The sequence below is a fragment of the Sebastes umbrosus genome, chromosome 15, assembly GCF_015220745.1.
Source record: "Sebastes umbrosus isolate fSebUmb1 chromosome 15, fSebUmb1.pri, whole genome shotgun sequence".
Classification (NCBI taxonomy): Eukaryota; Metazoa; Chordata; class Actinopteri; order Perciformes; family Sebastidae; genus Sebastes; species Sebastes umbrosus.
Window position 1 is genome coordinate 1,451,168 of NC_051283.1, and position 105,225 is coordinate 1,556,392.

At 42.0% G+C, this 105,225-nt stretch overlaps 2 protein-coding genes and 1 long non-coding RNA gene across 3 annotated transcripts; 2 read left to right on the forward strand and 1 right to left on the reverse strand.

Moving 5' to 3' along the window:
• Positions 1 to 14,639: 14,639 nt before the first annotated feature.
• Positions 14,640 to 75,216, reverse strand: LOC119503182 (sodium/potassium-transporting ATPase subunit alpha-3). The gene is made up of 23 exons (XM_037794782.1): positions 74,866 to 75,216; positions 53,036 to 53,149; positions 49,997 to 50,056; positions 49,449 to 49,652; positions 43,574 to 43,687; positions 40,688 to 40,822; positions 38,768 to 38,885; positions 38,118 to 38,206; positions 36,761 to 36,940; positions 33,878 to 34,076; positions 32,300 to 32,544; positions 30,972 to 31,164; positions 29,225 to 29,400; positions 28,779 to 28,915; positions 26,641 to 26,791; positions 25,541 to 25,709; positions 23,146 to 23,300; positions 20,860 to 20,983; positions 19,084 to 19,229; positions 18,751 to 18,881; positions 17,266 to 17,367; positions 16,944 to 17,035; positions 14,640 to 16,094 (listed from the first exon to the last, which is right to left on the reverse strand). Exons 1-23 carry the CDS (start codon positions 74,869 to 74,871, stop codon positions 16,066 to 16,068), a joined length of 3,069 nt encoding a protein of 1,022 aa, XP_037650710.1. The 5' UTR covers positions 74,872 to 75,216; the 3' UTR covers positions 14,640 to 16,065.
• Positions 53,966 to 68,460, forward strand: LOC119503184. Its single transcript, XR_005210269.1, has 3 exons — positions 53,966 to 54,145; positions 62,441 to 62,448; positions 68,437 to 68,460. It is a non-coding gene; the product is annotated as an uncharacterized LOC119503184 (long non-coding RNA).
• An 18,624-nt stretch (positions 75,217 to 93,840) lies between the features above and the next one.
• LOC119503506 (THAP domain-containing protein 1 B-like) lies at positions 93,841 to 100,126 on the forward strand. The gene is given in 8 exon segments (XM_037795336.1): positions 93,841 to 94,048; positions 94,569 to 94,618; positions 94,620 to 94,860; positions 94,863 to 94,903; positions 95,804 to 95,807; positions 97,224 to 97,415; positions 99,426 to 99,538; positions 100,115 to 100,126. Coding segments are annotated over 8 exon segments (861 nt in total).
• Positions 100,127 to 105,225: the final 5,099 nt, after the last annotated feature.

The following is a 105,225-nucleotide window of genomic DNA, read 5'->3' on the forward strand; positions in this document are numbered from 1 at the left end:
ATGAATTGAATACTTTTATTGGCGTGTCACACACCCGAGGGTGCCCGGCCCACATGGGCTCATAACACATGACTCACATTACAGACAGAGAGGAGAGAGAACACAAAGGGAAGCAAGCACGACACACCATAATGTATCCGTATGTTTATACACGTTGATGGGAAAGCCTTTAAAGCCCCCCCCCCGCTCCAGCCAGTTTTACTTCCTGTTTTTTGGTTAACGTTCTTTCTCAATCAGAGAATGGGGGTGTGGTTAATAGTCAGATGTAATTCATTACCATGGCAACCAGATTGCATTGTTTAAAAAATACTTATTGGTTACTGTAAATACAAGGGAAGAAGACAAAGGTGAGGGAGTACGGGGGTAACAACTATGTGTTTAAGAGGGACCGAGAAATAAATGACACTGTATTATCGTTCTTTAAATGACAGATTACCTATTCAATAATTACAGGCTACAGTAGTATACAGGGTATCAAGATATGAACAATGGGTTAAAAGGGTTTATAGTAGATTATATCATATATAATATAATCTACTATAAAGCCCTGCGAGCGTCTGGCAACCTGTCCAGAGTGTACCCGCCTTCACCCATTGTCAGCTGGGATCGGCTCCAGCCCCCCCCGCGACCCTGAATGGGATAAGCGGTTACAGATGGATAGCAATACAACCTATGTTCTTCTCCATCTTTATTATTATTCCGCCTGATTTCTTGCAAATCAACTCCTTCCACATTTTTCAATGTAAAAACTTCATTCAAACATAAAAGCGTTCAGCTCAATTAGAACATGTGCGCGTGTGTTTTGATCATTTATACTTTCAGAAATATTCAACGTTTTTGATGAGTAGACGGATCGTTCAAATCTGACTAAATTAATGCATTTTCATACATTCACTTGGAAATTCCATTCAAACTTTAAAATGGTCCACATCTTTCATATATTCTTGCTATTATTCCACTTTTAAATCCCAATCTAAACTTTTTAAAATATTCAACCTTCTTTGAAGCGAAGTAAAAATGCCTCCCTCAGATTTTTACATTAGTGTGTATTGGACAGAATGTTCAGAGCTTGAGTGGTGACATCATGCTTTTTTCAAAATAAAAGCATCATCTTGCCAGGGCTTAGACCACAGCAGATGTTTTATCTTTAATCCAACGAATACAATTAAAGGAAACCTAAACTCATTCTCAGTACACTTATTTAAAGGGACTGTCTGTAACTTCTTACACGTATAAATCACTGCTGGTCGGTGTCCCATGCGCACTTGCGTGTGGCTACGCTGTTCAGACTCAGACTCCAACACAAACTACAGTGAAGCACCAAAACCTCTTGGTTGTATCTAGTGAAGTCCGTCTGTTAAACAGTGTTGGCCGCGGTCGGAGGACGCGGGGGAGATCGTAGCTTTGGTCTCCAGGACCGGAGTCTCTGCTGTACTCTGCTTCTCTGCCTGCCTTCACTCACACACCGCGCTCGTTCACGCTCTTTTGCTCCACTCTCACAGGCATGCGCGCACACTCCACTCTGCAGAAGAGTTAGTTTAGCTCTGAGAATATCTAGTGAATGTACAGTGGACGTTTGTGTAGAAATAACTGCTGCAGCTCCTCCAGACCAACAGAGGTTTCCCATGTCTTGTGAAGTGACGGAGCTCCGCAGAGAGAAATGTAATCGTCTCCGACCAAAACTCCGGTGTCTCCCCTGTTCCCTCCGGCCGCGGTCGGGAGGCTGAGGCAGGAAAAGCCAACACTAGGATCAGCATTGATTCATGGAGAGACCTTCGTCTGGTCAGCTAACATTACTGCCAAGCAGCTGAAATATAGAGTGATATTGTGCTTTTAGCTGACGTGTGTCGCCTCACTGTGTTGAGCGATGCTCCTTCATGTCTATGTAGAGCGAGCACAAGCGCCAGCAACAGGACGCTGACTTTAGTTGACTTAGCGGCCACAGGTGTCGCTGTTAACAAGACATTTCTGATTCTTACAAATAGTCCCTTTAAGTCCTTGCTTCAACACCTCTATTTGAACTTATTTCCTTGCTTACTCTATATTTTGCATCCTCCATCCCTTTCCCAATGTTCCTACTGTTCATACAACTTCAGCTGCTTTTACATGCATTTATTCTCCATCATTCATACTCCATTCAAACCTTAAAATCTTTCACATCTTTCATACATTATTGGTATTATTCAACTTTTAAATCCTGCTATGCAGTGTAGCGTCAGCTCTTCAAAAAAAAAAAAAAAAAAAATATATATATATTAAATATACCACATCTTTATATGTTATTGGTATCATTCAGCTTTTCAATGATATTCATGCAAATTAAACCCATTCCCACTTTTCCAACTATTTCTTCTACTTCACCTTCTTCTTACAACAGTTAAGCCAGCAGTTCAGCGAAGCACCAGCTCTTCAGCATCCAGCATTCACACCACAATTTCTTCAGAACTTGCTTTTCTAGTTATGTGTTGTTGTTATTATGATTATTAATATAGTTTTGATGTTTTTAATGTATGTTTTCTTTTTACATTATTGTTGCTGGGAATCAAGGGCATGTCTTTATAACTTTAAAATAGTTTACAATATTATGGGGTATGTTAATGTTGATTAAATACTGGGCTGTAAAACAAAGGGCTACATTTTTTACCCCATATCTTCACTGTAATTATAGTGTAGTTAAAGGGTATATTAAAGTTTATTATTATGTTTTCTTTTCTTTTTTTTAAGCTAAGTAGTTTGGCTCCTTTTCACAACAGAGCTGCGGTGTGAGGACATATAGGTGAAGTCTGCTGTCTCTACCTTACTCAATATGTACTGGGTTTATTTAAAAAAGTATTTAAAGTGTAATTTAATTACATTAATCTCCCCTAAACATAAAGGTGTTGACCCCTTGTTTCCTGTAGGCTACTTCTTCACATGTATACTGTAGGATCCACAAAGTGTTTCATTGATACCATTTTAGAAAAATATACACACTTACAACATAGTAACGGTCTTTTAAAAACACATTTTCCCCATATTGTTTTTAAATAGCTTTTATCTTTGTTTTATTGTACATAAAGTACATATTTTGTATGAATTACACTTAACAGAAGGACATATTAACATTATTGACTTGGTGGTAATCAAACATAACAAATGCTGTGTCTGTGTGAAGGAGACTAGTGGTTAACTGCAGTCAGTGAACAACAAGGAATCATAAAAGGTTGCACAAAACTCCTGATAGAAAGAAACAGAAGAGACGAAAACAATGAACTCACGAAGGAGGTGACCTATATCCCTGGGTTAGAACGGTGTGTGTTTCTGGGTGTGTCAAGTGGGCAGGAGCACTCATTTGCTCTGTGAGCCCTGTAATAGTATTCATGAAACATGGACACCATGTGTGTCTGCACACACACACACACACACACACACACAGTAAAACTATCAAACCCAAACCGAGTCACAGGCTGTTTCTGGGCTTTTTTAAAGGTACATTACTGCAATTAATATACAAATTGATCAATTTGTCTTCCTTTATTAAAAGTGAAAGAGGTCACTGATAAGCTACATTCAGTATAACTTAATATATACATAATTAATAGTTGTTTAATACCTGCAGGTATGGCATGCGATGGTCTATTATTATAATAAATAATAAAATTAATCATCTGTTGTAGGTTAAGTACAGTTGTACTGTTGTTCTGGGATGATAACTATTCATGTTCTGTGTCATTAAAGTCAACTTACTGTAGGTTACAAGGCATATCAACTAAAGCTTCACACAAAATACTAAAAATGCAAAAATATAAAAACAAAAATGATATAGACAAGACAGAAAACCCTGTCATTATCATGAAGTAAAGCAAAAAAGCCGATAACACAGAAGAGAGTAAAAATACAGTAGTTGAAAGATTGTGTGAGGACTTCTAATTCCTGTTAATAGACTCCTGTTCTGTCTCCTTGTGGCGAGGAGTGAGGCAGAGGGACCGTGAGGGACCGTGAGGCAGAGGGACCGTGAGGCAGAGGGACCGTGAGGGACCGTGAGGCAGAGGGACCGTGAGGCAGAGGGACCGTGACCCGGCGCTGTCCGCTGTCGGGCACATTTCCTGTAGCATGGTGGAATTAGCAAGCTAAGCTAGCTAACTAGCCAGTCGCTAAATGAGTAAAATGTAACAACTTAATACTTCATCCTCACACTCTGGTCACAGCGTAGGAAAGCACAGTGCTATCACCAGATGAGGGACAACTTTGTTCACCTCATTTTCTGTGTTGCAAAACAGCATGGCGGAATTAGCTAAGCTAGCTAAGTAGCCAGCCGTCTAGTGGCCAACGGCAGCGCTGTAAAGATTGAATTGAGGGCGTATAAATCTTTGGATGCCTATAGTTAACTATCCTTCAAAAAGAGAGTCGCATAATATCGGTGAAGCCTTTCAGAGATGGAGAGAAAGGGTTGCTAATATTTAGCCTTCTAAGGCTAAATATGAAATATTAGCAACATTAACTCTCCATCTCTGAAACGTTTCGCCAATATTGTAGCTCGCTAGAGCCTCGAATCATAGTTTGTCATCTCAAACGTATGTGATATCTGGATCCTGGCACTCAACAACACAGCAAGATGACATTTCATGTGTAACTTTAGCCCACTGCTAGCATTAACCTCCAGTCTTTCCTTTGTTTAGCCTCCAGCTAACACCCTGACCTCATCATGACGTAGACACAAAAAGGGTCTATAAGGGTTTATTATCACTGCCAGGAGATTATGAGATTGGTCGTATGACTGAGTGTGTGTCTGTGCATCTCTGTGTCTGTCCACGGCTAATCTCGCATACTGCTGCACTAAACTGCATAACATTTTGGGTGTTCATTTATGGTTGCATGCTCAAGGATCTCTCGTGGTTGCAGTGACTCGCACTTTCTCAAAACACCTTTTATTGCTTGTTTGATGCTGCCACTGATTGACTGCTGACTCCTCACTCACTATCCTTCACCGGCCCCCGCAGTAACTATCGTAGCTACTGCATACTAATACTCAATCAGTATGTACTGCATACTGCCTACCAAATGAACGATTAGGTATGACTTTTACCTGCAGACTGTTCACACTGATGTATGCTCAAGCGACGGCTGGGCCGGTCTCAAGGCCCCCCCCGCCAGCGGCTCTGTCACCTCTTGCAGCAAATTTCCAAACAGGCGTTATTTGGATAAACTACCCACGTACTGGGAATCTAAACGTTATTTTCTCACATGAAAACATATTTAAACGGTAATAAAGTGACATATTAACAGCTAAAACACTTTGCTCAGTAGACTTGAAGCCTTAATAAACGCTTCAAATCGCGGTTACACCAGTGAGATGGAGCTGAGACGTGCGCCTGCACAGAGCTGGTGCAGACGTCTTCATAGATTAAAATGAGAGCACATCTGTTGTGTGAGCCGTGCAAGTGAAAAAAACACGTTGGATACACTCGCAGTCCAGACGGAGGGTTAGCCACTTGTGGTTTGTATTCTTTCAATCAGACATTACAGCAGTGGTCGTTGCAGACACACCTGGTGGAAACCCGCGCTGGGCGTCGATCCCGACTTTCGTAGTGGCCAAATGGTGGTACTGCAACTTCCGTGTCAGTCATGTGATGCATTGGGCCCAAAAAGACATTTTCCCATAGACTTCCATTGGGAAAGAGACATCTGTAACTCAGCGGATAATTTTTTTTGAGGTGAATCCACTCCCCAGTACGAACACCTAAATAGCCATTATTTAAATAATTAAGTTTTTAAAATTGTAAAACGCACTAATAGTTGAATCCAGAGTTATTTCTCTTCCTCTGTTCATGAGAGTGAGACCCAGACCGAGGCTGGAGTGCAAGCCATGACGTTGGGACCCCGTGACCGAGTCATGTGACCGAGCGGACGCTACTCCACCAAGATCCGGGTACTTTTCCAGACGATGTCGAGCCATTTAGGCTTCATGCACCAATGAGCAACTCTCATCAAGAGAAAGCCTGGTGTATACCGACATGCGCCAGTATCTAACGTCGATGGCCGTGACAAGGCGTCAGTATTTGACACCCTGGGAATGAGAACCATGGATGTATTAAAAATACATCTAAACCCTCCCAAATCTTTAAGAGTCAAAAGAGACACACAGTGCGGGCGGAAGGGGAGGTGGATGGGTCCAAGAAACATCATCTAGGAGGCCACTGTTTGTGTCCCGTGCCTCACATTACAATCAGCTGTTTGCTTGTGTCCCTTGCTCACAACGTTCAGTGTCATTTTCACTGTACAAATGTACTAATTTTAAGCCCTACCATTTGTTTTTTTTGTTAATCTAACTATAGTGGTTTTATTGCCTTAACCTAAGCAAGTGGTTTTGTTTACTTGATAACAGCTGCAGTAGGTAGAAATGGAGAAAATATAATTAATAAAAGTATTTTTTATAAAACGGTCGTTATATCCTGACAGTAGTGCATGAGACAGGTAATCTGAAAAAAAATCATGTTCCTCTGTGTCCTCCAGTGCTCCCAACGGAATCTTCAATATTTCACAGACCGGAGGAAAACAAGCAGTCAGAGCTGATCTGGAGTCTGCCGTCCAGCTGCCGTCTATGAGAGCCGGCTGTCAATCACTCACCGGTCAAACTGTCAAACTAGGCAGCGCTGATCAAATATGAATCAATATTCTGTTACTGTAATGCCTATTTCTCTCCTCAAATGTTTTCAGAATCATCTTATAGTGTACTGTTTAGCTGTAAAATGAGAAAGTTTGTGCAGCCATGTTGAGATCCAAGCACCGCCCACCAGCCGGAGCACAGCCAATAGGAACGCTCTCTTTCTCTGAAATGACCTGTGATTGGTCAAAGTCTCCCATCACGGGCTAGATGTTCTAAAGCCTGAAAACAGAGCCATGAGGATGAGCAGAAGTCTAGTTTTCTCTCAGAACACTTGAATTACAATATGCTGAAAGGTTATCATGGAATTTTTGCCCAATGATGCCAAAAACGTTCTGCCTACTGAAGCTTTAAGCATGGGTTTACTGTGACCGAGAAGAGTGAGACCGAGGGGTCTGACAATGTGTCAGTGTATGATGAGTTGGATGAGAATGCATTGTTTATACTGGTATGGGTTGAGAAGTACACTTCAAGTGCAGCAATAAAATTGACGTCCCTGTCTATTAGTTAACCGTATATAGGCAAATGATTCAGTTTGTGGTGCTGATGATTTTTATGCTCTAGAAACGTGCTCACGTCACTTGCGGTGAAAAGAAGCTACTGCTGCTTCTGATGCTGCATTAGATGGTCGCCTTCTAATTTCACCCAAATTTAAAATTGTACAAATTTTGTCGTAAATGGTCTAACCGTTATCGCACAGTCTAACACTGCTAATTGCATGTAAAGCAGTAGTTTTATCTGTTACATGCTGGTATTAATGATTTGAATGCTGTGTATTTCATCTTGTTAAAGTTAACTCTGACACAATCTGTTGTAAACTTACTTGAGTCAGAACGATGGTTCAGGAACAGTTCAGGAACATCTTTTTTTTTTTCCAGTGGTGGAATCCAAAGTTTTCAAGCCAATGACAAACCTGCAAATAACAGTTGTCCAGAGGATGTGTAATACAGAGTGGGGCAACATTGTTTCTATGGTGCTACATGATGGTTATAGACGTCCTCTGTGTCTTTACCAGTGTTGCGGTCATTCCCACCTCAAGCCACATATTGTCCTGGTTCTATTGTTTGTTCAAGTCATAACATATTTCCCCCGAAGGCTGTAGGGTTTAATTCCTCTAGAGACATCCCACAAGCCTTCCCTGTTCATGTGCGAGAAGCAGCGTTCTCATACCAACAGAAAACAGGGAGTTACTTTGAATCATAAAGAGGAGAAACTCAAACACATTAGCCCTGACCTGCTGTAGATACTGTTGACAATAAACATAGTTAAAGCTGCAGTAGTCAGTATATTTTTGGCATCATATATATATATATTAACCTTTCAGCATATTGTAATTCAAGTGTTCTGAGAGAAAACTAGACTTCTGCTCCTCCTCATGGCTCTGTTTTCAGGCTTTAGAACATCTAGCCTGTGACGGGAGACTTTGACCAATCACAGGTCATTTCAGAGAGAGAGCGTTCCTATTGGCTGTGCTCCGGTCATGTGACCGGAACTTGGCGTTCCTTCACCGGATTTCACAATGGCGGCGGCGTCACAAACTTTCTCATTTTACAGCTAAACTGTGCACTACAAGATGATTGTGAGAACATCTGAGGAGAGAAATAGACATTAACGTAACATAATATTGATTCATATTTGATCAGCGCTGCCTAGTTTGACCGTTTGGTCGGAGTTTGCAAGTGATTGACAGACGGCTCTCGTAGACGGCAGCTGGACAGCAGACCTCAGATCAGTTCTTACTGCTTGTTTTCCTCCGGTCTGTGAAATCTTGCAGATGCCGTTAGGAGCACCGGAGGACACAGAGGAACATGATTTTTTTTCAGATTACCTGTCTCATGCACTACTGTCAGGATATAGCGACCGTTTTATAAAAAATACTTTTATTAATTATATTTTCTCCAATCTCACTTACTTCAGCTTTAACAGGCCACGATAAAGCGAGGTTCATATGGTAGACTAAAACTATTTTAAAACGTCTCAGCTAGCAGACAGACACAGTTGGAGACTAGCTGGTGAACATAATGGAGTGTTTAGCAGCTAAAAAGACAGATATTTCCCTCAGGAGTTGGTAAAGACCAAAAACAGAGCTATAAGAGAGTGAATATTGGACCTGCGTTCATTAGATGGACACAAACATGACTCCAGCTGAATGATAATGTTGCACTGTAATTGCTGGATGTGAAAATAAGCAACGGTTTGCTAATAAGTTAGCCATATCAACTTAAAAAGTGATGGTATGTTGTGTTAACAACTTGTTTCTGCTGCCCCCCAAGTGGGAAGTGGTTAGGTGCTAATAAGGAAATCTGATCATGTACATTTCCATGACAGCTGAGCAAACTCCGTCTGCTGAGGAAGATCATGTGATATGAAACTAAATGGACCTTGTGGTGAAACCGTTTTGTTACCTATAGAGCTTATGCCCTTGAAAATATGAATCTGATATCTGTAAGGAGTTGTCAAAGTTCTCACGTGACTGTTGAACTGATGGATGCTGCGTCGATGAGATCATTATAGACTGAAATGTACCAGCCGGAACAAAGATAGTTCTTCAGTCCTCCTTCATATCTCTTCTTCCAGTAACCCGAGCCACACAAGTTCTACTAAATGATGTCGACTAACTCAGTGATTCTCAAAATGGGGTCCGAGGACCTCCAGGGGTCCATGGCTGTCAGGGGGTCAGCGAAATATTTTGCTATAAATAAAATAATAATAATAATAATAATAAAATAAAATTGTGGTGTATCATTAAAAAGCACATATCTGTACTTATGGTCCCGCCGAGAAAAGTAGTCCCATTCAGGGACTTTAACATGGGCTAAAAATTGCGAATTGGACGATCTAAACCTTTCCCTTAAAAATCTTTCCCAAGGTCTTAAAAATCATGGAAAAGGCTAAAAATTACTAGACATCACTCTGATTGAGGGGGCTGATAACTGGACCTCTGGCCCTTTCCCCCGCGGAGTTATAATATGTCAAACTTGACTTATTTTAGGGATCCTCAGTGCAATCCTTCAACTGTCCACCAGATGACAGGCTCTTTGGGTATTGCCATTGGACAACCCAGTCCTTAATCGCTTGGGTATTGCCATTGGACAAAGGTATTCACAATAAAAAATAATTCATTATTATTATTAATTAAACAACACAAAATAAAAATAAAACTTACTTTTTACAGAGCACTGTCCACTCCAGCCTTCTCTCGGTCCTGTCCACTCTCCTCTAACATCACCTGCCACACACTGGCCTCTCTGAAGTATCACATCACCCCACTTGAGTTCTCAACCAATCCACTAGCATCAGAATGCACAACCAATTAAGATATATTTCAGAAGTATAATTAACTCCTGGATCTTAACAACATCCATGTGTGTGTTTGAGAGGGTGTCACAGCCACAATTTCAGTATCCTAATACATTCCAGCACAAAGTTATGAAGTTTGTCTTTTCTTCACGTTTCACATTAAAGCTGCAGTATGGAAAAAGTCACCTTGTTCCAAACTTCTTCATTTTTGCAGCATTTATTCATCTGTGGGAAAGGGTGTTACTGATGCATTTTCGGCCTCCTAGCACAAGGCCTTTTGGAGATATAGCCTCTGTCCACTTCAAATACCTGGGGACCTGCAGTAAAGTATGTGAAGTGGACTTGATTTGTCCACTTCACATGACTTACTGCAGGGCCTTGGGTATGCTGAGTGGACAGTGGGGAACAAGTTTATTTTATCCATACTGCAGCTTTAATGTAAAAACATGAAGAAAAGGGAAACTTAATAACTTTGTGCTGGAATGTACTAGGATGCTGAAATTGTGGCTGTGACACCCTCTCACACACACAAATAGATGTTGTAAAGATGAAGCAGATTGGAACGAGGGCATGTTTGCCACACTTGAAAATATTTCATGTTTTTGCACGTAGTGTCCAAACTGGTTCCCAAGGGTCTAGATCCATCAAAGGCTTGTCAGTTATTCATCATGAACTGTTCTTTTAAGATGTACCGAGTTTTATCTCCTTTGGTCATCCTTTGGGTCAAAAGAGGGAAGTGAGGGATAATTTCCAGGACAGGCGTCCAATAGCAATACCTTCCCATTCAAATTTTTTAAAATACTTTGGCCTCTTTAAGAAAGTTCTCAGGGGTTTAGAGACACCAAAAACATATTCATCACTCAACTAAACTGGGAAAAAAAAGTTCGGAAACTTGTGTTTGGTGTATTATTTTTCAGTTGTTACAATGCTAATGGTCATTGTATTTTACATCGTTGGAAAGCCTGTTTATTTACCTTCACAATGATGTCCAACTTGTAAGGATCATGCATTTGTGGGATGAGCAGCACAGCTGATTATGTGGGTAGCGCCCAAGAAAAATTTGCCAAAATGCTCCGTCAATGGTAAACAGTGTATTCTCCTGTTGGTATTGACTCTTGTTTTGAGTTGTTTGGTGGATTGGATGATTGAACTCTCTATCAGTAACAAGGAACAAACAAGACATATTGGCTATTTTACACTTTATTCATTTAATCCACCGTCAGGAGCCTCAGTAGCGGTGGAAGATCCATACGCAGCCAATACAGCCTGGCACCTCCTCCTCATGCTGGTCACCAACCTGGTCACACGTTGCTGTGGGATGGCATTCCATTCCTCAACCAGGATTGGTTGCAGGTCAGCCAGCGTGGTTGTGTTGGTCACTCTAACACGTACAGCACGCCCAAGCTGATCCTACAAGTGTTGAATTGGGTTGAGGTCTGGACTCTCGGCAGGCCGTTCCATTCCCTCTACTCCCATTGTGGAGGTAGTCTGTGATAACCCTGGCTCTGTGGGGGCGAGCGTTGTCATCTTGGAGGATGAAGTTAGGTCCCAGATTGTGGAGATATGGGATCGCCACTGGCTGCAGAATCTCGTCCCGATATCTCACTGCATTGAGATGGCCTTCAATGATGACAAGCCTTGTTTTGCCAGTGAGGGAGATGCCCCCCCCACCATGACACTGCCCCCACCAAAAGCTGTTACTCCATCGGTGCAACAATCAGCATAGCGTTCTCCACGTCGTCTCCATACTTTGACCCTGCCATCCAACTTTGGCAGACAGAACCTGGACTCATCACTGAACATGACATTCCCCCACATGTTCAGGTAACATTGTCTGTGTTGTCGACACCAGCGCAAACGGGCCTGACGGTTAAGGGCAGTCATTGCAGGCTTCCTGGTAGCCTTATGAGAATACACTGTTTACCATTGGCAGAGCATTTTGGCAAATTTTTCTTGGGTGCTACCCACATAATCAGCTGTGCTGCTCAATTCCACAAATGCATGATCCTTACAAGTTGGACATCATTGTGAAGGTAAATAAACAGGCTTTCCAACGATGTAAAATACAATGACCATTAGCATTGTAACAACAGAGAAATAATCCACCAAACACAAGTTTCTGAACCTTTTTTCCCAGTTTATGTGGTTTAAGTGTCCTGAGTTTCAAGTTGTTTGGGCTTCAGGAAAGTACAAAAACACACTTCCCTAAACAAGACCAAAACAGTAGGCCTCAACCAGTAGGAAAATGCAAAAAACATGTAAAACTAGGCCAAATTAGGCCAAATAAGGCAGAGTTACTATAGTTAATTATGTCATACACATTCAAACTGACTTATATTTTATCAAGTTGTCTAATTTGATCCACATTTGGACGTTGAGAAGGCCTCCTTTGGACCGAGTATAGGTCAGAATATGAGCCTAATCGCAGAATATGAAATCAAAACCTGCTCTGATTGACCTGCAGCCACTGTGGCCTCTAACGGCCCAGTGTGACAAACTGCTGACCCAATTTTGGAGCCTCTAGACCCTTGGTAAGAGCCCCAAATAGCCCCCAAAGTGAGACAATGTCGGCAATATAAAGGTATTTTAAGTGGACATTTTGTCCATTTCAAATTCACTTGCATTAAAAAATTATGGATTTTAGGTTAGGCTGCTGCTCGGGCTCCTGAGGAGCTATAGAGCTCAAATTTGGTGCACCCATTTGTTGGAAGGAGAAAGGACGCCCTGGGTGCCTTAGAAAGAAAGTTATTGCACGCCCAATTTTTCCTCCAAAATTCTCAAAGTTCTTACGGCTATTGCCTGGGCACCAGAGGACCTACAGGTCCCAAATGTGGAGCAGCGATAGGTCTTGGGGTCAAGATTAAGCACCTAAGATTTGGTGGTTCTAGCTGCTCTGCAAAAAACTGACTCCATCTTCACACCTCTAAAGGGTGTTAGCAGAGTCAAGTCTGAGAGCCCTTGATGGGAGGGGGTGATTTTGGACCAAGCTTTTTTCTAGAGCTTCTAGTGTTGAAACTGAAATATGTTGATCTCCACTCATTCTAGAGCAATCCTGTGGTGGTTGCACATCTCTATGTATTTTGTACACTCTGGGGGAAGATGTCCATTTGAAAATACAAATGAATGGGGGTTGAAAGTTAGGGAAAATACCATTATAAAGGATTTGTAATGGACAGTCATGTTTCAGCTAAAATAGCTTTAAATGATGTGAAATTTATAGGGGCACCTAAAATTGACCCTCTAATCCAGAATCCTGTGTTTCAGGCTTCTATCTCCCCACCACGGCTACTTCCTTTCAGGGTCATCGTAGCAATACAGATCCAAGGTCAGTTGATTCAAGAGGTCGCAGAGATCACGTGGTGCAATTTTGGAGTCAAAATTCATGGCAGAATTGAAAATATGTCCTTAAGTGGCTAAAGGTCAAGAAAGGTCAATGTGTCCACTGGCCATACATTAACATTGACTGATTGATTGTCAGTGTTTATATTGCTTGCGTTGGACTCATCGGTCAATCTAGACCTGTTTGGACCTCTTGGCGGTGGTCCCGGTCCAATTTGGGGCCTCTGTGCCAATTTTGGTGCGTTTTCGGGTATAAAATGTGTGAAAAATGGCTGAGTCCATGAAGTGGACAAATTTCCACTTCATGGACACCCCAATAGCATGCTATCACCATCTAGTGGATTTCATGTATCGCAACCGAGTGTCCAATGGCAAACCCATTTCACTGCCATTCGACACGTCACTTCTTCACCATGTCAATTGAGTTGACTTTGGGCCAATGCAGGAAATCGCCATTCAAAATTTGTCCATAAAGTAGAAGATTCCATTACTACAGAAAGCGACATCTGATTACAAAGCGCCCTGAATATCAGGACAAAACAAAGTGGTGTTAACATGATTCACATTGAAATGTGTTTCTGTTTATCACCATCAAACAGGTCTGAAGTATGTAGGTTGAAAAGTTTTAGAATACAAATGGTAGTAAGCATTATGCTTAATCAGTGTTAAAGGTCCCATATCGTGCTCATTTTCAGGTTTATACTTGTATTTTGTGTTTCTACTAGAACATATTTACATGCTGTAATGTTCAAAACCCTTTATTTCCCTCATACTGTCTGCTTGAATATACCTGTATTTACCCTCTGTCTGAAACGCTCCGTTTTAGCACATTTTGACGGAGTGGCAACGGAATTGCGTTGCTAGGCAACAGCTTGGGTCCATGTGTACTTCCTGTCAGCTGATGACAGTCACATACACTGTAACCAGGAATAAACTGGGACACATTTAGAATGTTTACGTTTATTGTGTAAATTGTGTAAAGGGTCTAAATATTGTATATTTGTGACATCACAAATGGACAGAAATCCTGACAGGTTGTTTCAAACGCAGAGTTTCTGAATACGGGCTGTGTGTATTTCCCAGTGGGTTGAGTGTTTCGATACTTTCACAGTATTTATATGGGACTTAAGCCTGCTTTATAATAAAAAAACATGAAAATCTCACAGTTTTAGAACCCCTGTACTAACTTACTGGCATGTCTAGACATGTAATGTGTTAACATTTCCTCTGACGTGTTGAAACTCTCAAGGTAGAAAACAGATGACTTGACACTACTGCTATGATTAAGAGTTGGTCACACAGCATTTATTTCCATTTTCTGACAAAACTCCACACAAAAACAAACTGGAGACCAAGCTGAAAAAGAGAGATCCTTCTATTTTATTTCATTTGCTTTGCTTTTTTTTTTTTGCTGCTGTTTTGCAAGTTAAGGTACAGTGCCTTGTTCCATATTTCCACTGATTTAAATAATGAAATCGGAGAGAAATCTCTTTTTCCGAGGACACAGAAAGATTGTATTTTTTTTAACAGGGGTGGGGTTGGTTGGGTGAGGTTGGGGGTCGTGGGCAGGGGCGAGGAAGGGCGGGAGAGTAAGAGGAGGCAGGTAGTGAAAGTGGGTGGATGTTTACAAGGACGGAGGGTTTGCACGCTGTTCACAACCAGACAGACAGATAGACAGGCAGGTTGAGGAGGGGGGAGGGGGGGGGGTAAAGGAGGAGTGTGAAAGAGAAAGAAGAGAGGGAGGAGAGGGAGACAGTGTGCTTTGTCATGTCCAAATGAAAACAAGCAGCTTTCAGACCCACTCCCAACATTAAAAAAAAGAAAGAAAACTTTTACGAACAATTTTGATTTTTAAAAAACACCCAGTCGTCTATTAGAAAACAACAACAACACGAGCAGAAAAGAACACGTGGGGAGGAGGAGGAGGAAGAGGAGGAGGAGGAGGGAAGGCGACAGAGAAGGAGGGAAGGAGTCAGAGGAAGAGAGCTTTTATTCCACCCTGTTGAGGGCGTGAGTGAGTGCTTAAGTTTGATGGTGAGATTGATTCTTTATTGACAGGAGAGGAGGAGGAGGGAGAGCGGCAGTAGGAGGTTGGCAGTGAGTACATAGAAATAGAAAGAGAGAAAGGGAGGGAAGAAGTCGTAGTTGGCGAATGGCAGTGATTGAGGAGCTGGATCTGGGTGGCTTTTCTCTGGCAGGAAAAAACTAAAAAACTAAAAAAAAGGCGCCACCCACCCGCTCAAATTGGCAGTTGGGAGTCTAGACGGGAGCTGCCATGTTGTCGTTCTGCTTGGCAAGAGTGATCGGAGTGGAACAGTCAGGTTTGTGTCTTTATTCTTGTAATTATACTCTTTATTCAGTTCCACACAGCGGTGTGGTTTGAGTACACATACTGTATTAAGAGTGCAGTAATAAGCATCGGCACAACAGTGTTACTGGCAGATTAGTGCTGTATAGACTTTGGGTATAAAATAAGGGGACAGAGGGACAGAGAGGACAGGATTTACAAACCCACCCCTTCCCCATCCTCTCCTCCTCTGTCGTTGGTCCCTCGCGTCGTCTTGGCGTGTTTTGTTTCTTTAGGGAATGAGGATGGAGAGGAGGAGGAGGAGGAGGAGGAGGAGGAGGAGGAGGAAGGGTAGACAGTATTTTCTTGTACAGTTTGAGTATGTTGACAGGAGAGGAGGGATGGATGGAGGGAAGGAGGAAAGAGAGAGGGAGATAGAGAAGGAGAAATGAGTTCAGGGGAGGACGGGGTGAGAAGTAAATGATGCTTTGATAATTTAATAGTATGTCTCTTTTTCCACCCAGCCTGTCGAGATGTAGAGGAGAGAAAAAGAGGGAAACAAGGAGAAAGAGAAAGAGAAAAGAGTTATCTATCAAACTATTCAATTTGTTGATTGACAGAGCAAAAATATGATTTGAATGATCAGGTCCTGGATGATATTATCCTGCACAATGTCCTAAAAAGTTGTAACCAGATGCAGCTGCACTAAAAATAGAAATGATTAATCTGTGACCTGTTATTAATGTCATGTTTTTTCCATTATATTTGTAATTTGTTCTTCTTTTCACCATAAAAGAACCACTATACTGACATGTAATAATAATCTGTGTAATATTACTCACAATGACATGCTACTAATGTGTATATACTGTATTGTTTACTAGAGGTTAGTGGCAGTCTGATGAGGCCAACACAACTCTGTTTTCTGTCTAATGGATTTAGTAAATATTAGGGCTGTCAAATTAAAGCAAATTCATTTTAATGCCATTATTGCATATTATAGCATATTGTTTCATGCTAAATGCAGTACCTGTGAGGGTTTCTGGACAATATCTGTCATTGTTTTGTGTTGTTAATCCATTTCCAACAATTAATATATACATACATTTGCATAAAGCAGCATATTTGCCTACTCCCATGTTGATAAGAGTATTTTTATCAACTTGACAAATCTCTCTTTAAGGTACATTTTGATTGACAGCCCTAGTAAATATGAAAACTAGGCAACTTTCAGGCTGCAGGTTCACACAAAGAAATTCTTGTTGCTCGAGAAACATTGAGTTTGTTCAGTGCACCTATGGATGAAACTACTGCGCAGCTGAAATAGTACACGTACACATGTATGTGTGAGCACGTATGTGTGTGTTCTCTTACCTCCGGGGTTTCGGCGAAGGATGAGTTTTCGGATCTCATCGTAAACAAAGATGAGGAAACTGTACGGGAACGCACAGAACCACCAACTGGGCCTGAGAGAGGACGCAGGGAATGATGGAGAATGAGAGCAGTCAGACAGTAATGAAGAACACAGTACTCATTAACACTCACTAGCTTTCTTACAAGTCAAAGTGTATCGTGATTTCAGGACATAGTAATCACATTACATCAACACAATCTTCATACAGTTCATTCCTACTGACAGTAAACATGGAGGACAGCATATGATGGTACTGTGATGGTGTGTTGATGTGTTACTTACTTGAGCGGGTACATCCGTAGTGCCACGTCCATGCCGGGGCAGTAGGACAGGAAAGCAGCCAGAGCCGTTTCCTCAAACAGGCCAAAGATCAAAATCTTATTCCTGCAAGACAATAAGTGCAGAAAGAAAGGAGTTAAATACAGCACACACGTAGTAGAAAGACGAGGGATGAAAGCGGACGAAGTAAGCAAAGTAACAGATGTGAAGACAGTGAGGAAATGCTAAATAAAACCATAGTGAGGGGAGGAATCAATGCCACTGAAAAGACTTGGAGGGTCGTCTGGCATCTCTGTGCTCTAGATGTGATTAGAGCTGCTCCATAGACAATGAATGAGAGACCCACAGAATGTCTCTTTTCTGTTTTAAACCTAAATGAGCTTTATTCTATTGTAGTGTTCTCAGTTGTGTTCCCGTATACTCAGAACATCACCCTGGCTGCTCTCAGTGTCATCTAGAACATCTTTCCCAATTCATTGTCTATGGAGCAGCTCCACACTTTATACCTTATGACATCACAAGTTTGAGTTTTAGCACTCTAGTTTTTGGATTTGGGAGAGAGTTGTTCATGTTTATTAATATTTTTTGGACTGTCTTAGACCGTAGGAATAACATGTCTGAATTCTGAAAATGGGCGTAGTTCCCCTTTAATGCTGAGCTGTAACGTTAGCTAGCTCAGTAGTGCTAGGGGAGCTAGCTATATCAAGTATAGATCATGGATGTATAATAAGATCTGGATACGGCGCTGCCTTGATTCTAATTTTAGCCAGCCTTGCGGTTTTGCAGCGAAAAATCCGATCAAGGAAGCATTTTTCCCAGAGATGACAAGACACCTCAAACTGTCAAACTGCAAACAGTCAATTATGACTCTTTTATTATGAATTTTTTATCCTTGAGAAAAGAGATTCAAACATCTGTGACGTCATCACAGTGTAAAGTCTATGGGCCAAGTGGGAACTTGTGGGTGGGGCCAGCGGGATAGATTCGGTGGGCCGCATACCCCGGAAGTGAACCTGGAAGCTAAACAACTTTTTTGGCATATGCAGCAGGCGAGCAATTGTCATTGGACTGAATAGGTGCAATCTTGGGGTTCGGCATCCAGTTCTTATAATACACCCATGATAGAGATTCACGCTTCCTTCTGCGCGGTGATACGGTTAGCGGGTGTAGTCTAACCGGGTCGTGATTTCTCTAAAGAGACATCGCTGTTGAGTTTTTCAAATGTATTTTTTTGGCGCTTTGAGCACCACAAGCCGAGTGGCATTTAGTTCCATTACATTAGAGAGAAGGCAGACATCTGTTGTTTTTAAATCGAACAAAATGAGGTGAGATGTCTGATGTGTTGGATGAACAAACATTATCTTTCTCCATCATCAGCTACATTACAGGTTGGTTACCTGTCTAACAGATCAAACTGTGTATGAGTCTGAAGCTCCCTCCAGCCTTCTAATGTATGTACAGAAGCATTAGAAAGACTCTCTGACTTACTTCATGCCCTGCTGGAACACAGAGTTGCGTCTGGTCTTGCAGATGATGACATCTGCCCACTGTACCACCACAATACTGACGAAGAACGCTGTGTGGCAAGTGAACTCCACAATCTTACGCTGCTCATATGTCTGTACAGAGGAAGAGAGAAACACAACACGTTGGCGATGCTGCTACTCTTTCGTCTATCGTTTATCATTCAGAGATTACTATTATCAAATGAATGTGTGAAAGAAATATTCTGAGAGCTTTGTGTGAGTAACCTGATATTACACCATGACACTCAATATATGGAAGCAGGAGAACACTGATATTGTGTCAGCTCAGTCATACCCATTGCTGGCCGTAGCTGTCCTCCAGGTCGTTGGTGGAGCGGTCGTCCCAGTTGAGCCGGATGCCGACGAGCACAGACGGCAGAAAACCATTTTCAGCCATGATGACAAAATAGGCGAAGAACCCGCCAAGAGCTTGGATCATACCTGCATACACAGAGTTTTACACCCATATATAATATAATATAATATAATATAATATAATATAATATAATATAATATATTATAATATAATATATTATAATACAATATAATATAATATATTATAATATAATATATTATAATATAATATAATATAATATAATATAATATAATATAATCATCAATCATTGAACATTATGATGTGATGAGAGAAAAACTTCAAGACTCTGTAAAAAGAGTAAAATAGAAAGGAGCATGGATGTTCTGGGAATTGACCAGTATTTACTGAAAAAATATTAGATTTGTTGCACTAAAATTTGTGGATTAGAAAAACAAATTTCACCGCACAACCTTTTGATGGCGTTGTTGACTGCAGTCAGTGGAGTCATGTTGGTATCAGGATGCAGTCAGATAGCCAATATCTTTGGGTTACCATTGTCTAAGAACACTCTGGGCATGGTAGCATGCTATGAGCTAACAGAACTTAAACTTATCAGATTTGCAGTCTGTTATGAACAAAACCCATTTTGTGCATGGGACAGATTTGTGGCCATTAAAGAGATTTTCTCCAATGGTCTTGCATGTTGACCATAATTGCACTAATATCTAAAAATTACAGCGACTGTCTTCTTAATTTATTTAAATTATTATTATTATTTTTTATTTACTTAATTTTTATTTACATTGTGAATCAAAGTCCTTTTTAACTTTAGCTTTTATTTTTAATTTATTTATATAGGCTGTCAATCGATTATAATATATTTATTAATATCTAATTAATTGCATGATTGTCCATAACTAATCGCCCATTTTTTATCTGTTCAAAATGTTCCTTAAAGGGAGATTTGTCAAGTATTTAATACTCTTATCAACATGGGAGTGGGAAAATATGCTACTTTATGCAAATGTATGTATATATATCGATTATTGGAAATCAATTAACAACACAAAACAATGACAGATATTGTCCAGAAACCCTCACAGGTACTGCATTTAGTATAAAACAATATGCTCAAATCATAACATGTCAAACTGCAGCCCAACAGGCAACAACAGCTGTCAGTGTGTCAGTGTGTTGACTTGACTATGACTTTCCCCAAACTGCATGTGATTATCATAAAGTGGGCATGTATGTAAAGGGGAGACTCGTGGGTACCCATAGAACCCATTCACATTCACTGATCTGGAGGTCAGAGGTCAAGGGACCCTTTTGGAAATGGACATGACCGTTTATTCTCGCCAAAATTTAGTGTAAGTTTGTAGAATTATTTACCCTGAGGATTTCTAGTTTACTATGATGCCAGTATCTTCATATAGCTTTAAAACTGAGCCGCTACAACCTCAAAATCGCAAGTTGCGTTAATGCGTTAAAGAAATTAGTGGCGTTAAAATAAATTTGCGTTAACGTGTTATTATCGTGTTAACTTTGACAGCTCTAATATATATATACATAATTATATAAATATAAATATCTAAAAAATAGTTTGGGGGAAGGTTCAGTAAAGTATGTACAACGTGTTAAACGTATAAAATCAATAAATATAGCACTAATGATTGATTGGTGATTAAGTGCTATACACAGCACCTTTTACACTCATCTGAATTGTATGTTGAATAACACAAAGATGGCACCTACCGATTTGTCCATAGGCAATACTGATGAGTCTCTCGTTGACCAGTTTGTCCCTCTGTGGGTTCCTGGGCTGGCGCTTCATGATGTCACTCTCTGCTGCTTCATAGGCCAGAGAGATGGCTGGAACCTGACGGAGGAGACAGACACACATTGCTCTTAATGTGATTTTATGTGTCAGCAGCTGTTTACAGTGAAAGCATTGATTTCTGGGTATGTTTTGCTTTGGTTTATTTGAACATGGTCCCACACTGCCACCTAGTGTCCGTTTTGTGTACATACCTTTCAGTCATAACTTTGAATTCAATTTTGAATTCATCGTGATGCTCGGTGGTATGCTCAGTGGTATGATCTTTTTATGATGGCCAGGTAATAATGTGACAAATGGGGGATTGTGTTAAAGTTGATATCTCTCCAGTCTGTAGGGGTCTGCCTGCAGGTTACTGGTAGATAGTGTGGGGGTGCAAGTGAATGAATATTTGCTTGAGTTGCAGGGTTTGATAAAGCTACAGGGAAATACATCAATTAGTTGTTTTCACTGAGCTTTGCTTGCTATTTGACAACTTATCATATCAGAATTTGCCCGGATGTTACCGTTTCTCCATCTGTTTATTCTGTCTCACTTTCAAGCTTCTCATTGAACCCAACCATCCACAATTCCCTCAACTTTTGGAAATGAATCAATAAATTGTTTTAGTATGACTGGCTCTATTACATCAAAATCACCACAAATTGCATTCAGTATCTATATACCTGGATTTTATTCTCCCAATTCATGTTATGTTATTTACAAAGGTGGTTAGTAATGAGTAATTAGACAACGTCGGGCCAGCGAAGGCCCTATTGGAACTGTAAAGATTATTCTTTTTCATGCAAATGAATTGCCTTTTTGAGGGCCTTAATATGCTTAACAAGTTGTTAAACTTGGCACACTTATTAGACGGGGTAAGAAATTTTATATTTTAAGGGTCTCGGGCTTGGGTGTTTCAAAATGGCTCGCTAGCGCCCCCTAGAAAGTTGGAAAAAATTGAGCCCCTCGCTCCAGTTTCACCTACATGTATGAAATTTGGCAGACAGATGTAACATGTGGAGACACACAAAAAAGCCTCTTGGAGGTATGCCCAAAACTCAACAGGAAGTCAGCCATTTTTAATTTAATGTGCGATTTTCGCCCATTTTTGGCGTTTTATAGGTCGTGTACTTTAAGGCACTCCTCCTACAGATTTAATCAGATCGACTTGAAATTTGGTCAGGACCATCTTAAGACCTTGAGGATGAAAATTATTCAAATGGTGAGCTTTCACTGAACGACCTGACCGTGGCGCAGCGGCCATTTTGAGCCATTCGCCATGAAACAGGAAGTTGTTGTAACTCCACTGTACATATACGTTAGCCCCGCCGCTTTCATAACTCATGAACCATTTGTCGTAGACTCCTGTAGGAGGTGTCATATCACTCAGCAGAGAGTTCCTGTTTCATTGGTGAAGGTTAGCCCCGCCCCCTTTCATAACTCATGAACCGTTTGTCTTAGACTGTTTTGGCAGGCGTCATTGCGCTCATCAGAGTTCCGGTTTCATTGCGCCTGGCCACGTCGATCGTCATCCTGCCAGTACCCCCGACGCGCGTGGAGGTGCGAGGGCCCCTTCATCGCTGCTCGCAGCTTTAATTACATTTACCCCTTTACATTAACTCAAGTAACTTTTTAGAGTAACTTGTACTTGTCAGAGTAGTTTTAATGCAGTATACTTTTTACTCTTACTTGAGTAGATTATAAGAGAAAAATCATCAACAGTAGTGTGCTGGTGTTTATTATTTCATAAGATACTCACTACTCAAGTAACTTTTTGAATAAATACTTTTGGTATCTTATTCAAGTCGTTATTTTGATAACTACTTTTACTTGTACTTGAGTACGTTTTTTTTGCAAAGTGACAGTACCTTTACTTGAGTACAGTATTTGCCTACTCTACCCAGCTATCTATGCAGCAAAACCTGACCATTCTTACTTGACTGAGCACCTGTGTGTAGCCCTGATAATAATTACCAGGTATTACTGTATATAGTTTGCCTGACATGTCTACAGTTCACATGTCTGTGTACAGCTGAACTTGACTGGTTCACTGTGCAGGCATGAATGTTGAAGCATACGAGCATGTAAAAGAGCTGAGTGTGTGGGGCCACCTGTGAGTCACACATTGGCTGCTGCATTTTGTATTGCCTGACTGGACATAAACCCATTGGAGCTTCATGCTACAGTATGTGAGCTTCAGTTTGTATATTAGTGTCTCTTACCATGTCAGTTCCCAGGTCGATGCAGAGGATGGTGATGGTGCCCAGAGGCAGTGGGATGTTGACCAGGATGAAGAACAGGAAGGGGGTGATCTCTGGGATGTTGCTGGTCAGAGTGTATGCAATGGACTTCTTCAGGTTGTCAAAGATCAAACGGCCTGTAAGGATGAAGGTGTATAAATAAATTCAGACTGCTGAACAGGTGAAATCCATAACTAGGCTTGGATGGTGTTACGGTATACCAGGTTATTTAGAAATCCTGAAGAACAATTAAGAAAAATAAAAATACAACTGTTTTCATCAAATCTGAATAAATAAACACGCAAAACATATTTTTCCTAAACAATTTTGATTGTAGAAGCGTGAAGAAAACGTTTTTCAACACAACTAACATTATTTGTACTATGTAAATTTTTTTGGTTTTTGAAAATGCTAATTTTTATGAGCACAGTGCAAAGGCGTTGGTGGTTTCGCTACGTTCCGCATGTAACTTCACAACATCATCACGAGCGTACAACGGGATGACGCAAAACACAGAAGCCTTAGCTTTCTGCTGCAAAAAGAATGATGAAATACTACTTGAGGTGAAGTAGACCCCACACCTAAGTCAACACCACTAGCTCTTTAAATACATTATTATTATCATTATTATTATTATAAACTCATTAACATAGTATTCATAAATGTCCTTCCATCTTATTTATTGACAGCATTTTTTCACTGTGCATTATATTATTCTGGTAAAAACAAGACTAAGAGAGACTTAACAACAAATAGATAGTAAGAAGATACAAAATCTTTCAGCATACAGCTAACGGCATTTTAAAATGTAATCCTCTGAATCGTTAAAGGTGCAGTGTGTAGGATCTGGCGGTATCTAGCAGTGAGGTGAGGAGATTGCCACCAACTGAAACCTCTCCCGTGTGTAAAGCGTGAATGGCCCTCTCTAGAGCCATTTGTTGTAAGAGTAGCATGGGTCATTTGGAGCAGAACCAGTGCTTAGAGTGTGTGTGTACATGGGAAGTGAGTGGTGAAGCAAGAGAGAGAGAGCAGCGGCGACGGGAGCAACGAGTAGCGTTATTGACTCCGGCCCAAGCAGGAAAAGTTAACAGAGTCTGGTTTGTCCGTTCTGGGCTACTGTAGAAACATGGCAGAGCAACATGGCGGACTCCGTGAAGAGGACCCGCTCCCTATGTAGATATAAACGGCTCATTCTGAGCTAACGAAAACACAACCATTCTTATTATCAGGTGATTATACACTAAATAAACCATACTTATTAATATTATATTCCATTTCTGCCAATAGATCACCCTAATTGTTACACACTGGTCCTTTAACTGTTTATGTACTTTCTGTAATAAACTCGGAAAAAAAAAGTTCGGAAATTTGTGTTTGATGGATTATTTCTCTGTTGTTACAATGCTAATGGTCATTGTATTTTACATCGTTGGAAAGTCTGTTTATTTACCTTCACAATGATGTCCAACTTGTAAGGATCCTGTATTTTATATATCTGGTATATTGTTTTGTACTTTGTACTTTGCACTACTAACTTTTTTACTGCCTTTTTACTAACATGTTTTGCACTATGGAACTGTGATGCTGGAAACTTGAATTTCCCTCGGGATCAATAAAGTTACTATCGATCTATTTATATCTATCTATCTATCTATCTATCTATCTATCTATCTATCTATCTATCTATCTTTGTGGGATGAGCAGCACAGCTGATTATGTGGGTAGTGCCCAAGTGAAATTTGCCAAAATTCTCTTCCAATGCTAAACAGAGTATTCTCCTGTTGGTATTGACTCTTGTTTTGAGCTCCAGGTGCTGCCAATCAGGTGCCTGATGTGCATGGGTCCTGCTGGGTGCTACGCCCGACTAAAGTGATCATTTGGTGTCTGCTCCGAGCATCGGCATGCCACGTTTGTCTAATCTGAATAAGGCCCGTGCGTTAGGGCAAGTTGTTCCGCAAAACCAAGTTGCATCCTGGTTGAGGAATGGAACGCCATCCCACAGCAACGTGTGACCAGTTTGATGACCAGCATGAGGAGGAGGTGCCAGGCTGTTGTGGCTGCGTATGGATCTTCCACCGCAACTGAGGCTCCTGATGGTGTATTAAATGAATAAAGTGTAAAATAGCCAATATGTCTTGTTTGATCCTTGTTACTGATAGAGAGTTCAATCATCCAATCCACCAAACAACTCAAAACAAGAGTCAATACCAACAGGAGAATACACTGTTTAGCATCGGCAGAGCATTTTGGCAAATTTTACTTGGGCGCTCCCCACATAATCAGCTGTGCTGCTCATCCCACAAATGCATGATCCTTACAAGTTGGACATCACAGCCTTTTTCCCCTCCCACTGTCCCTTCTCTCGTTCATCCCTCACCTTCTTCTACTCCAGTGACGATGGAGGCAAAGTTGTCGTCCAGCAGGATCATATCGGCAGCCTGTTTGGACACGTCTGAGCCAGAGATTCCCATGGCAACGCCGATGTCAGCCTTCTTCAGGGCAGGAGAGTCGTTCACACCATCACCTGTCACCGCCACGATGGCACCCTGAAGGAGGATAAACATTTTAGGGTTTTCATTCCAATTCAGGACACACAACGCTAAAAACCATGCACTTGTTTTTTTATTACAGGAGCATATTTATTTCTCCCTGTGTGGATATGTATAAGAGTGTGTGTATGCAAAATAGGGATGTTCATAATTAACCGTTTAACCGTTAACCGACATTAAGCATTTTAACCGATTAACGCTATCAGTTAAAACGGTCAAAAGAAATATTTATAATTTATTAAAAAGCTGAGCGGCTCGTCACTTTGAGGAGAAAAGTTGGTCCACCTTAACAGCTCACCTTAAGAGGCAGAGCTGGAGTTGCAGGATACAGGAAGTCAGCTCCGGTCTCTCTGGCTCGCTCGGGGCTCGCTTGAGCGGAGTGGAGGAGTTGTAGTTTCGTAACATTTATTCACTGACAAATAAACTGTACACACACTGCTACACCTACGTTCACAGCTAGAACACCACCAACAACCTCACACTCACCGCCAACACACACACAGACACTTGTTAAAGTTACATCGCGCTGACAGGCTGTATGTGTGTGGCGGCGGCGGCGAGCAAGAAGCCTCCGGCAATGCTAGAGTTGCTAACGTAGCACAAATACACACACTGTTTATCGGGCAATCGCTATCGTTACACCGGGCAGACACACAGCTGACAACCTGCTAAACTAAACTAAATGTGCGGTGGAGACTTTTACTGGGAAAGTGGCTGCATGTCCGCGACACTACACGCAGCATCGTAGCTGCTAAGTTAACGCTCCCGGAAGGTGAACTGGGAACTCAGTTGTCTGTTGTGCTCACACACTGCAGCTGGCACGAGGCACAAATTCAATAGCTTAACGGTTAATAATCGGTTAATGAGGGTCGGTTATCGGTTAAGAAAACTTTTCAAAATGAGCATCCCTAATGCAGAGTAAATGTACCTGTCTCTGGCAGCCTTCTACAATGATAAGTTTCTGCTGTGGGGAGGTTCTGGCAAAGACGATCTCTGTGTGGTTCCTCAAAATGTCATCCATCTGCTCCTCATCCAGGTCTTTCAGATCTGTGCCGTGGATCACGCAGGCCTTGGCATCCCTACACAACACAGAACAAGCAAAGCACTCTGGTACACGTTTGTACACCAAGCTATACTGCCATTTAAAGGTGCTGCAAAGTAAAAGGCTACATTTTACGATGGCTTATTAGGGCCATTGTAGGTTAGAAAAATATATACTGTAAATTATGGTGCCGGGGGAGGAGGTAATAATCTGAGAAATCTTAGAATTTCTGAGATTAAAGTGATAAATTCATGAGAAAGAAACTTGGATATTCTGTGAGATTATAAAGTCATAAATTTGAGGGTGAAAATTGTCTTATAGTAAGGATGTCCTCTGAGCTAGGCGAAGATCCTGTTTTCATTCATGGTCTTTTATGAACATGATGCTGACATCAGTATGCATTGTACATGTTAGACCATGCTAGACCTGTTTTATTTTGCCAGTCAGATAAATCCTAAAGATCTCTGTTTTCAGTGTCCTCTCTGACGGATGTCCCCTGAGCGAGGCGAAGGTCCTAAAAGATACATATACACGTTTTCTTTCATGTTCTTTCTGTGTTCTTTTATGAGCATTAATAAATACTAATGTAATGTCATTGTATATGTACTGCAGCTGTCAATCAATTCAAATAGTTAATAGTTAATAGTTAATAGTTAATTAAGCGCAAATTAATCACACATTTTTTATTTGTTCAAAATGTACCTTAAAGGGAGATTTGTCAAGTATTTAGTACTCTTATCAACATGGGAGTGGACAAAAATGCTGCAAATGTATGTATATATTTATTATTGTAAATCAATTACCAACACAAAACAATAACAGATATTGATCCAGAAACCCTCACAGGTAGGCCTACTGTATTTAGCATAAAGCAATATGCTCCAATCATAACATGGCAAACTGCAGCCCAACAGGCAACAACAGCTGTCAGTGTGTCAGTGTGCTGACTTGACTATGACTTGCCCCAAACTGCATGTGATTATCATAAAGTGGGCATGTCTGTAGAGGGGAGACTCGTGGGTACCCATTGAACCCATTTTCCAGCTTTAAAACTTCCCACTAGAACCTGAAAATCGCTTTAATGCATTAAAGAAATTAGTGGCGTTAAAAGGAATTTGCATGAATGCGTTATTATCAGGTTAACTTTGACAGCCCTGATATATACATTACTGCAGTGTTTAGCGTGGCGTCTGTGGTGTGATGAGGTTGATTCAACCTTGTAAAGTAAAGCGATCTGGTTCCTTGAAAAAAAAAACACAATTTTAAAATTAAGTTTTTTTTCTCGTAAATTTGTGACTTTAATCTCAGATCATTTCTGACTTTTGTCTCTCTAATTTCTGTCTGTACAATCTCAAAGAATATTCACATTTTTTTCTTGTAAATTTGTGAGTTTTTTCTTGTAAATTCACTAGTTTAATCTCAGAGAATAGACAACTTATTTTCTCGGAAATTCCTCCCTAAGTTTTTTTTTTTAAGTTATTTTTTTGGGGGCATTTTTAGCATTTTTTTATTGACAGGACAGTGGATAGAGTCTTGGAAAGAGGGGAGAGAGAGAGTGGATGACATGCGGAAAGGGCCACAGGCCGGATTCGAACCCGGGCCGCCGCGGTTAGGACTGGGCCTTGCTATATGGGCGCCCGCTCTACCAACTGAGCTAACCAGGCGCCCCCTCCCTAAGTTTTTTTACCTACAATCGCCCCAATACGCCATTTATTGAACATCAAAATTATTGTAAAAGTCCAACTTATATACCGCAATTAGGGATGCACTGACACCGATACAAGTATCGTGTGTACTGCCGCCTCGTATGCGTGACTCCCCAGCCTGCCGTGTGTCGCTCACACCCTCCAGCTGGCTGTTAACGAGGGTCTTTTGGCACAGAGAAGTACTCGTATTGGTACTCGGTATCGGCGAGTACCCAATTGTAAGTACTTGTACTTGTACTCGGTCTGAAAAAAATGGTATGGGTGCATCCCTACCCGCAATGCATGTAAACTTGTTTAAATTTCCTTTTTCTGTCTTACCTTGGGTTGACCTGGCTGACAGGGATGTTGAGGCGTGCAGCAATGTCTTCCACTGTCTCGTTGCCCTCGGAGATGATGCCCACACCCTTAGCAATGGCCTTTGCTGTGATTGGGTGGTCACCAGTCACCATTATAACCTGAAATATAGGAGGAGGAAGAAGATGATGAAGAGGTAGGTGATGAAAGGGAAGGAGAAAATTTAGGATCAAGTAAGAGGAGAAAAGGCCAACAAGTAGGATAGAAGGAATAGGATGAGAAGAATGAAAGGAAGAGGAGAGAGGATGTAAAAGAAGAATGAGAGAAGTAGAAGAGAAGAATACAATTCATACTATTAATAAAACATTCAATGAAATTCCTCTAAACTCTGCGTGACAGTCATCCGCAGCCTTCACATCCTATGTTCTGCTTTTCCAGGCTATTAAATGCGTGACTTTAAAGGTTCCCACCTTGATGCCAGCGGAGCGGCATTTGCCCACGGCGTCGGGCACGGCAGCACGGGGAGGGTCGATCATGGACATGAGGCCTACGAAGCAAAGGTTGTCTGTCTCGAAGTTGACGTCATCTGTGTCGAAGGCGAAACCTTTGGGATACTTGTCCTCTGGCAGGAACACGTGGCAGAAGCCTGGAGGAATTAGGGATGAATGAATTGTACATACACACATTTCTATGAATTTCTTGAATTGTACAAACAGGATGAAACCATACAATAAAATACAGGATATACCAAAACTTTATTGGGAAGTTAGAATTCCAAATCATGAACCGTTTGTTTAGGGATGTTCGACTAATTTCCCTGATGTTCAAACAGATGTTTAAACTTAGACTAGTTGACAAGTCTAAAAGTAGGAAGACACTCAGAAAACAGTCAAAATGGATCACAATTTAATCTATAAGATTAAACATTGTGTATAAGAGACATTTGAAATGGTTAATCACATTTTTTAATAACCAAATTGTATTTTAAATGCAGTTGAAATCAATATCCAATTCAATTCAATTTATTTTTATATAGCTTCAAATCATAACAGAAGTTAGCTCAAGACGCTTTATATATAGAGCAGGTCTTAGACCGTACACCATATACTGTATGTCCTCAGTGTCCTCTCCTGCAAAGTGGCAGTGCTCACAAAACAACATCAACTAGACAAATATTTTTAAAATGTAATAAAAGTTGTAGGGACAATGGCATTATTTACAGTGAGAGGGGTCTATACACAATATGGAATATAAATATAAGTGTGTGAATAGAACAATAATGAGTGTGTGTGTATTGTCTGTATGTAGCCCTATGTGTGTGTATGTGTGTGTGTGTGTGTGTGTGTGTGTGTGTGTGTGTGTGAACGTGTGTGGATAAGAGGGGCAGCGTGTGGCGCTTGGTGGGCGCCCTGGAGAGGTCAGAGTTCACAGTCCTGATGGCCTGGGGAAAGCACCTCCTGGTGATGAAACGCCAGCGGGGACCGTGGCCTAAGAAGAGTCATGGTTTGACATTGCTTATAGGCTACCATTAGTACCTTAGTGTGCACGTTTTATTATCTTCCAACTTCTCGTTCCCTCTATCTCTCTCAACACACACAGCAAGCGACGTGGCACTCAGCCCTCCATCGTATCTGCAACATTAACTGTCGCAGTCCTCATCCCAAAAGTCAAAACGAGAGATGTAATCATTTTCAAAATTCACAACATGTTTTTATTAGGGCTGTCAAAGTTAACGCAATAGTAACATATTAATGCAAATTCATTTTAATGCCACTCATTTCTTATGAAAGTTTTTATTGGACTTTATTAGTTGTAACCAACAGAAGACAATCCACAAATGTGTACCATGATTTCCAAATATTTCTATCCACATATCTATCCTCCATTTGTGTTGTGTAAAGTCACATCCACAAAAATAAAGGGCGATTTGCAAATACGCATAACTTACTCTGTAAATACGTATTTTAAGGTTTACATGTAAAGTGATATATACGCATTTGTGCATTCATTTCTACACACGTAATGATATTTGCACATTTGCAGATCGCTTCCTGTACATTTATGTCCCACGAGACATTTGCAACTTCCCTCCTGTGTGGTTACATCATTTTGTCTGATTCGTAGCGCATCAGATCTGTAGAAACAATCTGTAAGTAAGAGGTGCATTTACTAGCTCCACCAGAAGGTGACGACATTCCGCTCTTCCATCATCCTTACCCAGTACTCTCTCTCCCAGTCCTCCCAGTTCCAGATAGGCGTTCTGGAAAGCCTCTTTCATCTCCTCGTCCATGGGCTGCTCCTTGCCGTGCACCATGATGGTGGAGCTGCGGTCGAGGATCCTCTCTGGGGCTCCCTTCATCACTAACAGGTAGCGGTTGTCATTTTCATCGTCATTCTCATGAATTGAGAGCTGATGGGAACAGATTTTAGTGTTAAGCCGTGGGCACACTACCCACATCAGGAGCGCGTGGCGTCTGCGTCGCGTGGTGGCTGCGTGATGCAGGAGTCTGGTGTTCACACTAGACGCTTGTTGGCTGCGTGTCGGCTGCGTGACGCCTGCCTGTCAGCTGTGTTTCTGCTGCTGCTGTCAGCCCTTTCTTTCTGCATAGAGTTTGCCTTTTAATGGCCATTTAACTTCATGATAAATATAATTTATATTTATTTTAGACAGAGAAAGGTTCAGAAACGTGTGGTAATTAGTAAATAATAGTAATAATCCACAATTAAAACTCCGTACTGTATTCATTTATGATGCTTTCCAAGCCACTGCTTGTTCCACATCACTGTCCGGCACATATTTCAGAATAAAAGCCTCGTGTTAACAAATGAAGGAATTCTGTGCAAAGAAAACCCGCTTTAGGGCTTTTATTGCAAAATGGAAGCAGGAAGTGTTGATTTAAACCCCAAACTTTATCAATTCTTGTAGCTCCTAAAGTGACTGCATGTTCCACAGCACTGACTGCTCATATTTCAGAATAAAAGCCTTGTGTTAACAAATGAAGGGATTCTATAGTCTATAGAAAAAAAATGCCTGAGGGCTTTTATTTTGAAATGAAAGCAGGAAGTGTTGATTTAAAAACAAGTTTACTTAACTTTACTTTGTAACATATTCTACAGATAAACCTCGAAACTGCAGTAAAGTATTGCTGGTATGAAGTTAATATACAGTCACTAGATCACTTTCACTGTCTGTGACATATTCTACAGATGTCTAGACATGTAAACTGCATTATGTAGCTGATATGATGTCCATATACTGTCAATAGATCACCTTCACTGTCTGTTGCTGCTGGGACACGCAGCTGAGACGTGAGACGCGCGTCTCATGCGGGCAGTGTGTCCACTCTAATCTGTTAACATGGACGCCGAAATAAAACACAACACGCCACGCAGCCGGCATGCGCCGGCAGGCGTCTCATGTGGGCCACCACTTTAGCATGAGAACCATTTAAGAAGTATGTACTGCTTTAGCCCATTTACAACATATCTTTGTAGAACTATCTGAATTATTTGTGAGGTGCATAAATAAGCAGAAGGGGACGAACCTGGTACTTGTTGGTGGAGTTGAAGGGGATCTCGGCCACCTTCTTGTTCTTGTCTCTCATGGCTTTGACGGCACCACAGGACAGCTCGATACACTTCAGCAGGGCTGACTCGGAGGCGTCGCCGGCCACGTCACGCTTTAGGATGGGCAAAGCGTCCTGGCCAGCCTTGAACACAGCACGGTTACACAGAGCAGCGATGCGGGCCAAAGACACCCATGTGAGGGAGCTTTTGTCGAAGGAGGAGCCTAGAGAATGATCAGGAAAAAAAAGGCACATTGATATACAGGTGTGGGTGACAGGCAGGGATACAGCGGAGAAAAGTGCAGATGCAAACGCACAATTACAGGTTTGTAATTTAAAAACAAACCTAACAGACAGAAATACCCTCCGTCTGTTTCCTCTCCGTTTTGTGATGATCCATGTAGCCGGGCCCCTGATGAAGCTATTTTAAAGCTAACGCTTGATAAAGCCATCACACACCGGAGAGGAAAAAGATGGAAGGTACTTCTGTCCCTTATATTTGTTTTTAAATGAACCTGTAATTGTGCGTTTGTCCATCAAAACGGACACTACTAACGCTATTTAGGTCAGAGAGACACTGGAACATAACGTAACGTTGTGGAGTTTTTGGAATATTTCATGCCATCTGATCAAATATATACTAGTTACATTTCCCTTTTATTCTCAGTGCATGGCGTTAACTGTGAAGATGAGGGCAAGGAGTAAACTTATATCCCTGACTCGAAACACTTCATCAGCTATTGTAGTTTATGGCTTAAACAACAACAACCCATGCAACTGAACAGGCTTTGATTTAAAGCTGCAGTGGGTAGACATGGAGAAAATATGATTCAAAAAGGTTCTTTTTATAAAATGGTTGCTATATCGTCCTGATAGTAGTGTATGAGACAGGTCATCTGAAAAAAATCATGTTCCTCTTTATCCTCTCAGAGAGACGGCCCAGATAAAATGAGAACGTTTGTGACCCGGCAGCCGTGTTCAGATCAGTTGAGGAAATACCAAGCACCGCCCACCAGCCGGAGCAAACTCTCTCATTTTACAGCTAAACAGTACACTACAAGATGATTCTAAGAACATCTTACACGAGAAATAGTCATTACAGTAACAGAATATTAATTCATATTTGATCAGCGCTGCCTAGTTTGATCGTTTGATCGGAGTTCGCGAGTGATTGACAGCTGCCTCCGTTGAAAGAACAGCCAATAGGAGCGCTCTCTCTCTGAAATGACCTGTGATTGGCCATAGTTGTTCTAAAGCCTGAAAACAGAGCCATGAGGAGGAGCAGAAGTCTAGTTATCTCTCAGAACACTTGAATTACAAAATGCTGAAAGGGTATTAAGGAATGTTTGCCCAATGATGCCCAAAACATTCTGCCTACTGTTACTTTAATTGGTGGTAAGAGAGTGTGTGTTTAGCAGGAGCTACAATAGCTTAACAACATGCTAAGATCAATGATTTGATAAAAAAAAAAAAAAAAAACAGATCAGAGATTGAGGTTTCTACCAAACATACATTTGGGGACCATATATGAAAGCAGGAGAGAGAGGAAAATCTCACCAGACTGGTCCTCAGTGGTGTCGGCCTCGTGGATCTGGTTGTCGAACCACATGTGGGCCACGGTCATTCTGTTCTGGGTCAGGGTGCCCGTCTTGTCGGAGCAGATGGTGGAGGTGGAGCCCAGAGTTTCCACAGCCTCCAAGTTCTTTACCAGGCAGTTCTTACGAGCCATTCGCTTAGCAGTCAGTGTGAGACACACCTGAGAGAGGAGAGGGGAGACGAGAGACACAAAAGAGAGAAGACAAAACAGCAAGGAGAGAAGGAAAGACAGGAGGAGAGACAGGAGGAAAGACAGGTGTAGAGACAGGAGGAGAGACAGGAGGAGAGACAAGAGGAGAGACAGGAGGAAAGACAGGAGGAAAGACAGGAGGAAAGGAGATGTTGCGATAGAATAAAACAAAAGGAGAGAGTAGAAACAAAGAAACAAACCAAAGGAGAAAGAGAGAACATAATTAGTGTCTATGTAGTAGACTAACTGCACAGATGAACATCTCCAGGCACTAAACTGACTTCTGCCAATGAGCAGCCCCATCAGTGTCATACTGTACCTGAAACAATTAACCACACCCATGAACCCCCCCCACCCCGACCCCTGGAGATGTTCATCCTGCTCACTACAATGTTCCTCTATACTATAGCAAAATGCACTCAAATCAAAACCTCCTTCCAAAAATAAAAAAAACAGGCCAAACAGCAATGCAGAGAGAAAATGAGAAATGAACGAGTGAAGCGGTGAAGCAGAGCAGCGGTGCATTCATCATGCCAAGTACGGCAAGACCCATGGGCCAAACAGAGCTAGCCAAGGCCAAGCGGAGGAGGCCGAATTCAGCATGTGAAGCTGACTAGTCATTAGCCTAATATCATTACATTTAGCTAGCCGTTGTCATTGCAGACAGCACCACGACTGGCCTGGAAAAGAGAGAGAGACTTACAAAAGAGGAAGATGGAGAGAGAGAACACAAACTCACAAACACATACTGTATGGGGGCTGCTTTGGGAGAAAGAGAGAAGAGAGGGATGGAAAGAGAGATATACAAACAAAGACAATAGCTCCACCACGGGAACAGGTACTGACTTGCAGAGAATGTTAAAGCACATACAATACAGATAAAGATACAGATGCAAACAGATGTACAGCGACATCACAACACTGGAAAAACACAAGCACAGAGATACGAGAAGCAGGGACAAATTCAAACACTAGACAGGACAAGACGACATCAGCCTAAACACCGTATGCACAACCAGACATGGGTGAAACTACAAGTAATAATAAGTCATTCTCTTAATCACAAAATCTACAATAAAGCATGGCTTATGAATAGAATAAGACAATCAATAAATACTGTCTAGTTTTAATGTTTGGCTAAAAATGGGCCCTCTAGTGGTACTGTTCAAAATATCATGGCATCAACAACAATGTCAAAAACATTTTAAAAGCTTTCCCTGATTTTGTGTAGCTTCTTCGATTTTTCTAAAATATGAAATATATGAAGTATATGAAAAATACTGTTTGACGCAAGTCTGCGTAAAACACTGGGAGCTGAGGATGAAACAAAACAGGACTGTGAAGAGAAACAGACACAACAGCTCGACATGAAGGAATGACACAACATTGTAGATACACATACTAGAAATAAGGCTGCAAGATATTGGACAAAATGATATTGCATTTCTTTTTATACAGGAATGGTGCATCTGGTGCACTTTGAGAGCAAAATGATGAGGCTGGATAAACAATTGTTGTGCTCTTGTAAACAATTTAATCATAAACACATTGGTTGTATAGATATGAGTAGTGACGACTAGGGATGTCACGGTACCAGAAATCTAGTAGTCGATACCAATACCAGTGAATTTACACCATTCTCGATACCAAATTCGATACACGGTAAAAAAAATAAATAAATAAAAATAAATCCCATGTAATGTGTACATGTGTCTATATACTGTAGATCCTCAGATTGTAGTACTTTCAATTCACTGACATGGTGACATTTCACTGGGTAAAGGCTACCAGAGGAGGGACCAAGTCATTGTTTTGCAAGTCACAAGTAAGTCTCAAGTCTGTGACTCAAGTCCCAACTCAGGTCTGGAGTCCTAAACAAGCCGTATGAGCTCTTCATCAACTGTAACGTCATTTTAACAGCAGAGTAACTGGATCCAACTGGTGCTCAGTAACGTAACGTTAGTTCTTCATGGTTTTCTCCTGAAACTTGATTGGATGCTGTTGGATTGGTTCAAACTAAGTGAATCTGAGGAGTTAAGTGTAAGATAATCAAATGCAAGTCCCAATAACATTCACCGGAAATAAAGAGTCCAGGGTTCAATAAAAAAAACAAAACACCGCTTCTCAGAGAATTAGCAATAAGCAACAAAAGATAGAAGTTCAGTTTGTTCAGTTCAGTTCAGTTTTTTCCCCCACGAGTGAATCCTCTTCCCTCACATAGAGGATCTCTGCATCTCTGGATCTCGCTGCTGCATGGCGCTGTTGTGTGTGTGTCAAACTCCGACAGAGAGCAGAGGAAAGAATCAGCCGCATTTGGCGCTTGGCGGGTGTTAATTTCGGACCCTGCAGTCATCGTACGGTACCGTCGGTACTGTAGAAAACGAGTACCGTCACGTTTTTAGAAGTACCGGTTCTCGTGACATCCCTAGTGATGACACGGCAAAAAAGTCACACCTACGAAGCATGGTGAACGAGACTCTGTGTTTGATCGCAATGTCGATGCTGAAACGATGTATCGTGCAGCCGTAAGTAGAAATGCTAACATTCCTGTCCTTCTCACAAAAGAAAAACACAAAAGACATATTCAAAAGATCGACCTTTCCCCTAACTAACCATCTCTCACACACAGGTTTCTTAGTCTGTGCCCTACTCACAGTGACCGTGGCCAGAAGTCCCTCGGGCACATTAGCAACAATGATACCGATGAGGAAGATGACGGCCTCCAGCCAGGAGTAACCCAGGGCGATCGACAGGACGAAGAAGGACACGCCGAGGAAGACGGCCACGCCGGTGATGATGTGGATGAAGTGCTCGATCTCCTTAGCAATGGGTGTCTGAAGAGTAGAAGAAGATGATTAACTGCTTTCACTGGAACATTACAAGTTATTCTGTCTAAATAACTTGCTCTTACACATTATGAAACATAATGAAGAAGACTCAGAACTAGGGAGGGGTACTGAAACCTGCTATTAAACCAGCCCCGCTGCTAAATTATGAAAGACTGGAGTATTGATAAGCTCTGATATTATTGGTTCTCTTATCGCTACTTTTGAACTTTTTGGTGTCATTTATTATCACGCTGCAGCGCATCTCTTCTGCTATCACACACACACACACACACACACACACACACACGCACACACAAAAAATCGGAGCGAAGTCAGCAAATAGCAGAGCCGAGAGGCGGCGGTGGAGACAGTGAAGTAAACCAGGGAGGGTGAAGATAACTACGACAACTACACTCGTTACCGTGAGTGCAATGAAACAATAGCAAGTTAAAAGCCAATACTTTATCAATACACCTGTTCAACAAGCATGATGTACACATGTAGAAAAACAACGTTTCAATCTGCTCCGTCCGCAGTCTCTCATCCACTGCTGCTATGTTTGCACAAGCACAGCGCGCTAGCTCGGCTAATAGTGAATTGTATGTAGTCTGTTTAGCTGTTTAGCTTAGTTTGCCACGTATCTTAAAATTCTTGTAAACTGATCAGCTGACTGAGCCGAAGCAGCCCCTCCTCCCTCTACCATCACATCAGCAGAGGGAGGAGGACAGAGGACAGGAGGGAGGACTGATAAAGACTGATGTGTGTGTTCTTCACTCTTTCCATACTTCACTCAGGAATATTATATATGTTATTGACATTCTAGATTAGTTTCAAGTAAGACATTATTGTGTTGATATAGTGAGTTGCTGTTGTACACATTACTGTTGCTGCTCTAGAAACATTTAGTTATATTTCAGATATAAATAAATTCTAATCCTGTTCTGAATGTATTCTTTTTTTTTAAATAATGTATTGAAAAAGGTAGTAGTATCTATAAAATCCTAACGATGCCCATCCTTACCCAGAACACTTCTTAGCTGTTGCTTTTGCATTAAAAATGAGTATATGATATGACCATTACAGAAAAGGTGCAAAAATAGAGCCTGTTTTTAGTAAGCAATCTCTATCATGTTGCTTGTAAAAGACACAGAAGAGCATTAAAGACCAATAATGATTATGGTACCTTGCCAGTCTCCAGGCCTGAGGTGAGGGTGGCGATGCGGCCCATCACTGTACGATCTCCAGTACAAACGACAATGCCGCGCGCCGTTCCTGAAGAAAGAGAGAAGAGGGAGCAGGTTCTTAAAAATGATTTACTTCTTTAGATGAAGAAAACAGAAACAGACACGTCAGGGAGAAAACGTGTCGACTGTGAGTGAGTGTGAATGCATGGACAGACTCGACACAGTGATGATGCTTGGATAGTAAAATGCAATGTAACAATAGGTCCACAGGGGGGCACCACACATTATCCTTTTCCTATTCTACCACACTGTGAAGAGCTCAGTGTGAGTTGCAGGGCCTCACGGTGATGTGATGGGATGGAACAGGTACAATGGGGTCACATTTCCAGTCAGTGGGCTGATAACCAGTGATGTCACTGACCACTCCTTCATCACACCGAACCAGACCAGACCGTGCCCTACAGCGAAAGCTAATGTGTAGCATCTTTGTTTGCAGGACTATCTGAGCACTGAACCGGAACAATGCAAACATACACATGCAGCCATACGAATGGACACCTACACACACACACACACACACACACACACACACACACACACACACACACACACACACATACATTTTGGATGGCGGTGATGGTGACCTTACCCTCGACACAGTTAGTGGAGAAGAAGGCAATGTTACGGGTTTCCAAGGGGTTGTCATGGGTACAGTCAGGTGACCTGGTCTGGGGCTCTGATTCACCAGTCAGGGATGAGTTGTCCACCTGGTGAGTGAGAGAGGGATAGAGACGAACAGATAGATAATGGAGTGGGTTTAGTGCATTCATGATAAGACCATGTACAAAGCCCCATTTCTCCGGTCATGCTTGCTGTGCCTCTGGTGATTGTTTGTGTTGCTGTGCACAGGTTTTTATGTGTTTTAGAGGGACTGTTTGTAAGAATCAGAAATGTCTTGTTAACAGCGACACCTGTGGCCGTTAAGTCAACGGAAGTCAGCGTCGGGCTCGTGCTTGTGCTCGCTCTACATAGACATGAACGAGCATCGCTCAACACAGTGAGGCTGACCAGAGAAGGTCTCACTGACATTACATTTCATTAAATTGTAACATTCTGAGACTGATTTGAGGTTCATATGAGGACCTGCAGGAACACTGAAAATACGTCGAAATTTTATCGAAATCACAATATGGCCTACTGCAATTTTCAAATCTCAGGAGGTGCAATATTTTTTTAAGGCGAAATGTGTGTCAAAATGGCATTTAAAATGAAAGCTACTATGAGGAACTTTCATTCCGTGTTGATTCTGGCGGTCCCTGTGGACAAAAGTGGTAGTGTTTCCAAGCACCAGAGTCCCTTTAGAAAACTCCTCATTTTACTGCTGACTGTCTGCCCAGCACAGTTGTGGTTCTCCTGTGCCTCCCTTCCCTCTAGTGGGCCCAGCAGTGGGGTGTCGTGGTGTCTTGTTTGCTTTTATACTGTAGGTCATACAGTATAGAGGCATCAGTATTAAATTGAGACCAGTTATCATAACCAGTTAAAAACTAAAAAGTGTTTACTTGTAACTTCAATGACTTTGTGTGGCAACTGAAAACATGACATCTTCCTCTGCTGTACAGTAGGTGTTGGTGTCTCCTTGGCTTTGTAGAATTACAGGAGTGTTTTCTGTAATCAGGGTTGGGAGGATTTACCTGTTAAAAATGTAATCAGTAACCTCATCCAAGTATCACAATATAAAAGTATTGTAATCTGATTACTTTCTGTTTCCTCATTATTTTCTATGTAAAGCAGAAAAGAGGAACAACATCACAATACAGTGCAAGTTCTGCCTTCCAGCTGTGAAAAAGCTGCCATCATCCAAGAACTCCAATCCCTTGGTACATTAGTTACTGGATTTTAACTTGGAGCAGCAGCACTACGCATAATTATCAAATTTAATTAACCTACATGCAAATGTCTAGGGCTTTACCGTGTGTTATTGTGGTTATATAAACGAAGCTATTTGGGACAGCCCTACAAATTTCCCAGTTTGTCCTGTATTATGTTTGCTAGACCAGAAATATGAAGCGGTTTGCTCATTACGAGCCATCTTCTCCGAGGGGATGCCTCTCAGCAAAAAGAATAATCTTGATGAACTGGAAAGTGCGCAAACCATCCTGTTTTGTGATAACTTGCGCTGTAGTGTGATGTTGTTCCCCTTTTCTGCTTTACATACAAAATAATGGTGAAACTTCCACCCAGTGAAAGCAAGCTTCTACCTGACGGCTCCCTTGCTGATCTGCTGCAGCTCGCACACAGACAGCGCTGCTGGTGCAGCGTGAGACTCATGTCCTGAAGTGTTCAAATGTGTGCACATCTGCATAGTATATTGTTCTTTATTTTAAATGTATGTTAAATTGTAATCCTGCTGGTAATCCCCATTTTTACCAAATGTATCTTTAATCTGATAAGGTCTTCTTTTTTTTTTCTGTAACTGTAACAAATTACAGTTACCTTTTTTTTTATGTATGCTAATTACGTAATGTCGTTCCATGTGATCCGTTACTCCCCAAGCATGCCTGTAACTCACCTTGCAGCCGTGGGAGGAGATGATGCGGAGGTCAGCGGGGATCCTGTCTCCTCCTTTCACCTCCACCAGGTCTCCTGCCACCACCTGCTCAGCATTAATCTGCATCTTCTCTCCCTCACGGATCACCAGGGCTTGCTGGGAACAGAGAGAGAGAGAGAGAGAGAGAGAGAGAGAGAGAGAGAGAGAGTGTAAATACATAATGCCAAAAATAACAGAAACTCTCTGTAATGAAACTATTTGGAGAGAGCTTAGAAAAAAGGTGAAACAGCACAACAACTAAAGTAATTGAAAGGTACATCACAGATTGGGGAAAAAAGAAATAGTGTAAAAGCTGTGACGCCGTTATACTGTGGCATGCATTTTTGGAGAGGGGTAGGGCTGGGGGACAGGGGATGTCCTGGCTTAGTCCCTCCAGGAATTACTGTCTGAATTATTGTGCAACTTCATAATTTAGAGTGCTTACAGTCAGGGTTGGGCCGATCGTCCATCTCCGGTGGCTGACAGTCATCGGCCACTGAGCCCAACATCGTGATTTACCCCACCCCATCCCGTCCACACCAACATCTAATTACATCAGTTGCATGCTTAACAACACTCAGTCAAAACCGAGTATCTGTCTGGACCGTATATGGTCAGGATGTGAATTTGTGGCTGAATTGTTACATAAATAGTCAGAGGTCATGTCTATTATGTTTTGTGAACAGTTTTTTCCACTTCTATCTTAATGTTTTATTGAAAGACAACTTATAATGAAGCAAATGACATTCAGTAATAGTAAATGGAAACATTTACTGGTCAGTATATTATACATTTTATACAAGGTGAAAATGTATTAGCATGACATACAGCATGCAAGGTAAAAAGTATTTCAGTTTTTTATTAAAGCATGTGTATCAAAAGCATTCATCATATAAGTGGTGTATAACAATATATACATACTTCACTAAGGTTTATGTCATCACTGACGTTGCTGCTGCCGTATTTATTCCTAGATGGAGTGTTAATGGAGCAGCTACAATGTTAGCATAGCCTGGCATTGATCGATCAGAACTCCATTCAGAAAACAAGCATTTTAAAAGTTGTTTGCTTGTCGTCTTGCGGACAGACCTGACAAAGCATGAATTCCCCACAATCCCCACAAAACCTAACCTTTTCATTTTGAAAGAGCAACGACCAATGAGGAGCCTCCTACAGTCGGCCAACCAATCCTGTAACTTCATCACTCAGTCAGTCAGTCAGTCACTCAGTGACAGACTTTAGCGTTTGTAGGGCTGGCCCTCTGCGGTCCAGCCAAAAAGAAACAATTGTGATGTATCAACGGTGTGCAGGTTGATGTTGTGAGAGCAACTGAAGGTGGACACTAGGACTGTCACAAGCAATCACAAACAATTATTGTGGCAATGGTTTGGATAGTTGTAATTGTGTACTGCCATTAACATCGACAGCATGACACTGAAAGAGAGAAAGAGAGAGAGGAAGACAGAGAGTGTGTGTGTCTGTGTGTCAGAGAGAGAGACAGAGAGAGACAGAGAGAGAGAGAGACAGAGAGACAGAGAGAGAGAGAGAGAGAGAGACACAGAGAGACAGAGAGAGAGAGAGAGAGAGCTACTGGTACAATTACGAACACACTTATTTTAACACCCTATGGAACGCATTTTCTGGCGAAAGAACGTCCCGATTGATGAGATGACAGACATCCTTCTATCCGTAATGGTGGATATACTGTAGCTCCTGTTGCAGGTTGTGTGCTCACATGATTTGATCAGTGGGGATGATTCACGCAGCCCCAGTCCACAGTTTGAGTGCACAGCACTCAGTCAAGCAGCAAGGCAGAGAGGAGAGACAGATAGGCCCATACAGACGTGCAGCAAGAGCTCAGGGAGCAAGATGCCTGAATATGAATTAATATCAATTTTGAGTTTGAACACGTCATCACAGTTCAATCAGTTAAAATCAATCTTGAAATGGTCCAGTCAACCAGTTTGTTTTTATTTGTTTAACAAGCATTAATTCAGTTCTCATTTGGAAGAAATGTTCTGTTGCCATCTACTAAATATGGTGTTTATATCAATTTGAAATAATTTAAAGGTAATGAATTCCAATTTCAGAGCATTAATATAGCAGCAAACAACTATTGTCTATGTAAAGATATAAAGTAATGTCAACCTGAAGTCTCTCTACCTCTCCCTCTCCTGTTGTAATAAGAGCTTCTATGTGCTTTGTTTACATAGCCGGTCCGGCCATGCGTGCATGTTAGTGCATGTGTGTGTGTCCCACTGGCTAGCTAATAGCCGCCGCGCTGCGTTGCTCTCATACGGCGGTTACAGCTGATAATGCCTTCAAGGCAGAAGCCCAACAGTCTCCCCCCCCCCCCCAGATTAAGACTGTTAGCTCTGTCAGCACTGTTACCTTTGTTTGTACTGTTAGTGCTGTTAGCGTTGTTAGCCGTCACCATGTTGAGAGCCGTATGGAGGCAATACCTAACTCATACATATGCTCAGAATTTGGAATTTAGCACCTTAAAAGCATTGCATGCCCCTTTATGGTTTGATACAATACTCCACATTTTAGACTAAACAAATTACAATAAACTTATTTATTTATATTTTTATTTTTATTTATGTTTTACTTTTCAATGACCTTAAAACTTTTTTTTTTGTTCAGAATTATCACTAAGGAATTTGAGATGGTGTTATTCCAACACCGTCTACAAAGAAGCTCTCAGTTTTCAAGTTTTTTTTGGATCTCTTTAGTGTTTCTTCCTTCATCTTCTCTTACCTAGAATGAACTGTCAAATCCAACTGAAAGCTGAAACTTGCATATTTTCAACTTTTGTAAAAACAATCACATAATACATCACATTGTTCTTGTGGAACTGTTCAGTACCTGAGGAACCATGTTCTTAAAGGACTCCATGATCTTGGAGCTCTTAGCTTCCTGGAAGTAGGAGAAGCAGCCGGTGATGATGACGACAGCTGACAGCACGATGCCCAGATACAACTACAAAGAGAAGCAAGAAAGAAAGATGACACTTTCATATTTAATGCAGAAATTAATTGATTGATGTCACCTTATCTAAAAATGTATCACATGAGAGGAAAGGAAGGTCAAATTAGACCAGTGGAGGGACACAGACAGAGAGATGAAGTTAAAAAAGTCATCAGCGAGACATTGTGACATCAAACACTGGAGTGTGAGAGGTAAAGGAGCTATTTCAGGAAGCTGAGGCTTCTGTAAATAACACCTTCCATCCTGTAGCTGACAACAGCATGTGGTTTGATTTGGACTGACCTGGAGGTTGTCCATCTTTTTGCTGTCTACTACTGTTAGTGGTTTTACTGTATAACTACGCTCTATTGTCTCCTGTTTTAATGGATCCCCATTAGAAGGTCTAAATAATATCTTTTAAAGTCCTCCTCCAGGCAAGTATGTAAAAATACTGATTCATATTTTGTTTAACATGGTTTTCCCTCATTAAAAGTGAAAACTAGAATGGTTGCATGCCTTCGATAACCAGTCAAGTTGCAGTTTACATCCATGTCTGTCCAAAATTATCACTTCATCATTTTATCCTATTAGAAATTTGCATGAAATTGTCATAATTAGCATACAGTATGAATTCTTATTTATGGGCAAAATCGTGTTTTGGGAGGTGACAGTGACCTTTGACCACCAAAACCTAATCAGTTCATCCTTGAGTCAGAGTGGATGTTTGTGCCAAATTTGAAGAAATTTGCTCAAGGTGTTCCAGAGATAACGCTTTCACGAGAATGGGACGGACATGAAGTATCAACTAGAACATTTCGCAAGAAATTTTGACCAGTGTGCCCTGGTGCTGGGGGGATGGGTGGGGGCTAGAGATGGTGTGTGTGTGTGGAGGGGGGGGGCAGATTCAGACTGTCTGAGGTCCATAGTGAGGTCATCACTGTAGGCCCTTTCGCTGCGTGCGTGTCTGTCAGTGGTTGCCATGGTGATTGGGGGGCCTTGAGGAGTGTTTAGTTTCCTGTTAACATACAGTAAGAGTTGAGGGATTTTATTTTGAAAAGTAGGTGAATACCTAGTTTCCTGTTATCATACAATGAGAGTTGGGGGCTTTTAATCACAGGTGTAATTAATAACATTAATTATGGCCCTGATCCATTGAAGCCCTGGTTTAGAGCATGCTGGCTCACTGAAATGGAGTGATACAGTAAATAGTGTGTGCGTGTGTGTGTGTGTGTGGGTGTGTGTGTCTGTGTGTGTGTGTTAGTCAGCCTGTTCTGATTGGCTAATGTGAATAAGCTGTCTAGCAGCAATCAAAAGTTGCCGTGGTGATTGGCCACTGCTGCAGTGGGGCAGTTTAAAATAGGAGTTAACCAGAGACGTACATGTCATAAAAGTGCTTCTACAACAGAAACCGTGACTCCTATCGCTTAAATTGTTCATGAGACCAGTTAGGAGTCTCTGATAAAAAAAATGGTGCGACATCTGGGTCTGTAGTGTCAAAAATGTGACCTCGGCGGCAGTTTCGAAAAGTAGTAACTTTTTTCTCTGATCCAAAAAATTCTGTGAAATTTAATATGGGCCCCTATGGGAGCTAGCCTGGAGTTGCTCTCACGTTCAGGCATGTGTAGCCAAATGTGTAAGTCCGACTGATTCCATAGCTACATGACTGCGACCGGCACAAAATTTCCTATAATTTGATGAACAAATTATCTATGAAGAGTGACAATTGTGGGCTAAAGAGCAATTTGTTCGGAACATTTTCAAAAGATTTCAAAGCTTTCCCACACTCTGACGATGATGTCACACACTCTAGCCCTTAACGACCCACGCAATACACACCCATTATAAAATCTGAAACGGTCTGAAAATTTCACAAAACGTAAACTGCGATTTCGTGAAAACCGTGCCGGCTATCAAAAAATTTCCATTTGGCCAAATAAAGTCCCAAGTCTCGTGACCCGTTTAAACTTTTAATCACGTTTCTACGTTAAAGTATGGCGACTCTGTATGGCCCCAAAGAGGAGTGCTTTTGAGCTGTCTTCACGTCGATTTTCCATTCATTCCAATGGAGCCAAAGAATTTGCCTTGTGCTTCTAGGCACACTGAAATAAACGCGTCGAATAATAGACCAGTGTGCTTTGCACAAGGCTTAGCATTGTGCTTCTAGGCACACTGGAATGACTTTGACCTTTGACCACCAACATCGAATCCGTTCATCGTTCATCAAGCGGACGTTTGTGCCAAGTTTGATGAAATTCCCTTCAGGCGTTCCTGAGGTATTGGGTTCATGAGATTGGACCGGACGGACGTACAGACTGACAACCCAAAAACATAATGCCGATTTCGTGAAAACCGTGCCGGCTATCAAAAAATTTCCATTTGGCCAAATAAAGTCCCAAGTCTCGTGACCCGTTTAAACTTTTAATCATGTTTCTACATTAAAGTATGGCGACTCTGTATGGCCCCAAAGAGGAGTGCTTTTGAGCTGTCTTCACGTCGATTTTCCATTCATTCCAATGGAGCCAAAGAATTTGCCTTGTGCTTCTAGGCACACTGGAATAAACGCGTCGAATAATAGACCAGTGTGGTTTGCACAAGGCTTAGCATTGTGCTTCTAAGCACACTGGAATGACTTTGACCTTTGACCACCAACATCGAATCCGTTCATCGTTCATCAAGCGGACGTTTGTGCCAAGTTTGATGAAATTCCCTTCAGGCGTTCCTGAGGTATTGGGTTCATGAGATTGGACCGGACGGACGTACAGACTGACAACCCAAAACATAATGCCGATTTCGTGAAACCGTGCCGGCTATCAAAAAATTTCCATTTGGCCAAATAAAGTCCCAAGTCTCGTGACCTGTTTAAACTTTTAATCACGTTTCTACATTAAAGTATGGCGACTCTGTATGGCCCCAAAGAGGAGTGCTTTTGAGCTGTCTTCACGTCGATTTTCCATTCATTCCAATGGAGCCAAAGAATTTGCCTTGTGCTTCTAGGCACACTGGAATAAACGCGTTGAATAATAGACCAGTGTGCTTTGCACAAGGCTTAGCATTGTGCTTCTAAGCACACTGGAATGACTTTGACCTTTGACCACCAACATCGAATCCGTTCATCGTTCATCAAGCGGACGTTTGTGCCAAGTTTGATGAAATTCCCTTCAGGCGTTCCTGAGGTATTGGGTTCATGAGATTGGACCGGACGGACGTACAGACTGACAACCCAAAAACATAATGCCCCCGGCGGGAAGGCATGACAAACTGTGAAAAGGGGCTGGAAGCACATCTACTCTTTCTCCCTCGCTGAGAAATTCTGGATCTGGCCTTGTACCATGAACCACCGCTGCTCCCGCCAGGTTGAGCAGTACGCCTCAACATGGTGGCGCGGAGCTCTGCGACCGGCTTGCTATCTGCAGTGATAGTTTCAGCGTCTGTTTCTCCGTTAGAGGAAACATCGGAGAGATTCAGCCACACATGTTGGACTCAGATGAGGAGTCTGTTGTGCACCAAAATTGGGGACTAGCATCTTTTATTTGTTTATGATGTTTGCTAGATTGTTAGCTTGTAGCTGGCAGTGGCTGACACAGTGGTCGTGAAACATACAATATCTGTTACGATGTTACATCGTATTTAGACGTGTATGTCTCTGCCATCGTTTTGAAAATAGTGAAGCTTAGCTTAAAAAATACTGATACGTAGCTACACCTGGCTTCTCCTCCGATACACCTTGTTTCGCCGTAGCGTTACGCTAATGATATGGAAAGCCCCACCCTGCAAGTTGATGGGATTGGTTCCTTAGGTATGTGACGTATAACACCCTGGCTGTCTGAATCTGTGTTTCAGAGACCGTCATTGGTACACTGCAGTTCCAAGGCGGAAATGCTCAGCCATGGCGTTGACCGCTTATTTTGCTCATGATGTTTTGTAACGTAAAATACACCATCTAAAAAAGCATGGAAACGCTAGCTGTGCCGCTTTTTTCTTTCCCATGTGCTTGGTAGGTTGTGCACCTGGCGTGCTTTCCGTTACTTAGCAACTAAAACCTGCATGCTGTGATGATGATGATGAAATTGCGGTAATTTTGCAGGAAGCCTCACTGACTAAACTAAACACAATCAAAACAAAGATCAATGTATTTCCAGCACTGTAAATCCCTCACAGTATTGACTTGTCTGTGTCAGTCTGGCTGGCCTTTCAACCAGATGTTGTGACGTTCTTGGACTGAAAGGGTGACACAATGAAAAAGTCCGTGGGGCAGATCATAAAGCTCTGGGTAGTTTTGCACTTAAATGATTAACTTCTCCATATATTTACTGTAGACTGATATTTACGGAAGAAAGAAAAGATATCTGCAGGCTGTGATTGGTTGTTCTTTGTTACATGACATGCGGTGCGTGCTGCTGCTTTCCAAAAATGTTAACTATTTTTATCTTGGAGGGCAGCCGTTGCGCCCTCAAAAGTAGGCACTTGGGAACGCTTGCGCGTTACAGACATTACGAATTTTAACTGCTTAACGCTATCTGTTAAGCGGTTAAAAGAAATAAAAAAATTAATTAAAAAGCTGAGCAAAACTCAGGAGCGGCTTGTCACTTTAAGGAGAATAGCTGGTCCACCATAACAGCTTACCTTAAGTGAGTCTGAGCCGGTGTTGCAAGATACAGGAAGTTGGCTTGGGTCTTGAGGAGTTGTCGAATTTATTCACCATCAAATAAACAGTACACACACTGTACAGTTACATACAGCTTTAACGCCACCGACAACCCCACACTCACCGCCTCCACACTCGCCAACGTTACGCCGCGCTGACAGACCGTATGTGTGTGACAACGGCGGGCACGAAGCCTCCAGCTACGCTACAGCTGTGACAGAAGCACAAACCAAACAGAAACGGTCTGTCAGACACTAGCTAACGTTACGCCGGGCAGACACACAGCTGACCACCTCGCAGCTAAACTAAATGGTGCGGTGGAGACTTTTACTGGGAGAGTGGCTGCACGTGTCCACGACACTAGAGCGTCGTGGCTGCTACAGTAACTCTCCTGGTCGGGTGAACTGGGGACTCAGTTGTCTGTTTTGCACATACACTGCAGCTGGCGCACCGCTGCACGCAACGCACTAATCTTGTCGGTTAACGGTTAATAATCTAACGACGGTCGGTTAACGATTAGAAAAAAATTCTAAATTGGCATCCCTGCATCTGACATAACCGGTTATCCGAGCGTAAATTTATATTCTGGGTGTGTGATACAGTCTCAGTAACTCATGCTGACTCGTCACTGTTGTTGTTACACCCGAGTCCTCCCCTGTGGTCTGAACCATTTATTTTGTCCTATCATGCTGTGTGTCAGCGCCTCTTAGCCTCAGTCCCCGGCTCTACTCTGAGCTCTGACCTGACATGAAACAGAGCTGACCCATGAACACCCTTCTCATACCCTGCCGTTACAAACGCCAGGAGTCACACGCTCCCTGTGGCGGGTCCAGAATGGATGCTAACAGGATGGTGTCTGTCACATCTAAAGACTGGCGTGATTCAGACAAACGGCTGACGCAATCTTTATCACTGACACAGCCGCATCCCTGAGGAGTAGTGACTCAGCAAATCGCTTTTTGAGGGTTGAGCTGGAGGACAGGGAGCACACACACTAACAGCAACGCACAGTTCGCTATGTGCTTCCCCCCCTCAGGTGTTTTTTTTTATATCTGGCTTCTCACATGTACAACTGGTGGGACTGATTCACCCTACCATCATCCACCATCCCTACAACTCTCCACTTACGTTATCCCCAGCGGGCTCGTCCTCTGTGGCAGCCTGGATGGCGTAGGCCAGGAAGCAGAGGATGGCACCGATCCACAGCAGGATGGAGAAGCCACCGAACAGCTGGCGACAGAACTTGACCCACTCTGGGGTGGTAGGGGGTGGAGTCAGGGCGTTGAGGCCATCCCTGGTCAGGTACTCTGCTGCCTTGGCATTGGTCAAACCCTGAGAGGAGCAGAGGAAGTGGAGAGGATGGATGAGCAGAGGCAAGAGGGCAGTGGAGAAGTTGGAGTTATAGAGGAAGCAGGAAAGGAAGGACAGAGGATGGAGGGAAAATTAGGATAGAGGAAGAGGGCAGAAAAGAGGGGGAAAGAAAGAGAGTGTTGTGAATAAATGCTAAGAAATGGAAATAGAGTTTTAAAGAGGTGTACTGACTGGGATGTCAGTGTAAACTGAATACTTGTTGAATCATCAGCACTGTGTAAATCAGGACAGAAACAACCATACTGAGTTGAGATTGAGACTGATGGTGTAAAAGTCATTTCTGCTCTGAAGTGAGCTGAACCTACCTGGACGATATCAGTGGTGTATTTCCGGCAAACCTCCTCGACAGACATTTTGTGTTCCGTCTACAAAGAATTCAAATACAAAGCAACCTGTCAGTTATCATATCAATTCAAAATTATAATAAAGATAAATTATGCAAGCAATCTATTAATACTATCAAGCAATGTCAAATTTTAGGGCAAACATGTTTGGTGTCATGTGAGAAAAGCATTCCAAAAATATGTATTTAGAATTTCTTGCTGAACTGACTTAATTCAAAGGAGGAAATTAATTCAAATGACTGTTATGATAGAATCCCACATACTAGGGGTGTAAGACAATATCAAAAATATCGAGTATCGCGATAAGTTTGGTGATATTGTATCGATTCTCAAAAAACACACATTTTTAATTGCACTTTTTAAGGATTGCACTTAAATTTCGTTTTACTTATACAATGACAATAAAGATATATTCTATATTCTATTCTTCTAATTAATATTACATGCAATCATGAACTCATTTAATACTTTATTTCATTTGCAAAGAGATTCACCCTCTCAGTGTATGCTCCCTCTCAAAGTAGTGTTATGATGTTGATATTACAGGGACTGCGATAAATGCAAATGCAGATCCCACTGTTCTGATATAAAAAAGTAAACTTTCTTTTACTCAGATTTTATGCATATGCTGGTGTGTTCTTTACACTCTGACAGTTTTCTTAAAAATCGCAATATATCGCCTTGCTTAGAGTATCGCAATATATAAAAATATGTTGAATCTTAACCCCTTTATCATTCCAGATTCTCGCCGATACACAGCCCTATTACATACTAGAGATGCATGGATTGCAATTATACCGAGGTTAATCCGCACATCGGGTCATAAAATTGAACATTATTGTTATTATTATTATTATTATTATTAATAATAATAATAATAATAATAATAATAATACATGTTATTTGGTGGCGCCTTTCAAGGCACCCAAGGACACCTTACAAAGATAAAATAATACTCAAGTAAATAAAAACAGCCGGACACAACAAGGACACATTTATGCAGACACATGTGATGAACTGATGGACACTACAGTGAATAGGCTAGTTGCCCTTGAGCAAGTTACCCTCCCCAAACTGCTCTCCGGTTGCTGTATAGTATCTGCCCACTGCTCCGAATATACTAGGATGAGTTAAATGCCGAAGCTAAATTTCACTGTGTGCTGTGCTATGGACAATGTGTGACAATAAAAGTTGATTTACATTTACATTTACATACTGTCCTGTGGTCCTTGGTTGAGGTAGTTAAAGCTAGGGTTCTTCAAAAACTTTAAATTCATATTAAATCCCGGCAGCAATCAATAAATCAAATCCTCTGACAAAAAAAAAGACGAAAAAAAATAGTTTCTGTGGCTGTCGCAGAATAATAAGCTTGTCTTCCTATCTACCTATCTGCCTGTGCACACATTGCACGTCACTGGAGTCTTCCACATTCGCTAGCTTGACAGCTGTGAGTACTAACAATAGCCATGTTCATTGTTGTAATGATAATTTCGGGGAGTTTTGGAGGCCTGAAAAGACGGACTGTCAGTGTTGCCGACTCAGTGACTATCTCTCTAGATTTAGGGACTTTTGCAGCTGGTGCTGCTAGCTACTTTCATTAGAAAAGAGATGGTAACACTGAGCTGGGTTTATAGGTTGGATCATTTTAAAAAACTAGCGTACTCTAGTTAGTTTTTCAAGATTACCAGCCCTAGCTTTTAAGGGACTGTTTGTAACTTCTTACACGTATAAATCATTGCGGGTCGATGTCCCATGCGCGCTCGCGTGTGGCTACACTGTTCAGACTCAGACTCCAACACAAACTACTGTGAAGCACCAAAACCTCTTGGTTGTATCTAGTGAAGCCCGTCTGTTAAACAGTGTTGGTCGCGGTCGGAGGACGCGGTGGAGACCGTAGCTTCGGTCTCCAGGACCGGAGTCTCTACTGTACTCTGCTCCTCTGCTCCTCTGCCTGCTTGCCTTCACTGAGCTCGCTCCATTCTCACGTGCATGTGCGCACACCCCACACTGCAGAAGAGTTAGTTTAGCTCTGAGAATATCTAGTGAATGTACAGTGGACGTTTGTGCAGAAATAACTGCTGCAGCTCCTCCAGACCAACAGAGGTTTCCCGTGTCTTGTGAAGTGACGGGGCTCCGCAGAGAGAAACATTATCGTCTCCGACCAAAACTCCGGTGTCTCCCCTTTTCCCTCCGGCCGCGGTCGGGAGGCTGAGGCAGGAAAAGCCAACACTAGGATCAGCATTGATTCATGGAGAGACCTTCGTCTGGTCAGCTAACATTACTGCCAAGCAGCTGAAATATAGAGTGATATTGTGCTTTTAGCTGACGTGTGTCTCCTCACTGTTTTGAGCGATGCTCGTTCATGTCTATGTAGAGCGAGCACAAGCGCGAGCAACAGGACGCTGACTTTAGTTGACTTAGCGGCCACAGGAGTCGCTGTTAACAAGACATTTCTGATTCTTACAAACAGTCCCTTTAAGTTTTACAAAATAATAATTTCCTGTATTACAAAAACGTTTCTTTCTTTTAAAGATTGATAAATAATACTTTAGAAATCAATATGTGTATCTGACCCAGCTCATTTAGTATTCTAACAAGGGCTATCTTGAAGGTTTGGCTTCTTGCCCCATACAGGAGCAAATCCTTCCGTAACAGGATTCAATTGCTCTGGCACATTACCTCAAACTACACTAGCTGCTACAGAACTCCTACGTCTCTGTTATCTCCTTCTCAAACAGAGAGATTAGATAACAGTTGGATGGCAGCTCTCTGCATGCTGGAGTAAGGCCAGGAGGCACTATCTATGAACTCCTCACTACTCAGCTGGGACCTCAAGGCTTTTGTTTATTCTGTCTTTCTGTGATTGATTTTGAAATGAGATTCCGGGTGCTTGTGTGCCACCAAACTGGTACTCCAAGTGGGTGAAAAGAAACAAGCAAAAATTTGTGACATATTACAGCGGGCAGTGAGGTCACAGGAAGTAGGAAGCAATGCACTTACTATGGGAACTTCCTTCTTGAGGTCATCCAGATCTTTGCCTCCCTTCTTCTTGGGCGACTCCTTCTCATCCTTGTCCTGCGTGGTGGCCACGCGGTAGCTGTCAGACCGTCCATACTGTAACACACAAAGGCAAGATCACTGAGCATTAGGGGTGGGAAAATAATCGTTTCACCTACAGTATGTATCGCAATTTTTTTTTAAACGATTTTTTAATGCCAGAATCAATATATTTGCTTCATTTGAGTCTATGTGGAGGTAGAAAGAAGTTACCGCTTTTATTGTTGTAGTCTGAGTAACGTGACGTCATATCCGTTTCATATCCGTCCACAGTGAGCCAAATGAGAAAGCAGAAAATGGCGGAGGGTCTGCGTGGATACGACCTGCACCCTCCCATGTTAAATCCAGCGTGGTAAACACTACACATCCAGTAAAGGATGGAAACACTTTGGGTTTCACACACTGCAGGAAAAGCAGAGCTAGACATCACGGCTAAAGCTGCATGCTAACTCTGTCACGGACAGGAAACGTTATCGTATCGCAGTAATCTGCGGTCAAGCCGGCCGTCGCTCTCGTCTCCGTGGTTAAATGGGCCGACGCTACAACTGTAGAGCACCCAGATACTGACATTTGTGTTCTCTGCATTGAAACGGCCCCGATGGAGCTGACCATGGATGGATAAAGAGAACGGAGCTGACGGGAGAGCTAGAGACCACCTTGGAGAAGTTAGAGGAAGTAGACATGTGGGACTACGTCTGGTTTTCAAAATAAGGTGTTAACAAAGGGAACTGTATAAACAAGATACATTTATGGAAATCAGATTGATGGATTATATTCACCAGAAGTATAAAACATTACATGTCCCTTATAAATTAAAAGAAATACCACTAATCTGTGAGGGAAATGTCTTTATTCTTCTATTATTGGGTTGCTGGAAAAGATGTAATAAATACTGTCTGAGAGTGACTGATATATTTGACATCAGGACATCTCTGACTACATACATGCTGAAAATCAAACATTTTTTACTGGATTAATTTAGATATTTTTTAAAGTAAAAGTCCATAGAAGTGTTATGATTCAACTTCTTCCCATGGTCTGATGTTAAAAAAAGTTTACAAAAATTGCAATAAATCATAATATCGAATTGCAATACTTGTAGAATTGCAATACTTAAAAATCACAATACATATCTAATTGGTACCCAAGTAAAATAAGTTTTTCCATTTAGCATTATCATTGATTAATATCACAAATGATTTTAAGAACACCCATTTTTCTCCCACGTTAAGACTCAGTCAAACATCTAGACTGAAATCCAAACTTAGATGTAATCCCCTGGTGTGAGAAGGGGAACTACACACTTCCTTATTAGATCTGGCATCATTAGAGCACAGGCATGTCTCAAGAGCGCCACTTGAACTGCAATTTACACTAGGGTTGGGCGATGTCTATCAAATTGGCATATGACGATGTCTACAGTGAAACATCACAAATTCAAAAGAATTCTCTTTTACTTTGGAAAGTGACAGCCCTGGTGTCCACCATCAGTTACACTCGCAAAATCAATCTGCGCACCGTTGATAAATCAGAATTGTTACAGTTTAAGCATGCAATGAAATTAGCACCACTGCAAACTAGAGAGCAAATACTCCGGCCCTAACCCAGCCCGACAAAGTCTGCAATGTTTCAGCCTGAGATTGTAGAGGCTGAAGCTGTGACTGAATGGAGGACAAAATAACAGCAGTCAGGAGACCAAGTGAGATGAAGGGAAAACGAATGGCCAGGAGGTAGACAGACACAAATAGGACCTAGGAGAATAGATCTGTCAGTGACGTGCATCATGGGAAATTCACAAACGCCAGTGACCTACATTAGTGTGTGTGGATGTGTGTGTTTGAGCCTTTCTATCTATGCATGAAAGTGTGCTCATGTCTGTGCAAACAGTACATGTTTGTTAGACAGATACCAGATAAGATCTGCCGCCATTTTGGACTGAAAACGTCAATGAGTCCGTAGCCATGGAAGTAAAAAGAGACAACTTTAAATCTGAGGATATTTTTTTTTAGGTTCAACTTTCCACCCATGGGCTGTATGCTGTCAGCCTGTACCGTGGTGGATGTATTAGCGTCTCTGTTCCCAAACAACCGGCTATCGGCCAGTAGCTAGTAGTGCTAGTAGCATGACATCAACAGAATTTATTGGAGTTGTAGGCTATTTACTAACACGCAGGACAAAAGACCAGGATCAGGTCTGTTGGACCCTCTTCTACATCCATGGTCTGTGGTCTGTTGGACCCTCTTCTACGTCCATGGTCTGTGGTCTGTTGGACCCTCTTCTACGTCCATGGTCTGTGGTCTGTTGGACCCTCTTCTACGTCCATGGTCTGTGGTCTGTTGGACCCTCTTCTACATCCATGGTCTGTGGTCTGTTGGACCCTCTTCTACATCCATGGTCTGTGGTCTGTTGGACCCTCTTCTACGTCCATGGTCTGTGGTCTGTTGGACCCTCTTCTACGTCCATGGTCTGTGGTCTGTTGGACCCTCTTCTACGTCCATGGTCTGTGGTCTGTTGGACCCTCTTCTACGTCCATGGTCTGTGGTCTGTTGGACATCGATTTTGGATCCTTGACATGAAAAAGTTTGAGATTACTCTCAAAATCTATGTGCTGGATGTTTTTAACTTCCATTTATGTCCATCGCTCATTTAATGCTCCTCTGGGAGCAGCCGGGCAAAAAAGTTTAATAAATAAATGAGTAAATAGTTATAGTAGTATACATATTTATAAGATTTTATTGTCCATCACAGGCCATTTCGGAATAGAGAAGAAATCATTTGTTTTACTTTTGTACAGCACTTTGTAGGCAGACGTTTTACTGGCGTTCGGTAGTCGCTTTCAGTCCAAAATGGCAGAATCGTAGCTCTGCTGCTGGGCGCTGAGGTTGCAATGGAACGAACAATTGACTTTCACTTCTCAGCAATAAACGCTCTTTGCTGTGCTGTCACTCTGGATGTATCATGGCTGACACTGGCAACTACTATTTTAGAGCAGCGAAGAAGAACTGATTGCAAGTAGTTTGTCACGTGATGACAGCAAACAACAACAGTGTGGTGCTAGTGGAGAGTGTAACGGTAACGGTAGTCAGAGCGAGGAAAATGTCAGCCATTTGGCAAGATGTTTATATAATAGTGGAAAATCTAACAAGTAAAACTGACTAATAAAAGACTGCGTTCATTCTCTGTATGTATTTGTTCATGTTTTACAAAGAGTTTAACCTGAGCCAGGCCATACAACAAAGATAGTAATCATATCACATCCATACGTGGTTAATAGTAAACAGCCCTTAAATAATAATAATAATAACTATATATATATTTTTTTATCAAGCTGGTATCGGATCGGTACTCAATACCACAAGTTCTGGTGACGGAATCAGTACCTGCAAGGAAAAATGGTATCGGAACATCTCCAGTTCCAAGGTTCTCGAGAGAGTAATATTCTGGGGGAAAACACTAAATACTTGTAATAGTTGACAGAAAATAGTCAAATTGGACTAGTGATATAATAAATAATGATAATACTGCAAAACTTTAATATCATATTAAATTTGAGATTTGACTTATCCTTTGAAAAGTCTTCAGCGCTGTGAGGGTGAAGCTACTTTACTAAAACAAACCCATTAGTCTAAATATGTCTTCACATTGGTGTGTTTTGTGTGTAGCCCAATATGCTCCTGGGGGATTAGTGCCTTTTTCCTCAAATCACCCTGTTACCCAGCATGCACCTTCCAGGATGAACATCCTGAGGGCTTCTAGTAAAGAATTAAAATGTCGGCCAGCTGCTCGACTCACTGTTGCATCTCCTGCAGACACAGGAAAATAGAAGAATGAAAGGTAGGATGTGAACATTTATATGTGGTAATCTGGTTTAAATCTGTAAATTCTGCTGAGAAAAACAAGGAAAATAACAACGCAGCTCTAATTACTATTATTTTGCTACAATGACAAGTCAAAATGTCTGCTGTGATAAAGGCCCGCTCCTGTAAAATCCTCTATTCAATTTACTATAGTGTGGATATTTAATTGGGAGAAAAAAATGAATTTGCATTACAACTAGCGCTGTCAAAGTTAACGTGATAATAACGCGTGAACGCAAATTAGTTTTAATGCCACCAATTTCTTTAACGCAAATTGCGATTTTTAGGTTGTACAAACTAGAAAACCTAAGGTATCCATCAGTACCAACCATGTCATGCTATCTTGTTGTGAACGAGGCTAAATAACGCTTCAAACGTTGGTGAGGAAAAATTGGCAGGAAGTTGTCTCCGGTCTATAGCTCACTTAAGCGAAAAAGTTGTAGCCTTGTAGCATTTATTCACCGACAAATTAACTGTACACACATTGCTACAGCTACATTCACAGATATAATGCCACCGACAAACCCACACTCACCGCCGCCTCACACACACACAGTCTGCTGGAAACCTGCTAAAGTTACGCCGCGCTGACAGAGCGTATGTGTGTGACAACGGGTAGCACGAAGCCACCAGCAGAGCTACAGCTGCTACGGTAGCACAAACATACGCAAGGTTTGTCGGACAATCGCTAAAGTTACGTCAGGCGACAGAGTATCATTACGCCTGGCATACACACAGCGAACAACCTGCTAAACTAAATGTGCGGTGGTGGTGGCAGAATTTGACTGGGAAAGTGGCTGCATGTCTGTGACACTACACGCAGCAGCCTGGCTGCTACAGTAACTCTCAAGGACAGTGAACTGGGGACTCAGTTTTCTGTTGTGCTCATACACTGCAGCTGGCGCAGCGCTACATGAGAATGTTAACACAAATAAGAGATGAGGCTTTGGATCGGATGGCTGCTTCAGTGACAACACCCCTAATTTGGCAATAAAAACTAAATTTTTTAAATAACCGAGTGGTGGCTGCAAGTCCAGTGTGAACACTACAAAATAGTGTTGCTCATTTTTATTTTCTTCAGACAAACAACAAGAATATTGCGAGGTAAAAAGAACAGCAAGGCGTAGGAAATCAATTGTAACCCAGTAGGGGAACATGTAGATCTCAGTAGATCATCATCATGGTTCAGAACTAAAACCACTGATGGATGCAGGTAGATATTTTTTAGAAGGAAAGACACACTAAGACAATGAATTACATACTAATTGGGTTTAGGAACAAAGTAAAGTGAAGTATGGATAATTAAATGAATTCATTCATTACTGGAGAAATTCTAATTTACTCATTTTCAGAATTCAACTAGCCTGCTTAACCTTATGAAGTTCATTTAAATTGGACTCTGAGCCTAAGCTTAACGAAACATTCCCCGGTGTATTTTCATTAGGGATGCACCGATTGTGAAATACCGATACCGATGTTCACAATAACAATTTGGCCGATAACCAATAAGGATACTGATGTTTTTGTTTATTCTGCTTTTGCTGTTATTTATTCCCCTATTGAACCAGGGAAACAAAGATATCTTTACCTTTCATATAACCTTCTTTCACATGAAAAATATATCTTTTTAATAACTGCATCAAAAGCCTTTTCTGTTGCTGTACAACTACCTACTCAATGAGAAGATGTTTCAAAAATATTCACTTTGTGAAACTAGGGATGCACATTTTAAACACTTTCCTCAATCGATCATTGGTAACGCTATCAATCATGATCAATCGATTAATCGTAATTAAAAAACATACAATTTGTGCGTATACAAAACAGTATCAAATGCATTTTTTTTTTCTCAATCAAAGCCATGGCAACATATTGCATATTCTCTGACAGCATTGCATAGCCTATGAAACATATACAGATAGGGGCCTAGAAAAGTAATGTCCCCTAACATCTCGTCAAGAGAATAGAACCTAACAAATATGTGCTGTTAGATTGCTGCTGGACCGCCCCGTTCATAAGCATACAGGTGTGTGTGGGAGAGCAAACAGTTAAGAAACTGCTGTGAAAATGTAGTTTTTGAAAGACTAAATGCCAACAAATATGGCTTGAAGCAGAACATTTAGTTAGATAAAAACATGTTGTGAATTTTAGAATTGATTACAGCTACTTTTAATTTAATACAGTTTGACTTATGGACCAAAAACTGAGACAATTACAGAGAATGATCGCTACGTTGCTTGTGTGTGCCGAGAGAGAGAGAGAGAGAGAGAGAGAGAGAGACAGAGAGAGAGGGAGAGAGAGAGAGAGAGAGAGAGAAAGAGAGAGAGAGAGAAGGTGGACTGCCCTCAGTGTTTCTGTAAATTATTAATAATGATAATTTGAATGTCGACATTATGAATGAAGCTTTGAACTGTACAGCCTTGAAAAACCCCCGCTTGGATGGAGATGTTGCGGTTATGACGTACTGCATGTCAGCTTTGCCGGTCCAGGGAATTCCCCCGGGCTGACTTTCCACCAGTATTCCACCAGGCTTTGTATACAAGGATGGAGAATGTCCCGTAAAAAGAGCTCAACATCGGTGTCCATGCTGCCAGCTAGAGCCATCGCGGAGGCCTGATGCACGGCTGGAGCTCCCGACGCTGCGTTTCTGTCGGCTGCATCACCTTCAGCTGTGGGTTCGGCGTGGCCATCTCCACCGCCTCTCCCAGCACCCTCTGGTTGCGAATGTGAGTCACTGAAACATGCGTTGAAAATACTCCATTCTACTGGTATCTACAATGTAACTACATGCTGTTTATACTTCAGATCTTTATTTGATAGTAGGTTGATTTAATTTCACCTGCTCGATCAAATTCTTAACGACCAATAAATCGACCGTCAATTAATGGTTAACATGTGACAGATGAATTAAATGTAAATGTAACTTTACTTTGGCGGGCCGCCTATATATTAATGGCCGTCCAAGTATACTGTATATGACGACCCCTTTTTATCATTTTTTATTTTTTAAACCGTCCGAGAGAACGATGCTATCCGCGACCGATTAACTAGAGGACTAGTAGCGTCAGAACACCGCCCGGGAGCGGATGGAGAGCCCCAGCTTCGCTGCCTCAGTTGTCCGCACAGGACGGACCAACAGTGGAGACACGGGACTACGACGTGGCGGCCCCGACGTGCTGCTGCACTCTGCTCACCCGGAACTGTAACCCGGTATGGGGGACGGACTGCTTAACGGGCTGCACGGCATGGAGGATGTTCCCACTGTACTCTCATTGGACTGACAGGCTTCTAGTGACCCATGTCCAAGTAACCTTGGCCGATACCGATGTCCAGCCCCGATAAATCCTTAATTTTCATGGTGTGCAGTGAAATGTGTGACTACAGTACTTTCTACTGATGCATTCTGACTTGACATTTGTTTATCAGGCAGATGTTCACTATCATCCATTCCCAATACAAATGTGTGAACAAGTCCTGTGAATATGTGAAACATATTGTGTGTAACCCTGCATGATGGCTGGGGAGAGCAGACTTCTTTTGGGAAAGCTCTTCTGTGGATTAGTCTACGCTGAGAGGTTTTACACTGATTTGATGGCTGTTTTATTCTGTTTAACATCTGCTTTTATTCTTGATGAAAATCTATCAGTGTTGATTTGTTGACAGACAACCAAACAGACTGGCAAATTTATTTAAGGCCTACATACTCTTACCTCTCTTACATCTCTCATTGTTCCGCTTAGAGTGTGTGCAAATGATTTCTGTATGTGTAAGCATAAGTTAACCTTGAACATGTGAGTGTGCATTTTTCTTATGAATGCATTATGTACGTACTGTAACAGGAATCAACAACATTTTTATTCATGTCAAATATCAGGCCTCTAATAGCAGCAGGTATACTGGCCAGTTTACAATAAATGCATTGATTCTTTCTGTTGTGTTTGTTTCTTAATGAATCCTTAATTTAAAGGCAATCATGTACTGCAGAGCATTTCTACATCTGCCTTAGACAGCTATAGGTAAACCAGCTATTCTCAACCACTGGGCCAAGGCCGGCCTCAGAGCGCCACCTAGTGGGCCTCAGAGGTACTGCCAAATGGTTAGATTAACCTCTTCAAAATCCGACAGCCACTTTTCTGTCTTTCAGAGGTTGTAGCGGCTCAGTTTTAAAACTAGAGTGAAGATACTGGTATCATATGAAACAGAAACACCTCAGACATGCATTGGTACTAGGGTTGTTAATAATGAACCGCTTAACCGTTAACCGACATTAAGAACTTTAACCGATTAACGCTATCGGTTAAACAGTTAAAAGAGATATTAATCATTTATTAAAAAGCTGAGCAAAACTTAGAGGAACGGCTCGTCAGTTTAAGGAGAAAGCTGGTCCACCTTAAGAGAGTCTGAGCCGGAATTACAAGATACAGGAAGTTGGCTCCGGTCTATAGCTCACCTGTACACACACTGCTACAGCTACATTCACAGATATAATGCCATAGCGAACAAACACTCACCGCCGCCACACACACACACGGCCTGTCGGAAATTTGATAAAGTTATGTCAGGCGACAGAGTATCGTTACGCCTGGCAGACACACAGCGGACAACCTATTAAACTAAATGTGCGGTGGAGACTTTTACTGGGAAAGTGGCTGCATGTCTGTGACACTACACGCAGCATCTAGCTGCTACAGTAGCTCTCCTGACGGTGAACTGGAGACTCAGTTGTCTGTTGTGCTCATACACTGCAGCTGGTGCAGCGCTACATGAGACGCACTAATCTTGTCGGTTAACAGTTAATAATCGGTAAACGAGGGTCGGTTATCGGTTCATTATTTTTTTTCAAAATTAGCATCCCTAATTGGTACCAACCATGCTAGCTTGTTGGGAAGGAGGGGAAATAACGCTCCAAATTTCTGCTAAACTTTGGCGGGGGAAAAACTGGCATGCCCCTTTTCAAAGGGGTCTCTTGACCTCTGAGAAAATGGGTTCAATGGGTACCCTTCACAGACATATACAGATATCGAGCCACCAACCAGCTACCTTACAGGTAGGGATGGGTACCGAAACCCGGTAACGGGCTCGGGGGCTAAGTTATTACAGACCGTAGTATTGATAAGCTCCGACGTTGGTAACGGAGGATTTCTCTCCGTCGGTAACGTTAGCCGTGTGCGGGTTGGAGCAGCTCTCATACGCGCTGCTGCAGCGCCGTGTTCAGACACACACAGCTTCTGCTCTGAGTAACTATGGCGGAGAAAACTAAACTTCAGAAGCGTGATTACACTTTACTGGAGTTGATGCTGACAATACTTGTCATAAGCGTTTGCGTGTGAGGGCGGAAACACGAGCGAAACATGTCGAAACATTTAGCAAAAAGTTCACTTCCTCATTAAACGTGTCTACGGGTCCTACATAGCCTCGATGACGTCACCGCTAGTGGCCTGTGTGTAGTCCGCAGCATAGCAGATATGAGCAGCAGGCTGTGTAATACCAGTGAACAAAGTTATTATTATTATTTTGTGATCACTTAGATTATGGCCATATAGCTTGTAACAGTGTCTGTCAACAAACATACATAAAAAAACCTGCTTTAGAACAGTTCTGGAAAGGTGCTTAAAGGTTTTGAGCCCTGTACTCTTACTACTATTAACCATCATACACTAAATGAAATAGAAGTGCACTGCAGTGCAGACACAGAATGCAGATTGGACAGACAGACCATAAGTGTTCTTCAATAAATGTTTACTTAAGTTAAGAAATGTTGTGTATCATTTGTTATTATTAAGCTTTTATATTTTATCAGATGGAGGAAAAAAAGAAAACCAGCCAAACATATCAGCAAAAAAAAAATCGGCATCATATATCAGCCATCAGCTGTCCTGATTCTGTAAAAAATCGTCATTGGCCATAAAAACCCCAAATCGGTCGACCTCTAATATACAGTATGTCTCAGAGGCAGTGACACAAAATGGAGCGAAAAAGTGATGCTGGAGACAACCCTGCACCAAGAAAAGCTCAATCAAAGCATGTGGTGGGGAACCCTGAATACAGTGATGGGTGAGGGTAAGCTGAATATTTATGTGCGTCACTACACCTGACAGTGGCATAACACATATTTATAGCCCAGTTTATCATTTATTTGGGAAGGTGGTCCTCGGAAATGTTTTAACAATCAGAAGTGGGCCCCAAGTTACAAAAGGTTGAGAGCCCCTGGGGTAAATGTCCCTATTAAACCAGCGTACCAAATAAGCCCACTTGCAACTTCGGACTCAAATTAACAAAAAAATTATATAATTTTTTACAGTGATTGTAATGTCATCAAAAATGCTAAGCAACAGTGGGGAGACAGCGGTGTTTGCCTGAACACCATATGCCACCACTGAATCCATATTGGTATTTTTGTTGCATAGTGTTTATCTATGTGAATTCTGCGCATTTACTGTATACAGTGTGTAGTATGTGTATTAGGGAAGTTAATAATTAACCGTATAACCGACATTAAGCATTTTAACTGATTAACGCTATCGGTTAAAACGGTTAAAAGCCAACAACAACCTCACTCTCACGGACACTCGTTAAAGTTAGGTCGCGCTGACAGGCTGTATGTGTGTGGCGGCGGCGGCAAGCAAGAAGCCTCCGGCAATGCTAGAGCTGCTAACGTAGCACAAACACACACACTGTTTATCGGGCAATCGCTATCGTTAATCCGGGCGGACCGAGTGTCGTTACACCGGGCAGACACACATCTGACAACCTGCTAAACTAAACTAAATGTGTGGTGGAGACTTTTACTGGGAAAGTGGCTGCATGTCCGCGACACTACACGCAGCATCGTAGCTGCTAAATTAACGCTCCCGGACGGTGAACTGGGTTCTCAGTTGTCTGTTGTGCTCATACACTGCAGCTGGCGCGAGGCACAAATCTGGTCAGTTAACGGTTAATAATCGGTTAACGAGGGTCGGTTATCGGTTACGATTTTTTTTCAAAATGATCATCCCTAATGTGTATACACATTTTCCTCTGCATATGCCTGCTCTTTAGTATTCTTCAGTGAGTAGTACTTTAATTCCATCTGTGCACTTTTACATTACGTTTATTTTTCATCATTTGTCCATGCTGGTATTTTTCTCTGTGTTGTGTGAATCTGCTTGCTCTGTATGTTTCTGTGTTTACATGTGTGTGTGTGTGTGTGTGTGTGTGAGTGAGTGAGTGAGTGAGATGTGTTTTGCCATCTGTTCGGAGGTGCAGGAGGTTCCCCGGGCAGTCACGTCCAGCCGGCCATCAGATTACAACTGTTTACTACGCTGACAGATTAACCCAGTGAACAATGATAATCCCTCTCAATCTCTCTCACTCTCTCTCTCTCTCTCTCTCTCTCTCTCTCCCCCCCCCCCCCCATCTTTTCAATCCCAGTTTCTCATTCATCCTTACTCATTCACTTAGTTACGTTGAAACATCTGCATTTCTTTGGCATAAATGCACTGAATAGATTTGACTGTGTTTGAATGAACACGAGGGCAATGCCCCGGTCAAGTACAATTAACCCATTTCTTTCCATATACAATTGGCCACCTTCCTGACTACCTTTTAACATCTTTTATCTGTTCAAGCGGTTAGAAAATGCATCACATCATATCTTAATTTCATAAATGCCACGTTATTAATAGAACATCACTGTTGCTAATTTGCATGAGTACCACAAAGACAGCATTTCAAAGCATGAAAAAAAGTGTGAAATGTGTGTGTTTTGTGCCCCCATCAAATCTAGTTCACTCAGTGTCTAAATTGAACTGAATGACTCAGGATCATCGGCTGCTACTTTATAAACTGCGGTCAGATTTATGTGCCGATTGTTATTCCAATAACTGCTGGGATGAAAAGTAGGTGATGTTAACACATCAAAATCAGGTAAAGGCCAAACCTAAGCACCAAAAAGCACAATTAGACCATAGGGAATGGGAATCATAGGGCCTTGACAGCTTGTCCTCATTACAGTCACTGATGTGTTTTGGCGTTATTGGACACCTGTCAGACATTCAAAATATGTAAATCTTTGGAGCTCGATGTCCAATTTACAAACGGGTAGGTATATGACATTAAGATCTACAAGCCAAATACCAACTACACAACCATCCAGACAAAGATAAGATAGCTAAGGTTATGCTAACGGAATACTAACAAAACGTCCGTTAATAATGCATATTTAATCTACCGGTATCTTGCAAAATGAAACCCATAAAGTTATCCTACCTTTGTGTCTGACTGTATATTATATTATTATATATACTGTAATTCAGCCTTTGCATTTGATTCACTCTGCAGTGTTTTGTGTTCTCTTTTGACACTTGCAGTAAACAACCAGTGGATGGCAGTCTCACACTTTATCCTCCAAAAATGGCCAACTAGGGGTGTAAGAAAATGTCGATACACATGAGTATCGCTATATTATGTTGTGTGATACTGTGTCAGTTCTCCAAAACACTATCGACTTTTTATCAACCGCTTAAAAATTCGACAGCCCGCCGTCGGACCTGACCGCTCTTCAATCTTTCAGAGGTTGTAGCGGGCTCTAAAGCTAGACTTTTAAAGCTAGAGTGAAGTTACTGGCACCATAATGGTACCAACCATGTTATACTAGCTTGTCGTGAAGGAGGCTAAATAACGCTCCAAAGTTAGGCTAAATTTTGGGGAGGAAAAACTGTCATGTCCATTTTCAAAGGGTTCCCTTGATCTCTGACCTCCAGATCAGTGAATGTAAATGGGTTCTATGGGTACCCACGAGTCTTCCCTTTACAGACATGCCCACTTTATGATAATCACATGCAGTTTGGGGCAAAAAAAAACGTGTAGCTTTTTTGCATGCAGTATTTCCAATGTGTTCTTTATACTATGACAGTTTTTCTAAAATTAAATTTAAATAAAATCACAACATATCGCCTTGCTTACAGTATCGCAATATATTGAATTGTTACCCTATCCTGTCGCCAGATTCTTGCCAATACACAGCCCTAGCTACAACCATCTCCACCCACAGCCTATCAGAGCAGAACACACAGTTATTACATCACATCAAAGATGCCTCCACAGTTTGACATCACATTCACAACTCCTGCACATGCAGTGTCTTTGCTACTTCATCTTCTCCTCTCCTCTGCCCTCGTGCTCATGTGTGCACACATCCATTCAGGATGATGACTGCAGAAGCGACAGGGCCAACTACTCGAGCACGTAAGCAGACCCTTCAGTGCTGCAGCATCTTAAGATGTATGAAGTCACAGAAGAACTACAGAGAAGCATAATACATCTGAACTGCACACTGGCAAATACATTCAACACCCAATTAGTCTTATTACAGTTAGATTTGTTTAGTCTTTTTTATACTGCTGGAAACTAGCAGCAAGCCTGACACAAGTTGTTGTTGTTTTTTTGTTAATGCAATCTATGGTTGTGTTTGTCCTTGTCTGGGTTTGTGCCAACATCTCCTACTGCTTGAGTAGAAACAACTCTTCATTCTCACACACAGGCCCACAGGGGACACCTGTCACATTCACACTGAAATATTTGACCACTTGATGAAACAAATATGAGCAGGATGAAATTAACTCCTAATTATCAGGGCAATATATTATTCCCCCATCAATTTTCATTTTACACACATAGTATGACTTTCAAGGTCATTACTGAATCAAACCAGTGCAAGAATAGTGCCTACATTTCAGGATGCTACACCATCCTCTGTCAAAGCTGTAACGTCCATATCCTGGCATTTTGATTCATGAGACTTCCACTTCCAAGACTTCTAAGTATTATGCGCGATATCAGTGCACAGATGTATATTGCTTTAAGTGTCATCCATGATCAAACTCAATTAACATAGGGGATATTTTCCCGTATTGCACAAGTACATACGTTCTTTGTGTAGTTACAGGCTGTAAAACCTGAGGAGGTGTCAGTAGCATCCAGATGTTCGGTGCTGAGCTACAGGACAGATTGTGCATGCTGAACATTTGTTGGTCTGCTCTATCTGTTGGTTTTCTATATCCAGCCTGGCCTGCGGCGCAGAGCACCACAGGTCTGAGGCAGAGCACCACAGGTCTGAGGCAGAGCACCACAGGTCTGAGGCAGAGCATCACAGGTCTGAGGCAGAGCACCACAGGTCTGAGGCAGAACACCACAGGTCTGAGGCAGAGCACCACAGGTCTGAGGCAGAGCACCACAGGTCTGAGGCAGAGCACCACAGGTCTGAGGCAGAGCATCACAGGTCTGAGGCAGAGCACCACAGGTCTGAGGCAGAGCACCACAGGTCTGAGGCAGAGCATCACAGGTCTGAGGCAGAGCACCACAGGTCTGAGGCAGAGCACCACAGGTCTGAGGCAGAGCACCACAGGTCTGAGGAAGGCTGCGTAAGCCATTTTTTAATCTGCTGAAATCACTCGTCAAATCTCAGACATCATACAGCGACGTTTCTCTCTGTGCATCCTAGTAAATAAATGAAGGGATTCAAAATGAACCATCATAACTCCTAGGGGTGGGGGAAAAATCGATTCACCTACAGTATGTATCGTGATTTTTTTACGATTTTGAAATAGATTTTTTAATGCCAAACTCGATTTGAGTCGATTACTTCATTCGAGTCTATGCGGAAGTAGAAGGAAGTTACCGCTTTTATTGTTGCAGTCTGAGTAATGTGACGTCATATCTGTTCCGTATCCGTCAACCAAAACAAACCGCAACCAGCCGAAACGAGAAAGTAGAAAATGGCGGAGGGTTCGCTGGGATACGACCTGCACCCTCACATGTTAAATCCAGCGTGGTAAACATTACACATCCAGTAAAGGATGGAAACACTTTGGGTTTCACACATTGACAGGAAAAGCAGAGCTAGACATTACGGCTTAAGCTACATGCTTACTCTGTCATGGACAGAAAACGTTATTTTATGGCGGTAACGTGGCGGTGGAGCCGGCCGTCTCTCTCATCTCCATGGGCAAATGGGCCGACGCTACGACTGTAGAGCACCCAGATACTGACATTTCTGTTTCTCTGCATTCAAACGGCCCCGATGGAGCTGACCATGGATGGATAAAGAGAACGGAGCTGACGGGAGAGCTAGAGACCACCTTGGAGAAGTTAGAGGAAGTAGACACGTGGGACTACGTCTGGTTTTCAAAATAAGGTGTTAACAAAGGGAACTATATAATATCTTTATTCTTTGATTTTTGGTTGTTGGAAGAAATTTAATAAATAATTCCTGACAGCAACTGATATATTTGACTTCAGGACATCTCTGACTACATACATGCCTAAAATCACACCTTTTTACTGTATTCATTTAGATATTGCCAAAGTAAAAGTCCCGTGAAGTTTATGATTTTTTTCCCATGGTCTGGTGTTAAAAAAAAGTTCAAAAAACACAATAAATCACAATATCTAATCGCAATACTTAATAATCGCAATACATATTGAATCGCCAACCAAGTATCGTGATAGTATCGAATCGGGAGATAGGTGTATTGATCAGTATCTCTAAGGTACAGATTGCCCAATTCATTTCCATAAATTGAATTTAGTTTTTTATGTTATCGGTCATTTTACATGAATGCAGCAGAGTGTTGTATTGTTGCCTGTTTGCAGTGCTGGTATCTGCCCATATGATTATACACAACCAAGCAAATGTAAACTCTAACAGCAGCCCCATACTATAAGACCTTGATGAAATATCAACCAGCTGGCCCTGAATCATCCAGAATGTATAGCCATGTTCAGCATGTGGTATTTAGCCTATTTTTCAACTACATTTAATAATGTTTCAGTGACAAAAATGTCACAATCTTAGCTCTGATTTTTTGGAATGGAAGCTCTCGCTAGTGTATGTTAACCTCCAGTGGAGTAGAGCAGCTCTGGTGGTGCCACAGTGGATCATTGTAACCACACTCACACAAAGAAATGGATTATATCACAGATCAGTGGACTGACCGACCTAGAAAATACTGATGGACTGACAAGCATGCACACACATACACACACACACACGCACACGCACACGCACACACACACACACACAGTTAGAGGGGGTTTCCATCATCTTTCCCTCCCTTCACTCTCCCACTTTGTTGACATTCTCCTCCCTCCGGTCTGCCCATCTGTTTCTCTGCTCTACTCATCTGCACCGAGGTTTAATCAACAGGAGATCGTCTGAGCCACACTCATGATGAGGACCCTGTGTTTTAACTCAGTACGTGTGTTTCCAGTGACAAACGCAGATCAAATCCACAGTGAGATAAGCCATCAGTTTGATTTGTTTTTGATTTGATTCTGTACAATATTTGAACAGTGGAAGCTTGGATGGCTGTCAGAGTACATGTCTAAAAAAACAGGCCACAGATTTTGTGCTGTTCCCCACCATTTAGCAGTGTGTCACCTCCCGGGGTGCAGACTGTCTGAGAGTGATAGAAAATGGCAGTTGTTGACAGAATCAGATTGACAGCATGTACTTCTAATGGGTTGCTGATGGGGGATGTGAGGTTTCCTAGCAACATCCAATCCGATGGGCCCATCTAAATAATTGAAATCAACTGTGGGGGAGGGGGGGTATTGGATTTTTTTGATAATGTACTTATTGTGAACTTGGTGTGTTATGTACTACTGCTGTAATGTTCATGCAGAGCAACTGTTCAGTGTGCAGTGTACTAGTACTCTCTCATACTCCCAGTCATTTCTGTATGGTGGTGTAGCAGAAGGCATGGAAAACTACTAGTTACCTTTGACACCCAAGTCGTCCCGCAAACAGGAAGTGATGTCAAAGTGACCTCACAGTGCATTCCAGGAAATGCACAATGCACTAAACCTTGAACACAATCAGTGGCATTGGAAAACCCCGATCAGTGGTTTGAAGTAATATGGATCCATGGTATTTTACACACAGATGGAAACTAATAAAGGACAGGAGGTTGATGAAGTCAGTATTGATGGAATATTGACAGACTGAAACAATTATGTAACAGAGTCCATGACCAAGAGAACATATATTATGTAACTACCATTAGTTAACGCGATAATAACGCGTTAACGCAAATTTGTTTTAACGCCACTAATTTCTTTAACGCATTAAGGCAACGCGTTGTTAAGGCTGTAGCGGACTCATTTTTAAAGCTAGAGTGAAGTAGTTGAAGGAGCTCAGCCCCGACACAGATAGCAGAGGAGATGTGCGCTGCAGCATGATAGTAAATTACCGATTAAAAGTTATAAAGTAACGATAAAAGAACGGATAACGTCGGAGTTTATCAATACTCCACTCTTTTAACAATTTAGCACTGGTGCCCGTTTAATACTGGGTTTTGGTACCCATCCACTAGGGGTGAAAGAAAAAAATATCACTACACACGAGTATCGTGATATTATGTTGTACGATACTAGGAAAAACTGTCATGGCCATTTTCAAAGGGGTCCCTTGACCTCTGACCTCCAGATATGTGAATGTAAATGGGTTCTATGGGTACCCACGAGTCTCCCCTTCACAGACATGCCCACTTTATGATAATCACATGCAGTTTGGGGCAAGTCATAGTCAAGTCAGCACACTGACACACTGACAGCTGTTGTTGTCTGTTGGGCTGCAGTTTGCCATGTTATGATTGGAGCATATTGTTTTATGCTAAATGCAGTATCTGTGAGGGTTTCTGGATCAATATCTGACATTGTGTGTTGTTAATTGATTTCCAATAATAAATATATATACATTTGCATAAAGATGATAAGAGTATTAAATACTTGACAAATCTCCTTTAAGGTACATTTCGAACAGATACAAAAAATGTGCGATTAATTACTACTAATTATAACTATGGACAATCATGCGATTAATCGTGATTAAATATTTGAATCGATTGACAGCCCTAATTTGTATAATGAACTATGCATTGCAGTATGTTCAAACTACAATGGCTGCTATGTAGTGATATATCTAATACCATATCTGAGTGAGTGGACACTACACCGTGAAACCACAAGTTCAGTATTATATAGTTGCCCATGAAAATCAGCTCCACCACTAGAATCACACAGCAGTAAGATTACTTTGCATGCACTTGCTTTGTGCCTGCATACATGAATTTAAATGTTATTTTAATGCATCCCTGTGTGATGCACTTTGAATCGCCTTTGTTCTTGAAAAGTGCCTTACAAGTCTCCAAAGCTTACGCCGGAGCACTGAGGGCACCATTACTTCAAGCCCCAGTGATTCTGCTTTTTGATCTTTAACTTAAATGTTGTGCATAGACTAGAGCTACAAGCCATTTTACTGTAATCGATCTGCTACGTCAGTGGACAGTAAGAGAACCCACAGTACAAGTAGGCAGAGGTTTACTGTTTAGTAACAAAGTGATTAACTGGCCAATCATTAGGCCTTGCCTGTAGCGCACACAGTACCGATCTGGCAATCTCAATAGGTCTGGCTGTTTTATTCAGTGCCAAAAGTCACTTTATGTGATTGAATATTTGTTGCCATAGTTAAACTAGTCCAGTTACATCTCAACTGATTCAAGAGTGGGATTATATTTAGAATTCAACATCTGTATCTTCAGTCAAAAAAAAGTTTTTTGCAAGCAAACAACGTATGATGAAACAGTTAAGATAGCAGTCTCATTATTAGGAACTGCACATTAAATGTGCAATATGCACTGAAAAAAGTGAAAGCTGACTCATCCCAACACTGGTGCTCATTCATTTACCACAGGAAACTTGCGCAGCCTAAAATAACAACCCAATAGAGTGCTCCAGGGATGATGTATTTTTGTAGGCCAACCAGGAAGTTAGCATCGCTCTGGTTCCCTCCACTAAAAGCCAATGGGATTGTTCCATCGGGTTTTGGATTATTGCAGAAAAAAAGCTCTTTGGCAAACAAGCATTTATAATACTTTGTATAATTCTACACATTTTGTTCAGCGAGATAATCTTCACAAATGAACAGCACTTTTATGATTTTTGAAGCGTGAATGCAATCACCAGAACTAAAAAGAAGTGATGTGTTTATGTTGAGAGCTGCTGTGTGGAGCATCATCTTCATCATGTATGGATTAGACACCATAAATGAATGGTTTAGCCATAAGAGCCGCCTGCCACACACACACACAGAGCCACAACACACACCATTCATCCTCCACAGCGATTGGCTCTCCTACTTTCACATCAAGTGCATGATGGGATATCAGCAGATGCATTCATCCTTGTATATCTCTTCTTCTCCTTCTACTATCTAAGTGTTTATCTCTCCATTTTTCTCCTCAAGCTCTACCATCGCTGCTTCTTCTGTGTCATCACTGCACATGAGCAACAGCCCAGCAGCTCTTTGTGGCATTCCTCCACCTTTCCCAGTATTAACCCTTCTCAAGGTAACTCACCACAAAGGCATCACTTTCTGTCTCTCCCTCTCTCTGTACCTCCATCATTCAGTGTCAATCACTAGATCTTGGTCTGTTTCCCTCTGAACAGTGACCTCTTTCACCCCCCCGACCCGATCATTGCCTCCTGCAGCAACAGCTCCAGTCCATTGATTGGCACGGATCAAATGGCACCAGTTGCCTTGTCGACTGAAGCTCTCTCTGGGCTCCCCCCACCCCCACAACCACCCATTTCACCCGGACCTCCTCTCACTTCACCCCTCCTGATGGCAAATCACAACCTGAACATGGGAGTTTCCACTCCCTCCCCACCCCCCTATTCACACACACCCGCACACACCCACACACACACACACCCACACACACGGTCCTCATCCTCTCTTTGACGCAGCAGTCAGAGTTGTGTGTGGTTTTCCCTTCTGGCGATCTAGTGGACAGCATCACAAACGGTGACAGAGCGGCACCATTTCCACGACTCGGCCTCTCTCATCCCATTCCCCCAAACCCGGATGTGGAGCAGAGTGGAAACCACTGCCCATCATACTTCATCAGCAGGGATGAACCATGACACCATGGACACTGAAGAGATGGAGCTACAGTCCCACAGTGCAAGTTCACATCATTTGATAGGCTCTACATAACATAACAAACACTCTAAGTAACAATACAGCATGCTGCAGGAGATTATGACATTTCATAAAGCAATATAAGCTTGTAATACCTCACTATTGAGTACAGACGTTGGATAATGCCTTATGATGACACTACAGGGAAGTAGCAGTCTGATATCATGACCTGGCGGATCAGTGTTTTGGTGCTGCTGGAGGTGTTGGCTGTGTCTAGCCTTGTGGAGAGCACCTTCCTCTGGGACCCATCCGCCCACATTTATAGGAGTGGGTGGGTGACTGGAGGTGGGGAACCATTTTGACGCACTTGTCTGTGCCCATTTGGTACCCAGACCTAAAAGCTGCCTCTACATCCTCCCTAGACCCAGCAGCAGCATCGATGACAGCGACACACGACGCACCTTGGCATTATCTAATGTTGGAATGAAAATGCACCAAATGGCTGGTAGAAAAAAACGAGGAGGAAAAATCCTCGCCTTCATGGTTTTGATTTGCAGCCCCCACCCACTTCCACTGGATTAGTTCCAATTAATAAGCCTCTCCTTTACTGGGAAGAAGAGGCAAATACACATGCATTTGATGACTGAGAGTTACTGCAGTCAGACTTGGAGGAATGACCTGATATTCCGCAGTCTGGGCTGAGGTTTCATCATCAGTAGGTTTCATATTCCCGTGCGTAATTGCGCGCTTCACCTGCGTGTTATTCACAAACGATTTCACGTGTGTCTGGACTCGCCCGGGTCTTTATGCAGTCTGATAATGGTGTTTAGGAGCTGTGAATCTCCTCTACCGTCTCCAGCGGGTCCTGCTCCCGGTGCCACATGTTCCGTCGGTGTAATCTCGGGTTTTGGAAGCAGTGAATAAAGCAGCACGTCTTCCCGCCACGACGGGACGAGATGCGTGTTAGAAACCTGTTAGTGGCTCAGTGTGAGTTCACAGACATGTTGGTAGCAGACTGGACCTGTTCTCTGATGGGCTGCAGCTCATCGTTACATTACTGTTGCGTTACAGCACCAACACGGCCAGTGTTCTCTGTCTGTCTGTCTGGTGAAAGAACACTCCACTGCCTCTCATCCTCTCATCCACTGAGGAACATTCATCACATAATACAGGCGGGACATGTTAGACTGATCACCTTTATTGGAATGTGGTAGACATTGTGACATACTGTATTTGTTATTTGGTTGAGAAAAGACGGCTGAAGCTGAGGAGCGGTAATGTACCGGGTACCCAGTACGCACCCTGCTGCACCGGGTACCCGTTACACCCTGCACCGGGTACCCGTTACACCCTGCACTGGGTACCCGTTACACCTTGCACCGTCACTGTAACGGGTACCGGGTACCCACCCTGCTCCGGTTGTGTCGCAGAGACTGGACTGTGGTTGTGGCGGAATGACTCACAGATCTGCCTCATGTCCCCCAGAAACAGACGCCTTGTTCAGACAACAAACATCCTCTACTACCTGATCATGTCACTTGTTGTCATAAACTGCATCGCGCTGATTCGGTGTGATAAAGGACGTTAATGACACCTGATAACATCCAGGGAGACATGAGACCCGGTCCACACAACCAGCATCATTAGACCCAGTCAACACAACCATCAGTCATGACACAATGATGCCGTTAAAGCAGCCACATCACGGTAGCTAGTGGCGGGAGCTGGCTTCAACTAATCAGACATATGTGTGTATATATATATCACCAATATGTCATGCTAACATCATGCCTGAGCCTCCGTGCACTTTAACCCTTTCCTCCACTGACACGCTGTCTAACCGGTAACGGTATCAGACCCAGCCTGTCCAGCTGACTGTAACACAGCCCACATCCCACATGTTGACAACATAAAGTATGAGCTCAGATCAGTAGAGATGTACCGGTAACTCTTACCCCCATGTCAGCGGTGTGTCGGGTCTCCTCAGAGGATCAGTCTCTGTTCGGCTTGATTCAACCAGAACAGCCTCCTGTAAGGCGGGAAACAGTCGGGCGATAGTTGAATGAGAAGAATCAGATGTGTCCCTTCAGTTGACACCTACTGCTCTACTGACACTGATCAGTTAACTAGCTAACAGAATATCCTCAAATACAGTCTTCAGAGAGAAACGGGACAAGGCAAACATTCAGCAAAGCTGCAGCCCGTTCACATGGAAATCACAAGGGTTTAATTTTCCAGCATCAAGTGTAGGAATCCTCAGCAGCCGTTAGAGACTCTTCACCTCAGCAGCCTTCAGCAGACTGCTAGTCTAGGAGAGAATGATGCCGGGGGAAAGAAGACCCGCAGAGCAGGCTTCTTCTTCGGATGCTGTCTCCCTCCGCGGCTGTGCCCAGGCTGCCGCAGCACTCAGGGTTCCCTGGTTGTCACTCCGCGGATGAGACCAACGAGGTACATGTTCTAACAGACTGCTGCTGCGTTCATATACCCAATATATATATTGATCAAATGAGCTTGTATGCTCCTCATCTCAGCTTTTAGGCGATAAATACTCTTTGGAAACAAGGGAATCAAATCTTCTTTTTTTAATGATTTCATCAGAAATGTTAATGCACTAGAGAACAACATGAGGAGAATCACTGGTTCATGTGAAAGGTCTTTGTTTAGTTGAATCACTGATCTAGAAGGGCAAACAAAAAAATACAAAAGCTAGTTTAACCCTTGTGTGGTGTTCAGGTCTGTGGGACCCGTTTTCAATGTTTACTAAAAGAAAAATGAAGCGATTCATTACTTTTTCAACCTCAGACTCATTGGCCTTGGCTCATTTTCTGTGAAGAACATATAAAAGAACACATTTTCAATGACTGCACACTGTACACCCCCCTACACAATTATATTACGCATGTGGTGTTCGGGTCCACTGGACCTGAGGGAGATCAATGTGTGGAAATTGTATTGTAGGTGCTGTGACAGTACCGTCACTCTGTCCTCCTCTTACCTGGGCCTGCTGTAAGTGTGTGTGTGTGTGTGTGTGTGTGTGTGTGTGTGTGTGTGTGTGCGTGCGTGCGCGCGCGCGCGTGCGTGTACGTGTGTTTTGGTTGTGTTTGTTTCTATGTGTGTGAGTTTTGTCTTTCTGCTCCTGCTGTTCCCGCACAAGGTTGTTACATTTCAAGCACCGACACCTGTCTGCTCCCACATTCCCGCACATTTTGCCCTCTGTCTTGCGGGAACTATTCTATATTTTCTCACACTATATCCCAGCTGCAAATTGGCTGTGTGGCTCCTTGTCGCAATCGATCAAGATGGGGAAAAGATTCTCTGCTCAGAGGGCTTTAGAAATGATTTTAGAAGAGAGAACCTTTGGAAGATGAAGAGGAAGAGGAAGAGTTTTCAGAATATGAGGATCACATTTCTGTCAATTCAGAGTCTGACAAACTACAAAACCTAAGGAATCCAATGGTACCAACCATGTAGGAGGCCAAATGACACAGCAAACTTACCTTAAATTTTGGCTGGAAAAACTGTCATGGCCATTTTCAAAGCGGTCCCTTGACCTCTGACCTCCAGATATGTGAATGAAAATGGGTTCTATGGGTACCCACGAGTCTCCCCTTTACAGACATGCCCACTTTATGATAATCACATGCAGTTTGGGGCAAGTCATAGTCAAGTCAGCACACTGACACACTGACAGCTGTTGTTGCGATGTTCATGGTCGGTCAGAGCAAAGCTGAGGCTTCTCATGCTTTATTTCTGTATGCACCACCTGCTGTGGAAGATTAGACAACTATACTGCTGTTATTAGAGCCTTCAAATAGAGCAGGAGACTATGAATATTGTGCAGCTGCCATATGCACACACACACACATGCACCCATCCCACCGCCTGAGGTGAATCAACCGCGAACAGTGAGTCGATGTACGAAGGGGAAAGCATACTGCATAGCTCATGAGTAAATGACACAGTGATCAAGTGTGTAAATGTTTGGTTGACATGTGTGTGTTGCTATGCAAATGTTTGTCTGTGAATGCCCGTGAGACTGTGTGCATGAGTGAATGACTGTACCTCTGCTTAGAGGCAGCCACCGTGTTCAGATGGGATCAATACTCCCCTCTATCATAATTGAAGTGTGGCCTAGTTTCTGCACTGCTTTGTCATCCAGCGTGCACCATCAATCAAGTGGGGTTTTTTTTCTAGCAAATTCTAAATCTGAGCAGGATAAAATAAAAATAGTGTCAATACTCACACATCCTGCTCCATAAAGTAATGTTGGAGAGACGTGACAATGGGGGAAAGGTAGGTGGGAAGTGTAATGTAGCAGCCACATGGACCATTTGTGTATTGGCATTGAGTAAAGCACACCAGGAAGCAAGAACAAGAGACATCATATCTGTGTAAGTTTTAATTGGAAATAAACACAAAGCACAAAAAATTGGGAAAGCCCCTTCTACCTTTCCATGACATCAGTAATAACATGTTCCAATACAACATGTCAACTCATCTTTATGTTGCCAGCTGCCAAAAGATAGCTTTTTAGAGTTATTTTTAGGGCTGTCAATCCATTAAAATAGTTAATCGCAAATTAATCAAATATTTTTTATCTGCTCAAATTGCACCTTAAAAGGAGATTTGTCAAGTATTTAATCCTCTTATCAACATGGGAGTGGACAAATATGCTGCTTTATGGAAATGTATGTATATATTTATTATTGGAAATCAATTAACATCACAAAACAATGACAGATATTGTCCAGAAACCCTCACAGGTACTGCATTTAGTATAAAACAATATGCTCAAATCATATCATGGCAAACTGCAGCCCAACAGGCAACAACAGCTGTCAGTGTCAGTGTGCTGACTTGACTATGACTTGCCCCAAACTGCATGTGATTATCATAAAGTGGGCATGTCTGTAAAGGGGAGACTCGTGAGTACCCATAGAACCCATTTACATTCACATATCTGGAGGTCAGAGGTCAAGGGACCCCTTTGAAAATGAACATGACAGTTTTACCTCAGCAAAATGTAGCGTAAGTTTGGAGCGTTATTTAACCTCCTTCGCTAGAATGACATGGTTGGTAACGATGGATTCATCAGGTTTTCTAGTTTCATATGATGCCAGTTTCTTTAAAACTGAGCCCGCTACAACCTAAAAATCGCAAGTTGCGTTATTGCGTTAGAGAAATCGGTGGCATTAAAATGACTTTGCATTGACGCGTTATCACGTTAACTTTGACGGCCCTAATTGTTTTACATTGCCATTACAACATTATTGGTGACAAAATTACAGTACGTTACAACCAGTTGTGGAAGTGCATGTGAGTCCCAGTGTGTGTGTCCCACTGGCTAGCTAATCACCACCGCTCTGCACTGCGCTCATACGGCGGTTACTGCTGATAATGCCATCCCGACCCACAGCGTCATAGCGCAAACCATAGAGCCCACCCTCCGGTTCCCCCTCAGGTCAACACTATGTATGGAAAACTGCTTTATTTGCTTTTGATGTTTAATTTGCAAACTTGTTTGTGCTATTGCATTTTGCTATTGTGACAGAAGAGGGGAGGCATATTCTGTACTTAATTGTGTTTTATCAAATTATTAGCAGTTCTCCATAAGGGACTAGGCATCTGAGCATATCCAACTTTTAACCACACTAGCAGCGTGGTTCTGGGGATGGCGATGGCGGTCGATCCACCACTTTGTTCCACCCTGAAATATCTCAACAACTGTTAATGGATGCCATGACATTTTGAATGTGGAGATCCTCTGACTATTCCTCTAGTGCCACCAGGATTGACGTAGCACAGACTGAAATAGGCCTCCTTTCCACAGCTGTTGGATGGTAGATTACTGAGGAATTTGATGCAGACATTCACGATCTTTGCGAAAAGTCATATTGGTTTTATTTTTTTATTTAAAAGGGACCATGTACAGTTTAAAACACAAATGTCACCATTTGATGCACCGTACCAGATTCTAGCTTCAAGCTAATTCACATCAGTAGTCCCTTGGCAGGTCAAAACAAAGAAACATTCTACAGAGTCATACAAGAAAGAACATACAAGACACACAATACACAGCTACACACAATAGCACATCACAAAGTATGCTTGTCAAGTAAAAGCAAGTCATTTAAGACCATGGAGTTGGAATAGAGATCAGTGAGTACAGAGCTGAGCAGCTTTCACCAGACGTTTTAAGTTGGTTTTGAATGTGCTGATAGAGGTGCAGCTCCTCACGTCGTCAGGCAGGGTGTTCCACTGATTTGTGGCCTTTACAGAGAAAGCTGATTGCAGTGCGGCGAAATGGTACAGTACGATCTAGCATAGAAGATCTTCTTAAAGATCTAATAGAATCTACTGAGCGAGAATGCACAAAATCACGCAGTGGAGGAGGGGCCAAACCATTATGAATTTTATAAACCAAGCACAAATTTGAAAATAATCTAAATTCTCAAAGCTCAGTAAATTATATTTCTCCAGTATTGTACAGTGATTAAAATGCCGTTGTCTTTTTGTCCAGAGTTTTTAGAGTTTGTTTTTATAAGGACTCAAGAGGTCTTATAGCGGTTTCCCCGGCCTGCCCCCAACATGTAATGCAATAAGATATAAGGGAAAGGATCATAGCATGCAGAAATATCTTGGCTGCGTTCAGAGAGAGAGAGAGACAATCATTCATTAGATTAAAATACAATTTCATTAAGCTTTGGTTTATCTATTTAACAGCTTGGTTTTCTTTACTCACAGAGCTGCTAGCATGGCTGTAGACGTTTAGTGACATGCTGCTAACTTAGAAAGAATTGCGGGGGATTGTATATCTTGACTCTCTGGACAGTAACTCCGGCACTGTTGGATCATTCTGTCTTGTAATTACAATAAGGCAGGTTGGTTTCTTTCATGCAACAGTAAGGAATGGGAATGTGACGTCACTGACAGCAAGTCAGACATTTTTGGAGGATAAAGTGTCAGACTGCCATCTGCTGGCTGTTCACAGTCAAAAGATAACACAGAACACTGCACAGTGAATAACATTCAAAAGACGAATTATAGAATATATAGTATACAGTCAGACACAAAGGTAGGCTAAGGTTATGGGTTTCATTTTGCAAGATACTGGTATATGGAATATGCAGTATTAGCCAATGTTTTGTTAGTATTCCGTTAGCATAACATTAGCTAGCTTATCTTTGTCCGGATGATTGTGTAATAGAAAGTAGGCATTTGGCTTGTAGATCTTGAAGGTACCATATCATGCTCATTTTCAGGTTCTTACTTGTATTTTGTGTTTCTACTAGAACATGTTTACATGCTGTAATGTTAAAAAAAAAACTTTATTTTCCTCATACTGTCTGCCTGAATATACCTGTATTCACCCTCTGTCTGAAACACTCCGTTTTAGCGCATTTCAAGGGAATTGCAACGGAATTGCATTGCTAGGCAACAGTTTCACGTTCACTGCAACAGGAAATGAACTGGGACACATTTAGAATGTTTACGTTTAAAACCATGAAATGGTCTAAATATTGTATATTTGTGACATCATAAATGGACAGAAATCCTAACGGCTTGTTTCAAACGCACAATTTCTGAATACGGGCTGTGTGTATTTCTCCGTATATTGAGCGTTTTGATAGTTTAACAGTATTTATATAGCACTTAAACCTGCTTTATAATATAAAAGACATGGAAATGTCACTTTTTACAATATGGGACATTTTGTACAAGTCGTTAGGATTTATGTCCATTTGTGATGTCACAAATATACAATATTTTGACCATTACACAATTTTAAATGTAAACATTCTAAATGTGTCCCAGTTTATTTCCTGTTGTAGTGTATATAAATAACATCAGGAGGTAAACATGGACCCAAACTGTTGCCTAGCAAAAGCAATTCCGTTGCAATTCCATTGAAATACACTAAAACGGAGCGTTTCAGACAGAGAGTAAATACAGGTATATTCAGGCAGGCAGTACGAGGAAAATAACGTTTTTTTTTTAACATTACAGCATGTAAACATGTTCTAGTAGAAACACAAAATACAAGTATGAACCTAAAAATGAGCATGATATGGGACCTTTAAAAGCAACAACAGGACATCCTCAGCGAAGAAGTGTTACGCTTCCTACTTCAAATTACCATTTGAAAACACATTACTCTGTATTTGTCCTCATAAAAAGACCAAATACTGTGTATTGCACACCACCATCCACCTTTACACCCTCTCTTAGTCTTTTTTCTCTCTTCCTCTTCCTCAGTCGGTTGTTCTGGGCAGCTCCCAGGTGTGTGCAGCAGAGTCTGAGCAGGCTGCTGTTGAAAAGAAAGAACAGCTGAAATGCCTCAGTACATCTCTTCATAAAGGTTAAACAACAAAGAGTGTATTTTAAGGTTGGAGCGGAAAGCAGAGATACAGGGGAGAGCGAAAAAAACAGAACAAAAACATTTCAGAGACCTGGTCACCATAGCAACAGCTGTCAGGTAACCATGGCTCCCTAATCATCCAGCTGACACAAAACAAAATTGAGGAAATTGTAAACAGGATGAATGGGTGGAGGGAGATGAAAGCAGACCCAGAGGAAAAAAAGATGTATAAAATGAAAGGAGTCATGTAATTTTGTCTTTTTTGGGAAACTTTGCGGATGCTTATGATTATGGTTTAATTATCTGCAACAGAATCGTTCAGACGAATGGATGATGCTTTGTCACTGTTCCTATGGGAGACAAATGGGAGCTGTATTTCATTTATGATCACAGACTATCTGAGGATTGATTTCTTGGCAGAGCTGTCTGTCACACAGCAGGAGACGACCGCTGTCTCATCAAACTATCTGTAACTTTAAAAAGGATAGTGTGAACAATGGAGGTGATGAGGACAGATTGCATCTAAAGCCTTTCATACGCAGTGTTGGTGAAGGAAATCAGCAATTTTCCAACAAAAATTCTATTATTGTAACTGCTTCTATTTCCAGTATCATTTTGTGGGATGAGTCAGGGGAGCTTTTCATCAATAACCACAATTTCACTCAGAAAAATCATACAGGGAGAATGAATCGTATCAGAGGCAAAGACGTGATGGGAAACGCATTAAACTCAATGTGGAATCACAGTCTGATCGGTCGGTATATAGACTTCAGATTTGTCCTTTACTGGATTGCATATTGTTACAATATGTATAAACTAGGGCTGTCAAAGTTAACGCGATAATTACACGTTAACGCAAAATGTTTTTAACACCACCAATTTCTTCAACACATTATCGCAATCGATCTTTCAGAGGTTGTAGCGGGCTCAGTTTTAAAGGGACTGTTTGTAACTTCTTACACTTATAAATCACCCGGGTCGGTGTCCCATGCGCGCTTGCATATGCGCATGCGTGCTCGCGTGTGGCTACGCTGTTCAGACGAGACTCCAACACAAACTACACGGAAGCACCAAAACCGCAAAATTCTATCTAGTGAAGCCCGTCTGTTGAACAGTGTTGGCCGCGGTCGGAGGACACAGGGGAGACCGTAGCTTTGGAGTGTGACTTTACACGTCTGGCAGGGTCGGCTGTTTCTAACACGGTAGCTGGTAGTATCGATGGCTGCCACATTAGAGTCAAGCCGCCCTCTAATGATGCAGCCTGCTACCTAAACAGGAAACTGTTTTACTCCATCCAACTTCAGGCTGTGTGTGACCACACAGCCAAGTTTATCGATGTTTGCGCTGGTTACACCGGGTCTGTGCATGACGCAAAGGTGCTGAAAAACAGCCCTCTGTACTATGAGCAGAAGTACCCTCCACCGGGTTTCTGCATCATTGGGGATGGCGGTTACCACTGCCTCTCCAACCCAATGACCCTCATCACACCATACCGCGAGCCTCTCCGCAACCAGCTGCAGGCTAGATTCAACAGCCGTTTGTCCAAAGCCAGATGTGTTGTGGAGAGGGCATTCGGCATTCTGAAGACCAGGTGGAGGGCCATCTTCCTGAAGGCGCTGGAGGTGGACATCCTCTACGTTCCGGAGGTCATCACCTGCTGCACAATCCTGCACAACATTTGCCTGAGCAACGGAGACCTGTTGGACCCATAGGCATAACACTCAAAGATTAAATATCAGAAAAACTATAACATGGGATTCGACACAACAGAGTACAACACACATATCGTATCCACTGACGGCTGCATTTTGCCTCCCAGTGAACAAGGAGGCGTTGGCATCACGCCAGGTAATAAGGGACCTCGTGTCTTCATCCATCCCTACAAGACCAAAATATGTGTTTAATTCAGATTAAAATACACACATGTTGAAATGTGATGCCTGACTACAATTATGTGCTACTGCTGATTATCATTATTCTTTATAGCACCACGGTATTGATTCTGCTTCACTAACACAATGAACATCCTGATGGTCTCTATCTGACGACGGTTTAGTTAGTGAAAAATAAACACGTAGTGCAGAGTGTAGCGTTGTAGCTTCACATCTACATTGATAAGGTAACTTATCGATGCCCACAAACGTGTCACTGATAGTTTAGTGTAACGTTACGTTAGCTAACGTTAGCTTGCTTACATTAGCGTTCATAATCCGACCGACAACGCGTGAAAAACCCAACAATTATTCTTATGGCTGGTGGTCGATAACCGTACAAAGGATCATGAAAACAACAACACTTCAATCAGCTACAAGGTGTCGATGTATGACTGCAATGTAGTTAAACGTTAACATCTACGTTACCACTGATGGCAAGCTTGTTAGCATTGTTAGCATTCACGATATCGTTCATGGTTCGTTAACTGTACAAACTCCTAACAGTAATCCAACATACTGATGACTTGTGCTCGACAACAATTAGTGCAAAATAAAAGCAAATGAGTAGATGTGAAACGTTATAACTTACATCTATAAGGTGCGGTGTTCAGAACCGCAACAGCTCCTGTATCTTCTGCCGCCATTTTCACAAGTTTGAATAGTGGTCGTGGTTCCGCCCCTTCCGCTACGTAGCCAAGATGGCAACAATTGAGTGTGGAAAGTGTCAAGCGTTCCACACTCAACGATTTGACCGTTTTGAGTAGCACATCCGGGTACTTTGAGTGCACTGCATTTTGCCGTACTTCCCAGTGTGAACGCACTTATGCACTCAAAATAGTACGTGTAAGTACAGAAGTACGCGGATTGGAACACACCCAGAGTCTACAGCCATGCTAGCGGCTTTGTGAGGCTAACATGCTTACCATAACTGATGTTAAAGGGGAACCCCACTGATTTTACACATCAAAGTCTGTTTCCACGTCTCAGGTAGTACTTATGTGAAACAAAAGCTGTGTGAAGCCTTCTGTGACTCCAGAGGGAGCTGTGTGAAATGTGTGAAAGTGATTTCCTCATTTCTGCTTGAGGCTTCAACTCGAGGCTGCATTTAGACCATTTTGACCAAAACTTTTGCAGTCGAGTTGCATTGTGAGTAATGTAGGCGCCAGGTTTTGACAAGGAAGAAGAAAATGTGGAATAAAAAAGATTTCAATCCCTCTCTTTAAAAACAGTCCAATAATGTTACAGTAGTGCAATATTAAATTGGAGTGCTCTTTAACCGGGTAATGTTTAGCTGAGGATGATGGCAATGTCATTAGTTTTGTAGGTATTTGGTCATGAACCAAAGTATTTCATTAAAGGTCCCATATTGTAAAAAAATAGATTTTCATGTCTTTTATGTAAATTATAAAGCAGGTTTAAGTGCTATATAAATACTGTGAAAGTATCAAAACGCTCAATCCACTGATACATACACAGAGCCCGTATTCAGAAACTGTGTGTTTGAAACAAGCCGTCAGGATTTCTGTCCATTTGTGATGTCACAAATCTACAATATTTAGACAGTTTCACAGTTTTAAATGTGAACATTCTAAATGTGTCCCAGTTTATTTCCTGTTGCATGTGAATGACATCAGCTGAGGGGAAGTACACATGGACCCAAGCTGTTTCCTAGGCAAGGCAAGGCAGCTTTATTTGTAGAGCACATTTCAACAATAGGGCAATTCAAAGTGCTTTACATAAACATTCAAGAACATTGCGACAAAGTGCAAAAGAACATTAAGACATAATTAAAACAGTTATAAAAACATTAAAGATTAGAAAATAAAAACAAACTAAAAATAAAAGCTAGTATAGAAGCTAAAATAGAATAAAACACAAAAGAGTAAAAGCTCTAGTGCAGTATATAAGATCATTATCTGGTTTAATTAAAGGTAGCAAACAGGAAAGTTTGAAGCTTTGTTTTAAAAGAAGTGAGAGTTGTAGCGGTCCTGCAGGTTTCTGGGAGCTTGTTCCAGATATTTAGTGCATAAAACTGAACACTGCTTCTGCATGTTTAGTTGTGACTCTGGGGACACTAAGCAGACCTGATCCAGATGACCTGAGAGGTCTGGATGGTTCAGAACATAGCAGAAGATCAGAAATGTATTTTGGCCCTAAACCATTTAGTGCTTTGTAAACCAGCAGCAGTATTTTGAAATCAATTCTCTGAGAGACAGGCAGCCAGTGTAGAGACCTCAGAACTGGACTGATATCATCCACTTTCTTGGTCTTAGTGAGGACTCTAGCAGCAGCGTTCTGAATCAGCTGCAGCTGTCTGATCGATTTTTTAGGAAGACCAGTAAAGACGCCGTTACAGTAGTCAAGTCGGCTAAAGATAAATGCATGGACTAGTTTTTCCAAATCCTGCTGAGACATCAGTCCTCTAATTCTTGCAATATTCTTCAGGTGATAGAAGGCTGTCTTTGTAATTGTCTTAATATGGCTATTAAAGTTCAGGTCAGAGTCCATGACTACACCAAGGTTTCTGGCTTGGTCCGAGCTTTTTAACATTACAGATTGAAGGTGAGCACTGACCTTTAATCTTTCCTTTTTGGCTCCAAAAACTACGACCTCCTAGCAACGCAATTCCGTTGCCATTCCGTTGAAATGCGCTAAAACGGAGCGTTTCTGATAGATGGTGTATACAGGTATATTCAGACAGACAGTATGAGAAAAATAATGTGTTGTTTGAACATTAAAGCATCTAAACATGTTCTAGTAGAAACACAAAATACAAGTACGAACCTGAAGATGAGCTTGACATGTCCCCTTTAATTGAAATTTGGACCGGATGATGGTGGGAGGAGAAAAGTTAAGGGATCTCCAAAGTTATTACAATTCATCCTTAACAAAATTGAAAGTCTGTGCTAAATTTCATGGAAATCCATCCAATAGTTTTTGGGATAATTCAATCAAAACCACAAAGGTCAAAGTCATGGTGTCACCAGAGGAAAAGTCAGGGGATCACCATCTAGCAGGATTCTTCATCTAGGAACAATAAATGTCTGGCAGAATTTTGTGCCAATCCATCTAGTAGATGTTGAGATATTTCACAGGGATGGCTGGACTTTGACCTTTGAGGCAAATCTGTGATTTGGGGCTTTATAAATGAAATTGACTTGGTTTGATCTGCTGGCGGCGCTAGAGCAAAAATTAGGGGATCGCCAAAGTCATTAGGATTCATCCTCTGGGGACAACGAATACTTCCTATTTTCTTATTACAAATTCTGATATCACTATTCATTATCAATATGATTTTAAATTTAGGGGGCTCATTCTCAGCATATGTATCTGTTTTGACGTCCAGCTATAAGCATTCAGATCTGGGGGGCTTCCAAATACAACCACAGCCCTCTGAGCAGCTCTACTGGAGCAGCTGTGGGGTTAAGTGCCTTGCTCAGGGGATCTCTGTGGTATTCACTGATGCAGTGGAGGGTGTTACTCGCTCATTTCCCTTGCCAAGACTTCCCAGTATGTCTGGGGATTCAGGTCACATGCCCTAACCTTTAGCTCACAGACTCTGTAAATGCCACAGTGTGAATGTCGTACTTATAGGTCTAATGGCACTTGTGTTGGATCACCAGTCAGTAAGCTTAGTTTAATTGTACTATAAGAAGTCAGTCACAAAGAGAAAAGCAAAACAGTTAAAAGGGGAACTACACTTATTTTGAAAATTCATACATGTTATTCCTCTGGTGGACAGTCCAAAATATCAGTACACATGAACAACCCTTCCCAAATTCAAAAGCTAGAGAGCTAAACCTCAAACTTGTGATGTCATAGGGCAGGGGTCACAACCTGCAGCTCCGGAGCCACATGCGTCTCTTCAGCTCCTCTCCAGCGGCTCCCTGTGGATTTTTAAACATGGAAATGAATAACTGTTCTTTGTTTAAATTTTCATTTTTATTTATCATTGTTGTAGGTCTACGGTACGACGGTACGACGGTACGACGGAGTATTAGGGCCACATTGAGGAAAAAAAATGAATCTGAGATTTAGAGAATAAAGTCATAATATTACGAGAATAAAGTCAGAAGTTTAAGAGATAAAAGTCGTAACATTATGAAAATAAAGTCATAATATTATAAAGTAGTAATTTTACGTGTTATTTTCTTTTTTTCTCATAAAGTTCTTACTTTATTCTCGTAATATTATGAATTTGTTTCTCGTAAAGTTATGACTTTATTCTCGTAATATTATGACTTTATTCTGAAAATCTCCGATTTTTTTCCCCTCAATGTGACCCTAATACTCCGTAGTATATTTTCACTTTGGCCATCACTGCATTAGACTTCTTTACTACTGCATATACTTAGACTATAAACTGTGTTACCTTCATCAGAATGCTCAAATGTTTTGCGGCTCCAGACAGATTTTTGCCTAAAATGGCTCTTTTGATAGTAAAGGTTGCTGACCCCTGTCATAGGGTATAAAGTATGGCACAGCTCCAGAGACAATGAATTGGGAAAGATGTTCGAGATGACAGGGGAATGTTCTGAGTATATGGGTAAATATTCTGTTTCACAACTGAGAACACTACAATAGAATTAAGCTCATCGGGTATAAAAAACAAAAACATTCTGTGGGTCTCCCATTCATTGTCTAGAGAGCAGCACCAGACTTTATTCCATATGACATCACCAGTTTGAGACTTACTTCTCTGATTTCTGGTTTTGAGAGAGAGGAGCTCATTTTCACAAATATTGATTGAGCTTTATTAGGCCAGGGAAATAACATATTGGAATTCTCAGGTGGTGCTCCCTTTTAAACAAGCTCTTCAACGCGACTGCAGATAACTCGAAAAATGTACACTGAACATCATTTTGAAGAATAATACATTTGTCTTTACACTGAATAATCTAAACAATTTAAGAGTTTGAAATTGTGACTCAAAGTGGGGTTAAAAAATAGAACACTATATGTGGAGATGATGGAGAATGGAGCCACCCTTTGTAAAAATCTAAATAGCATGCAAATAATCTTGGGAAAAAAGTTTGGAAATTTGTGTTTGATGGATTATTTCTCTGTTGTTACAATGCTAATGGTCATTGTATTTTACATGGTTGGAAAGCCTGTTTATTCAGAATGATGTCCAACTTGTAAGGCTCATGCATTTGTGGGATGAGCAGCACAGCTGATTATGTGGGTAGCGCCCAAGAAAAATTTGCTAAAATTCTCTGCTGATGCTAAACAGTGTATTCTCCTGTTGGTATTGACTCTTGTTTTGAGTTGTTTGGTGGATTGGATGATTGAACTCTCTATCAGTAACAAGGAACAAACAAGACATATTGGCTATTTTACACTTTATTCATTTAACCAACTTGGTTTTGCGGAACACCAGCTTCAACTTGCCTTATCGCACGGGCCTTATCCAGATTAGACAAACGTGGCATGCCGATGCTTGGAGCAGACACCAAATGATCACTTTAGTAGAGCGCAGCACCCAGCAGGCCCCATGCACATCAGGCATCTGAAATAATTGAGCAAACACAAATTTCCAAACTATTTTTTCTGAGTTTACATAACTGCCATGCAGTGTAGAAAACTATCGTTGCTTTACCATCACAGTAATGGTGCTCATTTTGTACAGGAGGCAAAAGCAAGCAACAGAAATGTGATGTGTGTGTGTGTGTGTGTGTGTGTGTGTGTGTGTGTGTGTGTGTGTGTGCTTGTATGTGTGTGTATGATGAAGTACCTTGAAATGGGCAGGATGCCATGCGTGCTCTGATGAACATTATGTCATTGTACAGAAAGTAGTACTTGGGCGGAATGAACCTTTAAATAGTTTAATGGTTTCTGTAGCTGAAAGTATGCAGAAGTAGTTAAAGTGGCAGTAGGCAACAATATTTTGGCATAATTTGGCAAAAATTCCATAATAACCTTTCAGCATATTGTAATTCAAGTGATCTGAGAGAAAACTACACCTCTGCACCTCCTCATGGCTCTGTTTACAGGCTTTAGAACATCTTGCCCGTGACGGCAGACTTTGACCAATCACAGGGCATTTCAGAGAGAGCGTTCCTATTGGCTGTTCCACAAAAGGATATTCGCGTTCACGTCTGGTCTCTGCAGATAGTGAAAGCCTCGGTCAATGGCGGAACAACCTACTGGAAAGCTTGCTATTCCAGCATTGGCAGCAACTGCCTACACCTCAAAACAACCCAAAAAAAGAAAGACAGACTTTCAAAAAGACAGTCCAAACTGTTGATGTCGTTAGAAGGTAATGTGTAGCTCGCTGCGGTAGCCTCCTCAGATGTAGCGAGCACGTATGAAGCGCGTGCATATGCCCGTTCTCGTGTGGGGGGAGGGGCTTCGGACAGAGAGGGGAGAGCGGAGAGAGGAGAGAGAGGAGAGAGCAGCTCGAGGGGATGCAGGATTTTGCGTTTTCCGGATTTCTACGCACTGCAGCTTTAATGTCCAAACATGTATGGAAGAAGAATAAGAAGAAGAAGAAGAAAATTGCTGCTGAACAGCATTCACACAAATCACACCACAAGTATAATGGAGTGATAAAGTCTATTAAAATTCTTAACTTCAACTTTATTATCATCCTGAAGAGATGCATGCTAACATTTGCTAATTAGCACTAAACACAAAGTATAGCTGAGGCTTTTGGGAATGTTATTAGTTTTGCAGGTTTTTGGTCATAATCCAAAATTTGGGACAAATTAAAAGGACTGTTTGTAACTTCTTACACGTATAAATCATTGCTGGTCGGTGTCCCATGCGCGCTCGCGTGCGGCTACGCTGTTCAGACTCAGACTCCAACACAAACTACAGTGAAGCACCAAAACCTCTTGGTTGTATCTAGTGAAGCCCGTCTGTTAAACAGTGTTGGCCGCGGTCGGAGGATGCGGGGGAGACTAAAAAAACTAAACAAAACTACAGAGGAGGTTTGAGCATTTTTTGTTGTTGTTGTGATAATCATGCTTTACAACAAGTTCTCATGTGTTTGTTCTGCATAATACAATTATCATTAGTCTTCATAATAGCTGTCAGGTATAATTTCAGCTCCTCTATTTCAGATGCTCTGTGTTAGAAATAAATGTGCATCAGAATCAGAATCAGAATGAAAATCAGAATCGTGTTTATTGCCAGCTGTAAGAGGTATACACTAGGAATTTGCTTTGGTTATGTTGGTGCAGGTCAAACAGTATAATAACAAAAGAATAGATAAAAACGTTTGAATAAAATAAGAATAAAAAATTTAAATTCTACCAATATACAATATACAAAATAAGCTATAAACAAAAATAAACATGATATAAACAGATATTGCCGGAGTGCAAACAATCAGGTATCAGAGGGAGAGAGAGAGAGAGGGATACAGTAGGGGGTGGTATTGAGAGTGTATGAAGAGGGGGAGAGCCAGTGTTGGCGGGGCAGTAGTGTGTGTGTGTGTGTGTGTGTGTGTGAGGGAGAGACAGTCACAGGGGGGCGGAGGGGCTGTTGGAGAGCCCCACTGCCATGGGGAAAAAACTGTTGTTATGGCGTGAGGTTTTGTTCCTGATGGACCTTAACCTCCTGCCAGATGGCAGAGTCTGAAAGAGATGGTGTCCAGGATGGGAGGGGTCAGCCACAATCTTTCCTGCCCTCCTCAAGGTCCTGGAGGTGTACAGCTCCTGGAGGGAGGGAAGATTGCAGCCGATCGCCCTCTCTGCAGAACGGATGACCCGCTGCAGCCTGGCCTTGTCCCTGGCGGTGGCAGCGGCGAACCAGACGGTGATGGAGGAGGTGAGGATGGTTCGATGATGGCCGAGTAGAAGTGCACCATCATGGTCTGTGGCAGGTTGAATTTCTTCAGCTGCCACAGGAAGTACATCCTCTGCTGGGCCTTACTGATGTTTAGATGGTCGTGCCCAGGAAACGGAACGACTCCACCGTGTTGACTGGGGAGCCGCGCAGGGTGAGGGGGGGGAGCGGGGCTGAGTTTCTCCTGAAGTCCACTGCCATCTCCACTGTCTTCAGAGCGTTAAGCTCCATGTGGTTCTGGCTGCACCAGAATGCCAGATGGTCAACCTCCCATCTGTAGGCAGGCTCGTCACCCTCGGAGATGAGGCCGATGAGGGTGGTGTCGTCTGCAAACTTAAGGAACTTGACAGATTGGTGTCTGGAGGTTCAGTCGTTGGTGTACAGGGAGAAGAGCAGTGGATGTTAATAGCATAGTAGCATGTTAATAGAACTGTGTTTTTCCCTCCTTTATGTTCCTTCTTTAACTCCGAAACAGTTTGAAAACCAAATACAAATCTCCAGTGTCGGGTGTAATTTCAAATTCACTTTACTACTACTTCCAGCCTACACATTTAAGGACCATGATTCCACTTGTATGAGACAACGTGGGGATACAGAGTTGTATGTTAAAGTGTGTCTATAAACACAAGTGATCAATAACTACTGAGGGGCAGGACGTCACTCTGACCTTGCTCTCCCTTTAAGAGCCCTAACAGATCAAAAACAGCACCCACTGCCAGCTCTAAACGCTATTTTAACTGCTCACGATAAATATTTCAGGAGAGAGGGTGGGGCTGGGGTTTTGGGAAACTCCGTGAGTGTGAGGCAGGAGTTGTCAAACACAGTCCCGCCTCCCCCGGCTGGTACTCTGTCATCCTGCTGTCTCTTTAAGGCCCTATACTCTGATACGACAGCCAATCACAGACCAGCAACTGTGGCTGGACCGTCCATGTCGTCGACCTTGATGGGAGAAGAAGGAGTGAAGGAACGGAGGATGTGTGAGAGCGGATGGGAGTGATGAATGAAGGAGGAGGACGGAGGGAGAGGTTTATAAACGAGGATAAGTCTCTCCCTGTCTTTCTCTCTTTTGCTCTCATATATACTTGAATCTGTCTTTCTTTCTCCATCCATCTCCCCCCCATCACACACACACTTCATTCCTTTCCTGACAGCCCTGCAGAGTGTTGCATAATTCCCAGCGTGGGGGAGTGAGGACAGGAGGGAGGGAGGGAGGTGAGGAAAGGCGAGAGAGGCAGCAGGGAGAATGAGTCACGATGCAACATGCACCACAACGCCACACTCAGTCATCTCATACCTAAACACTTTATCACCACTGGGCATGAACTTCAAATAATCATCACATTTGTTTTGTTTTTATTGCTTATTCTTTTGCATTTAGGCTTTTGGATGAATGCAGAAACTCATCATTTTGACTAATAAAGCTCTCAGTTCTGCAAGTGATGCTGGAATTTCAAAGAGGTGCAAGTCTGCACGCTTAACGGCGTGAAGCTAAGTAGGAGTGAAAGATCATTTTCTCGATAGAGACGGGACTATCACGGATCATGAATAAGAGATGAGATGTCTGCTGTCATTGTGGTGTGAAACAACATTATCCTTAAATAAGAGATATTGCACCTGATATTACTTATGAATGTATGAGTGCCTGTCTTTGTTCTACAGGGTGTAGAACAAAGACAGTGTATGTGGTTATAGGGTCGAATTTGTGTCGAAGATGTGTGTTTGTTCCAGTTGGAATTATATTGTTAGACAATAATCTTAAAGGGAGAGCATGTCGGATTTGGTAGCATCTAGTGGTGTGGTTGCAGATTGCAACCAACTGAGTACCCCTCTGCTCACTCCTCCCTTTCCAAGACTGTGGTAAAGTGAGCTGCCGAGTGCAAAACCATGGTAACGCCGTTGGCCTCACTCAGAGGCCATCCATACCATAATAACACTACTTTAGGAGCAACGGAAGTCAGACGGCGGCTGGCGGTACCACGGTTTAGCACTCTCACTTTACCTCAGTTTCACAAGCGTGTTGGAGAACTACGGTGGCCTTCAGCTAACATAAATACTGTATGCAAAAGGCTCTCGCTAGAGCCAGTGTTTGGTTATTCTGAACATGGTGGACTCCGTGGAGAGGACCCGCTCCCTATGTAGATATTAAGGGCTCAATCTAAACTTACAAAAACGCAATGATTCTTAGTTCCAGGTGATTATACACTAATGAAAACATAATTATGAATATTATATTCCATTTCAGCTAATAGATCCCCCAAAATGCTACACCCTGGCCCTTTAAGTCTTTATGTTTTGACATAATGGTTGACAAGAGATGTTTCAAATACTATTACACAAAAAATATCACATAATATGAATACTAATAATAAGTGAATGACAATCTTGGGCTAACATTACATGTGGCCTTTCCCATTTGTACATCCTCGATTCCTTTCCTTGCCTCCTCTCTTTGCGTCTTAAAGCTTCAGTAGGCAGAATGTTTTTGGCATCATTGGGCAAAAATCCTATAATAACCTTTCAGCATATTGTAATTCAAGTGTTCTGAGAGATAACTAGACTTCTGCTCCTCCTCATGGCTCTGTTTTCAGGCTTTAGAACATCTAGCCCGTGACGGGAGACTTTGACCAATCGCAGGTCATTTCAGAGAGAGAGAGCGTTCCTATTGGCTGTTCATTCAACGGAGGCAGCTGTCAATTCATAGTTTTCTCGTGACGTCACGGCCCACTAGGAACGCCCCCCCCCCCCCCCCCCCCGGAGGGCAAAACAACGCCGTCTCCCGCTGCCCGCCGGCTAACATGTTGACTGAATTTCGTCGCAGACCTTTTGATTTTCTCCATCTATTGAAAATGCCGGACAGTTGTTGTGCGATTGGATGCACTAACCGACGGGGAGACAAACCTGGGCTGTGCTTTCACCGTATCCCTTCACAAAAAGACAACTTAGAAAGGAGGAGATTGTGGATTTCTGTCATCAGACGTGACTCTGTCCCTGGGGAGGGAAAACAGTGGCAGCCATCGCAGTACACATGTATTTGCTTTCAACATTTCATTAAAGGTAAGCTCAATTTACCACCGTGCATGATAATTATTATATTCTTAGTCATTATATCTGCATGTCATTGTTCCGACATAATTCGTTATCATAGACCAACGCAACCAACTCCAGTGAGTGACATTAACTTCAGCTGTTAGCTAACGCTAGCTAAATACAACCTGAGTCAAAGAAGTTCAGACGCTGTTGTAAATAAAATCAGAATACAACTATGTGCAAATCCTTTTCGACCTTTGTTGAATTAAATACAAAGACAAGATGTTAAAGTTTCATTCTGAATGTGATGAGTCTGTTTTTATTTACGTTTCACGCAGCGTCCCAACTGTTTTGGACCGGAGGTTGTAGTAAGCGGGGTTCGATCGTTATCGTTAACGGGAAGGTTCATTTCCAGTCTGAAGAGATAAAAGCTGTTGTTGGAAGGGAGAGATTGTTCTACCAGTTTGCATGAACGATATCTAAAAACTGAACTGAACTTTTAACTTGTTGGCATATATTGGACATAAACTCTCTTGTATCATTATAGGTGCCAAATGTGATGACCCGCTGTCCCCCGACTGGGTTCCATCCGTTTTTCACACACACACCAGCCACCAAGAAGAAGAACAAAGAGAGAAACATGGAAAGGTATGAGCACCACAGTAGAATGAAGAACAAAAGGGTGGAGGAGAAAAAGAGGCAAGATGCAGTGGATGTCCTCCTAGGGTTGTCATCAGTGCCAGACGTTGAGCCTGCTCCACCTGCTGAGGATGAACAACAGTGTGACAACAGACCATGTAAGGAAAAGACTGAAAGATTACAAAGGGAATGTAATAAACTCAGGAGGAAACCGAAAGGCTGAAGGACACAATTAAAGGGACTGTTTGTAAGAATCAGAAATGTCTTGTTAGCAGCGACACCTGTGGCCGTTAAGTCAACGAAAGTCAGCGTCCTGTTGCTCGCGCTCGTGGTCGCTCTACATAGACATGAACGAGCATCGCTCAAAACAGTGAGGAGACACACGTCAGCTAAAACCACAATATCACTCTATATTTCAGCTGGTTGGCAGTAATGTTAGCTGACCAGACGAAGGTCTCTCCATGAATCAGTGCTGATCCTAGTGTTGGCTTTTCCTGCTTCAGCCTCCCGACTGCGGCCGGAGGGAACAGGGGAGACACCGGAGTTTTGGTCAGAGACGATAACGTTTCTCTCTGCGGAGCCCCGTCACTTCACAAGACACGGGAAACCTCTGTTGGTCTGGAGGAGCTGCAGCATTTATTTCTACACAAATGTCCACTGTACATTCACTAGATATTCTCAGAGCTAAACTAACTCTTCTGCAGTGTGGAGTGTGCGCGCGTTCACGTGAGAGTGGAGCGAACGAGCGCGGTATGTGAGTGAAGGCAGGCAGAGGAGCAGAGGAGCAGAGTACAGCAGAGACTCCGGTCCTGGAGACCAAAGCTACGGTCTCCCCCGCGTCCTCCGACCGCGGCCAACACTGTTTAACAGACGGGCTTCTCTAGATACAACCAAGAGGTTTTGGTGCTTCCGTGTAGTTTGTGTTGGAGTCTGAGTCTGAACAGCATAGCCACACACGAGCGCGCATGGGACACCGACCCGCAATGATTTATACGTGTAAGAAGTTACAAACAGTCCCTTTAAATCAGGAACATTTGATGAACTGGCTTTTGAAAAAGATGATGTAAAGTGATGGCGATGACTGGAATCCCCACATATTCCAATTTCCAAGTTGTGTTAACATTTGTGATGTCGTTTTTGCAGACTGGTACAAACCTCTTTACCTTCCAACAACTGCTGCTAACTCTTATGAGACTGAAAATGAACCTTCCCCTTTCATTGCTTGGTTGTATTTTTAAGATCTCAATTCCAACTGCCAGTAGAACATTTAGAAACACCAGTGAAGTGTTGAACGCGAGGCTCGTTCCAGCACTTCTGTTTTGGCCAAATCGAGAAGAGCTTCAGCTGTCGATGCCTACGATATTTAGACAGGTCTTTCGTAAAAGAGTCTGCATTATTGACTGCTTTGAGATTTTCATTGAAAAGCCTATAGACCTAAGAGCAAGAGCACAGACATACTCAAAATACAAACACCACCATACCAGGAAATATCTAATTGGCATAACACCACAAGGAACAGTTTCTTTTCTATCAAAAGGATGGGGAGGCAGAACATCAGACAAACATTTGACTGAGAGCAGTGGATTTTTAGATCACCTCAACCCTGGAGATGTGATACTAGCTGATAGAGGGTTTGATGTGGCAGATTCAGTTGGTCTGTACAATGCTGAGCTGAAGATCCCAGCTTTTACTAAAGGGAAAAAGCAAATGGGTCCAGTGGAATTGGAGTCAACACGAGGACTTGCATCAGTTAGGATCCGTGTCGAGAGAGTTATCGGTGAGGCTTGGAATCGGTATACCGTCCTTCAAAGTACAATTGGAATTCAGATGTGTGAAGCTGAGCATCCTAAAGGTCTCACACCTCTAGATCAAATAGTCCATGTGTGCTGTGCACTGACAAATTCAGCTCCCTCAGTCGTTCCTTTGGGTTAAACATTAAAAAAGTGTATCACTGCACTGTGGAATTTTTATTTCCATCAATGAAATAATGACAATGAAAATTATGAATTCATACTTTTAATCATAAATAACTGATTTCATGTCAAGTTTGTCAATGAAACAAATGAACTTCCTGTTAGAATATAAAAAAAAAACCATTATAACAGTTTTTACTGTATGTTATCATGGACAAGTGTGTTTTTTTTACTGTATGTTGTCATCACACAAGCATATATGCCACAGAGAGACACTCCAGTCTATATAAAATAACTTGTTTGAATCATGCTTTTGTTATTAGTGGTTCAACTGGGTTTTTAATAATAATAATAATAATAATAATAATAATACATTTTATTTATATAGTGGTTTTCTAAAAACTCAAAGACACTTTACACAGACAAAAAGATCATAAAACAAGGACATCATAAAAAAAATATAAAACACACAATATTAATTACACATTAAAAGCAGTTCAAAAAAGGTGAGTATTGATTAGTGATTTGAATGTGGACAGGTTGGTGCAGTCTCTGATGTGTTTGGGGAGTGAGTTCCAGAGGGAGGAGGCGGCTATTGCAAATGCTCTGTCGCCCCAGGTCCGGTGCTTGGATCTGAGTGGTATGGATAGGAGGCCCAGGTCCGGTGCTTGGCTCTGAGCGGTATGGACAGGAGGTTGGCATCAGAGGAGCAGAGGGAGCGGGAAGGAGTGTGATGGTGGAGCAGGTCTGTGAGGTAGGAGGGGGCCTGGTTATGGAGGGCTTTGAGAGTGAGGAGAAGAAGTTTGAACTGGATGCGTTGTGGGACAGGGAAGCCAGTGGAGGTTCTGGAGGACAGGGGTGATGTGATCACAGGACCGGGAATGGGTGAGCAGACGGGCATCAGAGTTCAGCATGTATTGGAGTTTATTGAGGACTTTGGACGGTGAGCTGTAAAGAATGCGGTTTCAGTAGTCGATTCTGGAAGTGATGAAAGTGTGGATGAGAGTTTCGGCAGCAGAGAAGGAGAGTGACGGGCGGAGACGAGCTATGTTTTTGAGGTGGAAAAAGGTAGCTTTGACAAAAAACGTGACAAAAACTTTTACTGTGACACTGAAATGAAAAAAATGTGTTAATATTTAGTCAACTAAAATATGCAGCACATCCTACTACGTCGCCGGGCCGTGCCTTTACCTGCAGTTGGCTAATCTAGAGTTGCTGACCCCCGCGGCCTCGGTAAGCTAACCATGGATAAATCCAAAAAAAGAAAAGTCTCAGAGGAAAATAGAGTTAAATTCTGGGTGGACAGATTAATTTGCTTTCACTGCAAGTCAAGTCTCCAAACCCAACTGCTGCTTGTTTTGTGGCAGCTCAGGAGATAGTAAAGCGTGGAAAGAAGTTCACAGATGGAGAATACATGAAAGAATCGTTCATTAAAATATCAGAGCATCTATTCTCTGACTTCAAAAACAAACGTGAAATTGTTCAGAAAATCAGAGAGATGCCTCTCTCTGCAGAGACCGTCAAGGACAGGGCCAATAAAATGGCAACCACCATTACCAGTCAGGAAATTGAGGACATCAATTCAGCTCAAGCATACTCAATCGCCTGTGATCCAATCCAAATATCGCTCCCGCCTCACAGATATCAGCCTGCAGTCATTTATGAAGATCAAAGTAACATCTTACAACCCTGATATAGAGAAGCTCTGCATTGATGTTCAGAAACAGAAGTCACATTAAACAGGTGAGAACACTATCATTTAATAGGCTATTATTTATCAAAAAATATTTATTTTAGACCCTGAGCTGATGTAGTTGTGTTTTATGTTCAGGTGCGATGGTTGATTGCTGTAAGTGACTGAGGAAAAAAACAGAAGAGGATGACGGCACACTGAAATGGACTTTTACGTATACTCTTTTTAATCTATTAGGCTGCAGCTACATGTTTTATTTATTTCAAAGTGGGCTACTTTTTAATTTATTTATTTTCCACAAATATGGGGAGGACTCCAACAGGCCTGCATTGTTCTGTGTTTAATTTACTTCAAGGTAGGCCTACACATGCCAGTGTATTTTTTTTTCTCCTCTTCATAAGAGTTTGGTTAACAGGTAAAAATAGCAATACAATTTTTTCTTTATTCTCGTTCTATAATTTCATAAATGCAACAAACTATAGTTTTTTTTATATATAGTGTAACTACATATAAAACTTTATAAGCTGTGTTATCAAATATGTTTTGCAGCTCCAGACAAATTTGATTTGGTGGAAGAGGGTGCAAAAATGGATCTTTGATTAGTAAAGGTTGCCGCCCCCTGTCTTAAGGGATATTGGCAGGTTCCCCTATCTAAGCGCGCACAGGAGATATCTGCATTCATTACACCTTCCAGGTTATTCTCCTATGCGGTAATGCCGTTTGGACTCAGAAACGTACCCGCAACGTTCCAGTGCATAATTAATAGAGTTGTATCAGGTTTGGAGGACTGTTCTGTATATTTGGACGATGTAGTTATTTACAGTGACACCTGGCGCGCCTCACCATCAATTTAGCCAAGTGCGAGTTTGCCATGGCAACGGTGACATATCTGGGTCGTGTGGTAGGGCAGGGCCGTGTGACTCCTGTCCAGGCCAAAGTTACAGCAGTAGCTGAGTACCCGCAGCCTTTAACAAAGAAACAGATGCAGCGTTTTTTGGGTTAGTGGGGTAAAATAGGAGTTTTTGTAAGAACTTCTCCACTGTGGTGTGTCCTCTTACTGATCTGCTGAAGTCCAAAGCAAAATATGTCTGGTCATCTCAATGTCAGCAAGCATCTGACAATGTTAAATCTCTGTTGTGCTCTTCTCCTGTGCTGGCAGCGCCGCGGTTCGATCATGCCTTCATGCTCCAGGTGGATGCCAGCCAGGTGGGAGCAGGTGCCGTCTTGCTCCAGGGGGACGATCAGGGGGACGATCAGGGGGTGGTGAAACCAGTCAGTTTTTTCTCGAAGAAGTTTAATCATCAACAATTTAATTATTCTGTCATTGAGAAAGAAGGGTTGGCACTTGTTTGGGCGTTGCAGCATTTTGAGGTCTATGTAGGGGCAGGAGGAGCTCCCCTGGTGGTTTACACGGATCACAACACCTCACACTACATTATTCAAGCACACCCACATTGACATTACTGATTTCACTGACTCACACACTCCATAACTACATATGATTCTCAATTTATATTATTTGTTATAATAAATACTTTATATTATTTGGCATTTTGTGTCTGTTCTCATTTTTGTCAAGGCCCACGGGCCGGGTTATGACAAATAAGGTTGAGTTAAGTTTATAATATGTGACAAAACAAACAGTGATGAATTAAATTTGATTGAAAAAAAAGTGAAAAAGACGACTTTAATGAGTTCTGTGGACAAAAATGTTTTCTGAACTTGAGTTATCCTAGTTACTTGGAGCTGTGATATTCCTGACATGCACATCTTCAACCATATTTACTGACTGACCTGTTCTTCTGTTATGCTCAACCCTATAAAGATCTCTTCACTCTTTGCCTGCAGTTCTTGGTGTGACGGTGACCCGTACTGGGGCTTGTACATCTTGTTTAGGGATGCAGGGATGTTCAGCTGCACTGCCCGAGGAACGTACCTCTTTGCATGGTCAGGGACAACAGACAGGTTCCCTTTCAGTGTCTTCTGATACATGTAGCATATTGTAGAATGCTGTGCATTCATCTGGGTTTGGAGGTGGAATCTTGGCAGGGGGAAGGTCACCGCAACCATCAGCAGATCTCTTTGTCTGGGCCTTTGTGAAAGCTATCTGGCTCCATGGTGCATACCCTACTGTCCTTATGGCTGCCATACTAGGCTCATTCCAGAGACAGGCTTCATCTGTGCATGCAGTGCTACTCAGTTTGTTAAGAGCTGCTAGCAAAGCGTAGAGTATGGCACCCTCATGCGAACGCACCTCTCCTAAACCTGCCATACAGGTGCAGTGGCCAAATCGCATCAGTCCCTCCTTCTCCACAGCAACACAGGCTGTCAGTGGCGGCTCATTTAACCTGTAGGAATGGTTTACCTAACATCGGAAAAATATGTTTCATTAGATTTATATGTCATTAGACACTGTGTTAAACATACCAAATGAATACTGCCTGTCACTACTGTCCTACCAACGCTGACTACAGTGACCCTGAAACTAACCACACACAAATCAACATCAGATAGCTAGCTAAAATTAATGTTAGTTAATTAGCACTCACCTTTGCTTTGACAATGAAGAATGTCTTGTCCTTCACCTCCCAAACGGCAGCATCACTGACCCATCCAGATCGAAAATACATAGAACTGTCTGTACTTTTGTAGGCTTTCATCGTGGCGGCAGTGTAAGGTGAGGGAGTCTCCACAAGATAGATGTAAACATGTGGAGTTCTGGCAGCGACTTCGCTGTTTTTAGTGACTGAAATACTGTGGAGGGAGCTGTATATGGATCACCAGTCCCCAAAACCTGTAGTTTGTGCCCGTATCTTCGTTTTTTCTTCTGCTGATAGATGATCTAAATATTTGTGGCTTGAACCAGATGGAAAATTGACAGGCTTGTGCTTCCCTGCTACGGAGAATTCACTGTGAGCCGCCATCGTGGTCCATTGTTTTGCCCTCCAGATATCTATATATATATATATTGTCAAGCTGTGCGCCGTAGACGGCGTGGATTTACTCTCCACTACTCTACTGCTCCATTCAACTCTTAAAACCCAGGCAAAACCAGTGGCTACACATCAGTGTCGACTTAAGGCTGGCTCACACTAAAAGGTTTTTCAAATCTTAATAGATTTTGAAAATGTGAGAGAGCCCACACAAAACGAAATGTTGTGTTCAATTTAACAGTTTTGTTCCTATAGTGTGTGGAGAGCAACAATTTGACCAAAACATCACACCACACACTACCAGATTCATTCATCAACAACAAGAGACCCGACTAAAAAAAATGTAAATCTCACAAAATTTCTCGAGATCAAACGTAACTTTAGTGTAAACAAACATGGCGGACGACGATCGGGAAGAATTAGCGATGTTAGTTTTTGTAATACTTTGTACTGAAAACTCAGGAAGGATGAATGGATGAAGTCATGGAAACACATTAAATAAACACTTGTGTTGTTGCCACAAATCAACAAGTTGCTCCTCCATTTCTGAGCTCCATCTTACTACTACTTTATGCTTCGTGTTTAGCATTAGCTCATGCATTAGTTGCGGCCGCCATGACGGCGGTGGTTGTCCTTCCTTCTTCAGTCAGCAAGGTTCTCTATTGGCTATCCTTCGTTCACACTTGACTGCGTCATCGGCTGTCCTCGGGGTTCCCCACACACAACAGGATATCCCATCGGAAATATTGAACATGTTTAATATTCACAATTTGAAATCGGTGCGGCCAGGATAGACTTCCATAGCCAAGGGGATGTAAAAAACTTCTCTGTTAACATACCTCACACCACAGGAATATCTGCAAAGATAATCTTTAGATCCATCAAAAATCAGGGCTTTGCTGACAATTGTCGGGAGGGGGGAAGCGGGCCCAAAATCGGCTTGATTCTAATGTAGTGCGTACCGGCATTGAAATGCCGTTAGATTCAGGTGGATACGTTGGTCTCTAGTGATTGGTTAGGGAAATCACTAGAGAACCCCTTCCCCATGGATATCCGTTACAGTGGACTCAATTGTCAGACTGAAGATGGAAACTGAATTGGCAATTCTGTCTGATATCAGGCAAGTCGTTGTTTCTAAACTTGACTTTATATACGTTATTAGTTTAATAAAAGTTCCAAATTAGTGCGCTTTAGAGGTGCTGGTAGGCGGACTTTGTTACCTGGACAGTGCCAGGCTTTAAAGCAAAAAAGTGCACTTCCCAAAAATTTGTAACTATTTTCTTTCTTAAAAAAAAGCATGTTTCCTTTTAGGATGCCGAGTCTGACTGTTCATTTATTGGATAAATGGTTGAATGGAGGAAATGCTAATGAACAGTTCCTGCCGTCTGCCTTCAATCTGAATATCTTTCTCCATGCTAGTTTTCTACACACTTATTAGTCACTTTCTCCTTTTGTCTCCACACATCTGTTACTCCACCTACCACCCCGTCATCCTGTCACCACATCCATCCATTTCAGGGGCAGCTATTACAGTCCGATGGGCTCTCTATTTCAACACCAGCGCCTGCACAGCACCGTCTAAAATGGTTCCATTTTGTGGAAGCTGCAGGGTGATATAACTTTGGGTGACAGGAACGTTAATGGGGAAAGTGTATGATTTAGTACTTTTTGTGTTTTAGAAAATTTGTCCCGGCTGCTGAGCAACTTTATATACTTATATATGAAGATAAGAGTTGAATAACAGCATGTTAATGTTCACATAACAAAAAAATGTACTTAAAGTATATTAATGTGTATGAGGGGTTGAAGCAAGCGATTTTGTTACTTCCGCGCAAAATGTCAATCAAAAACCACGCCTACTGACTAACTGACTGCTGGGAGGAGAGCAGCCGGAGACAGACCGTTAGTTAGCAGGTAGCTGTTAACTCAAATTCAGCCAGCGCAAACCCCAGCGCCGGGAGTTATAGCAGGCTGGTAGCCCAACATGTTCGCATCCCACATCGTCACATACTGATTCTTTGTCAAATCCTTCAGCATCACCTTTTCCGTCGCACCAAACGCGCTCAACGACCCCTCACCGTCACTTTTCGGTCGCTGTAAACATGTGCTTAATGTTTTGAATTAAACAAAAACACTTGTTCAGGATCAGGCGACAAAACCATTTAGTTAGTCAAAGGAAAAAAACGACATGGTCGGGCTTAAAATTAATATGCTTATACAGTGCAAATGTGACGTAACGTTGCGAACACAAGACACGATCGAACAGCTGATTGCAAAGTGAAAGTGAAACGTAACACACGGGACGTGAACAGCGGTCTCCTGGATGGAAGCCTTGTGTTTGTTGGACCCATCCATCTCGTGTGTGATAAAAATAAATAAATGACATTATATAAAAATAAAAAAACAAATTAAAAATATACAGAAAAAGCTGTTATTTATATACAAAAAATAAAAATAAATATATTTTTAAAAATAAATAAATAAATGTATACTGAAATAAGCCTGAACATTAAGACCACAGGGTATGACATATGGGCAGTGTAATTGCTGACGCGTTGGCCCCGCCTTCTTTCTCCTTCTTCGAGCAGAGAGATACGTGTGTGGATCCTAATACATCCATGGTGTGGATGTGTGTGCGGAAGCTGCTGTCCGTCCGCGGTGAGAAAGAACAAACGGTAGCTGACGGGATGAAAGACAACGTAGTGTAACGTTCTACAGACATAACAAGGCTGCTGAATGAGAGAGGCATCCGCCCATACGTTACACGGAAACACACCGTGTCAATAATAAGCCGATCACCTCACGGTACCGCCAGCTGTGAGCTGGGATCTGTTTTTAAAGTCACGCACCTTGGCGAAGGTCTGTGCTCTCCGAGTGACATTCTAATCCTTTTATGTTTTGATATTTGTCTTTATATTTCCACTTTTTTTTTTTTTTACTTATTTATTCTTTTATTTATTTTTCTTTATATTTCCACATTTTGTATTTACTTATATACTCTTTTATTTATTTCTCATTATATTTCCACATTTATTTATTTACTTTTATATTCAAGTTTATCAAAGCAATTGACAATTTATCACTCTATTTCATCACTTCCATTGTTTTTTCAATTAATTTTTGTTACTCTCACCCTCTAAGCAGCTTTCCTTAAATGATAAATGGCAATGTTGTGTTATGAATGATGAATGGGGATAATTCATCATATCACAACTGTTTTAATCAATCAATTTCAAATAATCAAATGATATAATGATGATAATTTATGACTCAATTTTTCATTTCACATCCCTTGAATGAATTTTCCAATTCACATGCATTTATATCACTTTTATTTTTATCAGTTCAATTTTGTTACTTCCACCCGTCATAAATGTGTAGGCATGCAGCTTCATCTGGATGACATATAACTGTTAACATTTGGATATAAAATGAATTATCTGTATGGATTAGATAATATCTCACAACTGGATCTTCTTGCTTCTCACTCCCACACGCCTCATGCATCCTTGTCATCCTATCTCACCCTTCTCCTCACTGCATCTATGAATGAATCTGCCAGAGAAAGCGAGTGAGCAAAGAAAGAAAAAGAGAGAGAGATGGAGATAGAAAGAGAGCGAAGCGGAGATGGCAAGTTTAATTTTAGACTCAACACGGTAATTCCCCGTCTTTTTGCCTTGGCTTCTATAAATAAACTTTGCTCTCTCTCTCAACCCTCCTCAACCCACGCAATCACTGTTTGATGGACTATAAGAGACGGGGAGGGAGCGAGGGAGGGTGAGAGGGTGTTGCTTAGCAACCGTATCCTGACTTGGCAGGTCATGTGATCGGGAGATGATGACTGGCACGGAATGTGGTAGTAGCACACTTGTGCCTGGGAGCAGGGCACATAGCAACGCAGCCTCGTGCATGCACACATGCACTTGCTCTTCCTCTCATATCATGCATGTATTCCAAATAGACAATGTACAGCACAGTTTAAAGCCTGTATTGATATGATCATTAACTTATCAACAGCCATGCCAT

Excerpts from the sequence above, each read along its gene's own strand:
- LOC119503182 (XM_037794782.1), bottom strand. Across the intron at positions 49,653-49,996 it reads ACACCACTGATATCGTCCAG|GGTTTGACCAATGCCAAGGC; the intron begins GTAGGTTCAGCT and ends TGCTCCTCTCAG. Across the intron at positions 16,095-16,943 it reads CCTTCGCCGAAACCCCGGAG|GCTGGGTGGAAAAAGAGACA; the intron begins GTAAGAGAACAC and ends ACATCTCGACAG.